The 144,179-nt window shown below is 36.0% G+C and overlaps 3 protein-coding genes across 6 annotated transcripts; all 3 read right to left on the bottom strand.

Annotated features, from left to right (window-relative positions):
* Window positions 1–9,984: 9,984 nt before the first annotated feature.
* Window positions 9,985–99,217, bottom strand: HEATR5A (HEAT repeat containing 5A). 4 transcript variants are annotated; one of them, XM_033108341.1, is made up of 37 exons: window positions 98,989–99,217; window positions 86,018–86,200; window positions 84,499–84,710; window positions 83,523–83,631; window positions 81,105–81,254; window positions 79,765–79,939; window positions 73,706–73,866; window positions 72,228–72,480; window positions 71,463–71,618; window positions 69,812–70,062; window positions 67,263–67,374; window positions 64,699–64,851; window positions 63,855–63,954; window positions 57,884–57,993; window positions 53,016–53,179; window positions 52,751–52,926; window positions 48,227–48,332; window positions 47,418–47,608; window positions 46,742–46,901; window positions 43,975–44,164; window positions 42,700–42,869; window positions 40,227–40,253; window positions 37,928–38,066; window positions 35,269–35,448; window positions 33,161–33,400; window positions 31,302–31,483; window positions 29,975–30,043; window positions 28,392–28,571; window positions 26,364–26,586; window positions 24,002–24,250; window positions 22,541–22,668; window positions 21,049–21,196; window positions 19,816–20,088; window positions 17,988–18,212; window positions 12,972–13,123; window positions 11,765–11,978; window positions 9,985–11,475 (listed from the first exon to the last, which is right to left on the bottom strand). In XM_033108341.1, exons 2-37 carry the CDS (start codon window positions 86,141–86,143, stop codon window positions 11,168–11,170), a joined length of 6,162 nt encoding a protein of 2,053 aa, XP_032964232.1. In that variant the 5' UTR covers window positions 86,144–86,200; window positions 98,989–99,217; the 3' UTR covers window positions 9,985–11,167. The 4 variants fall into 4 exon arrangements, with proteins under 4 accessions (XP_032964232.1, XP_032964229.1, XP_032964230.1 ...); XM_033108338.1 differs by having other exon boundaries at window positions 12,972–13,126; window positions 98,989–99,215; XM_033108339.1 differs by lacking the exon at window positions 98,989–99,217 and adding an exon at window positions 98,502–98,632 and having other exon boundaries at window positions 12,972–13,126.
* Window positions 99,218–114,372: 15,155 nt separating this feature from the next.
* On the bottom strand, window positions 114,373–123,872 carry DTD2 (D-aminoacyl-tRNA deacylase 2). Its single transcript, XM_033106865.1, has 3 exons — window positions 123,670–123,872; window positions 120,531–120,600; window positions 114,373–116,872 (listed from the first exon to the last, which is right to left on the bottom strand). The coding sequence occupies exons 1-3, from the start codon at window positions 123,778–123,780 to the stop codon at window positions 116,547–116,549; spliced, it is 507 nt and encodes a 168-aa protein (XP_032962756.1). The 5' UTR covers window positions 123,781–123,872; the 3' UTR covers window positions 114,373–116,546.
* A 15,061-nt stretch (window positions 123,873–138,933) lies between these two features.
* On the bottom strand, window positions 138,934–139,956 carry GPR33 (G protein-coupled receptor 33). The gene has a single exon (XM_033106856.1). The coding sequence runs from the start codon at window positions 139,954–139,956 to the stop codon at window positions 138,934–138,936; it is 1,023 nt and encodes a 340-aa protein (XP_032962747.1).
* Between the last annotated feature and the right edge of the window lie 4,223 nt (window positions 139,957–144,179).

The following is a 144,179-nucleotide window of genomic DNA, read 5'->3' on the forward strand; positions in this document are numbered from 1 at the left end:
TGTATTGATGCCCATCAATAGATGATTAGATAAAGAAATTGTGGTACATTTATACAATGGAGTATCACTGTGCCATAAAAAGAATGAAATCTTACCATTTGCAACAATATGGATGGACCTAGAGAATATTATGCTAAGTGAAATAAGTCACACAAGGTGATGTTTACGTTCTGGGTAGGAGAACTTAGTGGTCATGAATATAAGCCTTTTTTCCTCTTTACAGAATAGTGCTTAAGATTTGCATTGGATTTGGAGGAGAACAACATAGAGGGTGACTTTCATCCTTAACCTCAGGATGAATGACTTAAAGAAACAAAAACTCCTGCTTTTAGAGGACCAGGATGAGGTGGCAAACAGAACCCCTGACAACCTAGTTTCAGAGATCAGTATAATATACGAGGTCTGACAATTAAGTTTGCGAACTTGTTGCAAGGATGTAGGTAACCTTTTTTTGGTATCAGAGGGATTATTCATTATGAATTTGTACCAACTGGACAAACAGTTAACCAAGTTTGCTATATCGAAGTGCTGAAAAGGCTGCATGAAAAAGTTAGATGACCTGAACTTTTCGCCAACAACTCATGGCTCTTGCATCACAGTGCACCAGCTCACACGGCACTGTCTGTGAGGGAGTTTTTAGCCAGTAAACAAATAACTGTATTGGAACACCCTCCCTACTCACCTGATCTGGCCCCCAATGACTTCTTTCTTTACCCGAAGATAAAGGAAATATTGAAAGGAAGACATTTGGATGACATTCAGGACATCAAGGGTAATACGAAGACAGCTCTGAAGGCCATTCCAGAAAAAGAGTTCCAAAATTGCTTTGAAGGGTGGACTAGGTGCTGGCGACGGTGCATAGCTTCCCAAGGGAAGCTATGGTATGTACTTTGAAGGTGACTGTAGTGATATTCAGCAATGAGGTATTAGCACTTTTTCTAGGATGAGTTCACGAACTTAATTGTCCGACCTCGTACATAACTTTACTATTATAAACACAAGACAGTCCCTGACAAAAACAAGCCTTTTCTCACGAACTCACCACACATACAAACTCTCCATCTTATAGGAAAAAAAAAAAATGGAGAGGGGTCTGTGCACCTTCTCAGCTTGAATGTCCTCCGCACACAATAGGTGCCAGGGGATGTCTCTAGGGCAGGACAGCACTGACAGCTGGGTACAGCACCAAAAGCCTGACCATGAGTTTGATCCTTCTGATATTCAGGGCTAAATCAGGCTATGATTGGACTTATTTGGTCCAATCTGAGTTTTTGTCAGAAAATCCTTACCAGGTAGAATTTAAAGAAGTTAAAAGCTCTCTTCCACCCATCCCCCTGCTCCACAGATGAAGAGTTAAAGTCAAAAGCCAGGAGACAGGGCAGGTAGCTCAATCTTACCAAATAGAACTTCGGCCACCTGCCAGTGTACAAAGCAAACCAGTACACATCCTGTCATTTCTTCACAGTCCATTAGGTAACGTATAATATTCTTTGATGAAAGAGTTTAGTCACATTCCTAAGACCTTCTGCTTTAGCCCAGCTCTCCCACGTTGACCATGCATCACCAAAAATATCTTCTGTAGATATTCATGCTACTAGATCCCTTTACTACTATCTTGGTTATGTGTAAACAGGATTTGTCATTTGAGTCATGATCAGTCTCCAGATAATTAACTCATGAACTTGTGGCTAAAAGTTTCCTTTGTTAACATAGTCTTAGATGCTACTTGAGCTCACAGAAAGGGGAGAAGAGTACATTTGGTTGGGGAAATTACCATTTGGCACACACTTCTTAAACCAGTTTAACTTGATTTCACTACATTTTTGATTGGTTAAGTGTGAGTAGAGACGTTACATAACTGCTGTCTTCATTTGCTGAGTTAGAGGAATTCCTTCATTTGTTACTTAGTTCCTGAAATAGTTTGTGTTAATCTAGCTCTTTTTTCTCTGTGAACATTCATTCTATCACCACTCAATAATTATTTGGGGCTGTGTTTTGGATCCAGCTGTTTAAGAATGACCAAGAGGGAAAGCAATTGGGTAAAATTTATTCTACGAGGTGACATCAATATAGGAGTTGATTTTAAGCATAAAACCAAAATGAAATCAGGCACACAGATAATATACAATGTGATTATGAAGTTTACTTCTAAATTAAATATAACTCTGCGGCAAGCTGCATCTCTTTTCAAAGCCAGCTGGAAGCCTCTGTAGTCCCTTGCATTGTGCTAAATCCATTCAAGACCTTGAGTTCAGTTGTCTTCCCTCTTGAGTCAAGTCATCCAAGGATCCTTTTTCTGAAAATCATGAAACTACGACAACAGATTCAATTGTCAACACCAGCAGTGGCACTAACTATATATATATATATATATATATTTTTAATTTTTAAAGCCCTTATTAGAAAGTTGATTTCATATGATCTCATGCTGGGATAAGCCTATATCGGAGGATGCTAAAAGCCTTACTGCCAAGCCAGTTTTGAATACAGACTAAACTGGGAACGGAGGAGCCTTCATTATTGGGATGATGCCAAAAAGCTACGCAGTTGTAAAAGGAGCTTAAAAAGTCATTGGCTCACTTGCAAGAATGCAGGCAGCCTCAACATTTGCTACAAATTCTTATTAGTCAATTGTTTTTTCTTTCCCACTGGGAAACCCAAGAATGTCTCTTGCCTGAGTGTACCATTCTCAGCTGATCTCTCTTCCCCTGAGATGTCCGGAATGATGTCCAGCAGCATCCCCTGTGAGTCACAGGTCAGGAGGTACGAAGCCTTCCAAGTTCTTTGCATATTCAGCCACCACCCTGCCTCTCTGTGACTCAGTCCACACTCTCAAAAGGGCATAGACAACACGCTTTGAGAAGCACTTGAGGCTTAGACCCAGAAGTATCAGAACCAGAAAGGACCTCAGGTAACCTGTCCCAGAGAGGCAATAACCATCCTGGCTTATCTGGTACTAAGTACAGAACTTTCAGTGCTAAAACTGGGAATCCTAGGCAAAGTGGAATAATTGGTCACAGTATGCTCAACTGTTTTCAGAGAAGAAACTGAGGCTCAGGAGGTTGACTTGACCAAGCTAACAAAATGAGTCAGTGGCAGCTCCGGAATTAGAATCTGGATCCGTTGGTTCTAGAGTCCAGTGCTCTGTCTATGCTGGTACTTCCTTGTATTCCCAAAATGCACTGCATATAATAGGTTCTTAAGTTTCTATCATGGTTGTTTTTTGAGTTCAAGGCAAGTGCTTTTCACAGATAGGATCATTCCTAATTAGGAATGGCCGTAATCATGAATCAATGTGAAATCAGGTTGTGGGGACAGAGCCCCAGAGAGCAGTTTCCAGGCTCTCGGCCTCACATAGAAAGGTGCGGGCTCAGGTAGTAGATGGTCATCAGCTGTGACTAGTTGGCCATTGGCTGTTACGGGTTAGCCATTAGCCGCTGATAGAACTGCCGTGGCTAAGCTAGCAAGGTGTGGTGTGGCGTGTGGTGTAGTGGTGTGGTGTCCTGGCATGGCATGGCGTGGCAGAGTGTGGATTGCAGAGAGGTGGATTGCAGCTAGCAAGTGAGGTTGGTTGGCAGAGACAAGTGGACGGCAGGTTGCGGATCATGTGGCTCCTGCTTCCTGTGTCTCCAACCCAGCCAACAGCGAGACTATAGTGGTATGACTCCCCTATCTATGGCTCCATGGGTGTTTCCTTTTGGCCTCACCATATCCTGCATTCTTATGTGGGGAGCGGGACCGGAGACCCCGCATGACACCCAGCGTGACACAGTTCTACTTCCAGACTCAGAGTGAACGAAGTGGAGGGAAGCTTTGAGCAAAAATTGAAGTGGTTAAGAAAACAGAAAGATTGTACAAAGATGAGAGATCTGTGTGTACAGGTTGGCTGAGCAACACTGTAGCAGGGGACACATAGAAATACAATATGGTGTAAACACCGAAGACAAGGATGTATTATTTCCCTGTCCTCAGAGAAAGAGTATGGTAGAAACATACCATTATTTTTTCTACAAGGGAAGAAACGTAACCATAGAGACACACACACACACCCCCACAGTAATGACCATGTGATGAAAAATATCACTTGACATTCATGGTTATGTTTTCCAAGGACTTCAAACAAATCTAACACCCAGCAGTATTCTTTGTCTTTCTAGGTCTGAGATCTGCCCTGTTTTTCTTGCCAATATTCTCCCCTGGACACTGAGTTTTTTTCTAAACTTTTTATTTAAGTATTTTTTTTCCAGGACCCATCAGCTCCAAGTCAAGTACTTGTTTCAATCTAGTTGTGGAGGACGCAGCTCAGTGGCCCATGTGGGGATCGAACCAGCAATCTTGTTAAGAGCACCGCGCTCTAACCAACTGAGCTAACCAGCTACCCGATACTGAGTTTTTAATAAAATAGCATAAATTACTAGGGATCATTAGCCTGTTATACCTCGATCTCGGTGATGTTACCTAAACACTGCTGTATCCCACTCAATGCTAGTCTCACCTGCAAGCGGTGCTGGTGTTAACCATATGAGGGAACAGACAGCACTAGGAATGTGACTACCTGAGGATTAAGACTGGAGAAATGACTATGGAAACGAGTCCAGGAACAAAATTATTTATTGTGCCTTCTTCACCAACTTATTTGTGGGGTAGTGCTTGGCACTTAATTTCTTTGATCTGGAATGGAGCTCAAGGAAGTGGTACATGGAAAGGGAGCAGCATAAACAAAATGGAAGTGACTAAGGTGTTTTGATACTCATTAAGATGGGTGTTCCTCTCAAAATGGAAGCCAGGTACCTACTTTTCTATTCCACCACACCTTTTCCTGCTGGTGACCAGAGACAGAACTACTTGTTCTTCTGACTAATTCCCCAAAACGTAGGTGAACAGAGGCTGAGCTGACCTACTTTGTGAATACCTGTTACAGTGTTAATCAGCAAACTTACTGAATGCAGTGGTCATGTTTTCATAGTTGTTCTGCCGTAGGTCAAAGCCCAGACTGGGGGCTGACCTTAGGATAGTGCTTCTCAAAGAATGGACTGTGACCATCCTTCGGAAGTAAGGGTAGTTATCTTTCTCTGTCTGACTTATTTCACTTTGCATAATAGCCTCTAGGTCCATCCATGTTGCTTCAATTCTTGCCCATTTTAAAATTGAGTTGTCTTTTCATTGTTGAGTTGTAGGAATTCTTTATTATTCTGAATACTAGACTCTTATTAGATACATGATTTGCAAAATTTCCTCTTCCATTCTGTGGGTTGTCCTTCCATTCTTGATAATGTCCTTTGAAACACAAGGTTTTAATTATTTTGTTGTTCAATTATCTACTTTTTCTTTTGTCACTCATGTTTTAGGAGTCATATCTAAGAAACCACTGACAAATAGGCACTTTAATAGGCATAAAAAAATGATTATGAAACTCACATAATGAGATATGCTAGACAGGTTTTCATGGAAGAGTATGGAAACTCACAACCTTTTAAAACAGAATGAACGTTCTAAATGGTTTAGGCATATGTTTGTCCTGGGACAGGTTCTAGTTTGACCTCTGGAAGTTCCAGTATAATGTTAAGGATGTAACTCAAACAACTAAGAAAACATCGTCTTCAGATTACAGAAAACTCCACATTTTTATACAACACTGAGAATCAGAATGGTCACGTTAATAATGAAAAGAAAAAGCATCTGTAATGAAAAATGGAGCAAATGGCAGAGTAACACTACAGCTGACTGCAGAACAGGAAGTGGCCTGGCCTAACCACTTCTCATTTGATATTGACTCAGAATAGGTCTGTTGACTGCTGAAACAAAAGCATGTCTATAATTTAGTAAATCTATTTTTAGGAAGCTTTCGTGTTTAGAAATGGCCTAGACAATGGGTTTCTAGTACCTGACACTGCCAGGGAACAAACGGTACAGGAAGACTGGTCACACTGGCAATTCAGGTAGTGAGCACTCCTCCAGAATCTGATTATAAAATACAAGTTCCAAAGTTTTGTAAAGCAAGATCAGAAACAAGTAACCAACAGAGAGATGCTGGGTTTAAAGGCCTCATTGTTTAGCAGAGCCTCAGGCTTGGTTGCACTTGCATGGTTTTTTCTGAGACCACTTGCACTATCTCTGATAGCAGCACCAAAACTGCTCTTGCTGTGTCACTGGCATACTTTAAATTGCTTTTAAAAATGTCTCACTTGTTTTGTTCTTTCTTGGAATATTTTATTTTATAAAGTAGTTGACTACTTTTGATATATATGTAGGTGTATATATACGGGGGTGCCTAAAAAATGTATACAAGTGGACACTTGGTCAACGTTGCTCAAGCAGTAGTTCGCTGTAATCAGAAGTGTCTGGATGCTGATGGTAACCACTTTGAGCACCTCTTGTAATTGCAGAAGTCAAACGTGGCTTGTATTCATCTTTTGTTATCAGTATATATTATTACAATTTTAATAGTTTTTTCCTGTCTTAAAATGTGTATCCATTTTTTTTGGCACCCTCTGTATATGTACATATATGTTGCTTATAGTTTTATTTCTCTTGATATTTAAAACAAAAAAAAGATTAAAATGACTAAATTTTGATCCCATTAAACAAAACATTGTCAACATTTGTTTTTCATCAGCAGCAATGACCTCTTATTTTCTTTAAAACAAGTAGAACCCTTTTATAAAATAAGATTGTTGAAATACATTGTCTATTTAAAGGATGTTATGTGGACTTGGATTAAGAATGGCCTTCAAGTAAAGAGAATTTTTTCCAAGTAGCTTGTGGAATCATCATTTTAAAATGCCCCAAACAGAATAATGCAGGAATCCTAACCAAACCGAAATACAATGAAAAGGAAGCTAGCTCCTCTGAATTTATAGAACCTGGGATTGTATTTGTGGTCTGTACTGGATATATTCCAGCTCTATATCACAACAAAATTTCCCTTTTCCTCAAAGCTAAAAGCCCAGGCCTCAGTTTGTAGACTGGGAAACAGGTAAGTGAACTGGGCACAGAGTTCATAAACTGGCTGATTATTGTCTGTCGGTGGCAGTTGAATAACTATATTGCTAGCAAACATGAAAATAAATTTCTCCTAATAAATCGGACTTGCAAGAGTTAATAAGCAATTTGTAAAGAGGAAAGTGCATTCAACTGATAAAATGCAATATATGTTATTACCTTGACCCTACAGTTGTAAATATTATAAATATTAATGGACTCTGGAAAGATACACATAGACTGCTGAAGCTTTAGATCTGTTGCCTTATTGTAAGGATATATAGTCATTAAATCTCCAGAAGTGATTCAACATTTTATATTTTTTGAGTACAGAATTTTACATATTGTCAGTTCTGTATTAACATTATCATAGTTTATTAGCTTGAGGTTTGAATTTCTTCTCTTGTACTACAAATATAGTAAGACAAAGAGAATTCTTTAGGATATAGCATAAGGGGCATTCTTCTCAAAATTAATGTTACAAAAAACTCTTGGGTTATAACTTACTATGCATTTAGTTTATTAAGTACTATTCCCCAAGCCTGTATCACATATTCCTTCCATCAAGCCCATCTTGGAAGGCCCCATTTTCTTTTCTGGGCTCCCATAGCACTATGCTTATACCCCTTGATAGCACTTATTGGTATCTATTTAAGTGTTCCCTTTAAGTGGATGGTGAAGTTTTGAAGTTTTACACTTGTAGAAGTTAAAATTTGCTTCAATACTTTATGAATGGAATACTTTTATATCCAATGTTATTTTAAGTCTTTCCATAATAAGCTTTTAAACACTGGGTTAAATAGGATGAGACTGAACTAGTTGTTTTGCTCTATTTCTTTCCTTAGAAAAATATAAAGCTTAAGACAGATACTGTATTACCTTTGTTTCATCCGAATTACTAATCAACATATTAAATTTGTAAAGAGTTACCAAGCTAGTCAAAGTGCAACTGCTTTAACTGAAGACTCGTTAAAATCAAAGCGATGTAAAGAATTTTTGATGTGTTTTTCAGATGTAACTGTTCACCTTTAGACAAATCAGAACTATTGTTAATATCTAATCATACAATCTATTCCCATGTAGAAAAAAAAATTTTTCCTACTGTATCAGCCAGAAACCTTTTGGTGGCGATGCGAAATGTTAATTGGAAACATCTTCACCAAGTAGTGAGGAAGGCCCCTGAGGGAACCTGGAGCACCGAAAGAAGAGAAAAGCTATATACCTTTATGGAATCAGGGCTGCTGCAGCACTTTTTCTGTCTCCAGTATGGACTCTGGGATCTGAAAGATGGGTTCAACTATCAGCAGTCACACCTTAATTTCCTTATCAGTAAGGATATATTTACTAATTCAACGTTGTATTAAACAAGTTTTATTGATATATTTTTAAGAAGGCTACAGGATAGAGCCTAACTCAGTTCCTAATTCCATGACATTGGACACAGTATTTTTTCATAACTATTGACATTCATATAGCACCTTTAACCCAAACAATTCAGGACACCCTATCACTAAATGATGAGTAGAAATTTTAATGTTTAAAAACTGCTAATAAACAATTCAACTGAATATACTTTAAAGATCTTATTGGCTTTATTTAACGATTCATGAACCGGGCAGCATCCCATCTGGCAGACAGAAAGGAGGTTTCAGGACCTATACAAAATGAGAGACTTGTAAGTAGAAGGGAGTGGAGTTACTAGCAAAAAGCAGATTGGTTGTGGCAAAGTCACTTTCCTTTAGGGGACAGGAGTCTATTGGGCAGATTACCTCACTAGTGATGATAATTCCTGACTGACTGGTTTAAGATTCCATTTCTGGGAGAGACCACAAGTGTAATTAAATTTTTGTACGGTGACATGGAGTTTATAGCATAAGTGACTCCATTTTGGGCCTGTTGTCTTGTTTTTAATAGCACTGAAGGACACAATCAAAACATACAAAATGGGCTGGCCCGGTAGCTCAGGCGGTTGGAGCTCCGTACTCCTAACTCCGAAGACTGCTAGTTCGATTCCCACATGGGTCGGTGGTTCATTTTGAGTCCTGCATGGGTTGGTGGGCTCCGCCCCCTGCAACTAAAGATTGAACACGGCACCTTGAGCTGAGCTGCCACTGAGCTCCCGGATGGCTCAGTTGGTTGGAGCGTGTCCTTTCAACCACAAGGTTGCCGGGTCGACTCCCACAGGGGATGGTGGGCTGCGCCCCCTGCAACTAGAAAACGGCAACTGGACCTGGAGCTGAGCTGCGCCCTCCACAACTAAGACTGAAAGGACAACAACTTGACTTGGAAAAAAGTCCTGGAAGTACACACGGTTCCCCAATAGAGTCCTGTTCCCCTTCCCCAATAAAAAAATCTTTAAAAACAAAAAAACATACAAAAGAACCCAAAGATCAAATTAATAAATTATATCCGAAGAACAACCCATTCAAGCATCTGCTTTGGTGAAGGAGTAAATTTCTGAGCTCAAATCCATTCCAAATAAATTCAAGTTGCTAAGTGCCTAGTTGATGCTATAGAGGCAGTTATAGAAGACAAAGTTTTTCCCTTTGAGGAGGCACAATCTCAGGAGATAAGATAGTAAAATGCAACGTGATGTTCCATGCATAGAGGAATGTGTAACATACTACAGCAACACTGATGAGGAAGCAGTTCAATTTGCTTGGTGTAAGAAGAGGGAAAGAACTGTAAAGGAGAGTTACTATGGTAAGCCATGGTGACATTTAAACAAGGCGTAAAAGGAGTAGGAGTCTGCCAGGTAGAACAAAGGAAGGAAGGGCATTCAGCTGAAGGAAACAATAAGTATAACACTCAAATTCCTAGAGACAATTAGGAAGACAGAGAATCCAAACTATTGCAAAGAATGCTCCACAGAAAGGGATTCTCTGAGATAAAAGGCCAAGTTACAGAGAAGGGCTATTATTTGCTGCATAGAACTGATTTTCTGGAATCTGTGAGATTAACCAGCCGTCTTTTGTGGTTAAATAATTTCAAATACAAGAACAATAAAGAAAATTAGCTTTATTTATGTAAATTATAAAAATTGATTGTAGTACTTGTCAAATGTTTTCATTCTGAACAATTTACAAGAGTATTTATATACAAACGTAATAAAATAGAGTACATCACATTGCTCTTGCTTGACTCAAAAGTGTTTTCTCGATTCTGAACATGCCCCTATCACTTCGATTTTTAATGTTTAACAGGGAAATGCTTTGTTTTGACATAGTGCTTGATTCAGAGTATACCAATTAAGTGGAAGGAGAGTCAGTGATCACCAAAAGTTAAAAAATGTTTTATAACTAATATGACTATATTAGATTTTTTTCTTTATCAAAATGTTTCATGTTAAAAAAACATACTTGTCTTTGTTGATGATCTAAATTTGACATTTATATAAACCCACAACTGATCTAAATATAGATACGAATCTATATTAAACTCATCGGTATGAATGTTTGCCACAAATGAAAATGAACAAAATTGTTCGGAATCGAGGTAACAGAAAATCCATTTGAGAAATTGTAGATGCCCTATTCTATTTAAAATAAGTGAAAATTTCCATTTTCTGAACCCAATGCAAACAAAACCAAAACATGGTGAAAATCCATGATATTTATAGACACCCAATCTTAAGTCATACTGTAGGGCTGTCATTATAACAATGTGTACTATTATAGTGAAGAATTCTAAACTAAATGTCCTAAATAGCGTTCCAATCATTTATGTTGTTTGAGAAATCCAAGAAAGTTTAGTACAATTACTGAATAAGGCAGAATTTTAAATTAGCAGTGGGATATAAGATAAATGTAGATAGTTTATAATAGGGTCAAAGTTATCTGTCATAGTATTAAGTATACCATGTGTGTATGGGCTGTCAAAGAAATTCATTTCATTTTTAAAGCAGCAGATTGTTTAGTTCAGTTCTTTTAGCACTTTCTTGAAATTCCTGGCAAGAATTTTGACAGAGTTCTGTGGTTTTATTAAATGGAAAAAAACCCCACAAAGATGTTAAGTTTGCTATTATTTTGAAAAGTCACAGCTATTTAAATGAAAACCATCAACCAGACCTCCAAGTGCACTTGTATCTAAAATGTCACTTTTGTCCCCAAACTGTATTAAGGTGCTGACTAGCCAAAAAAAAACACAAAAAACAAACAAACAAACAAAAACCAAAAAAAAAAACCCATCAGAGGAAATTAGTCTTTAATTGGATGCTTGAATTCTTTCCAGGGTGCTTAGTGTGTTTAGATGTTGGTATCCTGACTTTGACACTTTCTTGATTGCCCTTTATAGCAGCCTCAAGGCGGGTTTTCAGGGCTGGAGAGGAAGCCATTACACTTTTAAACACTGATGAATACTGAGGCCCAATGTGCATGAGATTTTGTAAAGCAAAGTCATGTAAATTTCTCATTATGGAAGTTGCTGATCCCAGAGCATTCTCATCCAAAAGGAAGGAAATGAGGATGGGCAGGAGACAGGCCACCAGCTGAGCGCCTGCAAGGGAAACAAATGATGTAAGCCCTAGGTTCAGGGATGAAAATGTTTATTATACAAAGTTGTAAACACACTTGATCTGCACACATTTTTCCCCACTTAAGGGGGAAGCGATTCTTCCCATCGTTTCTTCCAACTAATACTACTCGGGACTAATATAATACTCCCTTTCAATGAAAATGAAAATATAATGTTAAGTGATTAATTGAATGTTTTACATTTTCAATAACACTAAATGTCTGATTTGGGACAGATTATGATACAGTAGGAATTTAGGGCTGACACTTACGATGCTGCTCTTCAGCAACGGTGACCAGCGCTTCCAAGACCTTTATGCCTTCTTGAAAGACCTGAAACTCAGTAGTGTCTTCAGGTTTTCTCTTGTCTATTTCCTGGAGTTTTTCCACGATAGAGGATACTAAAGAGTAAATGTAAGGGTAGGAAACAGCTGGATTCGGATACTGAAAAATGGAAAGTAGGAGCTGATAGGTCTTGATTTGTACCTAATCAGGTAAGAGACAAAAATAGTATAAACTGTAAATATATATTTAGATTTACATTAAATGTAGATTTTAATGTAAATTAAAAAAATAAATGTAAAACGCCCCTAAAGAAGATGTTTAAATTTATTTCTAATTTATCTTTAATTTTGGAAGTCCAGTGCTAATAGGTATTCAAACTTGCATGCTAACAACAGTGGTTGTGACAGTTTAGATTGGGAATGGAGGTATGTGGGTGAGATCTCACTTGCCTTCTCTATTGTACAGTTAATTTTTCTATTCTCTAGTTTCCATTTCCCCCCCATGTGCCCCTCTATAATCTATAAAACCAAAATTAAACCAAAATATACACACAAACTTGAAAAATATTTTGGAGATTTCAGAAAATGTTTTAGACAAAAATTACATATACAGTGGTACCTTGGTTTTCGAACATCTCCATTGAGGAACATTTCGGTTTACGAACGCTGTAAATTTTATGGATCTATGGTATCATTAGATAGTAAAATTCATGCTAAATTTGCAGTTCTAGGGGTAGATTTTAAAGATCTGGAACGGATTAATCCATTTTGCATTACTTTCTGTGGGGAAACTATTTGTGATGCTATTTGGATGATGATATTTTTCTGAGACAAAATCGGGTGCCTGTATTTTAGGAGTCATATATGTATTTGTGATCGTGTAGTACAAACTCATTTTGTAGCACATAAAGGAACAGGAAATCAATCCCGCAAATGAAGGGACCATAAAGCAATGGGATCAACTTGCGTGTACTGTTTTTAGAATGGGTCCCATTATTTCACAATCATATACTGAAGGCATGTGCTGGAGTCTTCCTTCTTTTTATTTATTTTTAGAAAAAATCCACTATATTAAGCTACAATGTATCTTACTAAATATCCCTTGTAAAGTTCTAGAGACATACAAATTTTAAGATGTCCCTATTTCAAATATAGTTTCGTTTTTTTTAAACATCTCTCTGCTAAAGACACTTACCATAGGATCTTTTGTCTCAAGAGTAACTTTAAATTTCTCAATACAGCGCTTCTGAAGGCATGGGATGGTAGTTACTTCTGGACTGCTAGACAAAATAAATACTGTGATAGCAGTAAGCAGACTGACTTCATCAAGTTCTTGATGTGTTCCATCTACTAAAGAGAAAAATGACCTATGAAAAACAGGTCCTCACACTGCCATATTTAGATTTATGTATCTCTGTGAAGCTGTCTCTAGTTTGGTAGAAACCATATCTTTTGTGTACACAACAATTACAGACAGTAAACACTGAGTGACTTTCAGAATCATGGCAAATGCTGTAGGTTTAAAAATGTGCATTGTAAGTAACTCTAGAGCCAAGAATTACCAAAAAAAATCATAATCTTCAGTAAATACACATACACATTTACTAGTACATATATATATACAGTACTTAACACTTATAAGGTTATGAGGATTAAATGAGATAATCCATTAGAATAGCATGCTGTACGTACTATTCAATGTGTGTTGGCCAGTATATTACTATTTTTATTGTGGAGCAATACAGAAATGCTTGGACGACTGCTCTTTTTCGTTAAGTTTAAAGTATTCATATTTTGATAATACATGTGTCAAGTAAAAATACCTTAGCACTTTGCTACATATACCATTTCTTAACAGTACAGAAAAATCAGAAAATAGCTGCATAGGCCACTGTGGGGGAGGGGGATAAATAAAAACCAAATAAACTTTTCCTCCCAGCTTCTAAATTATTATAGCTGGGTTAATAATCAAATTAACGAGACAGATTAATAGGAGAAAATCAAACTGAATACATGCACATGGAGAATTCACATTAAGCATCAAAATTCCAAAGACAGCAAGACAACATTGGGTGTGTATGTCATTTTGGACAAAAGAGAAAGGGGGCAATGGGATCTGAGATTTCAAAAGTGAGAATGGGCCATTTACAGGTAATTGAGGAAGAGGGAACATACAAGGCAGGTACATTTTTGCTAGGCAAACCAAAAACAATGATATGGGGTGGAGGGTGGTTTAGTACACAGACCCCTGCATGACGCCCGCATCTACCACACTCAATTCAGATTAGGCTGAGGTGAATATGGAATGATTTCTTTCCCGGAGTAGGTTTTTCCATTTGAATCTCTTTGGGGGAGCAGGGAGGGGAGCAGGTCAAAAGTTCTTTCTGAGTCTTAATAACCAAAAAATCAATATCTCAAAAGGCAAAACTCTGGGTCCCTTTCACCACCAATCATTTGAAGGAATTTTCTATTAGATGTAATTCATTTTCCAAAGTCATGTTCTCATTAAATAATATTAATGAATCTGCTGTGAAAGATCAACATTATTTGAAAATGAATGGCAAATTCAACTTATTAAATTGTGTAATAAATAGCTGCTTATGAGAAAATGACATATATTGTTTATATAAAATATGTTATATATGTGGGTGGGAGGGAGGAGAAGCTTTGGTTACATTCACTTAACAAATATTTAAGAAACATTTACACTCACTTTTCAAACTTCGTATTACCTTAACAAAGGCTTTAATACTAGTTATTTTTTCTAAATTACACTAAAATTAAAGAAGTATTGAACGGAAAAAAAAAAAAAAAAGAAACATTTACTATGTACCGGAACTCTTTTTGGCACTGATATATAAGTTAAAGAGAAAATGTACTACATACTAGGAAGTAAACAAAGAATTTAATTTCAGCTAATCACAATGTCTACGAATATAAAAAATATATTAAAATAACAGAAAGCGGGGCCGGCCCGGTGGCTCAGGCGGTTAGAGCTCCATGCTCCTAACTCCGAAGGCTGCCGGTTCGATTCCCACATGGGCCAGTAGGCTCTCAACCACAAGGTTGCTAGTTCAATTCCTCGAGTCCCGCAAGGGATGGTGGGCTCTGCCTCCTGCAGCTAAGATTGAACACGGCACCTTGAGCTGAGCTGCCTCCCGGATGGCTCAGTTGGTTGGAGCGCATCCTCTCAACCACAAGGTTGCCGGTTCAACTCCCGGAAGGGATGGTGGGCTGCGCCCCCTGCAGCTGGCGACGGCAACTGGACCTGGAGCTGAGCTGCGCCCGACACAACTAGGACTGAAAGGACAACAACCTGAAGCTGAACGGCGCCCTCCACAACTAAGATTGAAAGGACAACAACTTGACTTGGAAAACAGGCCTGGAAGTACAAACACACTGTTCCCCAATAAAGTCCTGTTAAAAAAAAAATAAAAAAAAAATACAATAACAGAAAGCAATCCAGGAGTTGCTATACTAGGTGGTCAGAGAAAGCTTTGAAAAGATTAGTATCTGAGCTGACACTTGAGAGGCAATAGCAATGAAATAAAAATATTATGGATGAGTGATATTTATTTTATAAAAATAATTTGAATAATCTTATGGCAAAATAGGTACATGGTCAACATGTAAAATTATGACAGAACTATTATAAGCCCTTCATATACATTCAGTATTTAATCCTCACAACAGCGCCATGGGGGATGTACTCTTATTTCCCCCATTTTACCAATGAGACTGAAGAACAGAAATTCAGTCATTTGCCCAAGTCACACAATCGTATGGCACACAGTTTTGATTCCAGAGAGCAAACTGTTAACCATGATGGCAGAGGCAAGCTCATAATCACTCACAACACAAAATTATACCAACTACTTTCTCTCCTTAATCTTCTTTTCTTCGCTCTCATTGGCAGAGATGAACTGTTCTAATATTCACTGTGAATGTTATTTCTTCCTGCCTAGAAAGGGATGTTGCTTCCCTTCCTAGTACTTCCAACTCCACCCCCATCTCTACCTTCTTTTTCCCCATAAGCACGAACTCACACTAGTCTCATCTTGGAGCCTATATGTCATCTTTCCCTTTCCTTAGCTCTTATTTGTACCTCAACACTGTTTTACACTGCTGACCACTCTCTCACCATTAAAACTCTTTCCTTTGGCTTCTGTGACAGCTTTCTTCTGAATCTCCTCCCATCTTGCTTCACAAACTCAAGTTGGGTGATCTGAACCATCCTATAGCTTGCACCAACATCTCTCAAATACACGTAATCTAAAATCAACTCCAGTCCAGACTGCTTTCTTGAACTCCAAACCTTTATTGTGTTCCACTTGATTATCCTATAGGAATTGAAGATTCAACTTCACTATATTCCCCTGAAAACGCTCACTTTAGTATTTCTGTAAATGGCACTATGAGTGCTCAGGTCAGCCTACCCTTTCAACTCCTAGACCAAATTATCAGTCAATTCTGTGAGTACATGTGTAACATTTTAATTTTCACTATTCTACTCTTCTTTATCCTTACTGCTACTATCTTATCTCCAAGAATCTTGCTTTCTTTTTTATACTGGAGTGATTCTTTAGAAAGGCAAATCCCAAAACTTAAGATCCTGAAAACTCTTTAGTGATTCCACATGCATATTAAAAGCAGTTCAGATCACAGATCATGCCAAACCCTCCATAATCTGGCCCTGTGTACCATTCAACCTCATCTCTTTCTCTACTAATCATCATTCACCACCCTCCTCTTTCCCTTCAAACTCCCATTCTCTCATTTCCCTATTGGCTGTCCCCAAATGTACCATGCTAATTAGGTCTCCAGGTACTTGATCCAAATTTTGTGCCTGGAATCCCTATGTATGATGTTCGTGTGGAGAATGCTCTCTAATCTTTGAAGAAATTAACTCTTCGGGGAAGCCTCTTAGGGCAGATATAGAGATGTATCCCTGAGATCCCCTCGGTGGGGGAAGGTGCTGCCCAGCTGTGGGAGTGCGATCAGCTGTCACCTCCTTCAGGGCTGGTCTTAGTTACAGAGTTGCCTTGACTGAGATCACATCCTCCCTGGGCAGCCCACATCTACAGATAAAGGGCAGGCCATTTCTGTCCCTGGTGAGACATTCTGATGAGCAATCTTCAGCACTCTCAGGTTCACTGAGCTCTACTGGGGCCCACACTGCAGTCTGATTACTTTTGCCCAATACTGCTTTCTGCTATTCCCTTCACAGATCTGGATCCTTAATATAATAAATCTCTTTTCCCCCAGACTCCAGAGAACCTACTTGTGACACTGCCTGATTCACTCAAACAAAGCTGATTACGCTCATTTTCTGGTAGTCTCTTTTTTATTGTACTAAAGACAAAGTGATAATTAAGATATTACTTCTGCCTTCAAGGAGTACCTTACATTATTAATCATATCCTACAGAAATTTATAGGTACTAGATTCCAAACTTTGGGTACAAAGGAGGTGGTCAATAAATGTTGAATTCAGTTGAAACCTTTTTACCATGCGAAATCAAGTATGGTGAACTGTGACATTTATAAACAGAACAAGAAAGTGGGGATAATTTGTAATTTTGTCTAAAGACTTTTTACAATCACTATTAACATGTTGAAAATGAAAAGTATGTAACAAGAGTAAACAAATTTTGATGGACACTGAACATAATACTAGTTATCATTTATTGATATATGCCAGGTAATAAGCGAGATGCTTTTCATGTATTATGTTACTGCTCTAACAATTTCCTGCAATGTAATATCCTTATTTTGTTCATGAGAAAACTAAAGCTCAGAGAAGTTGTGTAACTTGGTTAGTAAGTTAGTTAGTGAACTCTGGAGTGAGGATATGAACCAGATCGATCTTATTTTATATTTATAATGCACAGTTTATGCACTTTGCAATATACTGTGCACATTAAAAAGTTCTCAGTCATGTATCATATTATATTTTTAAATTAACAAAATATTACATTTGAAGGTGTCTCACTGTCAACATACAGGCTGCTGATCATTTATTTGTATTAAAAATACTAAATGAGAACACAGATGTTTTTATCTACTTATATATATTCTCTAAAAACACATGCAGCAAACATGGTCCTTTCTAGGTGAGACTGCCAACCATGAAAATCATTCTCAAAAACACTGTCTGTCCCTCTTGCTTTTTAAAACAAACTGCACAACTGCTTCCAAAGAGCTTTAATTACCTGGATCCCAACAGTCAAGAATTGTTGTTAAAGCACTACGGAGAAGGTCAGTCCACGCAGCATGGCTCTTTTCTGCTCTGGCCATGGGAGAAGACAAGATTCCTTTCAGAGCCTGCAGGGAAGCTGCGACTGGGGAAGATAACTGGCAGCCAGGTAACCTCACAGCAGTTTCTCTGAGGACCCCAGTGGTGAGGTACAAAATAGTAGGGAGAATGGAGATGCTTCCTGTAAGACAGTTTTGAAAACACTCTGTATTTCAGTTTATGTATACAGTTCCTAAAAAGAAATCATCAATGAGTAAGACAATGTCAAAGATTTCTAGTTTTTTAGATAATTTTTCATAAAAAAAATTGTAACTGTTAAGATAATTTGAATGACTGTTAGATTTTAAAGACTGGATTATACTTTGGTATAACTGAGTATGTTAATTTACCGCTTTAACCATTTCAAAGTATACAGTTCCGTGGCATAAGCATTCACGATAATGTACAACTACCACCACTGTCCATTTGAATTTATTTTATATCAAACTCTTTTTTTAAGGAACTCTATTTCAAGGAGTCCACTCAGTACAAAATATTAATTTTTATGGCCACTAAGGAGTTGAAAAGTCAGTTATTTATTTATTTTTTTTGAGGAGGGCACAGATCAGTGGCCCATGTGGGGATCAAAGAGGCAACCTTGGTGTTGTTAGCACCACGCTCTAACCAACTGAGCTAATCAGCCACCCCCAAAAAGTCAGTTATGTTTAAAATGAAAGGAACTCAAGCTAAAATGGTGAATTTCATTTTCCCAAATGCTACTCAACAAGACTTGTGCAGTATATTTTCACTCTAATCCTCTGCTAGTCATTCTTCCTGCCACTCTTGGTTTAAGGCAGTGCGAGAACAAGGAATACAGGTTTTAATTCAAACTGAAGTTTAAAATCATGTTAAAAATAAGATAGCGCATAAATTGGTCAAGATACATTTAAGCGGAACCATGCTTATCACCTAAATAGTATTAAGTACTGAGTACCTATCATGTGCTCGATTTCCTAGGGGATAAAAAATTTCATTGGAAATAAGACATATGTCTGTGCGTGCATGCGCACGTTTATGTTCTTCATATATGATAATCAATTACATATAATGCCTCTATATGACATATAAAAAAACTATGTCTCTACATACAGAAGCAACACACACACACACACACACACGTGTGTGTGTGTGTATGTGTATGGAAGCCTCAAAGATGAGGCAGTCCTGGAATTGAACTTCAAAGGAAGGCAAAATTTTAAATGGGAGAGAAGGCATGGGGTCACTGCAGATCACACAGCACCACGGCCAACAGCACAGAGCAGGGATGAGCACGAAGCCTCCTGGATGTAAGATTCACACAGCAGGAATGAGGAGGCAGTGCCTCAGCAGAGCCTTAAAATGCTATGGTGAAATGCTGTGAACTCCAGTCCAAACAGAACTGGATACGATGACAAACTTCTGTCATCACCGAGGCAGGGATAGTCCATTAGATACTGAATACCAAAAAATGCTCAAGAATGAATAAATACCATTGACCTGTTTAAAATACTGTCAACCATAAAAGAGTTTATCTATAGTACATGCTGTCTCTATATTTACTGTCACCCTTTTAGTAAAACACATTACTAGAATGTTATTCTACACATTACTGTAATGTTAATCTCTGAGGACTAATAAACGTTACCCAAACCTTGGGATGAGATTTGGTTTAATGAAAGAAAGATTAGCAACCATTGTCTCCTTTATCTAATAAAACCATTTCTCTCTTTCCAGGTCAATTAAAACAACCACATACCACAGCATACCTTCAGGAGAGCATACTGCAGGAAGTTCAGAGAGGATAACTAATGCAGCCGAAACCAATTTACTTCCATCTTCTGACAGCATCTGTGGCTTTGTAGCTTTTACTCCCGGGCTACCTGTCAATTTAGGATTTAGTTCTGGAAGCTGTCTAACTAGAATGCAGACACACAATTCCAATGTTGCAAAAACCAAAGATTTCCCAGGCACAAGTCCTCCTGTGTCCTTTCCCTCTCCGAACTCTGGCAGGGTTTCCTTTTCAGCAGCCCCATCATCAACTAAAAGACAGAAAGAATAGTGTTGAATAAATGCTTCATGTTTACTTTACTTCTGGTAGGTGGCAATTTAGTTCGTTTCTGTTGTAGGCAACACATTTAAATGACTAAAGACTTCGGTGTTAAAGGCTGAAAGAGAAAGCACTTTATGAAGGCAAAAGTAGTTGTCATTATCATGACTTCTTATTGTGATTAATCAAAAGAAATCCTTAGTAACCCTCTTGGCCTTAAAAGTATTATCTGGTTAATTCCTTGCTGTTAAAAATGTGAACCTGATAGCTAGAGCTCCAGCACTGACTTTGTGACCGTAAGACAGAAAGATAGGAACCGAGGTCCCTGATGGCTTCTTAAAGAAGCTGCCACACCAGCCAGGACTGCCTACCCCTGGACTTCTTTTAGATGAGAGAATAAGTCCTTTTGTCTTATTTATTTATTTATTTATTTAAGGAGGGTGCAGCTCACAGTGGCCCATGTGGGGATCAAACCGGCAACCTTGGTGTGATTAGCACCAGGCTCTAACCAACTGAGCTGACCGGCCACCCCTAAGTCCTTTTGTTTTAAATCACTGTTCTATGTAGTCAAATGCAATCTTAAATGATAAACTCACCAATACCAAATCAGACTTGTAAACAAGCAATTTAATCTCTCTACAAAACATAAGTCATTAAAAAATTGTTAGTTCTTTCCATGTACATTGGTAAACACAGCTAGTATAAGTAACAACCCAACTAGTATGAGGGATGTTCCCCCCACTTGCAGGGTTTGAAAATTCTTTTCTCAAGGAATAGTTTAGCTACTGACAACATCCAAGCTAACATGTAAAGGTGAATGGGAGGACTTAAAGCCGTACCTGGAGATGTTTCATTTGTGCTCCGTGTAATCGATTATGACACAGATACATAGCAATACTTTAGAAAATAAGGACGCTGTGTGATTAATTTGGTATTATGGGTTAACATTCACCTTCTGCACTTCGTCTTTTCTCCTTCACGTGTTCTTGAGCTGCACAGATAATCTGTCTTACCACTTCAAGCGAAGCCAATTGAATGGAAGGTGATTCTCGGGTCAAAATTACTCGGTGCAGTACATTCAATAACTCGATACCCAAGTCCTATCGTAGAAAACATTTAGGGGAGATTGTATTGGAAATCACATACTTTCTTTTTAAAAAATACCAATGCTAAATTCTATGACAAAATTCAGGAAAAGAGAATATAACAAATTGCTCACACACACAAAAAGATGTTAGTGCAATAAAGTTATGTAACACTTGCTCCACTTTAAACCACCTACAGATTGGTTTTTGTCCAATCTTGTGGGAGACAGCACTGCGACAAAAGATAATTTTTACACAGGTCCTAAACTGGGAAAACACAAAAGGAAATTTCTAACACAAGATGAGAAATTTGGCTAAAAGAATACAGGACTGCCATGCAGATTCCCAGATTTATATTAAGGTTTTTTTTAGTAATAACAAAGAATGATGGAGAAGTATGACATTCAAAGTGTAAAGTTAATAAGCATACAGTGGATATCTCACTAAAGAATAAAATACACTGGATAATTACTACTTCATTTTCCCTCTTTCTTTTCTATTGGTCACTCTAGTGGCTTTCACTTTCGAAAATAACAGAGTCAATCTACCATTATATTTGTTTTAACATACAGAATAAACAAGCTCAAAAAGTTTAAAATTTATTCAAGTACAATCCAAGTCAGATAGAAATCTGATTAACATTATAGCATTAATACGGTAAATAACAATCCACATAGAGAGGAAATCATACCATCCATGTTTCTTAACAATGATAAAAATTTAACACACTGGTAAACATATGATGGCAGGATGCCTGCCCAATGCACAGCTGCTCTTGGGAAAGCAGTTAAAGGAAGAGCTATACTCTGTACAGGGATCCTTTTACCATGGTCACATCTGGGTCAGATATTAGTGTCTGACTCCACCTACAGGCTAGCCATTAGTCTCTTAAAAAGAGCTGGAGGGAGAACTCAGCCAACAGGAATATTTTGTGATAGACAGTAACTCCACGAACCAAGTAGATTTTCCCTTGGAGAAATGGAAGATACACATGCGTATGAAGAGCAGGGTGTACTGAAGCAGAAAGAGACAAAGAAGGAACATCACATGTAACTGGCTACTACTGGACAGCACAATATGGAACCTTCCCATATTGTGAAAAGTCTGACTGAAGAGCTGCTATACAGAGTGGTTAGCTGGTGGCAGCAGCAGCAGAGCTAGAACGCGGCAGTCAGAGGCCTGATTCCTCCTGGGCCAGCATAGTTGCTGATGGCATTCCAGTTCTGAGGCCTAGCTGTGCAGCTGTTAGTTTTCTTTTGACTTCTCTGTGTTCACTCTCTGCTCGCTGTAGCAAACTGAACACGTTTCTGTTCCTGTTCCTTGAAATCTATAGAAGCCTAACAAAAAACAAGGAATCACCTGGTCACTGCCAATTTTAGATCTGGGCCAAGGAACATCTAGAAGTGCCTGTAATGCATGTAAACAAGCAGTGATGCTTTCCATGGTTGCATCTGAGCGCAAGGAACACAGAAATTCCACACTGATTCCTACAGAAAGCAGAAAAAGAGAAGGAGGCTTCTTTGAGACTCTTAGTTTGTGAAGTTAAATATAATGCAAATAAGCCACCATGAATTTAGGACTCTAAACAATTAAATGAGAAGGCAAGTCTTTAAACTGTGTTTATCTATATGTACACAAAGAATAATCTCAATGAGGCTTGTGCACTATTGTGTAGTTGCTATGAAAATTAAAAAATGCAAAAATTACAATAAAATTGTGCCAGAAAACTTAACATGAAGAGCTGCATAACTTTTTGTTGACTAAAATTTATTGAGTGATCATCATGTATCAGGCGCTGCACTTTACATATATCATTTCATTTCATTCTCACAGTACCTGAGGAGCTACTATTATTGCTATCATAATAGCTACTATCATTACCATTCTTTTTGAAAAAGGGAAATGAACACATAGAATTTAAATAATTTAATCTGCTCAAGGTCAGTTACAATAGGGTACATCAAGAATTTGAACTGAGTTGGTCGAAATGCTCAGCTTATGCTCGTAATAACTCTGCCATCCTTCATTCTATAAAAGTTTGTTTTTAAAAAGCTCTCATCTAAAGGCAAATGGAAAGGAAATTTTAATATAACCAAGGATATAGGAAATCTGGTCATGTCTGGTCTGGGAAGGAATAATAATAGAAGCTCTATGAACCATAAATCTTAATTCAATCATTTACCTTTAAAACCTGCACATTTCACTAAATTAGTAACTTCTTTATAGGCAATGAATGAACTAGGTAAAATATGAAAAACATTTATTCTAGAAACTCACTGTACCTTAGAAAGAAACCTCACTTTAAAAATGAAGTTCTAAGAAAGCCAAAAAAGGAGTTAAACTCCATAAATGTGAAAAATCTCATTTATCTTTGACTTCAAACATTTGTTTGCAAATCTGTACCTTTGAGTATACTTTTCTTGAACCTTGCAATTCATGAGAAGGGGTGGGGTGGGGTGGGGACAATCCCCTCAGTATATTGGTTCTTTTTTATATATGAGTCTATATACTACCAAGAAATTCAAAACAGCTTAGACACCACATGGATTTTTAAAAAATTCTGTGGAAAGGAATAGGCTTCTCTTGCAGTTTCTCTAATTCATTCAAACTGATGCTGAAGCCAGCTTGTAAAGGGATTCTAGACTTAACATAATGAAATTTGCAATTAAGAAAAATGTACACAAGTTCACTCGGTTATATCAAGGCTCTCACTAACACCTAACACAGGATGAGGTAACAGTCACCAAGAGCTGTTAGGAAGTAAGGCACAATTCAAGAAAAACTCTGTAGGGCTGGAAGCTTGTGAGCCCTTTTACTGACCTAAAATAAGATGGAATCTATCAGTGTAGACATCCTCAGGGGACTTGACTGCAGCTCCTGATGAGGAACCCTGACACATGGAAGTGGGTGTTACAGGCCTTGAGAGGTTAGATGCTCCTTCATCTGGGTCGGCAACAACAAAGCCTGTGCTCGTGAGCCACAATGCTGTGGCGTGGAGGATAAGTGCCCACGAGTTGTAATAATGCAATTTTGCATTTTCACTCGTCTCTGCTGTGTAGAAAGCACCACCTACAAAAAAGGGGAAGAAAACAGTTTCAGGAGGAATAAAAGATCAGATCACAGTACATTTTCTCTTTTCTCTGTTGCTAGATATAGACCATTTCCATCATCCCCAAACATCTTTTAACACCCTTTCCAGGCAGTCTCCAACACCTCAGGACAACTACTTTCTGACTTCTATCAACACAGATTAGTTCTGCCTGTACTTGGACTTCAAATAAATGGGAAAATATATAGTGTGCACTTGCTTGTGACTGAATTTTTGCTTAATAATGTTTTTGGAGATTCATCCATGCTGCTATGTTATCAATATTTTAAAGCTTTTATTTCTTATGGGTGTACAATCGTTGGGTCATAGGGTTGATGTAACTTCATAATTTTATTAGAGATTTGCACGTTAATTCTTCAATTTTTATTTTTAATCATAACAAATTTAAAACAAATGTGTGTGTTTAAACAAATACTGATACCCATTTACTTACCTCCAAGATTAACATTAACATTCTGCCTTTCTTTCCTTTTCTTTTGTTTTAAGGAGGGCCCAGCTCATAGTGGCCCATGTGGGGATCGAACCAGCTACCTTGGTGCTATCAGCACCATGCTCTAACCGGCCACCCCCAACATTCTGCCTTTCTTAAATCTTAAGGAAAAACCCAAAACCTAATACTTTGTTACACCACTAATTCTTGCAGCTCCTTTTGTAACCACTTTCCTCAAGTCAGTGTGAATCACTCCCAAATATGGTTTTACACTTTCACAACAGATGTTTGTATTCATAAATAATATATGCTAGGAGGGTTGGGGTGAGTAGAAATAGGTAAAGGGGGTCAAATATATGGTGACAGAAGGAGACTTGACTTTGGGTGGTGAACACAAAATGTGATATATAGATGATGTAGTATAGAACTGTACACTTGAAACACAATTTTATTAACCAGTCACCCCAATACATTTAATAAAATTAAAAAGAAAAAAGAAATTATTTTGTGTTTAAGTTTACTTAAAAGGCATTGTAGATATCCTTTTCAAACTTGCTTTTTTTCACCTAACATTATGTTTTTGAGATTTACTTAGGTTGGTTTATGTTTGTCATTCACTTTTGGTGACAAATTATGTCGATAAATCAGTTTATTTCCATTTTTATGCTATTGAAAAGTACAATAAACACTGTACATTGAAACTAATAAAAAAAAGAATCCTCAGGGGAAAAAAAACACTCTATATACCTCTTTGTGTATATATAATTCCAATTAAAATTCTAGTAAATTTGACCAGATGATCCTAAATTTCATATCACAGAGGAAAAAAAAAAAGCAGCCATTTTGGAATAAAATAAAGAGTGGCTACCAAAACCCAACCCATAAAATGTGGTTTTAATAATGATTATAAAATTAGATCCTTATCTCCATTCCACACACACAAAATAAATTCTAGTTAAGTAACCTCCAACATGTAAAGAGCAAAACTTGTAAAGCTTATAGGTAATTCTGATCTTAAGTATAAAAATGTATGAGGTATTATACAAACATGAACTGTAAATGACTGATTATATCGATTTTAAAAAGGTGAAAGAAAGAACAAGCCTCAGACTTGGAGAAGATATCTAAGACATGGAACCACAAAAGGATAATATTGAAAAGACAGAAAAGATTAACAAATGAGTAAGAATATGACAAATACCAAGTAGAAAATGGGCAAAGATTATGACTAGGTGATTTATGGAAGAAACTTAAACAATGCATAAACCTATGAAAAAGATTCTCAATCAAGGAAATAAAACAATGAAATACTACTTCGTGCCCATCAGATTGACAAAAAATTAAGTATGATACCCTAAAATGGTGGGAAGATATAGTGAAACAGAAACGTGTCGGTGGGTACATAAATCAGTATAACCACTTTGGAGAGCAATGCTGCAGTGTCTATGGGGGTAAGATGTGCAGCCTCCTGATCTAGTCAATCAGCTTCAGTGTGTTTGCCCTGAAGCAACTCTCACATGCTTATTCTATGAATAAAAATGATTCTGGGGAAAACATTTCAGATACACACACCTGCTAAAGGAAAAGTGTTGAAAAATTACCCGCACTATAGGAATTATGTAAATCTTTATTTACCCGCTTACCTTCAACAGGAAGTTGGGAGGCAAATTCTGAAGGCAAAGTTAAGAGAGCAAAATCCTGAAGCGCAGCTAGCCAGAGCCTGCTCAGGGTAGCCAGGTCTGTGTGGACCAAATCCCGCAGCCCATCTGATGAGTGCGACCCATTTCTAACACTCTCTTCTGAACAGGTGGTAGTCTTCAAAGGTTGTCTATGGTTTTTGTGTCTTTCTACAGCAATTATGTAGACCTGTTAAAGGTGAATTTGTCAGCAGCAAGAACTTGTACTCCTTGAAAAGGTGCTGTAATATTTTTATCTTGCTGAGGAGGCAGACTAACTGGGGTAGAAAGATCCAAAAGGGTTATCTTCAATGAGCTCCATTAGGGATAACTAATACTTGGCATATATGTTGCCACTCTGCACTTTCACAACCATGACACCTGTCACTAAATGATCTCAGCACTCTTTCTCACTAAGCCTTGGCAGGGTCTTATAATCCATCTCAACCTACAATTTCAGGTGAACTGCAATAAGCCGAAACACTGAAGATATTTTCTTTCTAATTTTCCACTAAGTCACTACAAAAAGTTTACACACGTGGACTTAACGTGGACTCTTTACAGGACTATAGGATGTTCAAGTATTCAACACAGTACATAACATGTAGTGTATTACTACCTCTTTAACTACAGCTCTAAAATCTAATAAATTCTGAAAGAATCTAAGTTTGTGGGAAACTAATCTGGTGGCAAAACTGAATTTATGGGAGACTAAATTCAGTTAGTCTCCAGACAAAGAGACAAAGAAGGAACATCACATGTAACTGGCTACTACTGGACAGCACAGTATGGAACCTTCCCATATTGTGCTGTTTATCCAACACAGTCTGAATATTCAAACATTTTACATATTAATGTGTTTGATCATAGACTCCATGGTATTGTCCCAGACTTCCTGGATAAATACATGGAATATGCACTGCATTAATTTTTGAGAATCCCCCAAATTCTGAATTCCAAGTATTATCTGGCGCCAAGGATCTCAGATAGCGGACTATGGACCTCCTTTATGCTGAACCTGCTGCTCAGTCATTACTTTTACTGAGGAGAGAGAACAGGAGGAGGTAATGGCCTTAAACAAGAGCACAGAGATTCAAATGATTATAAAAAACACTATATAAGGAGAGAATTATTTGTAAAATATGTTACAGAGATTACAGAATTTGTTTGCTCTACTGAAAGCATATGTTTAAAGGCATAGAGTTCACTGTTAAAGATAGATCCAGTTTATTTAACCGAGGCAGAACTAGTTCCTAACCAAGATCTGTCAATCCTAAATAATGGGGGAAAAACAGAGAAATTATACAATCTTCAGGTTTTAATTAGTTCTACTGGAGGAAATCCTTTTTTACATATTGTTAACTCTCTCGGTTGCAATCTGAAATTATGTATCTTCATTAAAATGATATATGAACCCAGACTGACCCAGTTTGGTAACTGCTAAAGCTGGATGATGGATGTAAGTTGTTTCATTATACTATTATATCTACTTGCATATCTGCTTGAACATTTCCATAGTCAATTAAAAAAAGATATAGCTTTATTCCTGATTAGAAAAGTAACTAATGAAGTTAAGCATTTTCCTATAAGATTTCTTTAATCTTAGAAAAGAAATGATTACTATTTCATATTCAAAAGTCTCTATAAAGGAACATTAAAAAAAATGGAAGTATGTGCTATAGAGTGGATAGAACATACAAGCACATCCACATTTATAGTAACTCAGATTTCAATAAAAATTGGTTTCCATTGGCTATTATAAAGTCTCTCTGGCTCAAGACTGCCTCTGCTTAAAGCAGCAGATAAGACAATAGAGAACACTTTAGAATGCTTGGCCAAAATATCAATTAACATATAAATGAATCACATGTTCAAAGTATTTTGTTAACCTTAAAGGTGGACTTATTTATGTTTTGAAAACTTAATTTCAGTTTATGGCCCAAGGTGTTTATTAACAACTTCCAAAATTCCAGCTATGAATTCAAAAGTACTAACCTCTGCCCAGGCTTTTAGCACAGCTAAGATCTCCATGGTAGAAGCACTTTCATTATATAAGTGACTAAGAGCTTCTTTTCCAGCCTGTATTTTTGTTAATGATGAAACAAGCAACTGATGAACTCTTCGGAGATCATTAAGGTCACTTACAACTCCACTTGCTATCCAGGCACTGCAAACCTGGTTTTTCAGGAAACAGAAGTTACACGTAAAAATTATAAACGTCTTTCTTGTGAGTTCTGCAGAGCTCACCAACATGTTAGGAAATCTCCATGCTATCAAGAAACCCAACTGGATGCTGCTGATAATAACACTCAAAAGCCAGCATTTCAAAAGGAAATAAAGGTTGAAGCAAGGAAACCAGTGCTAAGAAGTATATAAAATCAAAACGTTTCAGATGTTATTTATATGGAGAAATGAAGCCACAGAAGATACCACATTCATAAATGTTTGGATTAACATTTGAATTAAATCTCCAATATTGATTATTTCATCTTATTATTTTAGAATCTGAGGTTGTATGGTAATTAGTGTAACTTGGTTGAAAGATAAAGCACCTAACAACACTTAAAACGCCAAAGAAGACTGATTCTTTTGAAGACAAGATAATAAACATTTCTAAAACAAAACATCATTAATAATTCTCCAATGTAAAAAGCATCCACAATTATCAGGGGCTGTCTATGGTTTTCCTGGGTATCACGGTATTTCTCTTTTTCTAGATAAAAATTAATTTTTTCCTTTTCCATCTATTTATTCAGTTTCTGTCTCATTTCACAATATTTCAAATGGTTTACAGCAAGAACTATAAAGTGACTGATAAATCAGAGACTCAGTACAACATATAACACTGAGTACTGAAGGCACTCAAACATTTTCTAAATACAACTGGAAAGAAAGTTGAAAACTCTGACTAAAATTAGTTTTCCCATTATGTTTTTAGTTATTTCAAGTCAAGCCAGTTCTGCTTTAATTATTTCAGGTCATTCAGGACTGGATATTGAGTGTTTTACAACCACTCCAAGAAAAGCACCTGTTAAAAACTATATTTTATGATTCACAGATACATGAAAAAATGCTCAATCTCACTTGAAATACAAATCGAAACTAGTCTGAGATACCCTTTGTACTCCATCACATAGACAAAAATCTAAAAGTGGCAACTCACAATACTGCTGAGACTGTGGGACACACATACTAGTAGGAGTTCCAATTGGTAAACCCCTATAACATACTCTTTAATTCAGCAATTCAATTTTGAAGAATTTATCTTACAGATGTGCTTGCACCTCATGAGATGACTTACGCAGAAGGTCATTAACTCCAGCACTATCTGTAATAGCAAAAGATTTAAAAACCCATTTATGTTACTGGTGAAAAAATGACGTATCTATATACTGGATTACTATGCAGGTATACGAAAGGAAGAGGAAGTTCTCTAAACTTAAAAAGCAAAGGGAAAGGAGCAGCTGGGATTAACGGTTAGACAACAATAACATAGAACCTGGCTGTTAATACTAACTGGAGAATTGCTTCCAAAAGGAGGGTTTTACTTCTTCGACTTTATCTTTGTAGGGATTTACCTGACAAGCTTTGGCAGTGACATCAGGTGGTGTCTCTGAAGTGAAGGCTGGTCTAAGTGCCGCTCCTACCTGGCAAGAAATGATGTGATCGTTATATATGAAGATCAATAACTAAGACAGCACTAGCTCTTTCTCTTTTTAATGTTATTCTAAAATTACTTATTTATAATTGGTGTTACAGACACTTGCTGTTTTTGCCAGCCCAGCATATTGTCCCATTTCTGATAACAGCATCCCAATTTTCCTTTGGGAAACCTTCTCTTTCCCCATGTTATTGCTATAGAGCTGACAGCACTGCCAGGCTCCAGAGACCCATGCTAGGATGATGAAAGTTCTCCTTAAGACTGTCGCTGGGGGTACTGGGAAAGAAGAATGGTCTCATTATAAGCTTTTGGGTGCTAAGAGAGCCATCTTGATACCACTTGAAGAGAGCAAACTTGAGAATAAAGCCAGTACAAAACCAACCAGAGGCAACTAAGATTCCTGAAAATAATTTTCCTTTTTTGCTGAGTTGTAGTTTATTTCTATCATTTGCAATTTTAAGAGGGCTAAAAATGTAACAGAGCTCCCCTTCATTAAGTTGAATTATAATCTTTTATTCTAATATATTCATTCTATGTAACTCCACTCTGTCCCTAAGCAGACACTGGCATCACCTGCTGGGAAGACATGGTGGAGACTGCTAACTGGTAAATTGCTCTGGTTTCTTTCACTGCTAGCCATCAGAGGCTGCCTCTGAATCATGGGAGATATCCTGTGATGAATGCTGCTGGAGGATTACATGTGATTTGTGTGGTGTAACATGGGACGATTTTTATCTTCCTTGTTCTCCCTAGACTGCTCAGTGCACCGAGCAAACATCAGTTAGAAAGATTATAGAACCAATAACAGAAATCTGAACTCTTTTCTAAGTCCAAAAAAAACCCCCCAAAAACAAATGAAGGTGGTTACATTTATTCTAGGAATAATGATTTGAAAATAAAACATGCATGTAGCAGCCTAAATGGAATGTTTAGTAATGATTTAGTGTTACCTGAAGCTTATTCAGATATTTGGAAAGAATTTCATTACCAGAGTTCTTTATTTCCCCAAATTACCATTAAGGTTTTAATTATAAAAGTTAACCTTATAAAAGACATGTATTATGTACCATTTTGCTTTTACTTGAAGATTTCTTGAAAAATATGCATTTTCTATATAATGACTATAATGATTATATATTAGAGATATATACTCATTTATGTATTTAGAGGTGCTATGCCAACTAGTTTCATAGACTGTTTACCCAGGTGTTCAATAATAAAATTCTCTAGTAGAAAGTGCTTACATTGGCTTGATACTGTTCCAAAATCACATGACCTGGAAACTCTGGTTCTGGAATAGCTGCAAATCGCCGAATAACAACTAACAAAGTTTCAAGGCCAGAAAGACGGAGCTGGTCACTATGATCTGTGGCAGCCATAAAAGCCATGCGAATTAAGTCGGCAAGATGCAGCACCAAAAAGTCATCTACAAGATTAAAAAAATGTTATTAAGAAAAAGAATATGCTGGAACTAAGATTTATGTTAAGTTTTTAATTTAACTTCATAACCTAGACTTTCACTTAAGTACCTATGATTTGATTTACTGTTTGTTAAATACAGACTTTAAAGCTGGATTTACTACTCCACTGTAAATACTCACACAAAAAAAACTATCCCAAAGCGGGTAATTATATAGCTGTTCAAAAACCAAAGGCAGAATTAGCATCCTTTGAAAGAGTGCTAATAGTACCTTCAATAAAACTTTTGTTCAGACTTTCTGATAAAAGTACATTGGAAGGTCCTCAGGAGACTTTGGGTTCTGATGAATTAGGCAATAATTTAATTATTCCCTTTATGTCAAATTGAAGCTAAAGACTTAATGTTCCTTTAAAAAAATAGTTTATGTAGCGTTTTATGTAGACTGGACTATCTTATTTTCGCATGTCTGGCACACATACAAATAATGGGACTATAAAAAATTCCTTGATATAAAATTATAAATGAGAATTCCTTTCATTCCTACAACTCATTTTTTTGGTATAATAATTCTACCATGGAAAGACATAAGACAATCATTTAACAATGTTCCAACAATAAAATGTTTAGGGGTACTACTAACTTTTTACCTAAAATAAATTTGAGACTAATTCAAAGAAGAATACCTATAGGTCACACTGAAGAAACCAACTCATCTTTAGTAAGTGCCATTTACAATTTTAATTGGGAACACAGGAAATAAGTAAGCATGTATGATATATTAATATTATACCTATCACTGTCGATCTAGCACAGTGCTCTCATCACAAATCAGAGACTCAAATGTTGCTTGAAAAATTATTAAAACAGAGATACCTAACTAATATTCTCAGGTTGGCAATAGCAACATTTTGCCTTATTATTCTTTCGTCTGGTAAAGAATTATTATTATTTTTAAAAACTTTAAGTGTGTTTTTCCAGGACCCATGAGTTCCAAGTCAAGTAGCTGTTTCAATCTAGTTGTGGAGGGAGCAGCTCCTTAGTGGCTCATGTGGGGATCGAACCAGCAACATTGTTAAGAGTACCGCGCTCTTACCAACTGAGCTAACCAGCCGCCTCAAGATTTTTAATGCATTTAGATATGTACATTGCATCTTTGAACATACGTGCTGATGTGAATTTAAAAAGTTAGACATCAAACCATAACACACACACACATTTTCAGGTAACAATAAAAAAACTGAAGACTATAATAATAAGGTTAAAATGGTCTTATAACCATGTTTACTTTACATTGAGATAGGCTCAAATGCTTTGTTGAGTAATACCTGTGAAAAAAATAACCCATCAGCAAAACTGCTGTTAAGTTATATCTCAGAAAATAAATTTCGGGAAGTAGTTAAGACAGATACTACTTTCCAAGAATATAATTATTCCCTATAAACTTCACTCATTGCATATGTCCATTAAATAAAAGTGAATGCCAATTTAAGAAGCTTAATCATTAAAAATGTATTTAAACATTAAAAATATACCACACTTACAGTTTATATAAATGTTCAAGTTTCGTGACTGATTTGGAATAATAAAAACTATCTTTTAGTTTTACTTTTTAAGTTAATATTAACATAAGCAGACAGCATTTCTAAGTATATCACTTGGTCTTTTCATTATTATGCCACTTACTTCTTGAATCCTTTTTTTTCATTTCTTGTGCTAAAGCAATGTCAAAATGTGCACTGTGCGCATTCCCACACTGGTTAATTATCCTACAGACACATTCAGCAGCAAAGACTCTAGTAGGCCATCGGGGGTTGGTAAAAGGATGGGATCTATCATCATTTCTGGTGGTCAGAACTGAGGCATCATCCCCTTTATCTCCTTCCTCTTCTTGCATTGTATCCACACAAGTTATGGTTGTAAAATCTTTTATCAAGGGAGAATACATGTAATTACAATCAATTGGAAGATATATATTTATTAAAAAACACACAAATTACTTCAAATTCAGACCAGAATTACTGTTGATCAAGCATGCATCCTTTAACAATGTAAAATAATCATGCCTATTAAATACAGATAATAGTGGTATTTAAAGAAATGCTGTAAGAACTGTTCTGGGTCAAAATACATAGTTGTTCAATTATATTCAAAATGAAAAACTGAACCTGATACTAGACACTGGGATAATTATCAATCCCCTGTATGTAGAAAGATATATTAAGGAAGATCCAAATTCTTGGACAGTGGATTGTACTGGGGATGCCGAACCCACTGAAAATGTCTGAAAATATTTTTTTAGGATAGAACCATTGCTATCATTAAGGTCTCACTGTCCTGATGACCAGAGTCACTGAGTGGTGAATTATTTGCTCTTTATAACAAATAAGTTTATTAACTTATTAACTCCATTAAAATGGAACTAATGCTATAAAACAAAACTAACTTGTTTTTCTTAAATTATCTTGTATGTCAACATTCTTTGAATGTGTTATGATATCAAAGACATGACAAATGAAGCTATGGTAAAGTCGTGTCTTAAGACTGAGAAGTCAACAGAAACTGAAATGTATGTTTTCCTAGCAAGAAGTACAGGGCCAAACTACGAAGGATAAAGAATAAATGGTGAAATAAAATTGAGCTAATATGCTCAGGGAGTATGAATTTAAATTAAAAAAGGACAGGTATACCAGAAAAGTGTAATCAACCTGTCTGTCTATACACATACACATTTTCTTTTAAAGGAGAAGTCCTTGTAAGTTCTTACTTTTTCTTACTTACAAGGAAGTAAGAAAGACAGAACAGAGCATTAAAGAAGGAAAATGTGGAGCATAGTGGTTGAAGAGCAGGTATAAAGACCTGCTTCTCTTCTCCCTGGAAGAGAAGACCATCAAAAATCAAGGTAGACCAAAAAAAAAAAAAAAAAAAAAAAAGGTAGACAGTAGAGAATGTAAAAAAATAACAAACTCAGAATTTTATGGTACCTTTCTCCCTTTCACATATTCAGAGATCAGAACTACATTAACTTGTAAGACTCGAGTAACTGAATTGAGAGTTACTGAAAAATAGTAGGAAGTTGTGTTGTAAAGTCTGCAAGCTCAGGCCTGAATCCATCTGTGTTTCTTTGGGGAATTACTTAAGCTTTCCAAGTCTTGTTTTCTCTTGTGTAAAATGGAGTAATACTGCCTACTCATAGGCTGGTTAAAGGATTAATCAGATAAAATATGTGCAAGGCCTAGAATCTAGAATTGGTTTCTGTCTTCTTTCTTCCTCTCGTTTATTTTCTTTCTTACTCCAAGGATATAAATTTTAAGGACTTTAATACACTTTCTCATTAACAATGATCTTATACTAGCAAAGACGTTAGGGAAATAACACTAATTTCAAACATTATTTAAAGTTAACATTATTAAACGTGGAGAAACTGGCTTGCTCAAAATGTCATAACCTTTGGTGAGTTTTCTATTGGGCAACTTGAGGCAATTCCTCAAATATTTATTACATGTAAAACAAATGATAGGGCTACTATAAGTTAGTTCGTCCTTTTTATCATATAAATAATGACTCTACTTTTTAGTTTGTTGTACATTGGAAAGTCAACATAAGACAACCAGAAGAAAAAAAAAGGTAGGCTTAAGTGTTAGACTTAAACACTAGCACTCTTCATTTGAAGTAACAAGCAATTTATAATCCAAATATTCACACAAGATTGATGAACTGTCCCTGGCAAACAATTTTATCTAACATTTTTACTTTCAATTTTATTATTTCAACTGGCAATCACCAGTACTTACCCGCTGATGCAGCAAGTACATCTTTACAAAGCTTTAACCAAAAAGAAAGTTTATCTACTGCCATCGATGTCAGCATATGATTTAAAGTCTCTTTGATATCATGGCACAATCTCTGATCTGTCTCTTTGTCCAGTAAGATCAGTAATGCCCCTTCAAGGCCCACTTCTCTGATGTTAGCATCTGACAAGAAGAAAATCGATGATCTAAGTAATACAGAAAAAAAAACTGCCATATGAGAAGCACACATATTCAGTAGTTATGAAAATATTATGTTCCAGTATATTTTAAAGAACTAATCCAAATACTATATCTTAACCTACTGAGGTCTATTTTAGTTCACCGTTTGCTACTATTCATGATACTGTACAGTGATATTTTATGCAATGTCATTGAAAGATGTCTTTATTGAGAGTTATTAATATATTTTCCTTAAAGTAGGTAAATATTTTAACCCAATTAACATTCAATACTTAAAATTTTACACAATGTTTCTTGGAATGATTATTTTATTTTATCTCTAAAATTTAATTTCCAATAATCATAATTAAGCTTTCCTTAATTCAGTAAGGAAAAAGCTTTAAATTTACTAACATGAGAGTAAAACTCAGACAAAAAATAACTATTGCATGGATAAGTGTTCAAGGACTACAACTAAGCTATTGTGGAACCACACAACTCTACTGAATTAATATCAATTATTACACAATATTCTCATTGCAAAGTCATAAAGCATCTCAAGGAAAACTGTAAGCCTTGATCGAGAATCTATTTCTTCTAATTCTGGAAATGCTAAAAGAACAAAATTTTCTTTTTCATCTAGCATGCATGAAAGCATTTATTTTCTAAAGATTATGCTACTATTAGACTATTTTAAAAGAGGAATTATCTTTAAAAGATCAGAAAGAAGGAGGTGACAGGAACGTTTCCAATTAGAGGTCTAAAAAGACAGAACAACCAATGCAATATGTGAGTCCTGACTGGATCCTACATTTGGGTGGGGATGAGGGGGTGGGAAGGAGTCATAAAGGACATTTTTTATTTATTTAAGTGTTTTTCCAGGATCCATCAGCTCCAAGTCAAGTAGTTGTCTCAATCTAGCTGTGGAGGGTGCAGCTCACAGTGGCCCATGTGGGAAGCAAACCAGCAACCTTGTTGTCAAGAGCACCACGCTCTAAACCAACTGAGCTAACCGGCCACCCCAACGACATTTTTTTGATAACTGGAGAAATTTGTGTGAGGACTGCACATTCTATGTTGTTACTAAATCACTGTTAATTTTATTATGTGTAGAAATTATGTGTGGACATGCAGGAGAATGTCCTTGGAAAACGCTAACTGAAGTATTTTAGGGGTGAACTGTCATGATGCCTGGAGCCTGCTTTGAGATGGTTTCGCAAAAGGTTTGTGTGTGTGTATATATAGTATATGGGAAGAGAGAGAGATAAAATGAGTGTCAAACATACTAAGAAGGCAAATCTGTGTGTTCAATGCACATTTCTTTCAACTATTCCATGGGTTTGAAAAATTACGAAATTTATAAAAGGAATTATATATGAGTTCTTTATTATAACTTTACTCACACAGCTAATTCAATAAATCTAGGAACACGTACCAGCATATTTACACAATCAAAGCCTAGAGCAACAGATACAGATAATTTCAGTGGTGAATATAAACTGAAGGTCACTTTGGGCAGAGTATTTCACATGGTTAGAAGGTTAAAATTTCTCTGGTTAAGGTAAGTGATCATAGAATAGTTTTCAAATGAGTTCTGCAACCTGTCTGATGACTATTAGTGTATCCGTTCAGCAGTGCCCATTAACTCAGGCCAGAGCAAAAGTTTTAACATAATAACAGAACTGTAATTTAAAAGGCACAGCATGACAGTCAAACACATTGCGGATCTGAAAGCGTTAGATATAGGAAAGCTTTGTGAAGTCAGAGACCTAAAAGAGTGACGGCACTTTGGAAACTATATACATAAAAATGTAAGATATTATCATTATTATTTTTGTAGGCTGTTTGAATTTACACGCATGCTTGGGTTACTCACATAATTTTAAAATGCAGGGATATATATTTAAAACAAATATTACTGGCTAACAAATGCTTTATTTAGTTCAGTTCTAAAATATAGAAGAAGGTACGTAAAAACCTTTAATGTGAAGTAGACTCATCTATGGTGAATTCTATTAAATGAGGTTTTGGGGGAAGAAAGGCACATATGATAAATTACTTAAGGGCTAAATCCAATTTCAATTGACTGTTGGGAAAAAACTTGCTCTAAACACAATGGCTCTCAAACTTCAGTATACATTAACAGGGATTGTGAAAACACAGATAACAAGATTGCTCGGCTTTATTCCTGGATTTTTGGTTTAGCAGATTTGGAATGGGACCCAACAGCTGGCATTTCTGACCAGTCCCTAGGTGAGGTGCATGCTACTGGTGTAGGGGCCCACATTTGAGAACCACTGCTCTAAACCAGTACCATCACTGGCTGGAATGAGGATAATTGTGAGCAATCGTCTCTTAGAGCAGGTTTAAGACATATTATATAATAACTTTTAAGTTTTGTTTTAAAAATTCCTATTTATACAGAAGATTGAAGAGTAATACAATCATTTGAGCTTGAGATAATGTTGATAAAAAGAATTACCTGGAGTCAACTCTTCTCTGCTGTCCTTAGCAAGCATAACAGCATGTTCTGAAACTTCAGTTGCCTCCCTCTGCACAAGCTGACGTAAACAAGCCAGTACTGCTCTTCTCAGTAACAAATAGGGACTACAAAGATTCACCTGAAAGATACCATTTGGGGACTTGAAAGAGCTGATATTCTTGGTGGGACTCAGTAAGTCTAATAACCACTGAACCCCATCATTGGGCTGTATGCAACTTATTAAATACAAAAAATTCAAATTATTCTAGTACACAGTTTTTATTATATAACCTAGAAATAGCTTAAGGAGTAATACATGTACTTAATTATGCAATATTCATGAACAAATCCAAGCAAAAGCCTCTGGACAGTGTTAGAAGACACAGAATTTATATGAGCTAAAATATTTTGAGACATAAAGGAAATATAATTGAGAAAGAATTTATTTGCAGTTTATACATTTGTGCTCATGCAACTATATTATAATGTTTTATTATTCTCTAAGCAGAAATTTTTACAAATCAATATAAGCAAACCTAGCATACTGGTTAAAATGGAAGCTCTGGTGTCAAACCATCTCAATTTGAGTTCTAGACTCACCACTTACCAGCTGTGTGACCTTGGGCAAGTTATTTAACTTTTCTGTGTCTTAGACTCCTCATTTGTAAAATGGAGGTAACACCTACCCCCGTCTCAGAAGGCTGTTGTGAAGTTAACACCAAGAAACATGCAAAAGTACTCATACTTATTAGCACAATACCGGATAAACAGTAAATGCTCAATAAAGATTAGTTATTAATAATGAAAGTCTCTGTCAATAGTATTTTATTCAGATGCCATACAAGTAAGTAAATGCATTTTCAAATAAAAGCAGAAAGAATTTTACTCAGAAAACATATTCACCAAAAATATTCTTTAGAGACAAACATTATAGATAGCAAAATGTACCTATATCTAATTATATATGGACGTACATATATGCACGTATCTTAGAGATACAGAATATTTCTGCTCAGAATGACACTCCAAATATTCTTTTTACTTAGATGCATTTAAACAATGTAAATTTCAATAGCTTGTGTAAATGATATGACTAGTGATGTACCTTAAATGAACAATTAAAACAAGTCAAAGGTTTCTGGATACAAATTCTTACTCAGTGATTTCATTAAGTAGAATAAAATCTAGAGTTTTTGAAATTTATTTGGTTCTAACTATGAAAGTAAAGACCAGTTTGGTGTGGTCTTATGATAGTGATTTTTCCAAGCAAAACTTGAGAATTAATGGCATAATTCTTATAGTGATCTTTAGATTGTGTATGTAGGAAAAACAGGACTGAAGTAGGTGAGATTGTTGAAAAGAGCAGAGGCTAAATTCTGAGAAAAAGAGTAGGTGGTGGCAGCTGGCTTTTCATATATAAGACAAAACACATGCAAAGAGAGCTAACTCCTAAATTTTGTCAAAAGCCCAGACAGAAATAATTTGTAAATATATCATCTGTGAAACATATAATAGGTTCTATTATATCCTCAAGCCATATCATGAACTCAAAAGTCGAAAGAGAGGAATGCCATTAGCAAAGTCTCAAAGTAATGTCATTCCAATAATTTTTAAGAACTCTGTTCTTAGAAACTAATACAGAGGATTAACAGAGAAGTTAAAATGTAAAAACACTGAGTTTTCTCATGCCCAAGATTATGGCTGTATTTAACGATGACAAAAAAGCACTCTACAAGATGACTGAAAGAAAAGTTAATGAATCTACTAGTTATTTTAACTAGAGTGTTACAAGCATATAATACAAGGCAGGTGCAGCATTATTCAGGCTGGCCAAACAATCTTTTAGAAAAGGCATGCTTAAAAAGTATTCTTTGTTTGGTGGAAAAAGACTGAGGGCTGCCACACAAAGCAAAATGGGATGCTTAATATCACCATGTCATTTTCTAGCACTTATAATGGAAAGAGGAATAGAATGGGTTAAGGCCAACAAACCAAGCAGGCAAAATACAGAAATTAAATCAAACTATAATTACAATTCCTTTCTAAAATGAGTACAGTAAATCAAAATGATGCAAAATTAAGTGCAAGGAGTGAATGCACCAGCTGGAGAATTTAGGGAGGATCTGCTTACACTGGTATTAAATAAACACCATGTAACATGCTGGACTTTGCAGTAATGGTTAGCTTAAACAGAGATGCAGAGGAAAACAAGAACATCTACAACAACAACAACAAAAAGACACAAAGAAACAGCACTGCAAACCTCAAAAAAGTTAGGAATTGAGGGTTAGGGACCTACCAACACAGAATTATCCAACAAGATCTCCTGCACAAAAACAAATGACAGACTGGTCACGACAAAACCAAAAATATAAATACTAGTATGTCTTTGATAACAGTCAGCTAAGCAGTAAAATATAAATATTGATAGAGCTATCATTAACATTGGCTTAGCTTTAGTTTTACCATAAATACTTCATTTTCCAACTTAAAATATGAGTTGAGCTATAAGTTCTTGAAAAGAGTCAACTCAAGATGTAAAGATATAAAATATACAATCATTTTAAAATGTGCATTTGTGTAATTAAGTTTTCCTTAGGACTCTCTGTTCCTTTGGAAGCTTCAGTAACAAAACCAGATCAAGCAGACACGAGTGAGCAAAGAGTGATCTGGATTGCATTCACATGAACAGGTGTCCTAGTAAGGGACAAAGTTAAAGGTTTAGCTCATCACAAGTTAATTATAGATTTTTTTGCTCTTGGAAGCCAAGTTTTAAAACTGAGAGTACTCAGAATTGCTAGTGTAGCTCAGGCCAAGTTCAGAATAGAAGTTAAATAGCATGCAGTTAGAAGAAAGCCCTTTCCAGTAATATTTTTTCCTAATGAAGGAATGTATTCTGAACAGAGAGTTTCAATTAATATGAAGACATTTCGTGGTAAATAATTAAGTTCTTTGTAGAAAAGAAAACCTGATTGTAAAGTTGTTAAATAGGAAAGCAAAAGCTTTCTTTACTACAGGGAATACTTTAAAATATAATAAATCCAATCTAATAACTTTAGAAAAGCTCTAATAACCAAAATACTAAGACACAAAATTAACACTACAGCAACGGCAATTTTTGAATATGATTTCTGTGTAAGAAAAAAAACCATTTTACAGCTTAAATATTATGAGTAACATGAATAAGATGTGTTAATTGTCGCTTCCAATGTTCCCAATTGCTCTGAATGTACTCAAAAGAAAAATCTGGTAATAGTCTCCGTTCTTTATACACATGTAACCTTTGTCTAGGAAAAGAAAAGACTAAGGAGTTTGATCAGAGCTAAATCACCACGAGTTAGGAGTTAATCTTGTTCTTTATTTCTCAATAAACTTTACCTAATAAATTAATTCATGTAAAGTTAAAAAATAAATTTTAGAAGGCTATTAATGGAAATTTCCTACTGCAATTCAAGAAGAAAAAAATGGCAGCATCATTATATTTAAGTGGAGAGTGAAAGTTAGCCAACTTGTAAAGGAGTAAATATTTTTCAATAATGCGTTTTGGTGATGGTTCCTCTAATATCAAGAGTATTATTCCCGGGGAAAAGGCGAGTAGTAAAGGTAAAATCCTTTTCTAGTAAGCGCTATTTCTCTAATACACGTTTAACCCAGACAGGAATCAGTTTCTATCAGAAAAGTCAGTCACATCCTCTTTTGAAGAGTCTTACATAATTATGACGATTAAAATCAATAAGAAGGTAACATAATCTATGTTTAAGTTATGCGCTAATAAAAACAACTACTACTTATTAAGTGGTTTTTAAGTGCCTTTACAGGAGGCATCTTGAGTAATCCTTGTGTTTCATAGACAGATAGCTGAGGCTGGAAGAGGTTATGGGACTTCCCTAAGACCACCTAACTAGGATGTGGCAGAACTGAGATAAGAGCCATCCATAACTACAAGGTCAGAACAAACGAACGAAATGAGGACTGAACAAGGAGTTCGGAAGCCTGGATTCTAGACTTAGAGCTAACACTACCTAGTCAAATTATTTGACGTTTTGGTCCTCAGTTTATCTTTTTATTGAGAAGACTGGTTTTTAATGATGTTTGAGGTTTTTGCAAGGTCTGAAATGCTATATATTTGGCCTCAAGCTTGAAAATGAAACATCTGTCTAAATAAAGTAATAAAATTAAGTAATAGTGGGAGTTTGCTATGAACATTGCAGGGGCACAAAATGTTAAAAAGCAATGGTGTCAAGCTTTTGTTCCAAATGTTAACAATTTTTGAGGCAAGTACAGATAGAAACTGGTGATGCTAGGGTAAATCTTTAAACCACTGATAATTATGAACCACCTCTTGTACTCATTAGACACATGAGAACCAAGATATTGATGCATATGCTGCTAGAATATTAAGGAAAAATGTTAGGTGCCAATCTGGGATGGAAAGAATTTTATATGTAAAGAAAAAAGAGGGAAAAGAAAAAAAGATTACCACATAAAATTTTCCACACCCTATATAGCATTTATACAGTATCTGGGACATTTAAGCACCCAATACATATTTACTGATTAATAAATAAATATTTCAAATATTAAGTTCAACATTAATGGGAGAAAAATGAATCAATATGTGAGAGGTTTAAGATGTGATTATATAAAAATTGCCCAATTCCCAAAAAAGACTAGAACTTAGGGAAAATAAATATTGTACAGTCTAGAGAATAATTAAAATAATCTGTTTCCAATAAAAGAAACCAAGGACTAATTTATAATTCTATACTCACACAGAGGCAGCTGACAAGGCTAGACAAGTTGACATGTCGTGGAGCAAACATATGAAGCTGCTGAAGGCAAGAGATGGCCTGAGCTTGAACAAGGCAGTCTGGGTTATCTTGCATCACTGCACAACCCAACAGACAGGAAGTCCTGAAGGTAGAAACTGAAGTACTGTTACCTAAAATGAAAGCAGAAAGCTTTTAATAATTGGCCTATAAAATCATTACTCTTTAATATATATTACTGGGCTTAAAATTCCCACCCCCCCAATTTTATTTTATTTATTTTAACTTTTTCATATTTATTTATTTTAAACTTTTATTTATTTAAGTGTGTTTTTTACAGGACCCATCAGCTCCAAGTCAAGTAGTTGTTTCAATCTAGTTGTAGAGGGTGCAGCTCACAGTGGCCCATGTGGGGATTGAACCGGCAACCTTGTTGACGAGAGTACCACACTCTAACCAACTGAGCCAACTGGTTGCCCCTTTACCCCAATTTTAAATTTAAGGATCTGTGAAGTAAATTTCCTATACGAAAGCAGGGATAATTCAGCTGAAAGATTTTTAGATGATAATTGGTTATTCTTAGTCTAAAAGGTTTATGGCAACAAATATCATTAGGCAAAGGAAAACCCAAAACTCTCTGTAGGTTCTACCAAATTTTCATGAAAAGTAGAATTAGAAATTGCTAATAAACTTAGTCCTGCTTATATTAGCTGCGAGTTGCGTTCATATGTTAACATCACAATTTGCATTGAGTTTTTGGACTTAGCCATTTATTTCTTAAAAGAGATTACGAGTTCTTTAAACTATTCCACTTCATGTCTGTCATTTTAATTAAGGGAAGCAATTTTAGGACATATCTAATCTTTCTAAATACGGTATTCCTTGTCTTCTCAAGGGGAGAGAAATCAGATTGAATGGTATTTATTTAAGAAAATCTGCTGAGCACCTACTAGGATATGCCAATTACAAAGGCTTTTCAACTTTTCCCTTATTTGACAGAGGAGAAAACCAAAGCCCAGAGATATAAGAATTTTCCCAAGGTCACCCAATTAAGTAGTGGCAGAACTTAAGACTCATAGTTTCTGTTTCTTTCTATTACTTCATCGTCTAGGATTCAAAGTTTTCCCAAGAGTACTCTCAACCTTCTGCCCATATATTTGAATAGAACATTCTGCTAAACTTCATTTCAGTGACAAGTATTGGGTCAGTAATAGAAACTGAATTCCTTTTTATGTGTACGTATTTAATGTAAGACATCACAAAAACAGCTATGCATACCTTGTAGCTCTGGACCCAAAGTAGTAATAAGGGCATTCAAACAACGACCAAGACTTTGGTGAACTTCAGCGTGAGTAGGAGGCACATTTAACAACAACATCATAATAAGAGAAAGGGTAGGTTCCACATGCATATAATAGAGTGGGCCAGCGGAATCAATTATCAGTGATAGAGCATGTAATGCCCAGGTCTGTGAAGACAGGAAAAAAAATTTTTTAAATGGTATAAGCATCAGGAAATGTAAAACACAATGATTACTCTTTTCTTGAAGCAGGTGATAAAGTAATGGCAAAGTAAAGTATTTGTATGCTATTACTAATTTTGAAAAAGGAACTTTAAGAGTTTAAGAAAATTTCTCTCTTTAAATATCTAGTAAAAAACATCTGAGAGACAGTCATTTAATTTAGAATGGTATATTTAAATACATCTCAACACTAAGAATTTCAAGATAATGTTTGGTTCTTTAGCGAACATCTTGAACCAAATCTAGTTTTTTGAAAATTGCTTATTTAATTTATATAGAGAATGAAAATTCAAGTTTTTAAATGATCAACAAAATCTTTACATGCAATAATATGGACAAATTTCTCAAATACAATCTTGGAGAAAGCCAGACATAAAAGAGTATGATTCCACTGATATATAAAAGCAGACAAAACTACCATATGCTATTGCAAATTAGGATAGTGGTTACTTTGGCAGGACAAGTAGTAACTAGAAGAAAATGTAACAGTGTATGGGGTACTGAAAATGTTCTGTTTATTGATCTAGGTGCTTGTTATATGGTATATTTAGTTTGTAGACTTTATTCAGAGATGAACACTTATGACAGGTGCACTTTTATAAATATGTTTACAAATATATAAAAATAAATACATTTATAAAATAAGTATTTTATATATAAATATATATTTATATATTAAACAAACAAAATGCTTTTGAGCCAAATCTGGTCTACCACCTGTTTTTATTATATTTTTGTTTTTATTTTTTAAGGAGGGCGCAGCTCACAGTAGCCCATGCGGGGATCGAACCGGCAACCCTGGTGTTATTAGCACCATGCTTTAACCAACTGAGCTAACCGTTCACCCCCCACCTGTTTTTATAAATAAACTTTTACTGAAACACAGTCATGCTCATTCATTTACATATTATTTATGGCTGCTTTCCTGCTATGATAGCAGAACTGAGCAGTGACAGAGACTGTATGACATGTGGAGCCTAAATAATTTACTACATGACGCTTTACAGAGTAAGTTTGCTAACTCTGGTTTAAATGAAACAAGACTGGCCATACACTGATAACCACTGAAGTTGGATGATGGGTCTATAAGGATATAGTATACTCTCTACCTTTATTTATATTTGAACTTTCCATAACAAGAAGTATACAAAAAGTTCTCGCTTTAGGAAATCAACTAAGAACGTTTTACCCTTGTTATCAATGGATGTATAAGAAACCTTATGGTACTTTAAATGCTATAAAAATGAACTGCTAAGTGAAAAACAGCAGCAATCAAGAAGAGTTCAGATCTGATCACATTAGAAGCCATGGAAAGAAGCATTTAAATTAATCAACAAAAAAGTATTCAATGTAAAAGTATGTGCCTTCAGAAGAGACTCCTTGAAGGAGAAGTATATAATAAATAGAAGCAAAAAGTAGTGTACTAAAAGAAGAATGAAAGAATGGAATACCGTGTAAGTGAACTCAATTGAGTATTAGGTGATATAGAGGAGACTATTAGTTAATATGGTAATTCAAAGAATGAAAGCTAATTGTTGGTTAGGGAAGTTGAAGGTTGACAAACGTGTGATTAAATTGGATCTTAGAGTACTATAAAATTTGGATTATCAGGTACCAATAGGAAGGGAGAAGAGCAATAGTAAAAATATAAGTGCAGATGCAGGTATGAGAATGACACGGTATGGGAGGAAAGTAGGTAGATCACCTACAGGAGAATACCAGTACTTTGGGGTAATAACAGAGAAAGCTCCTCAGTGGGATCTGAATGGGAAGTTGATTTAAGGAGCAATAAGCAGTTGCCTCAGCTTTTCAGTAGGGATGTGGAAAGATGAAAGTCTTTTAGGAAAACAAATTTGGCTTCACATCTAAGGAGAGTTGAAAAGTACCTAAAAATAAAGTGACTAGGTAATTACCATAATAATTAAGGATATACAAGGGAAACATTTAAGGGGAATAAAAGAGCAGGAAGAGTAACAATCATTCAAGATTTGATTAAAACATCAGGAGAATGATGATTTGACAGAAATGGATAAGACATACATAACAATATGATAAAGTGGTTAAGAACATGGGTTTATCCTATGACTTGTGTTAAACTCATTCCATGATTTATTAGCTTTTTAGCTATGAGCAAGTTACTTAGCTTCTATAAGCCTCAGTTTTCTTTCTGTAAAATGGGAATATACACGTTAGATTACTGGCAGGATTAAATGTGTTAGTTTGTTTAGAAGAACGTAATACAATGTCTGGTACCTATTAAGTGCTACAAAATAGTAGATATTATTAAAATGGAAGGGAAATTCATTCTCAGAAAGAGATAGTGAACTTAACTTTAGACACTCTGAATATGAAATAAAGATAGTAAGGTTTGAATTTTAAAAATCCATCATGGTTAAAAATGGCTTTGACATTTATTCATTATGAGGAGGGAATAATTTACAAATTGCTAATGGTCAAGAAAAACGTAATTTGCACGATCTGCAAATTATGAACTTCAAGGAGAGTATCACATAGGGCACTTACCTGCACATCAGGAGAAGTGCTGTCCTGAGACAAAGCATAAAGGATTCCAACACAAGAATTCAAATGTTGAGAAGAACTGATTCCTCCTAAATACCTATGTAGGGATCCCAAAGCCAATGAGTGTCCTGTTCTGGTAACCACGTCCCTTGCTGATTTCAGTCTGTAATTAAGGAAATAAAAATAAATAGTAATCACCAAAACAAAACTATTGCACGATACTGTCACTTAAACAAAATTTTTGTTTGAGTATTTCCAAAATTTAGAAACATACTTATAGTTAACTGATAAAATAATTCTGAAATAACATGAAAGGTATTTTGAAAAGAAAAACATTTAAAAAAATCTTTACATTATTATTGATTATTTAGGTAAAAACAACTTCCATGTCTTTCAGAGATACTCAAATACACACTAAATTTACAGGGCAGGCATTTATAGCCAATTATGTCACTCATATAAATAGTGATGTTTCTCTTATTAAAGCCAAAGTAGTAATAGTTTTATGTTCCAAGACAGCAGGCTAGAAAGAGCTCTCCTTTATTTTAATGTATCCACATTTGTACATTTTTCTCCTTAGTTAACTCTCAGAATGAAGTTTCACTAGTTCCAACAAATCAACAAGCTATACCCAGTTTTGACACATAGCCCAGGAGCACTAAATGAGAAATTCACTTACTTGTCAAAGCTAACTTGAGCTAATGCAGCAGTAAAAGTTCCATCATCAACCGCTTGAGTTAACCTAGCCCATGCCTCTGCAGCTGCACATCTCAAGAGGGGGCTGGGACTTTCTAAGGCACCCATCACTAATGCTAGGACAGGTCTTCTGATTTCTTCTGGACCCAAATTTCTCTTGGAGCCAGCCACATACTAAAATATATAAAGAACAATCCAAACTTACAATTGTAGTTAATTTTCTTATTCAATTTGGAATATATATTCTGGTTAACCAAATATGTTCATACTTGGGTTACTACTTAAAAAAAAAAATCAGAACATGAAAAAATCCACGCTGTGCAAACATAATTTGATTTTTCTCACAAAGTACTTCAGAATTATAAATCTCCAGTCACAATATGGTGATTAATTATCACTGTAGTATATAAGTGTCCAGAAGAATATTAACGGGGATTTCCATAAACTATATGACCAATGAAGCTTATTATATTTGACTTAGAAACAAGTCACAAATGTAACAATGAGCCAGATTTGGTCCATTGGCAATGGTCTGCCAATTTCTGGTCTAAAATATTAGACTCATAGGTTAAAGCATGGCTCCAAGCCAAGATTATCTAACAAGTTTTATATGGAGAAAAAGTTAAAGGGGAATTATAAATTCTAAAACATTTTCATCAAGAGATTAAGAAAAACAGGGAAATAAAAAAGCAACACCCCTTTAAAAACATCTTCCTTCAACCTATCTAACTGACCACACATTTAAAAAAAGAAAATCAAGCAAACATTTGAATGTTTTAAAAATAGAATTACCTTCAAGAAACTAGAAACGGAAGAAACGACATGCAACTGAACTACTTGTTGACGAGCTCCTTTTGTGTGCTTTATACTATCCAAAAGCTGTTCCAATATAAGAAGCCTAAAATCGAAACCAAAAAAAATTAAAAGCAAATTCAGCCACTTTAGTAACTATTTTCTAAACAAAGGATATCTCAGAAGTTGCATAAACTTTGCGTTCTTAACAAGGGGACTTAATAGATTCAAACACATTGCTGTTGCCTATAGTTAATGAGAAGCAGCACAGCCCTTTGAACCCCCAACTATACTTTAAAAATGTTCTTGAGATCATACTATATGTAACACAATTTTAACTATTGCTTTTTTCATTTAACATGATCTCTTTAGCACTTTTCAAGTCATTTTTATTCTTTGGTAACTTTCATGAAGCCAAATTATATTATACACATGTACAATTTATTCAACCATTCTCCTACTGGTGGAGAGCAATTTTCCAATTTTTAACAACGTCAGCTATGATGAATATACATATTATTTTTGGTCTGGGGTTGAACATGTTCCTTAGCGATTTATCTCCTGTGAATTGTTTTTCTCATCCTTATAGCATAGAGCCCTTAAATCCTTATGTTGAGATTAAAGATATACAACCATGAAATAAATCACCCCTTTTATCCCACCAATTTCTCCAATGTTTAAAAACATTGTCTCCAAACTTTGTACTTCCTTTCTCCCCTTTCTCTCGCTTTAAATCAGGAAAACTGAAATAAGTTTAAGATTATCTTTTTGCTTGTGAACTATCTTGATGTCAGGCATAGAACCTTGCAACTTCACCTCTCTAGTATTTGTGGTAAATCACTAAAATTTTGGGAAAACCACAGTAACTCTAAGTACTCTGTTTATTAGAGTATTTCCTTATTTCAAGGTTAATTCTGCTCATCAAAATAAATTTGAAAAACTCAGAAAAGCACGTGAAAGAAAAAGAAAATTTACCTGTTATTCCACCATCTAGAGAGAGCCACCATTAACATTTTGGCATCTTTGTTTCAGTTCTCTGCCCCATGCCCAGGCATTTGAATATCATTTTCAGAAATCTGGGGTTACACTGTATATACTTTATTAGTAACTTTTTAATCCCTAAACATTATCCCTATTTTAATAATCATTATATGAAATAATTTTAAATAGTTATTAACATTATATAGTCTGGCAATATAATACTTTATTCAACCAATTTCCTAGCTTGGGATATTTAGGACATTTCTAATTTTTCTTAATATAAACAACATGATAAACATATTACATATAAAATTCTTTTCTGGTTGTTTTTCAAGACCATCTGTAAAGCATCCTGTTTCAAGAACATATTTATGCCCAAACTGCCCTTCAGGAAGACTGTGGAGGGTAAATGTGACAACAGAGAAACTAAGGGTAAATATATGGTCAGGCCCATGAGTTTAAAAAGCCAAAAGATCATTATTAGATCATATCCTACTCATCTGTCATAATGAAACTGTATCATGTTGAAAGTACTAAAAACATAGAAGGTTAGAGCTTGAGAACTTTGTTATACTATAATTAAATTTGACCTGAACTATTTCTTGCCTACATTCATGGGCCAAAAACTTATAGTCAGGACTGGCAGAGCCCAAAATGTTTTTCTCTATCCTTTCCCCCCAAATCCTGACAGAGATCCCCCCAAACCTGACAGAGATCCCCCCAAAATTCTGAATCTTCAGGAAGATGGAGGTGACCTGTTTTCAGTGATACTGAATCGGTATTCCTAAGTACTATTAATTATAACATACAATTATCAGTTTGGGATGAAATTAGATACTGAAACAAAGTTTTAAGCCTAGATGAAATAAAAATGCATTGTTATGTGAGTAAACAGAAAAGATACATTTGAAAATACTGATTTACTTTATACTTTCAGGGACGGTGTATAATGATGAAAATTTTAGTACTGAGAACCATATGCTTTTCCTTTCTCCATTAACTCACTATCGACATCATTTTATAGCATTTATAGCAGTGGTTCTTAACCTTGGCTGCACATCCAAAAGGAGTTTTTAAAATTTTCAATACCCAACATAGTGCGCATACCATAATGTTAAATCAGACCCTATGTTTTAAAAAGTTGCCCAAGTGATTGCAATGTGCAGTCAAGAGTGGAACAATCTTCAGGAGAAATTAAACAATTCATTCTTTGCGATTAGTAGCAAAAAATATATATTAAAAATAACCACAAACAACACATGCACAAAATCAGTAATCTTGACATTGTAGGACTTTAAACATTTTTGTGCTTTAAAATTACCAATGCCAGGTCTTCCTATTTTTAGAATCCAATAGGCAAAGTAGAGAGAATCAACTGATTTAAAGACAATTTAATTTCTCAGTGTATAAAAAAGATATGAAAAAATCTATTTCCAATTTTCGGGTAAGAGTTTATTTTAAACTATTTAAACAAAGCTAACCACAATAACAATAAAACATTTTGAAATATACAGCTGTCGTTAAATATACTTTGAAAAAGACTTTTCTTCTCTAGAAATGCAAAAACTTGGCCAAAAGAAAGGTCTGCCATTTTAAAGAAGTATCCTATCTGGGATAACAGGAAATTAGAAACAACTTTCCTATCTATGGAGTTGCTCTTCTCTGGTCCTCTAACTACACCCCATTGGAGATGGCTGATTGTTGCTTTTGACTCACTTTCTTATTTGGGATCCTGTCAGACCACTTCCTTTAAAAATCTCCAGCCTACTACTGCCTACTATTTTTATTCAGTTAGAATCCAAACATTATGTTTTGCTTTTACCAGGTCTCAACCTTTTTTTATTAAAACAAACAAAACCTCCCCTCTTGTAAATATTCATTCTATATATTATTTTAATCCAGGTGAGGGAAGAAAAACAAAACAGCACATTTTAAACAACAGAAACAAGGAACCACTTCCTTGAAACTACAATTGGAAAATAAATCTGAAAGAAAAATTTCTCCAGGAGAGTAATAAAATCAATTTTTTTAAACGAAAGCTTATAAGTATAGTGTTTTCTTTTTTACTTTTTATCTTAGACTTATCAAAAAAAGTTAGTGGAACTACATAAGAACATACTTAATTTAAATCATTGCCCACAAGACCACCCATTTCATTTACTGTAGTTACTGCTATATTAATTCAAATTATTTTAAATTAATTGGATGCTCTATAAAATAGTTCAGTTATGGACTAGTTCAAATCTCATTCTCTCCACCAATTCTTCTTTGAATATTCCAGACCACTGTGATTTTCCTCTCATCTTTTAGTGCTATAGTTTTCATTTATAATTTAATCGTATGTTGTCTTACATATCTTAAAACCATAACTTTATAGTTACAGTATATACAGGGAGCTATAGGCTACAAAAGTAAATTTGGGAAAAACATCATCTTTTGAAATTAAAGCTCTGAAAAGACATTTCATGTACGTGCATATCTTAATACTATCATCACTGAAAATAAAACGTCATGAAGCTATTAAAAATCAACGTAAGTTTTAGTCACTTTTCTATCCACTGGAAGTAAATTATCCAATGACTTGCTTCAGAAATGTATTGCTGACAAGACTCAAATATTTCTGTGCATCTTCATCAAAGAGACCAAGGTAAAGTCCCTACCTAATTGGTATTCTCCTGAAGACATAACTGGATAAAATGATATAAAAGCTATGATCAAGTCAAATGTATTGTTGTTGTTCTAGTGTGAGAATAAGCATGCATGCATGAGAGAGACAGACAAAAACAGAGAGAGACAGAGAGAGAATTATGAATGAATGATGATAACTAATAGTTTATAAATTGTTAACCAGCACAGCCTATGAGAGAGAGTCACTTTCCATTTAGTATCTCAGATAAATACTGAACTTCCTGGATAGTAGATATGAGTATTGCTTTTTAATCTCCAAGGAAGGTATTATCTGCAGTTATCAGCTAAGAAACTGTTATTCTTAATGAGAAATCATTATCAACCTCTGAGTTTTCAAAACCAAAGTTCAGTTTTAGTGAACTGAAATCCATCAAACTGAAGACTAACCCCTGGACCAGACCAGCTCCAGAAAGCCTCCAAAGTAAGAAACCTATGAGACCTAACAAAGCAGAAAACCAGTGTTTTTCATTGTGACAATAGCTCATAAATCAATGTTCTTGTGTCACTGAGTTTTTCATTTGTATTTTCAGCTAGGTGACAAGCTAATTGTGGGTATAGTATTGTATCCACAATAGAGTCTATCAGCTTTCAGTTTAATTCAATCATTTAACTGTTAACTCAACTACTTCTTATTATGTATTAGCCAGGTGAATAAGTAAACAAGAGCCTGTATCTCCCCTTCATCTGTCATCCATAAGAAATCTTATATATTAATGAGAACTTCTGACAACATTCTTCTTATCCACCAGTTCTCTATTATGCATTCATTGAACCAATTACCAATCTGGAAATATTACAGTTCAGGATAAGTCAACTATTCATTTTAGGATAAATGAACTACTGAAGATGGTTTACCTTTGAGCTTCTCCCACATGAGCACATAAGACTCCAAAGAGCTTGACTGCAGAGCTAATAACTGATAGTGATGGAGGTAGGGGCTTAGGCACTGAATTTCCCTCTACATCTTTCTCATAAATAGAGTAAGGGTCATATTCGAGACTTCCACAAGCAATACCATTACATAGAAGGAGCTAAAAGAAAAAAGAAATTACATAGTAACATTTTAAAATCACTGTTCACAGATTGAATCAACATAAGAGTTATTGAAAAATTACCACACCTGTTCCTCAATAAATCTATGATCAGTCTCTTGTAGCAAAGGACTTAATAACAAAAGATCATCCCGATGACAGAGGGGTGGAAGTAAAAATGTGGATGCTGCCACCTGTATATCAGGGGCAGTCAAGTCAGCAGCCAGCTCTTTGAGAATAGCAGAGAGGTTTCCTGTGGAGTCAGAGAAAAAAGAACAATTAGCAACTTAGTAATAGCAGTTAACTGATTAGCGTATGGGGTTAAAAAAGCCTAGATTCACTTTAATCTACATATTGGTTAACTGTAATCTACCACAGCCAAAGATTATATATAGCTCCTCCTTGAAAAATGCCCTACAAACGAATGGTTCAACCATGTGCTGGTCGCAATTCTAAGACTGTATACTGAAAAGACATCTCAGAATACGTGTGTGTAAACCTTATGATACTGAATAAATATTACCATCATTTAAAATAAAATGACAAAGTACCAGAACAGAATAAAAAAGATGGATACAAAAACATAAACCATAGCCTGAAAAAAATTCATAAGCATTAGACATATTTTTATTATGGGAAATTTCAAACATATACAAAAGCAGACATAATAGTATTATGACACCCCAACTCCCTGTGGCCCAGTGTATGATCGTCACTCAGCTTTTGTTTCAGCTATGCCCCCATCCACTATCTCACCATTCCCCACATTATTCTGAAGCAAACCCGAGAAAGCTTATCATTTCATCCATGAATACTCCATTGTATATCACTGAAGTTAAGGACATTTTAAATAATCTCATTATCATATTATGTTTTAAAAACCACTAAACAAATACCCATTCCATTCAGTGTTCAAATTTTCATTGTCTCAAATGCCTATTTGTTTGCTTTTATGTTTGAATCGAGATCTAAGTAAAGTCTACACGTTGTAGCTAGTTGATATATCTTAAGTCTTTCAATCTAAAGTTCTTCTCTAACCTCCCCCACTCCCTATAACATACTTGAAGAAATGAAGTTATTTGTTCGGCATAAGTTTCTACAGTCTTAATTTTTATGATCATACCAACCCCCCCCCCCCACAGTGCAGTTTAATTTGTTCCTCTATCATCTCTATGTTTGTAAATTGGGAATTGGATCTAGAGAGGATTATTTTTTTGGACTGTTTCTGTTTTGGAGGCCAAGCCAGTTCATACCGTGTTTCCCTGAAAATAAGACGGGGAATCAGCTCTAATGCGTCTTTTGGAGCAAAAATTAATATAAGACATGATATTATATTGTATTAATTATATTATATTATTATTGTATTATATTATAAAGACCTGGTCTTATATTATAGTAAAATAAGACTGGGTCTTATATTAATTTTTGCTCCAAAAGACACATTAGAGCTGATGGTCCGGCTAGGTCTTATTTTCAGGGAAACACGGTACTGATGGTAAAGTTCTGACTGCTATGCTCCATATACATTATATAAATCCATAAAATAGAGTATCATTTTTAAAAAAATCAAAAGACCTTAAGGAAAAAGTCCTTAATTTTTATTTTCATAGTTGTAAAGATGGAAAAAAGACAGATATGAAATGACAAATTATTATTTTTGGTTGAAACAAAAGTATTAATATATACATATTTTCACTTTTCTATAAATTATTTCTTTAAGTCATATTAGAAAATAAACTTGAAAAAGACAAAGTAGGTGAATGCAGATTTTCCTTTATCAAGAAATTCATATTAATTCCTGACTTTGTCTCCCAATGAACATTGGAACCGATTTAAAATCTATACAGTTGTATGTTCATTATTCCTTTAGGACACCTGATTGCATTCTAAAACTCAAATTCTGAGAAAACATTAAAATACTTTGTTTTTCTCCTTAATTTAAGTCCTTCAAAGGTAGACTTAATATTACCATTTATCAGAAGAAATCGTATAGATTTTAAGTTGATATTCTGGTATTCCTAAATGTTTAATGAAGACTTGAAAAATAAATCAGTATATTCATCTGTAGTTGAATATAGATTTCAAAATACTATGGTAAAAATTGACTTAAAAGTCTGAGGGTAATTGTTTTTGCCAGAACTTCACAGCTATCTAAGCTATAAAACAGAAATTATCTCTAAACTTTAAAAAAAAATTTTTGTTAAGTTTATTTGGGCTAAACGGACGACGTACGTGTATGCCAGGGAACAAGATCTCAAATGCTCCAGAGAATAACAGTTTTGCAATTTCTTTCATGTACTTCATTTCAAATTGAGGACGATGACATGAAGGTGGGAGGAAACAATGCTGGGACTGGGTTACAGGATAGTTAACAAGATGATGTGTTCTCCTGAAGGTTAATACCCACTTCTAGGGGTATTACTTTTGGTGTTTCAAAGGTGTGCTAACCTAGATGCACAAGAAGAATGGACAGGAGGACTGGTTTAAAATTTTTCACTAAAGAAGTTATAGGCCTAGGGCATGACTACCCATCATGACCTGCCCAGTTAGGAATTTATGATCAGATCACCCTGTGAGGTTACTTTCCATAGAACCCCTTTTTTCATCCACAGTTCCCAGTGTTGGTTATAAATACATCCAAAGGACACAGTGATGACAGCCGTTTGGTCAGATAGTGTGCTCACAGAACTAGGAAGGCTCATTCCTAGGAAATCTCAGTATCAACACCGTCTTGTTGACCACTGGGGATGGGGCAATACCGCAACCATGGGATCTGAGTTGAGGCCAAATTTTTCCAAAATGGTAAGGGCAGGTAAATAGAAGGCAGTCGGGTCTTATGGCCCTCATTGTGAAAAAACACTCTGGATCATTTTTATCCTGTGAATTATCAGACCAAGTTTTGTCTTCTGTCTCATTTTCCTGTTTTTGGCATCTAGTATAACATTTATACAAGTCATGAAGCGTATTAACAGTTATCTTATACATGTTCAGTAATCATAAACACTTAGACTATATAGCAAATTCCAAAGAACAAGTATAACTATTATTATGAATAATCTCTAAGTCTCTTATTAGGTATCTAGCAGGTAACTTTTATAATTTTTATATTGAGAGACAACATAGAATGAGTCAGACCTGTCAGTAAGCTTTGACTATTTACTAAGTCTCTAGTAGATTACAGTGGTACCTCGGTTTTCGAACGTCTCTGTTGATGAACATTGCGGTTTACGAACGCTGTAAATTTTATGGATCTATGGTATCATTAGATAGTAAAATTCATGCTAAATTTGCAGTTTTAGGGGTTGATTTTAAAGGTCTGGAACGGATTAATCCATTTTGCATTACTTTCTATGGGGAAACAGTGCCTCGGTTTTCAAACGTTTCAGAACTCGAATGGTCTTCGGAACCGATTATGTTCGAAAACCGAGGCACCACTGTACTTATAAATAGATAGGCAAGCATGAAGCAGATCTCTGTTTTAATCTTCATTCCACTATTTACTGGCTATACGTTCTTAAGTTGGATTTTATAACTTCTCTATGCCTTTATTTGTCACATGAGGAAAATGTTACTAGCTCAGTGTATTATCTCAAGATAAATGAGATAATACAGTTGACCACTGAACAACATGGGGGTTCATGGTGCCAACACCTGTGTTGTCAAAAATCCTTGTATAAAACTTTTGATTCCCCCAAAATGTAACTACTAATAGTCTACTGTTGATCAAGAGCCTTACCAATAACAGTCAACTGACACATATTTTGTATGAGTATGTACTGTATTCTAGAGAAAATAGGTGTTATTAAGAAAATCCTAAGAGAAAATACAGTTACAGTATTTGTTGAAAAAAATCCCCATATAAGTGGATCCATGCAGTTTAAACTCATGTCATCTAAGAGTTAACATAATATATGCAATCGCTAACACACTGCCTGGCATGCAGAAAAGGTTCTTTGGATATAGTTTCTAAGAAATGGCAATGGAGCCATTTTTTTCAGTTCTCTAGAAGTATAGGCTAAATGCTTCTTTTATATCAAACATTTTGCTAGGTACATTTGTGAACCCAGAAGAGAGGCAGTGGGAACAATACCACTCACGTAAATGATAAAATCCAAGACAGAAGTTATAAGTTAATATTTTGAACTAATGTGATATATATTATATTGCATTTATTTGCAGAATAAGGATATAAGCCAATAAATGTAGTATTTCTTTTTTTTTACAAGAAGTAGATCTGAAGAAGCAATTTAATATGGTGGGCTAAAACTTATCAAGATTAAAAAAATACGGAAGTTCCCACTGGAGACCATTTTCAACTTTCATCTCTTAAAAACAAATATCTTGAGTTATTCAGCAGTAGTAGCAATGTATTTTCTTAAAACTGTATTTTAAATTTACAAGAAAGGTTTTAGGACTAATTTTAAAATGCGGCGCAAGTTATTTTACCAACTGCAGCATTTTGGTAATCCAAAGTCATGTTTGAGCCTAATAACAGCAAAATCTACATTATGAACTTTATAAAATCAATTATACCTCAGTAGTTCAATATTAAACTTCTATCTGGGCAAAGTTAAGAATGGAATAGAACAGAATGCATATAATAATCACTCTAGAGGAAACTAGAAATGGCCAAATTTCTAACAGATTTGCATTATATATTCTGTACAAAGCCTTGGAGTAGAATCAAGACAAATTTCTGTGGCCCATTCTTTCCCACACAGTGGAACTATACACTTTTTTTCCAGAAGAGAAAAGAAAGTAACACATGAATAAGTAGTTTTTTCTTTAATGTATTTTATTTACTATAAAACGGTGAACACTTAGGTTAAGACTGAACTCCCTAAACTTCTTAGAAACAGGGCACTACACAACTGTCATATAATTCATTCATTCAGGTATTACTTCCAGGCACTGTAAAAGCTACAAACAGTAAATTACTTTGGACTAAAGCACATACCTTTATAGGTCTCAGGAGGTAATAAAATCAATAATTCATAAAGCCTTTGCCTATAAACTAATGTTGGTGTTTTCAAAGGACTTCCGTATGTTTTCAGTATTGAAGAAAGCCTTAAAATAAAAGACAAAGTATATCTTGTGTAAGTTATATAACAATGTACAAATAATGAACAGGTTGACATAAAACATAAAATAGTGATACATATAGTGATCATTAGAGCTGTTCTATTTTTTAAAGGTGTGATTATAAGTTATAAGAGGGATTACAAATGTCACACATGGAAATCATTCTATATTTTCTACCATACTTCATAAAACAAAACTATAAAATCAACTAAGATTTCCAAGGCAATAAGTATTTTGTCTAAAAAATAAAACTATTACTAAATTCCAAATTTTACAACTTGGCATTTGTAAAAACTAAAGTCTATTATGACCGAAAAGAAATCAGCTAGAGAAACAAACAGGGGACACAGATAACTAGAGAAAAACCCAGGTGTTTGTTAGAAACTTGATCTGGAATACCATCACCAAGTAAAAATGAATCATCAAAATACACAAAGTTATAAAACAAATTCTCTTTTAATAAAACACAAACTGAGTCCACGTTTCCCCAAAAGTTCTATTCACAAAATCTCTTATCACGCCCTTTCTTCCCTCTGTTCTTTTACTTTCATGTACTCATGTACTTTTTTTTATCTTCTGGTTATTCTCACTACTGGTATTAATACATTTTACCAATGTTCCCTTATCTAACAAATATTTATTAAAGGATTATTGTTCTTTGCAAGGTACCATGTTATCAATTGAAGTATGGTTCATCTCTTTTAGCAACAGAGAAATTCAATGGAATTACTTTTATTGTGACACTAAATCCACTAAACTGTCAGGCCATGAGGTTTCTACGTACTCTTAAGAAATTCTGGCAATGTTTATTCCTTTGTATTTTCTAAATAGAAAACTACTGCTTGCTAGTTCTAATTTCCAGAAGAAAAGAGAGTTATATTCTGATTTGTCATTTTATTTAAAAAAAAGTTGGTCCCATTTTATACTGTTCAGCTTAGTAAACAATGTACAGAAAACATTAGAAACCTGGGTAGAATTTGTTTGTTATGAATTTAAGAATAAATCCACTGCATTTTTATATTTCTCTAAAACCAGATGAGAAAATTACAGCTGATATATGAAAACTACTTTAATCATATTAACAAGATGTTAAAAAATCCTGCAACTTTCATTTGGCTTAATAAATATAACAGAATTTTGTTCAAAGGGTTGTGTGTTAATTTTTTTTTTTTTTGGAAGAAAAAAAGATGAATAGAACAAAGTAAGAATTTAGGAAAGCATTCCTAAATTAGTGGTTTCCGCTTCTATTAGTAGGGCAGATTAGAGTCTCTGAAGGGCATTCCTGCTATGAATACACTTAGATTCTGGATAAAAGATAATTTGCATTGTTAGGCTTGCAGAAAGGGACCTTTCCACGGCCAACCCCCGTCTGCCAACTAAACAAACATAAAAAAGCATGAAACAAAACATAAACTGAAATGAGAGTGGGAACACAAATGCTGACACCAACAAATGAATCTGATAATTGAGCTCGTTTCCATGGTAACGAAGAGGTGATACAGTGGGGTCTCTTTAAGTGGGTTAAAATGGTCCCAAGTGCTGGCATAGGCAAAAGCATATCAAATTAAACCCAGCTGAAGAGAGAATTAGTGAAATGGAAGAGAGAGCTGAAGAAATTATCCAGAATGCAGCAGAGAGAAAAGGAAAAAAGAATATCAGAAAAAATTTAAGAGGCATGAAAGACGTAACAAAAAGACTTACAATTTGTCTAATCAGAACCCCAGAAGGGAGGTTTAAAGAGAATGGAAAACAGGCAATATTTGAAGAGATAAGAGCCACTTTTTAAGACCTACTGAAAAGCGTGAATCCAACAAACTATACACCAAGTTGGATAAAGAAATCCACAAATTACTAGTTTGAAGCAGTTACTGTTAAGATTCAATTAAAAAACAAATCAAAACAAAACTCCAACTACATGCAGTTTGAGACACACCAAAAAATTGTGATATGGAAAAAGATATACCACACATATAATAATCATAAAGATTAGACTTTAATAAAAAAGTATTATTAAGGATAAAAAGTTACTGTAAAATGATAAAAGATTCATCAGGAAGCTATAATTCTAAATGTCTGTGTACCTAACTAAATAGTCTCAAAATATAAAAGATTAAATTAATGAAACTATAGAGAAAAAAAATTAATGGAACTATAGAGAAATACTGTCTGTATAGCTCTAAGAGTACGTAGAAACCTCATGGCATGACAGAGAAACACTGGTAAACCCAGTATAACAGTGGGAGTTTAACAGATCACTCTCAATTATTGGTAGGTTAAACACAAAAAAATTAGTGAAGATAGACGGAACAATGGAACTTATTTAAAAAAAAAACACATTTGTCATAGAGCAAGTCTCAACAAATTTAAAAGAACAGGTAACATACAGATCATATTCACTAACTATAACGCAATTTAAGTGTCAGTAACAAAACCATAAGCCAAAAACTATTCCATACATCTAGAAATTTAAAAACATACTTCTAAACAATTCAAAAAAATTAAGAAATTTTAAAATACTTAAAGCTGAAAAAAATATGTATTAATACTTTTAGGATTCAGCAACTGGGACCTTAGAGGGAAATTTATGGCCTTGGTTTATATTAGGAGAAGAAAAATTCAATGAGCTAATAAGCATTCAATTAAGAGGTTAGAAGTAGGACAGGAATTTAAGAAAGCAGAAAGAATAACAAACAACAATTAATGAAGTAGAAAAGAAATTCTACATAAGCAAAGTTACTCTTTGTATAGATTAAGAAAACAGATACACCTTTCAGGAGATGGATCAAAAAAATCAAAAGAGTTGGCATAATGACAACTTATCAGGAATGAAGGAGGCAACATTATAAATGTAGCAGAGACTAAGAAGGTAAGTGAATAAATACGAAAAACAATTTCCTGTTAAAAATTTGAAGTAAACATGCATTGGGATAATTCCTGGAAAAATCTAACAAGTAAGCAAAGCAAACCCCTAAACCAGACCTCAAATAGTCAAAACAATTAAGGAAATGAAATATGTAAACAAAAATATTCCCCCAAAGGAAATACCAGGTCTAGACTGTTTTACAGATAGGTAGTTGCTAACAAAATTTATTTATTGTGACACATCATTCCAATCTTATATAAACTCCTCCACAGAATGTGATGAAACATTCACCTACCTCATTGTACGAGGCTAGTATAACATTGACGAAAACTTAAGGCAGTACAAGAAAGAAAACCCAAACATAAGCAATCCAAATCCAGAAGTTTATAATTAAGATAATTTCTCAAGCTCCATTTATCCCAAGAATGCAACAAAGTAAAAAAATTGGTTAATAAAATTTGTGAAATTTATCATACAAAACCATTTTATAAAAATCAAAACCCATTCATGATTAAAAAACAAACAAAAAAAACATGGCCAACTAGGAAGAGGTAACTTTCTAAACCTGATAAAGAATATCTAACCAAAAAGCCTGTAGCAACATCATTCTTATTTGTGAAACATGAGAAGCATTCCCTTTAACTACTTCCACTCAGTTTTAAATGACAGTTATTTAGTTAGCACACTAGGGGAGAGAGAGACTATGAATGAATAAATGAACAAGAATTGTAAGGGGAGAGATCCAAGAGAATCTACAAACAAATATTTAATATAGGAGAGTTTAGAGGTGGGTGGATAGATCAATTACATTTTTATATAACAGCAATAAAGAGATTATACACATCCACCCACCAACTTCCAAATACTAATTTAATAACTGTGATGAAAAATAAAAATACCTGTGAATAAATTTTTAAAAAGGCAGTTAAGACTTTTATATAGAAAAAATTTTAAAAAATTTTTATAAAATACCTTAATAATAGGAGAGGTATGTTTATAGGTATTATAAAAATATCAGTTATCTTCAAATTTATAAAATCAGGGCAATTCCAATTAAAATTTCAATAGGAGACGATCAAAAGTGCAAGAAGGGCCAAATTATGCCTAAAGAGGAATAAGGCCAAACAGCTTGCTCTAACAGATACTAAAACTTATAAAGACAAACACACCAATGAAACACAACAGAGAGCAAAGAAACAGGACATATATATATACATGATACAATAAATCATGACAGAGGTGAATGGCAAGCACTGGAAGTATGGATTTTATTTTTTTGCTTACTAAAGTATGGGACAATTTGTTATCCGTTATTAAAAAAGAAAATGAAATTGGTCTCTACCTCACTCCGAACACAAAATCAATTCCAGACAAATTAAAGACTAAATGCAAAAGACAAAACCTTAAATATTTTAGAGAGGAATATAAGAAAGTATCTTTATAACTATGAAGTAAGGAAGATTTTTAAAATCAAAAGACAAAAAGTACCAACTAAAAAGTAAAAGATCGATAAATTTGACATTTAAATTAAGAATGTCTGTTAATTAAAAAACTATTTAACCTAAAAACAGGTGAATATATGCATGAATAGGGATTTCACAGAAGAGGAAATACTGAGGAACAATAAATATATAAAAACACACAAACCATTAGGAATCACATATATAAATGAGCGTTTTATACTTACTGGGTGGGTGAGAATTGATGTCTGAATAAGCGTTAGTGAAGAAATGGATCAAAGGGTACTTACATATACTATTGGTAGAAATAGGCAAGAATTTTGGAAAATAATTTGGCTATATTTTATTGACAGGAAGATAAATAAGGTGCTATATATTCACACACTATTATACAGCAACCAAGATGCATGAACAAATTACACATGGATGAAATTTAGAAACATAATGTTGAGTTAAAAAAAAAAGTAAGTCTTATAAACAGTATATCATTTGTCTGATCAAAACCAAGCAAGACTAACCAATGTACTGTTTAGGGAGACACATATGTATGTATGTATATGTATGTATGTATGTATGTATGTGTGTATATATATATATATATATATATATATATATATATAATAAACCACTTTTTAAAAATGCGAGGGAATGACAACTAGAAAATTCATTTGCATAGTGATTACCTCTAAAGGAAGACAGAAGGAATGGTGCTAGAGAGGAGCCCAGATAACTTCAATAGTATTATTAATGTTCTATTTCAGGGGTAGCTAAATCCAACCTTGTTTTTGTCAAGTTTTACTGGAACAAGCCGTATTCATTCATTAGTAGATTATCTATGACTGCTTTTGAGCTACAATAACAGAGTTGAGTAGGTGCAACAGAGACTATATGGCCCGCAAGTCTAAAATTTTACTATCTGACTCTTTATAGCAAACATTTGCTAATCCCTGCTCTAGCTGTGTTGAATTCACAGATGGTCATTCTACTATAACGCTTTTATAAAATGTTACATCATTAAATACTTTTTGGAAAGACTTTCTCTAAACTATACATTTTATTAATTTGGAAATTACTAGTGCTCATGACATATGTTGGATTTTCTCTATGTTTTCTTATCATATATGTATAAGTCAAACGTATGAAAAATATAAGCAACAAAAAACTGAAACTTTTAACAAGCATCTGGTTCTTACGAACACAGAATAGCACTAACAAACTAATAAAATGCATACCTGAAAAGGTTAACAGGCTTAACATTTAATTTCTTGGTTAAATCTGACTGTATGGAAGATACGTTATCCACCAAGTAACTTTCCTTCCCTTTTAATATGTGATTTTCTTTCAAGATCCTAGCCTAAAAAAAAAAATCATGTAACTAAATATTTGCCTTTCTCTGCAAAAGGAAAAACATTCACCAACCATAGCAACTTGGCCTTATTATTGTACTTAAAAGATACTCCATAATCAAAGGGTAACTGATGGCTATTAAAAATGTTTATCAAATCTAAATAGCAGATCCTTACTGAGTTAGCAAATCCACAGCACAAGGAAGTGGTGGAAGAAGACGCTGAATTACTTCCTCAGTAAGGAGATCACCACAGTGGGAAACAAAGCTCTTGATAGCTGAAAAATAGAACAGACTTTTACTTGGCAGAGTGTAATGAACCATGAAGAAAGCATTCAATTATGTTACAACATCTGCATTTTTATTAGCGGAATAAAGAAATGTGCTAAAAACAAACAAACAAAAAGCCTTGAAACTCTAGTATAAAAAGGAAGTTAGTTTCTTCTACCTCTAACAAAACTAAGAAAAAAACTTCCTAGAATTACTAAAAGAGACCAACAACCAAGTTAATAGAATGTTTCTTTCCTGGAGTTTTACTCAGCCCTTGAGCTCAGAAGAAGAATAAATTAGCTTAGACCCTCAAGTTTGCCAGTTCTACACTAGTTCTGCGGAACCACACTGACTTTAGTCAGTTAGGCTTTTACAGATATTACCTGAAACATGTAAGTTTTTATAAGGAGTTATTTCACATATAGAATAAAATGAATATTTTAAAGTTAGACTGAGTTTCAAGAATAATTTCAAATTCTTTTTCCTTTTTAAGAGTAAAAAATACCATAAATAAGACAAAGCAGTCTTGGCATTACTCGACTATACTGCATCTAATAAAACACACATCAACCTAAGGATTAGAACTCTTCAATTTGGTTTATTACATTATACTTTTGCTATAATTACCAACGAATCAATTACATTCAATTACAAAAAAAAATCACCACAAGCAGATTTCTCACCTCTTAAATATACAAGTGTGAGTCAAGTTCAAGAGTGGAAAAGCCAAAGGAGAGGGAGAGAAAACCTACCACAGAGCGCACCAGCCCGTCCTTCTAAGGTGACCTGCCATGTAAATGAGTCTCCTCGGCTCTTTTCTGTTTCTAGATCTTTAGGAGACACTGGAAAGACACACTTCCACAACAGCAGAACACGAGCAAGGTGATGACTGACAACTGCAGAACCTGTAATTTATTCAACTTATCACTTATAAAAGAACCCAAAGTGCTTGCTCTTTAAAACTCTATTAATAAGCAGGAACTTCCTTCTGAAAATAAACATTTTAACTCACCACTGCAATACTTTCTCCCTTCTCCTATCTTCTAGTTCCAACGAATATACTACGAGTTACTATCTGAAGGCACTGGAGTATACAGAGGAAAAATTAGGAACTAAAGTTAAGTCTGGGCTTTGGCATCAGCTCTTCCATTACGGCTGTGACCTCTTTGAGACTCAATTTCTTTTATTTATAAAATGAAGCCAGTACCACCTGAATTGCTTGTTGCCAAGGGTATGTCTGATACAAAAGGTAGCGCACTTTACAGTAGTCTGAAAAACTGTAATGTAACATGTAAATGCAAGATGCTACTGTTTTGGTAACAAATAACATTGTATCCTGAGAGTAATGCTAAGTTTTGATAGCTACTTGTTCCAGGCCAAATATCAGATGTGATACATCTGAACGGAATTTTTAAAAAAGATTTCTGAGCAACGTCATTTATGAACTAAGGAATCATGAATATACAAAGCAGTAATGAAAGGCAATGTACAATGATAGTATTTTATTTGCCAGCATTATCAGTTAAGAGGGAAAAAAACAACAACAAAAAGTATAAAAACCAAAACCTATACAGTTTTTCTCTCCAAAGTTTATGTAAAATTCTGGTGTTATCTTAAAAATCTCCTATAAGTCCTCCCCAATTCTTATTCCCATGTTCTGCTGACTGCATGTTTTTCTTCTATAGTATGGCAGCATAGCAGGTCTGGAAAGAGACCACCCAGATCAACATCCTGGCTCCATTCACTTGCTGTGTAACCGCAGATAAGTTATTAACCTTTTTGTGCCTCAATTTCCTCATCTATAAATGGAGATGACAACAACAGTTACCTCATTGTACAGTTTCTGAGACTTTATGAGCTTATATGTAGAACAGTATTTGACTCTTGATAAGCATTTATATAATGATTGTCATTATGGAATTATCATTCAAAAATTGCCTTATTTGCATATAAAGAGATGAGCCTAATGGCAAAAGGAACCGGTAACTGCAAACCAATCTTTTTTTTATGCATGCAATTTGTAGGTTAAAATATAAATGATTTCTCCATTTATTTTCTGGCTTGCTTTTAGGAAGAAGCCATTGCTAACTCCTAAAGCAAACAAGACTAATTCAACACTCTTTGCTCACTAATATTAGTTTATTTTCCTCTTGAGAAAATACTATACTAGAGTTTATTTCTCAAGAATATCAATATGGCAGGCATAAAACATCCAGCCAAAAGCAAATAAAAGCTTGATCACATTATTTCCATCAAATTGTGAAATGATGACTGATGCCCGGAGCCAACACACATTTTCTGTAAAGTGCCAGAATGTAAAAACTTTTGGCTTTGAAAGCCGTACAGTCTCTGTTGCAATTACTCAATTCTGTCACTGTAGAGCCAAAGGGCCACAGATCATAGGTAAACTGAGTGATTGTGGTGGTGCGCTAGTAAAACTTTATTTATGGACACTGAAAACTGACTGTCATATAATTCTCATGTCACAAAATAGTCTTTATTTTTTAATCATTAAAAATGTATAAACCATTCTTAGCTCACAAGCTGTAGAAAATAGATAGCAAGCAAATTTGGCCCATAGACTGAAATCTAATCTAGTCCAATAAATCTCTTTAATCATCTCAAGAACATTACTTAAAGTGGTTCTTCATTTATAATTGCTTATTTTAATTTAAGCACCTTTTATATCAAATAACTTCATAGGCGTCCAAATGATTTATTGGTCAAATCCAGCTAGTTTTACATCCTCGCAATAAATCATATAACTATAGAGACTTAAAATATTGCTTTAATAAAGTAATAAAATTGAGTTTCAAAGTTATAGAATATAATAGTCCTGACCATAATATAAATACTGATTTTTTAATAAATATAATTTAAATGAGCCCTAACCCTTTAATGTAACTACCTTATTGGTGTTACCAATTATCACAATTACAGAAATGGATTCACGGGCTCTGGTATGTTCTCTCACCTATCCTTATGCTATGGAAATTTTTTTTTTTCCTGCAGATAGATATGAATGATTTTTGGAAAAGCTACACTCATTCAAAGTTAAGCCTGAAAGACGATCAAATTGGCTTTTCTTATTTAAGGTTCATAAACTGGTCTTGAAGAGAATTTCAAATAAAGAGATCTGAAAACGTTTTGAGGAATGGACTAAGTATATGGCTTCCTAGGTGACTAACGTTTGTGTGGCTATTTCAATTCTGGTACATATTAAAAGTTAGTCTTGTCAAAGCACCCATTACAACATTTTACATTCAGAAAACACAAGATAGTTCATAGTTATGTAAACCTTCCACAAGATTGTTACCTAATGTCATCAGAGCAGCGATCAACAACCATCCAGCTTGTGTGCGCTGAGCTGAAAGGCGACTGTTTTGAGCAGCAGAACACAGCAAATCCTCTGCTAATGTCATAATTATCTATTTATGAAGAACAAGGCAAAAATAAAAGCATATCAGTTTTACAGGTTACTGGACAAATGACAGCAACTAATAATTTATTGAAAAATTATCTCTTACATATAATAAATGTAAATGATAAAGGACTGTCATTCCTGTAGTCTATACCATAGGACAATGTCGTATAGATTATTAAAAAAGTAAATTTTCAAGGTTAAATATTGGCATATTAGGTTGTACACAGCAATCCTATTATTCTTTGCAGAGCATATAGGACAACACTGTACAACTGCTTTAAGTTTAGCTGTAAAGAATTTGTAGTTTTAGGCAACTACCACAGAAAGTCTCATTATAGGAATCTCCCTTTTTAAAATTTTACATACCACTTTGATACCCAAGTGGCTGACACCAGTCTTTCCAGAGGCAGTATACTATAGAAGTTATGAGTGCTTTCACTGTGAAATAGTATTCTCTGACAATTTGTAATTCCTAGCAATTAAAAATAATCTCATATTGAAGTAAGTTTCACAGTAGAGTGGGATTCATTAAAGTGTTATATTTTAAGTCTATGAAATAGGCAGTGTTATAAAACAAGTGAGAAGAAAAACCAGATATTTCATATTTATGAATAATGCATGCTTACACAGTAAAAAGGCAAACAGGTATCCAACATGTCTGAAAAAACATCTCTGTTACCAATCACCTCCCGAAAAGCAGCAAATATTATGAGCTGGCATGTAAATTTTCTAAAGAGGAAGGCGAGTGGATTTTAAAACAACTAACCAACTTATTACTAACTTAGGACTACCTGCAGCTTACATAGTCAATGGATAACACTCAAAAAGAATGAGGATAAAACCAACCAATCCTGTTTGCCTAAACTAGTAAGATCTGAGGATATTAATTAAATACATGCAATGGCAATTCTTTGCTTAGCAAGATGTGATGTGTTAGTTTAGAATATAACTAAAATAATAAATTTAAATGAATAATATCACCTCCCAAAGTTGTCAATCACCTTATTCAAATGGTGCTGGCAATATTCAAAATAGTTTAAGAACTTTTAAAGAAATGGCATGATTTTTTGCAAAGCCTCCACTGTGGAGGATATACTATAATACTCATTAATGAAGACACAGCAGTGATAATGAGAAAGAAATGAATAGTGGTATATTTTTAAAAAAAATACTTATATGTGTGTGAAGCCCAGGTTATGAGTGCTTTCACTGTAAAACAGTATTCTCTGACAACTTGCAATTCCTAGCTATTCACAAAGAAACAAAATTCCGACACTGCTTTGCCAATTTTAAGTTTTACATTTCATTAAAAATTTTTCTTTAGTTCTCCTCAAAATTCTTTGTACATTAAAACTGGGTTATTTATTTACTAGGTTCTGTATCATTTATCTGTTTGAAAGTGCCATATTCAAAAGCACTAAATTTACTCAGAAAACCGTATTTTTGGGTAGCAATGTAATTTGGGGAGGACTTTTTTTTTTTTTTTTTTAGTATCACTATGAACTCACGGGGGTTTTACATATTTACTGTGTTTCAATCCACTGTTGCCATTATTTATTTTTTTTTTTTGATGCCTATATTAACTCATCTTTGGCCAGTAGCCCTCTTCCTTAAGTTACCTTCTGTATCCTTTTACAATAACTACACTGTAAAAGTGATTACTTCCTTGCTTTCTGGCATGACAAGATAGTCCAGGTTTATATTATATTGTGCATTTCCTGCTCCAGACCTGGAACTAGTCATTCCTCCATGAAGCCCTATTTCCTTTTCAGTTGGAAATGGTATTTAGAGCCGTAATCTGGTCACCAGGGGTTACCATTTGGTGTCATTGCTTTTAAGTCTTTTCACTGGACAGAGGATATACATGTTTTAAAAAACAGGAATTATAACAAGAATTATAAGTTCATAGTAATATTTTTCAACTCAAATTTAACATATGGGGCTTTTATTTTCTTGATTCTATAGCTGTGGCTCTTTTTTTAATATGGAAAATCCTGGTTCCTAAGAATATGAAGTAACTACTTTATCCTACTATATGTAATTTCAGAGTAATATCACTAATAGTACCACTAACTAAACTATAAAATAATTAAATGAAGTTTAAGATTTCTTTTGCAACTCTATTTGTCCTTTACAATGCAATTTTAAATGTACTTCTATGGCAAAGCTAAATATATAGCAAAATAAAGCCTTGAGGAACAAATTCTGTTACTAAATGGAGCTGTTTCTAACAGAAAGCACACTGTTTAAGTGCGGATAAGACATTATCTAACCATCCCTTCCTTTTTCACAGTAATTATGTTGGTAATATTTAATATTTTAGTACAGCTGATCAGTCAGAAATGTGTCCTGCTGGTTCTGACTGGATGATACACAGGACGACTGTGATGTTTGCAGGAAAAACTTACATTGTTATTGTATGTGTAGAATGGTATCATTACCTTGCCCTTTCCATGAGGAATTCCTAAAGGACAATGTTTCACTGCTCCCAACAAAGCTGCCACAGCAAAACTAAAGCCAGTCACTGCTTCGGGCGAAGACTTAAGTACAGTAAGCCGCTCGAGGCAACGGTCTAGAAGAGGTGTTAGGTAAGAAGGCAATGCCACAGCAATACAGTGTAAACACCAGGCTGCTGCTAGTCGAACAGAAAGGCTAGGGTGAACAATAACTGCAATGACACTGTCAAGAACGCCTGGAAAGACAAAAAAAAAAAGACTTAGCTACACGATAAAGCTCACTCAGCCATAAAATAGTCAAATGAATAAGTAGCCACATGGATATAATATACATTTTTATCAAAAGCTAACTCAGAATTAAAAAATAGGTGACAAATAATTACAAATAACATTCTGTATCCAAGATTTCTTCTAATATATACCATGAAAACTGGCTTAAATTAAGTCAGTACACAAAAGAAAAATTTTATTTCCTAAATAAGACAATGTTTTGCTTACTTTTTCTTGAGATCACTGCTAATGGTACTAGCACTTACAAATTATCAATAAATAACAAAAGCACCACTGTGAGAAGAAATGTTCTACTTTGCTCCATTCTGTTTTTAAATCCCTTCTGGCACATTTATTTACATAATTAGTATACTTCCTATCTACCATATTGCTCTTATCTGAGAGCAAAATGTTAAACAAACTCAAGGATTTGCCAGGTCCTCAATGGACTATCTAACTATGAAGACTGGGCTACCACTACCAGTAAGAAAAAAGTCTACATTTGCGGCAATTCAGCATACACCTGCATCAAAACATGTAACAGTTCATGTCGACTGCTACTTAAATAATATGTATGCTACTTAAATAGTATGTAATACAAACAAAATATAATGTAAAGCTTCAGTCCACAGGAAATGTGTACCTCAAAGGACAAAAGCCATTAAAAATAATTTTTAAGTGATTATAGTCAGTCACAACAGACCTGATACTGTGATTCTATTTACGTGAAATGTCCAGTATAAGCAAATCCATAGAGAGAGAAAGTAAATTGGTGGTTATCAGGGGCTACGGGAAAGGGAAATGGGGTGTGTCTGCTAATGGGTGCAGGATTTTTGGGGATGATGAAAACATTCTGAAATTAGATACTGCTGGTAGTTGTACAACTCTGTTAATATAGCAGAACCACCAAATTGTATACTTGAAAAGGGTGAACTTTATATGATGTGAATTATCTCTCAAAGTGATTAAATAATATTCAAAAAGAGAAAGCAAATAGAGATTGCTTGAAAAGAACTTTGAGGAAGAGAATTACTTGTACCATATAGAAATGAATGTTTTCACTGCAGATGAGAAATATGGGTTCAGGTTTACTTCTGTTTTTTCATTATCTTATTTCCAGAAAGGGGGTTTGGGGGATAGGGGAGAGATGGAGAGAACTACCTTAAGTTGCAAAAGCAAAACAACCTTCACATACATACTTATTTTTAATAATCTTGATCATATATATTTCACAAAACATCTCTAACAAATCTATAGTGGAATCTATAATAACTAAGCTATGTGAGGGAGATTTCCTTCCTTGGAAAACAGTTGTGTAGAGTAAAAGTAAAAACGAGGTATTCAAACAAGTCACAACAACAGATACCTATACTTGAATCCTGCAGCAAAGGCGCAGCCGTGGTGCCGAGACTGTGAATGAGATTCCCAAGTTCTTGTAAAGCACATACCAGCGTATGCTGGCTGGCTGCTACATCTGTGGAGCCAAGCCGGGTTTCCAAATTACCATCACTCATCATGGCATCTGATAGAAGTAGAATTAACTGCATCACTGCTTTGTTAAAATGTTATAGGGGGTGAGTGTTAGGAGATGAAAAGGATAAAGGCAAAAATTAATACCTCCACTTGATCTGTATGAAACCCTATGGCACTAACTGAAATATTAAAAAGGGGACTTGCATCAACAAAGAACTGAACTAACATAAACGATTTGGTTCAAGCAACCTGACCATAGATCCCTTATTACTCTTTTAGCAAGTGGCACTGAAAGAGAGAACTCATGGAAAACTAAAAGATACTATAATTTTATTGATACATAAGCACAGCAGACTTAAAACGGTATAGGAGCTGAGATAAACTAATTCTTTCAAAAACAATGTATCAACTTCTATAGGAAGATTATGAATACTGATGAACTGTTATCACCAGCCTTTAAGATATGTACATATATAATAGTTATTACCAAGTTATAATAGATAACTTATGTCTCATCTATATATTGACTACCCTAAAACAACTGATGTCTGTTACTGAAGTGTTTTTTTATTTTAACATAGTAATGTAACAGTCTAGCTTTCCCAAAGGGACAATTCCTTTAGCACTGTTAAAACAGATGGTCTGAGCAAATCCATACCCACAACTTTCTTTAACTTCCAGACAGCCTGGCAAATATCCTTGGCAGCAGCAACTTGAGCCTTTTCTCCAAGGCTTCCTATAGTAGCTCGAAGGATAAATGAAACACAACGGCGACCGCAGACAGCATCAATCTGAGTTTGGGTGACTTTAGGGTGCGACTGTGACACAAGGCTTAGGACATGAGAAAGAAAGGTGGCAAAATTTTTCTCTAGCCATGCTCCTCCTAGTGTTGAAACAAATACCACATAAGCCTAAAAAAGAAAGGAGTTTTATCTTCACGATGAAATAATTTCAATTCTATATAAATATTTTCTCTTCCACAAAATATGCAGAATTTATTAGTATTTCTTTTATTCCTTCCTCATTTACAGCCACTTTAGCTATATAAGTGCAGTACTATTTTTTTTGTTTGTTTATTAAGCCAGAACTGAAGTTTGTAGTCTTTCAACTGAGATTTCATTTATGCTGCCTGTTTTATTTTGGTCAGACTGAAAAGTTTCAGGATCGTCAGCATAACCAGCTAATATGTGAAATGTGTCTGTGGCTTCTCTGAACAAAGAAATCAAGCTCTTTCATAACAAGCTCTTTCTGAACAAGAAAACCTAAATCAAACATATGAACACATTGTAAGAATTAACTGGGTTCCAAAATCATAATTCTAATAAGAGACTTTAGTTCTAGAAACCCGGAAGTTTATAGTGATGAATTACTGCTCTTTATTTTCAAGAAAGTTAATGGTTTATCTTACTCCAGAGATACAAAGATAGTTGTCTATGTAATCTGTTTTTGAAAACACATAGTTTACAATTATATTGGGACATCTTACATTTTCATGAAGTCTAATATTATACAGTATAAAACAATGAGGACATAGGTGAATTTAAAAAATACGCATTTGCTTTGAACTGTAACAGCATTTAGAAAACAAGATCATTCAAAGAAAGAATGCCGAGACCTGTTTTGTTTTATTCTAATATGCTTTTTCCAGGGTTCAGATTTTTAAATTTTGTTTAGGACTGAGAATTTAAGCACTTAAGTTTACTTAGGAGCTGAAACCATGTAAAATGGAAATACAATTCTGTCCGTGGTGAATGATACGCACCTAATGGCTTAACCCTGAACTGTACAAGCACACAACGGAAACCATGTAAAACCACAGACACATGAAAGCACAAGGCCTAAAAACAAATAAACAAAAATATTTGTGTTTCAAAGAAAATAAACAAAAATATCCCATTATTAGGAACAGAAAAACACTGTGGGTTTTTAAGCCTATTTAGTTGGCTTTGTTTATGGTAAGCAAGGTTCTCTTACTTGTAATCTAGTTTTTAAAAAGTGTTTTGGCCTCACCACACATATTTACAAATATGAGTATAAGTGATGACCTTGCATAGTATCACTTCTGCCTGGAGTCAGATCCTAAAACCTTCATGACAGGCCAGTGAGAATATTTAAATACTGATTTGTGATTCTAACCTGAGTAACTCCAACTCGAACATCCCGACTGACTGAACTGGTTCCTTTCAGCATATCACCACTGGCTCGAAGAAATCCTGAACTCCCACGTAGAAACCCTGTTCCTAGTAATTCCAGAACTTCCTCCAAAGATACTCTGCGAATGTTTTGACGTGAGGTTGCTATAACAAAGAACAAAACGAAACATGTGATTCGTATTTTGCAGACTAAATTTTAATGCATGATCTTGACCAGAAAGTTAACTGAAATAAAAATAAACTAAAAATCCAAACAAAATGGAAAATTTATAGAACATTACACACAAAGTCACACAAGGGTTCAGAGATCAAATAATGGACTCTGAAGTATCATGTCAATGACTTTTTAAAATGTATGCCACTGAGAGATTATGGCCAATTGCTCTTTTCCTCAAAGAAGTTAAAAGGCTAACAGTATTCTAAAACAAGGGAAAACATAAATTGCCCTAGCTCTCCATGAATGCAAATACAATGCTTTGAATTCTTTGAAATGCCAAAATCATAATTTTATTTTTCCAAATGCTCTACAACTCTTAATGAACTTATATAAAGTAACCACCATGTCCTAGTTTTAAAAATTCTGAACTGTTCACCTGAAACTAACATAAAATAATATTGAATGTCAACTGTAACTGAAAAAAATTAAAAAAAAAATTCTCAATTGCAAGTACAACTTTTGTTATGCCTCCAGTCTCTGAAGAAATCAAAACTAAATATTACTAAAACTACTCAGTTGACCATTTGGCTATAATAATTAGGAGATTAGGGCAGAATGATGAAGACTATCTTCAGTCTGACATAGCTGAGTTTCTCCCTGTGAATATCTAGGGAATATTTCCTTAAAATAACAAAAAACAACCCATTTTCTCCATTTCATTCTTCTGAAAAAATGCAGTTAATGAACTCTGACCCGTTATTGATTTAAGTCATACATACTGGAGAAATAACCTTCCATTAATCAAAGTTATAAACAAAAAAATCTAATCCTAAACCTCAAAAGGAGATAACTATTTGAAACAAACAAAAATCTATGCTGGCCTTTGGGAGAGAATATTAGTGAACAGTACAAAATCCGCTCCCTCGTGGATCATAAATTTTAGGAAGGGAGACAACAACAAATATAATACATGACTAAGCATATAGTATATTAGGCAGTGATTGAAAACAATGCAAAAAATAGGGCAGATTAGGAATGCGAGGGGTGGGGGGAAGTGTTGTGATTTTAAATAGGATAGTCAGTGTAGCGTTAACTGAAAGGGTGACATTTGAACATAATTCTGTCGTAAGTGAGGGAATCAGGCATGCAGATATCTGCACAAAACGTGTTCTAGACAGGAAATAGCTCATGCAAAAAAGCCTTAAGGAGGGATACGATGCCTAGTGATTTCAAGCAGAGCTCTGTGGACAGAACAGTGGATGGGGTCCAGTAGGCCAGGGTGTGAGGATGGAGAGAGCAGAAGACATAGGACCTTGTAGATCACTGTAAGGATGTGAGTGAAGTGAGGTGCCAGTGGAGAACCCTGAGCAGAGGAGTGATACAATCGGTCACTCTGCTTCTGTGCTGAGAGACTGCAGAGGGGGGCACAGGAACAAGTAGGGAGACCCATTAGGAGCAATTAGGTAATTCAAGAAAGAGGTGACGGTGGCTTAAATCAAGGTGGCTACAGTAGAGTGGAGTCTGAATATACATACATAAGTATTTTTGTTATTAGAAAAAATTCAAAATTACGAAAAAGCTGCAAGAATAGTAAAACAAATTCCCATCACCTAGACTCACTATATTTCCCTTATCACTTTCTCATTTTTTTTTTTTTTTTTTTTTTTTTTTTTTATTGGGGAAGGGGAACAGGACTTTATTGGGGAACTGTGTACTTCCAGGACTTTTTTCCAAGTCAAGTTGTTGTCCTGTCAATCTTAGTTGTGGAGGGTGCCGTTCAGCTTCAAGTTGTTCTTTCCGTCTTAGTTGTGGAGGGCGCAGCTCAGCTCCAGGTCCAGTTGCTGTTTTCTAATTGCAGGGGGCACAGCCCACCGGCAACCTTGTGGTTGAGAGGACGCGCTCCAACCAACTGAGCCATCCAGGAGCTCAGAGGCAGCTCAGCTCAAGGTGCTGTGTTCAATTTTAGTTGCAGGGGACAGAGCCCACCATCCCTTGCAGGACTCGAGGAATTGAACTGGCAACCTTGTGGTTGAGAGCCCACTGGCCCATGTGGGAATCGAACCGGCAGCCTTCGGAGTTAGGAGCATGGAGCTCTAACCACCTGAGCCACCGGGCCGGCCCCACTTTCTCATTTTTGAAGAACACATGGATGGTTGTTTTACAGAAGAGCCCTCAATTTGAGTTTGGCCAGTACTTCCTCAGAATTTTTATCAGGAAAACTCCACTGAGTAATGCTAGAAGCGTTCTCAATGCACAACATCAAAAGGCACTGTCAGGCTTGGTGTCAGTCTGCCCCTGCATTGGTGACAGTATCTTCGAATAAGATGTCTGCCAAGTTTTTCCATTGTAAAATATCATTTTTCCCTTTGTAATTACTATGTAACCTGTGTGGTGATACTTTAAGATGGCATAAATATCCTACAACCCATCACACTTCCATCTAAGAATCACTGAGGATTCCTACCCGCATATATTATTACTATAATAATTCTAAAAAGGTCATTACCTAACAATCACTCTTTTTATTAGTTGGAATTCCACTGTAAAAAAAAAGAGCTCTCCCTTCTCCTTTATCTACTTATTTTCAGTAAGTATGTACTTATTATCAGTTATCTATATACCCACAGATTCCTTTTTTATTTAATAGGCTATCGATTTGCTGTCATTACTAATTTTGCTTCTAATACTGTCCTGAATTTGACCAGTGGAAGTGTCTTTAGAAAGCTGGCCAGCTCCTTACTTTTTGGCACAAGATGTTCCATGGTCATCTCTGGACTTTCCCTGCCCCAACCCCATAATTAGCCACTTCTCCAAGGAGTCCTGATTCTGGATATGTTTTAAGATTGTCAAGTAGAATAGCCATTTGGTGTGAGAGAGAAGAGTAAAGGGTGACTTTACAAATTTGGTTTGAATACCCGGAAGGACTTAGATTAGCAAGAGTATGTGTGGGGGAGGGGAGGTCAACCATTCACTTTAGAACAAGTGAATCGGAAACATCAAATAGACATCTAAATAGAGATGTCAAAGGGGCAGGTGATATTTGTGTCTGGTGTCCCGGAGAGAAGTTTGAGCTAAAGATATAAATTCAGGAATTCCTGATATATACATGGTATTTAAGCGATGAGACTGGATAAGATCACCAAGACAGTATGCATACATAAAGAGCAGGAGACCAAGTACTAGGCGATGGGCCTCTTCTATGGGAAGACAAGTAATCATCAAAGAAGACTGAACAGAAATTTCTAGTGAGGAGGAAGGAAAACGAAGGGAATTTTTTTGGACCATGAGGTCCTAGATGGTAAAAGAAAAGGATAAGAAGGATCAACTGAGTTAAATGTTGCTGAAAAGTCAAATAAGAGCCGAGAGCTGCCTGCTGGCTAAATATTAAAACATAAGCTCCCAAAAGGCAGGGGATTTTATCTGTTTTGTTCAATAACATATCCCACATGCTCAGAACAGATCCTGGCCCATTATAAACACTCAATAAATATTATTTGCTGAATGAATAAATGAACGTGGAGGTTGTTGGTGACCTTAACAAAAATAATTTCGGTGGAGTGATTCGGAGAAAATCCAAATTGAAGTGGGTTTGAAAGATATGGCAGGAGAGGAACTAAAGACAGTTTGAGTACGAGGAACTCTTCTGAGGAACTTTGCTGCAAACGGAGGAAGAGAAATGGGGTTCCAGCTGGCTAGGGAAGATACAAGAAAAAAGTTCTTTTAAACAGAAGAAACAAAAGTATGTTTTTGGTAAACGATAATCTGATAGAGAGGGAAAAGTTGATGTAGGAGAGACTTCCTAGAGTAACGTTCTTGAGTAAGTGACAGGATGAGCTCTAATATATGTTGAAAGTGTGGCTTTAATACAAGACAGGATGCTTCATCTTGAGTAACAGTGGGAAAGTCAGAGTATATGGGTATAGATGCTAGAAGGTGTGCAGATGTGGTAGGGGAGCCTATGGAAGATAGGCCATCAAATCAAAGTAAGATGGGGGAAGAAGGTATAAAATAGTCAATCAGGAAAGTGGGAGAGTGAATGGACTAGGGAAATATACATAGCACGTCTGCCAGTCACCATTAAGGACCTTCTTGAGGCTCACGGTCAAGAAGTAATTTTGAAAGATTACATATTTCCTGGCAACTTATCTCAATGTAGGGAGAATGTCATACTCAATTCCTGCTTTTTAAGTGTATTGGCATAATATACCATCCATTTGAAACCTGTTAGTTTTACTAAGAAAATCATTTCAGTTCATAATCTGCATGTTGTGGCTGAATGTACAAACAAACCCCCACTGCATGTTTTCCAAATTCTTAAGCACTTATGTTGCTAACTATTAATCCCCTACATAAAAAAAAAAAATCTATCATGACGTCTACATCATTTTTTAGTTGTACAAAAGTAAAAACTGAATTATAATGGAAGCTAGAACTTAGAGAAGCAAGATGAGAGAATTCCTAACAAAAGATTAGGCCAAAGATTTTTAGTGTGGGTGAAGCTGACTCTTCACTCTGTTTAGTCTGATTACAAAAATGCTGGCATCAGTTTAGTGCTGTTATAGGAGGGTATACATTTAAATATTATTCACGTGTTATGCAATTGTACATTTTTGCTTGTTTTTACTGCAACTGTGCGTGCTAGTGCTAATGATACATTTAGAGAAATGTACAATTCCCATTTGCAAGAGGGTTTGATTAAACATGTCTTCTAATTTCAATTTCTTAGGTGGCTCAAGATTTAACTTCTTAAATGACCTGAACAACTTTTTTTTTCTGGTTTGGGTTTTTTGTGGCTCTTCTTCACATCCATCCTTCCACCCTACCCGCCACTCTACCAAAAATTAGAAAGTATACTGAATTACAAAATTAGAAGAACCACAATAAAAATAAAAAATTCTTATAAATTTTGAACTTCTCATTAGAATATAAATTCTCATTAGAGAATCAGGACTGCACAGTTTGCTAGTGTTTCCCCGATGATTCTGATATGCTATACTCGCTGTCCAATCTCATCTCTGGTTGAGAAACGCTAGCATTAGAAAAAAACCAGAATCCTCCTTTTAATAACAATAAACAATTTCTAGAGAAATTCTACTCAAACTGTAATGTGCATTCAAACTATCTAGAAATCTTGTTAAAATGAGAATTTTGATTTATTAGGTTGGGTGGGGTCTGGGTTTCTGCATTTCTCATAAGATCCCAGGTGATGCCAGAATTCCTGGTTTGCAGATGTTTGAGAAGGTTGTACAGAACAATCACATTTTCATTTGTGTGAGACTGTTTATTCTTTGGAGATAGAATAACAAAGCAAGCTTTCAATTATTCAGCAATATTTTATATACACTGTAGATTAAACACAGGCAAACTCACCTGTTTGCAAAAATACCCTATCCTTTCTCACTGACTGGAAGTGTATAAATGGGGAACAAAAACTAACACAAAGCAAATTGTCCAAATATAGTAAATTTCAAATATCTGTTATTTGCTCCCTTATATCAAGCTAAAAAACGGCAAGCCAAATATATGTAGTCAGATACATGCTGCTTAAAAAAAATTCTCAAGATTTAGATCATCTGTCTTATTGGATAACAATTCTCATTTATTTACAAAAAAACAAAACAAAGAACCCACAATGTATGAGAAGACAGTGACTGAATAAAGCAAATTTCTTCAAGAGTTCTTTCTTTCCCCCCTCAAATTTTTAGTGAATTGTTTGAAAATGAAATCTTAGGACCTAGAGCAATCCTTACAAACTAAAATTGATTTATAAGATATTCTGCCTCTTTTTAAAAATAATAATGGGTGGCAGTAATGTTCCATGTTTGTTTAAATCAACTGGGAAAAAAATTACAGAAGACATTCTGAAAATAATTAAACGAATTTACCTGCTCCTGGATGTTTAGAAATTATAGCTTTAGCCAACACTGTCCCCAGGAGCTTTGAAACTGAAATCCGCACGTCATAATTGGAACCTGCAAAGGCCTTAAAACATAGTGTAGCCACACTGTCCAGGTCTGTAGTCCACATAAAGCTGGCCTCATTCTGAAGTTCAAGAAGGCACTATTCAAGGGGAAAAACAGAAAATAATGAAAAACAAACATACCATATTTTGCCATGTATAATGTGCACTTTTTTGCCCAAATTTGTGACGTGAAAATTAGGATGCACATTATATAAGGACTAACTCCGTATCTGTATAAATGTTTTAAATTCTTTTATTTATGCTTATGAGTTAAAAGCATAATTCTAGAAATCAATGACGATATCCATATGCAAAACAGTACCCTGGAATACAATAATTGGTTTTGTTGAACTTAAAATGAACTTGCAACGACAAAGAGTTCTTGGTCTTCTATGATGCGTCAATATCGTAAATTTGTTACCGGTACATAAAATTTCTTGTACCTTGTACCTGTTCTTGTGTTTTGTAATTATTTGTTACATGAAATTTCATGTACCATAATAAAAAATAAACACTAAAATTCCTTTATAATACAAAAAACAAGAAACTAAATGTAAACAAATAAAAATTTGAATTAAAAAATTAAAACAAAAGATTTATTCCTTGAAAGTTTGGGCCAAAAACACGGGTGTGCGTTATACATGGGTGAGCATTATACACGGCAAAAGACAGTAAATGTCAGGTTCAGATCTATGTTGTAGAAACTAACAAAATCTAACAAAAATAATACACAAGTTCAAAGTTTCTAAATAATTACAGGGACAACAAATGAATACTTATTACAAGTCATAAAAATTATATAAAGCAATGTGTCCACAAAGGGTGGGAGAAGGAGGCTGTGAAAAATGTCTTTAGAACCAATCTGTTGGCTATAAGCAATTCTGAGAATAATTCAAACATAAACAACTTTACTGCACTGTCTAACTATGTTAACAAGGCATGATAAAAACAAAACCTTACATGTAAATTGTAGTTTATACAATTATAGACAGGAAGCACAGTAGAGCAGAAGGAATACTTAGTCTGATAATTTGAACTCACTACCCTCTGACAATTTGCAGCTAACTACTTGAAGAATGTTGGGAAATTCATATAACTCTCTGGGCCTCAGTTTCCTTATATGTTAAAATGAGATAGTCCTAGTTGATTACCAAAGCTGCAGCTCTAAGATCATGTAGCTATTACTAGGTTTTTCACAGGGATAAACTGATTTAATTTTCTTTATATTAATTTTTAGAAATTCTTCACATTAGCCCATTTTACCTTTGCAGCAGCACAACGAACGGCCATGGACCTATCTGTTAAGCAGGATCTAGCAGCTTTATAAATATCCCTGTGGCAAGGTGTAGCAGCAGCTCCGAGTCCTTTCAATATATTTTGCAGACTCAACATAATCTCGTATCGACCTTGAGACTACCAAAGAGAAAAGAAAAAAAAAAATCTACTGTGAAGAACAGCATTAAGCACTGAAATTTATCTCACAGAGAAATACTCAGATTTTTGTACACTCTAAACAATCCATTCTGACATCATGAAACACTGATAGTTTTACAAAGTGTTTACTATCTGAAAACTGTTATTTGTATATACTACATTTCAACACAATACAAATTTCACAGGGTTGGTGTGAAGATTAAATTAAATCATATCAAAAGTGCATAGCACAAAGCTTGCATGTTGTTAAACAGTCAATAAATAGTTGCTATAAATGAGGTAACATAGTGAAATGCAGGGTCTGACACCTACTAGCTACACTGACTGGTCAAATCTATTTCTTTATCTGTTAAATGGTGGTAATAGTACCCACATCTCAGGTTGTTCCTAGAATCAAAAGAGTTACCTCGTGTAAAGCGCTTAGAACAGTGCCTGAAATACAGTAAATGCTCAATAGATTTTATAGCTATTAGTATTTTATCATTTATTGGTCCACACAGTTTAACTTACAGGTTAAAAATCTAGACTTTAGATTTTAAAAGACCTGGGTTTGATCTTGGCTCTGACTCTTAGTATCTATGTGCCTTTAAGTTGTTCTTCCTTATTTCTTCAACTATAAAACGAGGATAAGATGACCCACAAAGAGCCAGTGTGAAAAATAAATAAGCGCCTGTGGGGAAAACATTCACCACAGCCTGGCACATAATAAATACTCCAGAAATATAGCTGTTTGTATTACTGATGTTTTACTCAATGCCCCAAATGATTTCTAGATCCCAGGAAGCTAAGGCCATTGAAGGTTGGAGGAAGACAAAAATCAACATCAAGTATTACATTCATAGTAATGTTATTAATTTATCTTTGCTCAAAGGAGCACAATAGTGGCTAATTACAGGTGGACATAACAAAATGGGTTCTAACAGGAAACTTCTGAACTTTCTTTTATCCCAATTTCAAATGTTGTGTATCACTGGTGGGTATGTATCAAAGATGGGAATCCTTTTTGATATCTCCGAAACGTGCTACCTGATCAAATAATTCATAATGGCAAAAAATAGTTAACAATAGCTTAACATTTCTGAGACCTACAGAGTAATCCTCTGTTAACCATGGGACCTAAAAAAAGTATTATAGCTTAACTAATGGAGTCAGGCGGAATAAAAGTTTAAAGTGGCCATACCTCAGTGAGCAAAAGTTCTTACAGATATCTCTTTTCAAATGAAAGCAGGTTTATGGATGTTAACAATCTTTCTTTTGAATCACATTCTTCAATCTTTTAGGAAACTACTGATGAGAAGTGATCTGCTGAGTAGATTCTCTCACCACTTTCTGTTACAGATTTCACTTCTTAAAGTTTTTAAATTAGCTACATTCTTGAAATTTAACATATTTTACATTTGAATTTTCCCATGTTTTATCTTGGTACATTTAAAAAAAATGTACGTGTAACTAGCCAGCATTTTTATAATTAGTTCAGAGCTGTCTTCTAGACTGTTTTTCTAAGTAAGGAACTGGTGTGATGTTTTTATAGTTAAAAGTGCTGAGGTATTCTTGAATATTACGGATCATAGATTTAAATTTTTGATATATAAACATACAAATGCTTTAATTTCAAGCTAATTTCAAACTATAGTAAAGCTATAGTTTGCAAGAGGTTACAGTATCTTGGAAATAAAAGAAGAGACAGCTATAAAAACAAAGGGTGTTCCACGCGGTAAATGATGCCAACAAGTCAATGAGGCCACTAACGCTGAGAGTATACTCTTCTGGCAATTCAAAGGTCATCCAGATCCTGCTCATACGTAGGTTCTCCATGCTTTTTCCCATCCGGATTATGTCCTTATTCCCTTTTGAGGCTGGTACAATACTAATCCATCCATTAGGTATACAGTAGTTACCAATTACGTATCTGGGTCCTTGGTGACAAATACTTGCTCTGGCACTAGTTAGCAGAACCAAATGGAAAAGCTGAGATGAGCAGAGGGAACACAGATGGGCCTACCAAATACCTAAGTTTTGCCGATTTGGATTTGTCTGAATACAAGAAATTATATTATCACATTATTATTTTTCTAATAAAAATTCAATATACATGTGCCATAACACAGAAATATTTCACTTATGAATACATTTATACCTATATATACTTATGTATTCCTGTCACAGGTAAAGTTCTTTTATTGGTTCAAGAAACCAAAAAACCTATAAAAATACTATTTTTATTCCTTGGTAGTACTTGTTACTTACCTCTGCACTCTTCATAGCTTTAAGAATATTCCCCACTGTATCAGTAAAGGTGTTAGCCAGTATTCTACCCAACTTCTTGTACAAGGAACCCAAACATACCACAGCAGCACTGAAACATTTAAATTAGAAATTAGCCATGAATGAAAAAACAAGAATAAAAAATACTTAGAATATGTAAAGGTGACTATTTAATTTTACTTTTAAAATTTCCCAGAATCTACTCCATTGTTAAATTCTAAGGCTTGACACCTAAGTGAGTATCAAATAATTACATGTACAATAACCAGCATTTTAAAAAGATGTACTCGTATCTTTAATTAATCTAACTCTCAGTCCAAAGATTCGATTCCCTCGAAATTTTTACATATTAATCAAAGACGGTCTTAAAGATAAAAGAAAAACACGAAATAATGTTTTCATCAAGCTTGAAGTCTGAAAAGTACTGGAAAATACATTGTTATAAGCTAAAAATTAGATCGACAATAATTTCTATAAAATCACTATTGTGGAATCATACACGGCAAATGGACTTCTCTAAAATAACAGGTGATAAAATGAACCGAATACTATAAAGAAACTAAGCTGTTAATTTTAGGATCTTACAAGGGTATTTACTTTTTTTTGGTATTAGTTACCATTAATTTTCACTACTAATAACTAATAAACCAAAAGAATATCCAAAACATGAAGAATTTAAAAGATCTTTTTCTTAAACACTCAACTGCTACACTTTTAGTGAGACAGTTTTCATTCCCAAATCTAGACTTCAAATATGTCTAAAATATTTTTTTAAAGAACTGTTTCTCAGTCAATGGGAAAATGTTACAATTTTTAAAAAGTCAGATTTTTAAAAAAATGAATAAAACAATTTGTACTCAGTTTCAAAATAATTTTCAAGTAGTTAGGGTTATTTGTAAAAATGATACAACAAGGAAGCACTATTTTGTTTTATGTTCAGTTTTAATATTTAACTTACAGTTTAGTGGGAAGATAACTTGGAGAATCATCTTTACTACGAATAAGATCATTACATTTATCGATTGTCTCGTAAACAGAGAATGTATCTCCGATACTATAAAGAATGCCTAGATTCTTAGCAAGGAGCTTGCGGGTAGGAGGCCCCGGGGAGCTGTTCAACAAAGATAGGAGCTGTTCAACAAGAGTCTTCTGTTTCTCCTTTACATCACTCTGGAAAGGAGGGTAACAAAACAATTCAAAGTCAACGTAATTACAACATAATCCTCTAACATAACTTTTTTCATACATTTAAGAACTAACTAAAAGGCTCTAGAAAAATGCAAAATTATTCTGACTAAAAATTATAAATAAGTTAGTGGCATGGTCATCACATCACCTGAACAGGTAGTTTATTGTCCTGCTAGTATCTCCACAAAACATTCTGGGCAACAATATACTGGCATGTCTGTGAACAACGACAGGGGCTCTATCTCATCCATATCTTTCTTCTTATGTGTGAAAGGTAGAGCAAATTTGTATTTCAATAGAGCTTCTTAGTTATTAAGCCTCCACCCCATATATATCTGCATATGCAGCGCCCTACAACCTATCACCAGAGATGGCCTTGTAATGGTTACCTGTTTTACTCAGATCTTTTTCTTAATTTAGTGCAATTTTCTTTTTGCAAGCTTATGCAACTAAATGCCAATAATATTACTGCATTTTATTTGTCTGCTCTCTGAAAAAGGAATACAGACTATCATTACAGTGGTAATGGTATTCAGATGTTCACTAAGACCTAACCTTCCACAAAGAAATATTTAATTTAGTGTACCGATTCTTGTCTTTTGTTAAATTCGAAATGTCTCCACGAGCAGTACCTTTGCACCATTTTGGATTCCATATGGCACTGTTATTATGTAGGAGCATATCCTTACTTTTAGGAGATGTATGCAGACGTCTTTAGAAGTAAAGTACCGCCTCACATGGCTCAGTAAATTAATTGGTCAATCAACTATGGCAAAGTATTAACAACTGCTGAATGTAGATGAAGGGTATGTGATTAGTTTTCTTTTTTTAAACCCATTTTACAAGCTTTTAAGAGGGAATATGTTTATTCAAAGACTCTTCAATTCATGTTCCCCTTTAAGAGTCCACAACTTTTTTTTAAAGTGAAACTCCCATGACATTCAGCACTATCCTGCATCAGGGCTTCACGTATATGGAGGTATACAAGGTGCAGAACATAATAAAAATAAAATCTAATACACTATAGTGTATTGTACAATATAGTTGTTTAGCTTTTAATACATTTTTAAGTAATATCAAAAATACTGGCAAATTTCTTCCTGCTTTTTTGAACAGAACAAACTTCTTGTAACATTTCATTACAAAGTCTTAATAATTATAAAGGTCTAACATTTGAAAGCTAACTTAGGTTATTCTGGACAGAATCAGAAAAGCGAACCAAGGAACTAAACATTACCAGGCACTTAAAAAAAACAGAAATAAAAAACAGTTGTTGCAATTTTACCCACCCTGCTGGTTGCTAGCAAGAGCTTCTCCAAATATCTCAACCAATCAAAAATAAACTCTGCCTTCTGAACTTCACCTAGTTGACTGTACGCTTCTTCATTCAGCAATAAGCTATGAGCTAATTCCATTCCTTGCAGAAAATTCTAACTGGTCACGATCTTCTCATTAAACTTCAGTCAATACACCTATGGAAAAAAATATATATATAATAGAGGAAAATAACATTTTAAAAGGAGTGAAAAAGAAGGCACTCATAATACTGGAACTCTTACATGTAAGAGCACAAAGCATAATTAAATGGAGACATTTTTTATAACAACTCTAGGGGTGAAGCTGGGAAAATCTCAATACTAAACACTTGTTTACACTGACACAAAATCCACCATTGTATCTATACTCTTTTTTAGAGAGCAGACAGGCAAAAAAACAGAGTAGCATTATTGACATTCATATGCAAAAACTTGCTAAACAGAAGAGACATTCCATTCAAATTATGAAAATTTTAAGTTAGACTACTCAAATGTTAGATTTTCAGTTTTCCTTGTAGTAGAAAAATGGGTGATGGGTACATATTAACAAATGACCAAATATCCGGACCTCCTACTAAAATTCGATAGTAAAACCGGACATCTCTGTGGGCCTTTGCTTAGGTACACATGGTCATTGACCTGGAGATCCAAACCAAGAGCAGAGGGACTCATTCCATTAGCATCTGTTCCCCCAGCCTGAGGCTAGCAGATTTAAGAAAGAGTCCCATCTCAACCAGTATAGTCTCCTTATCTTTGTGAGCCCTGTGGTGAAAGCAAACTCCTGTTTTTGAAGGCAGCTGGATGGACATTGTCCAGGGACTGTAGCAATAAAGATCCTATCTCTCTGACCCATATCCAATGTAGCCTTCACTCCTGTTGTAGCAAAAACTCAACAAAAGACAGAAGAGGTCTTGCTTTGTTTCTTTAAATTCATGAGCATCTCCTGGGCACACCTGAGTTCCTTTCCAGAACATGTACCTGTATAACATATAAGCGTGTGCATACATACACAGTCGCATATAAATTTATAAGATGGCACTGTAATTATGGAATTTCTTTTATTTTTAGGAGGTGCATGCTCAAGTATACAGCAGTAAAACAGCATGACGTCTGCAAATAATTTTCACATGGTTAACAGTTGAATGTAGGTGGTAGGTGAGTGATCATTTTACTATTCTTCAATTTTTCCGTATTTTTAAAAGATCATGATAATAAGTTGGAAAAAATTAAGAAATTAAAAAAACACACAAGCTGGCTTTAAAAAAAAAATTAGTACTATTTATAGGAGTGACAGCTATCACCAAGAACATTAAACAACAGAGAAGGCACTATATATAATACATAAAAATAAGTACTCTTATTCACTACTGTATCTACATTACACTTGATACATTATAAATAAAACTCCAAACTAAACAGAAACAGATCATTGGAACTGCACAGAAATAAAGACAGACTGCTAGAGGTAATTAAACTAAAACATTTAAAACACAAAGTTCATATTCCCCTAAACAAATCTTAATCTTTTACAGAGGAGCCAGTAAGTGAAGATATATTAGAAAATCAGACGGGAGACACGGGGAAGGCTTTTCTTTCTTTCATTTTTTTTCTCCCAGAGAGTTTACTGGTATAAAATTACCTAGAATATCAAATCATCACAATTATTATATAACTGAAAAGAGCCTCTTTAAAAGACACTATTCACAAACTTGTACCCTGTTAGCCAAATTTGGCCTTCAATGAATGTATGAGGAAAAATTAGTTACTAACATTTAAACACACGATTTTGCATGAAAATCTGGAGCCATACCCCCATACAGCAACAAATGGCTGAATCTAAGAGGAGCAGGGATTATACAGGCCCCACTGCCACCTGCTGCCTTATTCATTTACATTCTTTGCCGACTTCTGGGGGTATTTAAGTTTTCAACTTCTACTCCTTATCTTACTTGCATCCTCTGGCTTGGGCCAACATTCCAGATTCTGACTATGAATCTAGAATATTTTGCCTCAGAGGCCAAAAGACAGCCTTTATCAATCCACCACTATCTACTCAAGCCTGTGTGCAGCTTTAGCCATTAGGTTAATTTCAGAAAATGTCAATTTTAAGGAACAAATATATAAACAGTGGTGTTAACAAATTTACTTTTAGAGACAACATGAATTTTAGCTTGTTTAAAAAAAACTCTCGGGCAGCGGGATGATGGCTCAGTTGATTAGAGCACGAGCTGTTAACAACAGGGTTGCCGATTCGAGTCCCACATAGGCCAGTCAACTGTGCCCTCCACAACTAGATGGAAGACAACAGCTTGAGCTTGGAGCTGAGCCACCGGTGGGCAGCCGGTTGGCTCAGTGGTTAGAGCACAGTGCTCATAACACCAAGGTCGTGGTTCGAGTCCCACATGGGCCGTAAGCTGCGCCCTCCACAACTAGACTGAAAAACGACTTGACATGGAGCTGATGGGTGCTGGAAAAACACACTGTTCTCTAATATTCCCCAATAAAACAAACAAACAAACAAACAAAAAGAAGTCTCTCTTCCTTAGCTATCAAAGTGAACTGACCAGAATATACACAAGTAAGGACAAAGTTAATAAATGCTAGAGATACAGTTTCTGTAAGAAACCTACTAAGTATACAGAAGGTGAAAAGCAAGTTTGCACTCCATATCTATGATTGTGAGGGGGAAAAAAAATAACCTCAGTATCAGAGAGAATTTCTTGTAACAACCAGGGCAAGTCAATATCCTATCTTAAGAATCAAATTACCTTTTTTAGAGGTCATTAATACAGCTGAAGAGGCATTTTTTTCCTTAGGCAGCAGCAATATTGTGGTGTAAAATGATCTATCAAGAAGCAAAATAGCTAATACAATGCAGTAATAAATAATTCAGTAAAAAGCTTGAGATCATAAGCAGGGCATAAAGTTATCTCCAATGCCCTCAATACATTCCTCATATAAATTACTCCTAAAAGAAGAGACAATTCACATTGGTAATCCCACATCTAAAACCCCCAAGTCTAAAATGCACTTGTGATCTCTACACACGCACTGTCAATAAGAAGCAAATGCCTTTTGCAAACAGATGCTCCTGCTCTTACCTGAGGGTTCACGTTATGACAACTACAAATGCGGTCAACCTATTGTACATTTTAATATAATCACAACCTATGTCTACATATACTTGAAGAATGCTTCTTTTACTAACTTTCCATTTTTATATTTTTGTTGAGATTACAAAGTGATTAGTTTATTAAAAATAAACATATGGCAATGTATTTTTCAAAGTACAGTTATGCTATTTGAAAAAATTTTTCATAAAACTGCTGTTCCCACTGTAATGTCAGCTTTACTTCTGACAGAAGCTAATATTTATTCACCATTTACTACAGTCTAGGCACTACTCTAAATGCTTTATATTTTCTTAAATAATTCGCAAAGCTGTCCATGAGGCAGCTATTTTTATTAGCCTTATTTTAAGATGAGGAAACTGAGGCATAGTGAAGCTAAGACTTTGCCAGTCCTGATAGAATGTGTTAACATAATTTTCTCTATCTAGGGTTTATAGACCTATTTTGGAACAGATGGGAACATATGTTAAAATTTATGGGGGTAAAAACGTCTTCCTAATCTTTTTGATCATTTTAGTTTCTTAAAATGATTCGTTATATCATTTTGTGGAGGTTAAAAAGAGGAAAATCACAAATAATCAAAGAGAACACCAAACACGAAATAAGATATGTTTGTTGGATTGGTTTGTTAGTTTTCCTTTCCAGGACACAAAAAGACCAACTTACAAAATGAATAAGCCACTAAGCAGTAAATGCAACTAATTCCAGAATGTATCAAGTGCCTAAGTTTTTGAAATATGTCTCATACTTAAATTTCAATTACTTTTCTTAGGCTCTCACAACTCTGTAAGAGAGATCACAACAGCTTCAACTGAGCCTCCAGTCTTTAATTTCTCATTTTGTTCAAAAAGCATAAAATAAACCAAAAAAACCCTCTCAAGAATCTCCAACACTTCAGGAAGCATACATAAACCTCAAAATCCAAACTTTTAAAAACAAACAAAAAAACCCCAACAACACTCCAACAAAAACAAAACAGTAATTAGTTTTAATCTAGAAAGAAGATGGATCATTTTATCCTGACCTAAGATTTCCTTTGACCTGTGATTCAGGCGTTCCAAAATTGTAGGTTACAAAATAGGAACTCACAAGTTACACAGAGGATTAGGTCATACTTAAGATATTACCTAAGGAGAGCTGACCCTGGCAGAGAGAAAATGAAGTCTTTTTGTTACTATACTTTAAATATCCCTAGTCCTAAAGTTGGTTTGCTGACACACTTAACCACTATACTTTACTGGTTTTAGGGTATTAGCTATAGAAGCAAATGATTTGTAATTGTAGAGTTCTTAATACAGTTTTATCTTGTGATTTAAAAACACTTGTCTGTTTTTATTCCATCTTTGAATCTGAAATATCTTGCTTCTTTCTACAATAAACTCACTTTTAAAATTCAGCTAAAAATAAAAAAATCACTCCCTTCCAGAATCCTTTCATGATTAAGTCCCCTATTCTTGTACTGTCTCCTCTTGGTATAGCACTGTTTCCATTATTATATGTATGCTTTTTAAAACAATGGTTGGCTTTTCTAGCCATCACTTAGACTGTGAGATACTCCTGGTATTTTTCCAAAGCGTGATTCAGAAATCTTAACAATGATTATTAGAGTAGTAGCATTATGGGTAATGTTCTTTCTCTAGTGTCCAAATTTTTAGGGATTTAAAAACTTTTCAAATGAAACCCTTAAAAACCAATAAACATCCTGTCACTGTATATATATTAAATTATAGCTAACATTTATTATTATTCAGCTTCAACTTCAGGTGTACACTGCAGTGATCAGGCATCTACACCATCCATGAAGTGGTCTCCCTAATGAGACAAGTGCCCATCTGACACCCTACAAAATCTTTGCAACATTATTGATTATATTCCCCAAACTGTCTTTCGCATGCCCGTGGCAATCTGGTGGTTACCGATTGTGCTTTCTAATCCCCTCACTTTTCCCTCACCCCCACCCCGCTCCCATCATATACAGTCTAAGTGATATATGGAATACAGCATAAGGAAATAAGGAATATTTCCTGGAACTGTAACAGCTATATATGATGTCAGAGGGGTAGTTGATTGGGGGGGCGGGGTTATCACTTTGTGAGGGATATGAATGTGTAACTATTACATTGTTTTGTACACCTGAAACTAATAATTAAAAAAAAGGAAAAAGAAAAAAACCATAAAATCTGCTTGCAGGAAAACGAAGTCATTTTTTTCCCTTTAAAAAAATAAATAAACTAAATTTCTGTTAAATTCCTAACTTTTAAATTCACAATACCATTTGTCAGCATCATCTTGGTAACATCACAAATAAGGAGCACACGCGTATAGCCGGCTGTAGTTCATGGCTATGCCTTTCACCTTCCCAACTGCCTCCCAAATCACAAAATGACAATGGTAGTTGTTATTCACAGAGCCAGGAACTTTCTAAGTGCTTAACTTGTATGGCTAATCACCACAAGGAAGGCATTAGTGGTCCCCATTTTATGGGTGAAGGAACTATTAAGATCCCAGTAAACAACAGAGCTAAGGAAAAAAACCCAGGTCTCCTTGACGACAAAGTTCATTCTCTTTCCTCAAGGCTAGGAAGTCTTTGGGGGGGCGGAGATGACACCCAAAAGCCAATAGCCAGCATTTTTGACATTAAAGTGCAAGGGACATTTCAATTAAAAAAGGAGTGTTGGGAAAACAGCAAAGAGAACAACACAGATGAGGGTAAACTGTTAAAATTAAAGGAAGCTAAGCATATGAAAATAACAGACCTATAACAATATATACAAGCAGGATGTCAACTCTGGTTGCTTTAAAAAAAATACCAAATTTGAGCCTAAACCAACTGAATCAGAATCTCTGGAGGCTGGGGTGCTGTGATAAATGAATTTTTCACTTAATCCTCACATTACCACCATAAAATACCGACTAGTACTTAAATTGATAAATACTGAGACTAGATAACATAGATGATTTTAATAGCTGATTAGTGCCCACTACTCTCCCATAATTCATTTATGAAATACGTATTTTGATACTATTTTTAGAAAAGCACAAAGCTACTGAAACTGCTTGAGAAAACAGGAAAACAACAAAATTCAAACCTATGATATTATTTGGTATTAACTTAATCTTAGTGTAATTCTCTATAACAAACCTAAACATAAATTGGTATTTAGTTAATATTTTAAACCTTAAATGTACAATATGATGTCAGCGCAATAATAATTTGTTTGAATGGTTCAAAATTACATGTACTTTAAGTCTATAAGTATAAAAGCATAAAAACTTGTATAGCCAATATTGAGATTCTAGAAAAGTTGAGTTTTATAGTAACAGTACAAACAGGTTCAACTCTTTTGCAAAATACAGTGTATCAGAAGTCATAAAAATATCAAAACCGTTTGACAAAAGTATCCAGCTTTTGAAAATTCATGCTAAAGAAAAAGGAAAGTATCAGAAGCATAAGTGTTGATTATAGCACTATAAAAGTGAAAACTGGAAACTTGTTTAAGTCTAACATTAGAGAAATGGTTCAAGTGTGACATATTCAAAGAATATTAGGCTCATTAAAAATTGTAATTATGAAAACTGTAAGTGCAGAAGTTTTACATGTTAAAAGAGCACCCCATAGGTAAAGCAGTGTTTCCTAAAGAGTGTTTTGCAGAACAAGAGCTCCAAAGAATGAGAATATATGCTGTGTGTGTGTGTGTGAATCTAAATCCAATTTCTTTTGGGAAATGCCAATCAACAGTTTTTCTTAGAGGGTCTCCAAATATGTAATGTGTACTGTTTTAACTACAGACCTCTCCCCTATCTCTACCTTCCTTTGTTTTCTCCTGCTAGGAATCTTGTGAAATTAATGTTCTAGATTGATGTTGACAATCTTTCAAATACTAATCATTAAAGACTACTGTAAGTCAAAAAATTTTTTTAATTTCTTTTTTGTTCATACTGTTAGGATTTTTATTAGAAGAACATGTAACAAGTCAGTATCACACTTCTACTTAAAAGTGGCCATTTCTTTTATCTATTTATTAAATTTATTGGGGTGATGTTGGTTAGCGTACATTTCTATAATACACCATATATTTGACCCCCAAAAATGGCCATTTCTGATCAATATTTTGGATCAAATTACCTAATTCAGAATTCTAAATATAAGCAGACAGAATCTTCTCATAGCTACTCCTCTAGAGTATGAATAAAAATAGTTTTAATTAACCTCATACAGTTAAGATTTATCAATTCATAATAAGAATTTGTTATTCATACTTTTAATTAAGTTTCACATCACACTTTCTGAGCTAAAAAACATCTTGTTGCACAATACATTTTAAAATGTGATTTTTTTTGGAATTCTAAATGCAAATTCCCATAAAATCAACTTAATCCATGTTTCCTAAGTCAGACACAAAACTAACTTGTAACATGCCCCAGGCACAGCACTAACACTTTATTTTAATATATAATGAAAATACATTCAGTGTCCCAAGATTCCAAGAATATTTCCTCCAAACATGCTGTGAATGGGAAGAATGATTCTTCTCACCACTGCAAAATACAAACCTGCAGGAACTGCAGATACAGCTCCAAGAATAGATGGATAGCACATTCTATAGGACAGAGAAGTTAGGATGGAATAAGAAACAAGAGTTACATGGAAATTTATAATTTGGGGTAAAAAAGGGCCAGAAGCGAGGATGTAATTTATTTTGCCTTCCTTTCTTGTTTTCCCAGAGTACTGCAGATTACTTCAGGGATGGGAAGAATGGCAGAAACTAGATTCACTGAAGGAGACTGCCAATGGGGGCCCCAACTGAAGTCTAGCCGTTTCTGGCAATTCTTCCAGATTAAGAAAATGAATCCCCCGGAGGGTAAAAGGAAGTGTTGGGAGGTGGGGGGAGGACTGAGCAGTAGGAACTAACTCTAATAACGCAGTGACAGCAAAAGGAACTAACATTTTTTTCAGGATTTACTTACTAGAGCATTTTAATTCACTATCTCATTTAATCTTCTTAACACTGAAACTTAGATATTATCCTTATTTTACAGTTGATGTAATGAGTTAAGAAATCTTTCCAAGGTTAAGATGATATTTCAGTGGAAGAAAGAAGGTAACACCTACATCTGTCTAGTTTCAATGTCCATGTTCCTTCAACTATTATATACTTCATACAGCCTCTTCATATAGTCTCCAATGGCTGCTATTACTGACAATTATTGCCATGCCCGCTGAAGCATTTAATCTTTCTAACTTTGCTCTTTTTTATCACTTCATCCTCTTCTTACCTTTCTAGTACTTTGAGGCTTTTTGTTCAAGTGTGAGGTCTTGTAGAGACATCAACTTCCAGAAGACCCTTTCCAACTAGACAGTAAATCAATAAGTACCAACAGTGTTAGTTCAGTATTTGGCTATTTTTGACAATTTTTCTCTCTCTTCATTCCACAAACCAACTCTTTCACTTTCCTCTGGGAAGAGAGATTTCATTCTGGGCATTTAAGAATTGCAGAAGGCAGATTTTAACAGAACTTTTATTCTTCTTATATCTCTAACCTCAATCATCTGCAAGTCATCACCTAAGCAACCTCCTTTACTTGAGAATCTAGTTACAAGAAGTAAAAACAAAACAAAACAATTGTTTAAAAAAAAAACCCAAACAATACACAGCATTAGTTGTTTCAAAGATCATGAACTTTATGGACAGTGTCTTGATCCCTCAAAGCCTGTTCATTCTTAGCTTAGACATAACTAATAATCTAGTCATCGGGTTTCTAGCTAGGGTGGACTAGAGCACCGTGTTAAAATAGAAGGAGGAAACTCATTGAGAAAGAAGCAGAGCAGATCAGTGACGGAAGTGACCGAAATACTATTTAATACAGCTATTTTAAAAAGCAGGGCAATATGGGTCTACTTAGTATAAGAGCAAAGTACAAGATACTATTATTCCCCCAGCACAGCCGAGGCCAGAAGTTTTTGCTCAATTTTTCAAAATAATTCTATCCTTGTATTTGCTGTTTGTATAGTTTGCCACCTACAACTTCCTAGTTTAGCCATTAGACCCTGCTTGCTTTAGAATCCCCTCCTTTTCCCCCTTCTACCTAACTGTTCATGGCTCGTAGGATCCTGGTTACCATTCACAGATTCACCTTTAATCTGCACTATAGTCTGACATCTTGGCTTTCCTCATGGTCCCCACTTCTAATTCACAACACATCCTATGGAATAACTAGCCTAGAATTGAACTATAATACATTCCTGGCCTTGGAGCCCTACCTGAGGGTTTGATTTTTTTTTTTTTTTTTGGGCAGACGCTGTTTCTCACTCCCTGCTAGACGCCCAGCTAGCCTCTTAACTTTGCAAGGACAGCTCCCTGGAACAACTCCTTTACTAGTCTGCCTTCTGGCTACCCGTCACGGCCGGCCCCAGCAATATTGTGAACATATCATGTATTACCTCTAACCCCCACGTGGTCTGGGGCAGCACTTCATAATTAAACTCAATGATATCTATATAGCAAAAGATAATCATATTCATATAAGGTGAAACAATGACCACAAATAGCTTCATATCATTCCAGGTCATGTTTTGCTGTTAAATGAGTTAAGAAAAAAATTTTTCAGAGCTTTTGAACTCTGAAATTAAGATTAAGGGATTTTTACCCCTATGTGTTTTTCTTTTTTTCTTTTCAGAGTTCTTCCCAAAACATTTTTTAAAAATTTTTTCGGTGTTTCAATGGGTAATTTCAGTTTTCTGATAATTTTGCTTACATAAAAAATGTATTGAAAAAACAAAACAAAACAAAAAAAACAACATACTGACTAATGTTCAAAAACCAAAAAAAAAAAATGTATTGAAGAAATGAGGTATTAGTTTGCATATATACATAAAAACATGCATATATTCGACATATAGAAGCCTAAAAATTCAACAGAAAAGGATATAGATGGATGCTATTGAATAGTTACCAACAGAGAACTATTATCTGGGCAATAAGTATAACTGAGTTATGTGAAACAATTTAGTAAAATTAGAACCATACCATGGTTTTAAGATCAGAAATAGTATATGCTCATCTTTAAATATTTAGAATTACTTCCCACAAATTTACCTTCTTTCTTGTCACATAATTAGCTCCAATTTCTTATGCTGGTAATAATTAATACATACCTTTAATATGGCTATATTATGCTTTTTTTCTAGAAATAATAATCTTTTAAGTTGTTACTATTTAAAACAAATCCTAAGCATGATTGTGGACACATAATCCATTTTCAATCTGTGCTTAGAGAGTTCTCATTTCCCATTTGGGTCTTACTGTAGATAAATGTTTGATTTCATGTTCACAGTTACACTTCTAATAATTTTCTGTCTGATCTTTTGATCAAGCACTATGTCACTGGATTCATGTAAACTCCCCCCCCCAAAAAAAAACGTTTTAAACGTTTTGAGTAAAAGTAACTTACTGTTACTTCTGGTACACACCACTCAATGATATGTTAAAAAGTGTTTACTAAATAACCAAAACTTTTCACACCAGATCTAAATTAAAACTAAAAATTACAAAGTTGTTAGAGAAACATATGAAAATCTTTTCCTTTTTCTAGCCTTCCAAAAGGTTAGGATTGCTGAAATAAAAAACTTTATACCAGGTAAATGTAACAAAAAAACCCTATGTCATTCTTCCATCATTACAAATCTAGAATCCAGAAGCAATTACGGGATCCTACAATTTACCTGACATAATAATGAACAAGCAAGATTAACAATTAAAACTGACCTATTTAGTGATTAAGAGTTTAGAGTTTTAGTCCAGGGTTGGCAAATTTTTTTCTGTAAAGGAGCAGAGAGGCTTTAGGCTTTGTGAGCCATACAGTTTCTATCATAATAACTACTCATAAACAATACATAAACAGCCATAAACAATAAATGAGTGTGGTTGTGTTCCAGTAAAACTACCTACAAAAACTGGGAGCAGGCTGGATTTGACCTACAAGATGACAATTGCTGACTTCTTGTCTAATCCAAATAATTTAACGCTGGAACTAGACAAGGGATTCAATTAAATAAACAAATCTTTACTAATTCCTTAGGTCTCAGTTAATTCATTTCTTAAAGTTTAATAATAGTTTCTGTAATCTCCTTAAAAAGTAGAAGTGCTTTTTATATGAGAGGACTATGGTCCCATTCAAGGACTGTTCAAACCTGTCAACTATACTATTATGGATAATTAATGAAACGCCAAGACTCAAAAATGTGTGTTTTTTTTTAAAAAATGCAGATGTCATTAAATTGTTTAACCAGGATTTAGAATAAAAGAATTTTAGAATATGAAGGGGCCTAAACAAATCCAGAGTTTAATCATTTTATTAATAAGATAATTAAGAAAGAATCATAAAAGTTATAAATTGCCTCAATCCCCTTGTTGAAATAAAGCTGGATGGAAGAAATGTGCATTGCTTAAAGACCAAAGTACTTCAGTTTTTTCCTCAGAGAATATATTCATTATCTGTGTAATTAAACAAAAATTTAAGGTACTTTGGATTATGTATTTTCTGTTACTAAAGTCAGATACAATAGTAAATAAAGCAAAAGGAAGAGAAAAGTGAGCTAAGATCCATAAATAATAAATAGTGGAGAAGCTTAAGCTAAAATCCAGGTCTCCTGTCAGGACAGGAGACTTTTCCTATACTATTGCTGTCTATAAAAAACAACTGAATTCCAAGACAAATCCAACCTCCAGTGCTTTTTCCAACTGTCACTATTCTGTTATAAACCCTGCCTGCTTACCCATTTTGTCAAAAAAAATAAAAAATAAAATCGATGCTATTAAAATGTAAGAAATCTCGCCTCCAATGCTGATCTAAAATCACATCAAGATTTCCCTTCTAAATGTTTGGGAAACGAAACAGAGCAATTCTCTCCCCATCCACCTAATGCCCAGATCTAAGGATCCTTCTGCTTCTGAACAGTACTTGTGGGCCCCCCTTTCCCCCTCCTTTTGACGTCTCCTCTAGGCTGTAAGTTCCTTAAGGGCGCCGAGCCTGCATAAAAAATACGCTGAATATCTGAATAAATGAACGCACCCTGAGAACAAAGTATTATGATGACTTTTAATGAAAGAGCTCAAATCTTCTGACAACTATTATCTGAGTTGACAATTACGAAAATCTTAACTTGACACAGGTGTACATTACTGTGATTAGTTAAGTACCATAAAGCGCTTTATAAAGTTTGCAAAAACTTTATAATCACTTGAAATGACGTTGTGCAGACCGAGAGGAGGATAAGAAGAAATGCTTCCTCACACTACGCAAATGCTACTCCAGCAAAGACTTACTTTCCTCGCGAGGAGGACTGGAAACAGACCTCCACGTAGAAGGCAATATCCACTCTCTCTCCACGGCTGTCCTCTCGAAACCCACCTCGAGAGTTGCGCGCGGGCGCTAGGAGAACCTCGCCCGAATCCTGGGTTGGGGCCCAGCGGGCGTCGCCAGGGCGGGTCCGGGGAGCGGCGCGCCTGCACCGCGGGCTCCGACCTTCCGACCTTCCCGCAAACGCGGAGTCCCGGGCTCCCGCCCGCGGGCAGAGTCCACGCCTACCTGTTGTGCTCGGGTGAAACAGACTTTCCCGGAGCCCAGGAGGAAGAACGGACCACACTGGCCATTGGGCAGTGCCCGCGCTCAGCTCAGCTCCTCCTCGGTGGGCTCCGGCCCCTGCGCCCATAACACCTAATCCCCCGACCTGTGCCCGCACCCGGGGGACCAGCTTCCTCCAATACTCCGCTTTCGCGACCACTCTGGGGTCCCCCAAGCCGTTTAACTCACGGTGCAGGCCCCGGTGCGTTGTCCCTCCCAGCCGGCAGGCAGCCTGGACCCTGCCCACTCGCGCCCGGAGCCGCCTCCACTATCGGGATCCCCAACTGCTCGCACTCGGGGTCCTCCTCCGCTCAACGCCCGGCTTAGTCTCGCCACGACACCGGCTCCTCAGCAGCGCAGGGACTTGCCAGCCGCCGCGATTGCGAATCAGCGGAGCGGGAGGGGCGCGCTCGGGGCGGAGCCGTAAAGCTCGGAGCCCCCAGCGCGGCGGGAGCCAAAGATTGGGAGCGCGCCTTGCGCCGCGCCGCGATCCGAGGCCCCGCCAGCCGGCCGCCGAGCCATCGAGCGCCCACTCTGGCAGGCGTGACTGTTCCACCGCCGAGAGAGCGATGGGGGAGACTGTGGCCCAAGCTGAGGCCAGGGCAGCAGCTTTGCAGTACAAAGATATTGACCACAACTATTTTTGTCTGTTTTTAATCGCTGGCCAGAATGCTTGGGGGCGGTACTGGAGCATCTGAAGGTTAAGATACAACTGGAGCCTGGAGAAATTCATGCAGGGAATGCTGTGGGTATTGTTGACCTAAGAGGTAAACTGAGGCAAGCTTAAAAGGAGTTTATTCGGGAATAGCAGAGGAATTGCAGTTTGGGACAAACAAACTGAAGCAAGCTACAGGTGAGTCCGTTGAGAGTTTGGGGTAGGTTGTTTATGAGCAGGGAATGTAAAGAGGGGAGAGTTCAGTTAGAGTCAAGTAAGGCCAAAAAACAAATAAACTAGCCTTGAAAATTTCTGAGCAGAAAAAAACAGTCCGGTCACAAAAATAAAGCTCAATTTAGCCCACTTTGCAAGACCAACCCGACCTGGGTCATCTGTTCATGCCTTTGGAAAAAACTTCCCAATGTTGATATGAGACAACTTCTAACCAACTTTCCCTCATCCAAGAAAATTCCAACACTACCAGTTCTCTGTAAGTCAGGCATTTACAGAAATCAGTCTCTTAGTCCTTAAATTTTCACTTCCTGAGGCCTGAGATTCTCCATTTTGTATCCTCTGGCTCTATTTTAGATTGAAATTCTTTCACAGTGTAGATGGTGGAAATGACCCTAGAGAGCCTTGGAGGGTCTACCTCCCTTTTACAGCGTTACTCTGTGGCCTGAGGTAGAGCAACTTGCCCAGGATCACACACCGTGTCCCTGTCGGAATTGGGACAAACAGCCTCTTGGCTCCAAGTTAAGTGCATTTTTCCAAGTTCAGCATTTTGAATGTAATTTTTAAATTTTTATTTTGAAACAATCTCAAGCTTACAAAAATGTTGCAAGTATAGTACAAAGAACATTTTTTTCCCAGAACTATATGAGATTTAAGTTATTGACACAATGCTACATTGTCTCTAAATACTTTAGTGTGTATGTCTTAATAAGTACCCTCTACTACATAGTCATAGTATAACTAGCAAAATCAAAATATTTACATGATATGTCTTGCCAATTGTCCCAGTAATATTCTTTATAGTAAAGGGATTCAGTTCAGAATCAAGCATTGTATTTACTTTTCACGTATTTTTAGTTGCCAGCAATCTGGAACGCTTCCTCAAGTCTTTCCTTTATTCTCATATCCTTGACACTTTTGAGGTTACCCAGCCAATTATTTCAGAGAATGGCCTTCACTTTGCATCTGTCTGGTGTTTACTCATGATTAGATTTAGGGTAGGTGTCTTTGACAGGACTCTCACATTAGTGATGCTGTGTTCTCATTGCATTCTATCAAATGGCACATGATTTTAATTTGTCTCATTGATGTTTATTTTAATAAGGTGTGTCAGCCAGGCTTCTCCACTGTAAAAACGTTACTTTTTCCCCTTTGTAATTAGTTAGTATTTTGTGAGGGAGATTCTATGAAACTAAGTATTTTGTTTCTCATCAAACTTTCAATTGATTTACATCAGTATGAATTCAAAGTTTCCTGTTTTATTTAGTGGGTTATAATCTGTTTCTATCATTATTTGTTTTGATGTTCAAATTGTCCCAAGTTTGATCAGTGGGAACCACATTTATACTGACTTCTATGTCTTTGTGTGTTTGATAAAGACCTTTGTAATATTTTATTATAAAACATTTTTAAAATACAGAAAATTTGAAAGAGTTTTATGTATTATATACCCACCATCCATATTCTACATTGGTGGGATTGTCCCTCAGGGTGACTGGCTGTGGGGTTTGGCCACGTCCACAGCTTACAGGGTGCTGTGTGGGTGGTTTACCACACTGAGTGAATTTGCCACAGTAGGCTCTGATGCCTTTTGAGATCACCCTATGTGTGTAATGCCTGTGGGGGCTAATTTGGTGGTGTCTGCTGTGGTCTGAAGCCACCCTCCAAGTATGTTGGTTCCGGGGCCTCTTGGGAGGGGCTCCAATGCAGACCCAGGTACCCACTGCCTGTGACTGGCTGAGGACTATCTGGTAGGAGCTACAAAGTGATCCACGGTTGTTTGCTGCTTATGCTAAACTTGGAGGCGCATGGGAGAGGCCTCGCTGGGAACTGAAGATGGCTACCACCAGACCGGGCCTAGGGTAGCTCTGCGAAAAGCTATAACACCCTAAGGCCTGCTGCCAGCTGCTGGCTCCCTTAAGGTTCAGCCGCTGATAGAGCCTCTTGTGGTACACAAGTTGGGTGAGGCTGGGTCTCAGGGTGTCACTATAGTGGGAAGAGTTGTGTTCACCAGGTTAACGTAGATTCTGGTTTGGTGCCAGTGCTGAGCCTGAAGCTATTCAGCAAAAGTCTCAGAGCACACTGAGGAAAGTCGCCACCCACCTGGGGCCTGCAGACCCTCATAGTTTTCCAAGAAAGAGTGCAATGCAGGTGGGGCTGTCTGCTCACCAAGAAAGTGCCTCTGGTGTTGGGCGAGTTGCGTAGGGCAGGAGTCCCAGTGGAGCTCATCAGACTAATTCAGATTCAGATTTGGCTGTGTGGTGGTTGGGCTCAACACAGGAAAGATTGTGCTCACCTGCTGGCTGCACAGGAGCAGTACTCCACACAGGGAAAATGGCGAATGTCCCTCCAGTCCTTAATCAGAAGCCACACAATTCAGTCTGTCCCTGTATGTCTCTGATGCCCCACGAGTCACTTTCCCTCTACTGGAGCCCAGGGTGAGTGTCTGTGAATGACAGAGGCTGTGCGTGGGCCCTTTAAAAGGGTGTCTGGGTTTCCCACAGCCTTCCGTCCCACTAGCATGGTCAGAATCTCCGCAGTTTTTCACAGCCAGGTGCTGTGGGGGCTCCATTTCCTGGCACCAGTACTCCAGGCTGCGGAGCCTGGTGTGAGGCTGGGGTCCCTTGCTCCTCTGGGGGGAACCTCTATGGTGGAGATATCCCTCCCCATTCTCAACCACCACATACAGGTTTGGGGCCTGCTCGTTCTGCATCTTTGCCCCTCCTAATAGTCTCAATGTGGCTTCTTCTTTATATCCTTAGTTATAGAACTTCTGTTCATCTAGACTTCAGATGGTTCTCCAGGTTGACTGTTCTATAATTTAGTTGTAATTTTAATGTGCTCATGGAAGGAGGCAGACACAGCATTTATCTTCTCTGCCATATTGGGTCTTCCTGTAATATCTTTTTTTTAAAGGAATGCATACTAATATCTTTTTAGAACTAGTATTCCTGGGAGCAGACTTTGGGAAATGCAGCTCTGGATATTTGTCATAAGTGATCCACTCCAGTCATGTCAGGTTGCTCAATGTTGATGAAACCATTGAGTAGACTAGAATATATATATAGCAAGTTCATGTCGATTTCAATGTGATCTGAAGCCAAGAAACACTGATACGCCATTCTAACAGATCTGCTGGCCCATTGTGATACAGTTTTCTACACTTTGGTCTATCAAGCATCATTTTTCAATGTACTGCTGAGCTCACTGTAATCTGTGACAGGTTTTAGCACTAAATTTCCCAAAAGATCTTTTGGCCATGGGTAGGATTTTCTTCAGCTGGCTAATTACCATTATAAACAGTCAGCCAAGAAGTACGTACAACACGGCATGGATCTTGATCCATGATGGCAAGTTAATAATAGTAGACCATCTAACCTTGAAAGAAGCAGTTAAACTCAGGGCTGGTCCTTCTAAGCAGGAATACTGAGCAAACGTAGAGCCACAGCTATGGATTTGATAATACTTTATATAAGAAATGACTGCAAATATGTTCATATTTGACTAGGACACCTAAGGTCCTTTCCAATTCCTCATTCTCTGATTAGATTAAGAAATACAGTGTTTTACATGTACATAAACTTCATGGTTTCATTCCACAATTGCTGTCATATATTTTATAAGCAAGTCATTTAACCTCTTTGGTCCTCAATTTTCCTCTGGAAAATGAACATATCATATTAGAGGGTCTCTAAGATGTCCTCCAATTTTAAAATTCAAACATTCTATTGTTCTTACAAAAATCCCTTTAAAATAAATAAAGTAGCTATTATTTGAAAGAAATAGAAACCAAAGCCCAGAATAGCTAAGTGACTTGTCCATGTTTGGTACAAGAGTCCAGAAGTGAGATGTCAAAACCAGGCCTTCTGAGTCCTTGTCTGATATATTTTCCATATCATGATAGTACCACATGTACTCACAACTGTATAAAATATGTTAAACTAGCAACACTTTAAACGTCTTTGATAGGCATGTAGTCATATATTTATTTTAAAATGTTATTATTAACAGCAACTTGAAAATACAATTTTTTAAACTCAAGGAAATAAAAACATAATCCTTCCACCTGATAGGACAATTATTTTCATTTATTTGGTTTTCTTTCAGCTGTTACTCACATGTCTAAGCAAAGTCATACCCACATGACTCATCAAATTTGTACTCATAGTAATTTTGTTACCACTGGCCATACTAACATCAGTTCCTGGCTATAACATTGCTGGCACTCAATCACATGAATTGAGGGGAGGGTAAAAACCCCACTATTCCCAACTGTAGTTACGTGTAATTGGCAAAGACTGAGAAGGACCTGAAATGATTCTGTAGTTTGCTCTGATACCCCTTTCTCCTCATATCTGGCTTGTGGTTAGAATTATTCCTCTGATCTTCATAAAAAAGACAAGGAAGGAGACTTTAGGAAGTCAATATTAAGATGCTGTTGAGACCTGGGGTTGGAGAGAAAATCCTGGAGATCTTTTCTGGATTATTCTTTTAATAAAGTTTTCACTTTGGAAGATAGGGAGGATGTGATCCTGAAGAAGCGAGCAGCATAACAGAAAGGGGGAGGACCGGGCAGCAACCAACCCACAGTGGCCTTAGAAGGAAGACTCTGGATGGTGGAATCCAGAGCACACTCCAGGAAGGGGGAACAAGGTGGGGGAATCAATAAAAGTGGGGCTGAGAGGAATTAGAAGAGTGTCCTTGGTCAGCTTGTCCATTTTTTCCCTGCCAGAAAGTTCCATGATGGGAACCACAGGAAATACTATCACAAGCCAAATTAATCACAAACAATCTATCAAAGTGAAGGAGCAAAATTTAATATTAGCAGCTCAGTTCTAAACATGAGCCAAAACCCAAGGATAGGTCAAGCCAGAGAGAGGACGGAGGAGGAGGTCTATGTTACTAAATATTACACAAACCCTCAACTTGGTCTGCGAACTCTTTAGGCAAGTAAACTGTTCACCTGTAGATAGGTAATTTAAGAAAATAATTTAGTGCTTTGATTTAGGGATGTTTTATCCTTTATGAGTTGTAGATAAGACATCCCATCAAAACCTAATTTACCAATCGGAGCCATTTGAATGTAAAAACTGATGATGGATGATCATCCACTTAAAAATTAAATATATTGGAATAACAATCATGCAAGATAATACAATAATATTAAGATCCAAATATTTCATTGTGAAATTCATAATTAAAGATTATTTGTCTAGCTCAAGAAATTGAACTTACCCAGTAAAAGGGCAAAACTACCTGGTTGATAAATAGTATTCTTGCTGAATTATCATACATGAGGAAAAACTATGTACAGTATTATAAAAAATACTTATGGAAAAAACATCAGTTACTGTGTTTATGAGTATAGATCTATTATTAATGTCTTTGGGACACATTATTCTTGAAGTAAATTCTAATAAAAATTAGTTCATATGTCAAAATTCTTGTTTAGCTACAAACTTAGAAGAATCTTGTCTAAATGCAACTATTTAACTAACCAGTATGAACAATAGCTAGAAATTAAATTAACCATGTAATATGGTTAAGGTAATCAGTGGAGCTGGAGTCATAGATCAGGAAGAAAAAGAAAAATGTTAATAATACGGAATAGAATTATATACTCTTGAATTCAATTTGCCAGCCTACAGGCATTTACAGACCAGAGCACAAATCCATTTACAGGCCATACTTGCTCATCTTAATAATATTTTATTGACTTACACATTTTCTCCTTTGGTCTGCTTCCTCTTCCTTACACTCACTGACATCAAAATTAAAAAAAAAAATTTTCTTTATGATAAAATATTAAGTTTTTAAGAAGCAAAATATAAAATCTCTTTATAACTAAACTGTGTTAAAATATATGTGTGGTTATTAACGAAGATTATAAGGGAATAAATAAAAATGAAATAATTGTCTTTGAACAATGAGATGACAGGCTTATTTCTATCTTTTCAATATTCCTAATTGTTTATATTGCTTTTACCAAAAAAAAGTCAGACACAACAATATTGTACAACCTTGTGAATATACTAAAAAATCATTAAATTACACACTTTAAAGTGGTGAATTTTATGGCATGTGAATTATATATCAATAATAAATAAATAAGCAATTTATTAATTATTGGGGTGAACTTATTATATAATGGTGTGAACTGGAACTGAATTTTGTTTATTATAGATCAGGCTTTCGATGTATTTCCAATCCTGAAAGATAAATACATGGAGAAAGCTGGCTTTGGAGAAGATGCCTAGATGTTCTCCCCCAGGACAAAATGTTTAACCCTGAAGGCTAAAACTTTAAAGGAGAGGTTATACTAATATTATTGTTTCCAGATCATCTCCATTTTTTCATCTCTCCTGAACAATCTGAAGAATTTAGTGTTTTCATTTTATGTCGCCATTTTTTAACTTTATCTCTTCCAAACAGTATTCAGGCATTATTAGTGTTCCGATTATATTAAAATCCCTTCTCTCTTTCTTTTACTTCATCGCTGATGATGAACAGTATTCAGCTAAAAATTAGCATTGTAATTCCATTCACATTTCCTCTTTCACCTACCTGCAACTCTGTGTACTTCTCAATGCCTTTTCCCTCATTATGTCTCTCTAGTCACTTTTTCTTTTTTCTGCTCCTTCTTTCCCATACAACTCAGCTTGCTGATTCTCCTACTAATCCCACTTTATCTTCTAAAATACCATCATTTTTTTTTCTTTTTGGTAAAACTTTTCTATACTGTTCACCTTTCCCTAACAATTTTTTGATCTCTTTGTCATAATAAAAACCCGACTTCCTCCTGACGTCACAGGTCCTGTTCAGTGAGGGTGATTCCTATTTCACAACCAGGAAATGGAGCCGACATTTCCCTGGCTCTCCAGGGTTTTCAGACCACGGTTCTCTTTTGCTCCTCTGACGTTCACATCCTCTTGAAACGTCATCCTCTTCCCCATCCTCATCTCTGCCTTTCGCTGACCTTCAGATCACACTCTCACAGTGATTAAAGATTTGGACACAGGATTATGGGTATTTCTCTCTGTTCTGAGTCTTATTCTGGGTTACCTTTATTGTCTAAATAGGGTGGTCATCTCAACATATGAGCCTTTATATTCCTTGACACCCTCCACCACAGCTACACGTTTCCAGGTTCTCATCCTAGATCTTATCACTCATAATGGCTCTATGCCCAGATCTCATACCGTGAGCAGTCTCTAATCTTTCTACCTCTACTCTAATTCTCTTTGAACTTGCCCTTCCAACTTCTAAAAAACACTGGTCTTCTTGACCTCGTCCCTTATCTAGTCTGTTATCTCCTTGCAGATTTTATTGTTTCATCTTTTCCTTGTCAAGTTTGGTTTATGAAGTCAGTTGTTTTAACTACTTTCTTACTAGCTTTCCTTCCATTCCATTGACCTTAACACATGGCATCTCTTCTGCCAATCTCTGAAGGTGGATCAACCCAAACCATCTGCTTTTTCCGATCTGCTGTTGGGCTGCCAAGAAAATTGTGTAACAGTGTCTTCTAATTTGCTGCATTATTTATGATTTCTAGCCTCAGCTAGTTGGCTCACTTACCCTTTTCCTAAAGTGGCTATGTCAAACATTCACTACTGTCCTCCAGCCACTACTCCACGCCATCTTCCTTTCTCCCAGATGATCAAGTCTTTAAGTTTTACACCAAAAAAGAGGACGTGATGTCTAAACTCCATTACAGCTCTCCTTTTCATCCTATACTCAGCAATCTTTTCTTCTCATCTCAGTGGATACCCAAAGTTTTCCAAAAGCATCCCTCTACCTATGCTTTTGATATGGGATTTTGCTCCTTAAGTTTGCCCCATAAGCCTCCTTCTTTCTTCAATTTCTCTACTTCTTTTTCTTCTAAAAACATGCTCAGATTTTCTGCATCTTAAAAAAAATTCCCTTCCTACAAAAAACTACAGCTCTTCAATTTCCTTCATCATCAATTTCCTGAAAGACTCTTCCACCTCTACTATATTTTCTTAAGTTCCATTCAATCCCCAAGATATTTGGTTTACATAATTCCAAAGAACCCATACTCAACAATGTTCATAGTGGCCTCGTAATTGTCAATCTCAATGGCTTTTTAAAATTTCTTCCATATTTGAACTCTCTAGTGAATTGCATGTTGTTCACAATCTACTTGAATAGAAATTCTCCCTTCTCTTGGATTACATGGCATCATTCTCTTCTAATTTTTCTGCTTCTCTTCCCACCCTTTGTCAGTCTCTTGAGGGCATCTCTTAATGTGCCTGTTTCTTAAATATTCAGCTTTCTGCTGTTTATTGCTTGACATCTTTTCTACACACTCTCTTACACAACGTTGTCCACTTTGGTGACTTTTTTAAGTGTGTAGGTCAGTAGTTTAACTACTCACATTGTTGTGGAATAGATCTCCAGAACTCTTTTTTATCTTGCATGACTAAAACTATATACACTTTAGACAACAACCCATTTCCCCTTCCCTGCAGCCCGTGCAACCACCATCCTACTTTCTGTTTCTATGAATTTGATTCCTCTAGGTAACTCATGTAAGTGGAATGATACAGTAGTTTTCTTTTTGTGACTAGCTTATTTCAGTTAGCATAATGTCCTCAAGATTTATCCCTGTTGTAGCATGTAACAGGATTTTCCTTTCTTTTTTAGGCTGAATAATACTCCACTGTATGTATATACCACATTTTGTTTCCATTCATCCTTTGATGGACATTTGGGCTGCTTCTACTTCTTTGCTATTGTGAATAATGCTCCTATAAACATGAGTGTGCAAATTGAGATCCTGCTTTCAATTCTTTTGGATAAATACCCAGAAGTGGAATTGCTAGATCATATGGTAGTTCTATGAATTTTTGAGGCACCACCATACTATTAACCTTGGTGACTTTAATTATCACGTAATGCAGCTAATGTCCAAATGTCCATATTCCCTTCCCCAATCTCTCTGTCTCCTGAAATACATAAAGATATGGACCTACAAAGAAAGGGAACATATGTTATCATTTTATTCCCTATGTTTCCCAGTACTGGAAATATAGTATATTTTAAATAAATTCTTTAAAAATTTTTTTTCAAGTCATTGTTTTCAATTTAGTTGTGAGGGCGCAGCTCACTGGCCCATGTGGGAATCGAACCAGCAACCTGGGTGTTATGAGCACTGCACTCTAACCAACTGAGCCAACTGGCCACCCAAAAAATTCTTATTTCAAAGACTATGCCTTTTGAATTCTGACTGTCTAACAAAGAACTCCTAGGAAAGCTAAAGTCCAATATGTTTTTCTACTAATTATTGTGTAATTCAGGATGAATCACTGTTGTAAGCTTAATGGTAGGTACCGTGCAATATGCTTATCTGTTTGCTTATAATGCCTAGGTAGTAAGTATCTGGTTTATTAAATAAGCTCAAATATTAATTAAACTGAGAGTATCAGTGGCCCAGTATTAAAATGCTTGCATAATTTTTCTTTCTAGTTTCTAAACGAAAATATCAAGGAAAACAAGAAAATAAGGAATTAATATATCATTACTATACTCCTGCACATATTTTAGGATCAATGCAAATATATGGGCTATATACTGGATGAACTTTATTCTGATCATATGACCTCAGTAAATAAAAAACTGCCAAAAAAAATCTTTGGAAAAGTTTAGCAAATTTATAATATCACTGAAAAGAAAAAGATTAAAAAAAAACACCTTGTTGGAGGATATGGATGCTTATTATTATTTATGAGATGACACCAAGAACACTGAGTAACACTTAAAGTAATATTCTGAAATCATCTTGAAACTAAAATTAGGCCTAGATTTATAATGGCAAAAAACGCTACCCTACACCAATGCGATTGAAGTTACAAAATTTAATCATTGTTTAAGACAATGAGACACCTCTCTTGCTAGTAAGTACAACTTTAAAACTTGCAGTAACTTCTGTCAGCTCAGAACCCTGAGAAAATGAGTCACTTTCTTTATAGAAGGAAAAGAAGAAGAAAAGGTCATTATCAACAATGCAAAAGGAATGCCGAGTGGCAATAGCTCAAAGTGGACCTGGCAGACGATGAACGCTGGAATCACCAAGGAAACATGGAGCTATGAGATGGCAAAGGGCTGACTGAATGTCTGACGCTCATTCTGTGCTTCAGCTTTTTAAAAAACCAAATGCAAACTCATGAGATGCAAGAAGAATTTAGTTATTTTGAAGAGTAACTCACATACTAGTTGAATTCAAAGAGACAATGGTAGCTTAAATGGATAAAAACATGAACAGTTTTTCCAGTTCCTCTGTTAAGTTTAACTAACTCCTTCTAATGGACGGGATTCAGTTTTCAGATGACAGAGCTGAAGGGGATCTTAGAATTTGTCTAATACAAATCCCTCCCTTTTGTGGTGAATCCTGGAGGGACTGAGTTACCCTAGGGTAGTGTAACACTCACAGTTCATGGGAAAGTTGAGACTCTAACAAGGGCCTCTTGACTCTTGGTTCAGAAGTATTACACAATCAGTTCTCAGTTGCGAGTCTGTATAAGAGTCATAGATGGGGAAAAGTGACTGTTAAAATGCCGATTTCCAGGCCCCTTCTGAAGCAGAAATTCTGATTCAGTAGGTCCAGGGTGAGATGCAGGAAAACAACCTTTAACTGGAGAGCAACTATCTATGATTCAGTAATAAGCAAATGTCAGAACACTTTCAACATCTGGTTTAAAAAAGGCAAGTATCCATACAATGAAGTCAAAGCCATGAGGACTATCTGGATGTAATCAGGAGAAAGGATAATCCAGGCACTGAGCAAACTAAACTTTGAAGGTGATTACATCTACTCATGAGGAGATTTACCTTGGGGTTGCAAAGTAGATAAAAGACTGCTTGGAGTAGAAAGTGTGCCTTAGTTGATCGATGTTAGCACAAGGTTAAGTAAACACTATCTCAAAGTTGGACCCAAGGACAGCATTTTTACTAGTAGGGACAGATATTCTCTAAAAAGCTCCATAACTCCTCTTCAAAAAAAAGGTCACAATTACTTCCCCAACCCCAACTGTTTGTGACTATTAGCTAATGGTTCTCAGATACTGTTACATAGGGTATGGTGCATTCTCTACATAAATTGATCTTTTCACATTCAGAAAAATAGCTGATGTAATAGGTCAAATTTTATTAAGCTTCTTAAGAGAAAAATGCTGACTAACACAGTGCAAATAATTCATTCAATGGAAAAGCCCAGTAAAAAGTAGGGTCATATTTATCACGAAGTTCGCTATCTGTGACGCATCCCACAGAATTGCTTCATTTTGTATTAAATATAGAAGGGATTAATAAAGCATCTTACATCAAAATTCATATTTATAAATAAAATAAAGACATTTTTATTTGGCTCACAAAAAGTCTATTTTGCGAAGGACTCAAATACAGCTTTTCTTGAATGAAATAGTTTTTCCTTTCTGTATTTTAAGAATGACTTGTGTTCTATACACCTTTTTAAGGTACAGAGCTATTACATAGTCATGCTATATTAGAAAGATACTATAGAGTGAACCTTAAGAAAATGTAAAAGTGACCACCTGATATAATAAAACAGAACCAGCAATGCTCACATTTGTGTTGAATCTCAAAAATCTGTTTTAGTTTGTCTCTAACTTTTCTGATGTCACTTAAAGCAGGGGTTATTTAGCTGTATTAACTTGTTTCCTGCACATTCCAACCTCTCTTTATTCCTAACAGCAAAGAAATCTATATGTGAAGACTGGTATAACTAAATCAAAATCAAGAGTATTCTGGCTACTGACATATGTCCATATTAATTCAGGTAATATTTACTGAGAATTATTGAGCTTGGATAACATACACAGTGCCATGGCAGTAACTGTGGGAGATAAAAAAAATTATACTATGTATGCTTACTATTGCCTCTGCTCAGTATTATTTATAGTCTTGCAGTCAAGATACAGAAACATAAAAAAAATTAAAGCTGAAATACTCAGTGTCATTAAGACCCATCACAACTGTCAAGAGTGGGACAACCAGAATGCCGAGGAAAGTAGAAGCAGGAGAAATTACTGTGGGGGCAGAAGATATTGACATGAGCTATTGAAAGATGATGGATTTAGAGGAGAGCAGAGGGCAACTTAGGTAGCTGCATGATCTAAGGAAAATATAAATAGAGCTATGCTGGAGAATTTTTATAGAGGAGCAGTAGGAGAAAGGGCTAGAAAGTTGAGCTGGAGCCAGATTATAAAACTGTAATACCAGCCTTAGAAGTCTGACCTTCATTCTGACAGTGATTCTGGGAGTCTAGTATACACAAGAATCACCTGGGGGAGACTGGTGAGTAGATAGGTTTTTAACTCCTGAGATTCTAATTCAGTAAGTTTGGAATGGTCCCAGAAAACTGCATTTCATTAAAATGTTAGGCTCCTCAGGTGATTCTTGTAGAGATGGTTCACCAGCACACATTGAGACACACTGCCCTAGGACAAAAGATTAAGAATCCTTTTCTATTTCTACTAACTATTGAAATATTAGCCCAATTTCTCATAAGCTCAACAACACCTAACTGCTAGGCCCAGAGACCTCTCCTTAGTCTTTGTGTTATGCAATCTTTTTCATTATTTGGCACCGACTTTGTCACTTTTTACATCTTGAAAACTATCTTCTGTTAACAATGCATTTTTCTGGTTCTCTCTGCCTCTCTGGTCACTATTACAGCAATTCCCCCCTTTCCCATGGGGGATATGTTCCAAGACCCCAAGTAGATGCTTGAAACCATGGATAGTACTGAAAGTTAAAAAAAAAAAAAAGTTTTTTTCCCTATACATAAATACCTATGATAAAGTTTAATTTATAAATTAGGCACAGTAAGAGATTAACAGTAATTAATAAAACAATTATAAAAATATACTATAATAAGTTATGTGAACATGGTCTGATAACCAAGATGGCTACTAAGTGACTAACAGGCGAGTAATGTAGATACGCTGGACAAAGGGATGATTCATGTCCTGGGTGGGGTGGACTGGGAGGGCCTCAGATTTCATCACACTACTCAGAATGGCACGCAATTTAAAACTTCTGAATTGCTTGTTTGTGAAATTTTCCATTTAATATTTTTGGACTGCAGTTGAACCACAGGTAACTGAACCACAGAAAGTGAAACTGGGGGGACTACTGTAGTGTCCTCTGGCCTCTCGTATGTTGCCCTTTCGTTATGTTTTCTCAAGATTCTGACTTTGGTCCTCCACAGTTCTCCTTGCATGATGTTATTCACTCCTAAGGAGTATGGAGAACTTTCATGCCAACCTCAGAAGTTTAGACTTTGCCCTGTAGATAAAAAAAGTTGTAAGTTTCTCAACAGTGGAATATCGTGGGGAAAGTTAATGTTCTAGGAACATTATCTTGAAGATGGTCTGCAAAAAAGAATTAGAGATAGGAGAAGTAGGAGGAAGGAGAATAATTAAGGGATTATGAAAATAGTTAATCACCAAGGTGCGGCTTCAGAATAAAAATATTACTTTTTTTTAAATATTACTTTTCTAGTAGTTCTTCCTTCAGAAACTAGTCTATTTCAATAAATTAATAGGTAAGGCACTTCTAGATCTGTTAGTTTCATTGTCATGTGGGTTTGTCAATATAAATTTAAGTATAACACAACACATCAGGTCCTCCACAATATTAATCATAAATAGTAAAACTTTGGCATGTCTCTTATAATACCAATGTGACTTCTTAATCTCCAAAACAAGTGGCATAGGATTCTATAGTATTTGATCCTTATAGTTGATAAGTTTCTTTCATTATGGAGTCAATAAATCATCAACACAGATATTATTTATAAATGGCATGCTTTCTTTTGACTTGAATTAGTGAAGGAATCATACAAGTCTGTTTGATTTTACTTTGTATGAGTATCTTCAAGATATTAAAAGCAGTCATTGGTAGTCTGTGTCTTACACAAGTATTTTTCTATAACTGAATCCATGAAGTCTCTAAATGACAAATAAAATAGTATTAGGTTGGTGCAAAAGTAACTGTGGTTTTTGCAATTATTTTTAACCTTTTCAACCGCAATTACTTTTGCACCAACCAAATGATATTCTGATTGAAAAAATTCTAGGATCTTAGAAAAACATAAGCAGCTCCATTAGGTGAGACCCTACCACCACCTAATTTACTTAAAAATGTTTTTCTTTATTTTTAAATTATAGTTGGCACACAATATTAGTTTCAGGTGTACAATATAATTAGACATTTATCTACGTTACGAAGTAATCACCACGGTAAGTCTAGTACCCATTTGTCACATTAACTATAGTTTCTATGCTGCACATTAAATCCCTGTGACTTATTTTTATAACTGCCACCTAATTTAGTAAATAACTCAATTTCTTGGCTGCTTTTTCTTAAATGATCAACACTGGGGAGATGCTATGCCTTCATCAAGATTGACTGCAATTTTAACAACTCTCATTACAAGAAAAGTCAGGAAGATTGAAATTATTCCTCCCTATTGTGTGATCTTGGGAAAATTACCTAAGCATTGTTTGACTTCCCATAGCACTATCCTCAAAATATACTGTGAAGATAAAATGAGATATTTATTGAAGGTTCTTTGAGTACCTTGGACCAGAAGAGCTATAGAAAGGCAACATCTTTTTAATTCTTTATTTTATTTTAATGTGGCAACATATACATAATAAAATTTACCATTTTAACCAGTTTTAACAAGGTGTAGTTATTTCCATATCCACCATTTCTCCTGCCTTTTCCCTCTTGTGCTAGATAACTTCCCTGGAAATGAAACAAAGTTGGTGTCACCTTCTGCTTAATAACCCTTCATGTAGTTGAAACTGCTATTCTCCACAAATACCTCAAGCAAATTTTTTTTAAAGAATTGCCTGAACTATAAAATAGCAATCTAGGGCTATGAGTCAGCATTTCACCTACACACAAAATCAAAATGATTTAAAACAGGAAACACATAATCTTTTTGAAAGACATATATACGTCCTTGGAGAAGTTTTGAGAAAATTGGAGTTTGCAAGTATATGAACATTACATTTCAATAAGTGTATTGTGAATCAATAAAGCAAAAGTTGAGGACTGAAGAGCTCATTACCAAGCCAGTTATTGATTCTCTATTCCAAAATAGAACAGTACAGGAAGAATATAGAGAAAACAGGATTATTTTTGTGATAAAAATTTAAAGTATCTAAGGAACACAGAACTGAAGAAGTTATTAGACATAAAGAATTTTCAGCAGCTACTTAAGATATTTGTTTAATTTCTTCATCTTTTTGGTAATTAGAAATATCATTTGGTCTTTTTTCTTTAAAATATCTTTTAAAATCATATCAGAAGAGTTTGAAAAACTGAATATTACCTTTTATTGATTCCTTTATTCTTTCAATTTTCTTTATTCTATTTATGTATTAACTTATTGGGGTGATAATGGTTAGTAAAATTATACAGGTTTCAAGTGTACATTTCTATAATACATCATCTATATATTGCATTGTTCCAATTTCTTACATATTCTCCTCTTGCCTTTGAAAAGTCTACCTGATTAGCTGTCTACCTTATGTCGCTCTCTTAGTCAGCTCGGGCTGTCATAACAAAAAAATCATATACTGGGTGGCTTAAACAGAAATTTATTTTCTCACAGTCTGGAGGCTAGAAGTTTAAGATCAAGGTGCCAGCATGGTCAGTTTCTGGTGAGGGTTCTCTTCCTGGCTTGCAGATGCATCTCTTTTCACTGCATCCTATTCTCACTGCATCCTCACATGATGGGAGGAGAGCAAGCAAGCTCTCCAGTGTCTCTTCTTCAGAGAACACTAATCCCATCATGAGGGCTTCACTCTCAGAGCCTCATTACCCCCAATTACCTCCCACACGCCTCATCTCCAAATACCACCACACTGGGGAACTGCAACATATGAATGGGGGAGGGGACACAAACATTCACTAATAGAAAAAAATGGCACTAGCTCAAAATCATTAAGTAGAGAGCATGGAAATGAGCTTCTTTTCAAATAATTCCAATAGAAAGTTTCCCTTTTTCTTCCTTTTATAGCAATATCTAATTCAACAAGAAAGGAGCTTGCTAAAAATTTATGAACTAACACTAATATCATGAAGCAGTAACTTTTAAAAACCAAAGATAAAAAATGAAACGTACATTGTTTGGTACAAAAATGAGAAACAATATTAACCCATTGGTATGTTAAATAAAAACATCTTTTAATCCCCCATACCTTGTTCCTATCTCAACTAAAGACTCTTAACATATTCTAAAGCATATGGATATCCCTGGAAAGTAATATTATAATGCCCAATAACATTTATATGTTACATTTTCATAGACATTAAATAGAATAGTACATTGCATATTCTTTCATTCAAAATATAGAAGACAAATAGTAAAACAAAACTGACAAAATTATAATTGGTTTGTGCTGGATTTTACCTAATTTTAATACGAACAGTTATTTTTATTACATACTACATACATTTGAAGGTGTAAGAAATATATTTTTTTTGATTGTACAAAACTTATTGTAAAATATTTAAATACAGCTCCCTAAGAACATTTCCACAATGACCATAAAGTGAATAGAAAGCAATTTTCAAAATTTCGAGCCAAAGTGTAGGGGAAAGCAGAATGAGAGATGACTGAGATCTAGAGTTTACCTGCTTGGCAAAATCATCCAATTAGTAGGCTGCAGAGTTATGGATGGGACTCAGGATTTCCTTGTCTGAAAATGCTGCAGATTAGTGTGTTCAAGAAGGGGAAGAAAATCTAATTACAGATCAGATCATTTAATACCACAAAACAACTGCAGAAACTAACTTTTAATTTTCAAAACTCAATGAGGTGTGTGTACGGTCCATTGGTATCCAGCTTTAACACCTGCCGGTTCCCGTAAGTGCCATGTTCAACCACGACCCCAGCTTCGGCACACTTGTCATTAGCAGCTAATTGTTTTTCACACAGAGTCACAAATTGGGAATAAAGTTCTAACCCTTCTTCTTTGCCAGAGTTAGAGTGATACTGCATATTTCTTCCTTTTACTTTCCCCCCAAGAGTGGCTTGAGGGATGATAAGAATGTTGCCAGGTAGATCCAATATAGAGACGTGCTTGCCATTTTCTGTTTCACTTAATTTCACATTTAACAACGTATTAACTGGGTGGGGAAGAAAGAGAAAATATTTTGAAGTGAAAAACAAAGGAAAAAAATGAAGAAAACCAACAATTTTCTAGTCAGCAAATCTTATATTCAAAACCCAGTTTGTCAGCTCAGGCTTTTCACCCAAAGTCTCTGTTTAGATTTTAAACCGTTTACTAAGCTAAATTATCTAAACATGAAAAACAAGGCAAACTTCATGCAGAAAACAGCCATGATTTAAATGTGACTTGGCAGGTAAGATCTAACAATTAAGTTCATCCAGAAAGGCCTAAATTAACTTATATTGAAACCTCAAAATATTGTTGTCCCAGGGGCTACATGAGAAGACTTTGCCTTCTTGTTCCTTTTTATATTTCATGAGAAAATCTCATTAGAAAAAGACCATGATAAATCTTCCTCACACCAAATTCTGCTTTATAAGAAAGAGTATTAAATAAAAATCTTAGTGCATGTATTGTATTTTAAACTTAGTTGCCCAGAGTTCTAAGCTAAGACAAAGGTTCTGGGGTCATTCCCCTTATAAACCGGCTGATTTTACAATTTCACAACTTCAAAGGCACTATAAATACGGACTAATAACGTTACAAATCTAACCTAGGGGAGAAGAGTAAAGGTGAAAGCAAGAATTATCAGAAACTTATTGTTACAACTTAAAAAGTAAATTAAAAAGTTTAGAGTTACTAGCCTTATCTTCATATACATACAAGAAGATGTGGTATTATTTCTATGGCACTTATGAAATTATATTCTTATAGCTAATAAATATCAAAATAATCATAAATAGCTATGTTAACTAAAAATGTAAACTTAGAAAACCTTTACATCTCAACTTTAGCCATTTTCAAAACAATAAACAGAAGTAATGCCTAATATAAATAGCCTTAGGGTCTCTCTACCTCCATAAAGGGTATAAATAACTTCTGCTTGTAAACATAGTCCTGAGAGGGCAAATGGTAAAAGAAACTATATAAACCTCACACTACTGCCCAAAAATTTGGCTTGAAAAGGTATGCTTTCTGGTGGGGTAGTCAGGGGTAGTCAATGGTTTCAATTATTACAGGATCTGTAGTAAACATTAGTAAGGATTCAGAATGGTTGTTCCACTCTACAAATCACAGAATTAACCTGGTAAAAAACCTCCACTGTGAACACCCAAATGAATTCCTAAGCTATACATTAAACACTACCAATTTTCACTTAACTAATACCTCTAATATTCTCTATTACAAATAGGACTTTGCTCTAGCCAGCAGTCCTTATTGGTTGCTTCTAAGGAAACTAACTGTCTAGAGCACTTCACTCCAATGGAAGTCACTATGTAGCTATCCAGGCCTCACGCAAGTAACAGACCAAGGAGGCAATTTTGGAATAATAGGCCAGAGGTTAAGTACAATTTATACTTCCAAGCACACCTCCCTCTACTGGCTATAACTGAGAATTCACTTAATGCTGTTGGTATACAAATCTCAGTATGTAGAATTAAACATAATATAAATACAAATGTAAGTAGAGTTAAAATGAGATAATGAATTAATGGCATGCTAGAAACTCAAAGATCCTAAGACAGGTTATCAATCAAGTACCTCTAGTGATGTATACCGGAAGTTAAGCTTTGACAGGTCCCTGGATCTCAGTCCAATTATACTGAAGATGAATTGAGGAAGATTCTGCACATCTCTATGTTACCCATACTATTTCAGATTTTATGGATATAATTGGCTGTTATGTTCACAAGGGGACATGATTTGATTGGGAAGATCTGAATCCATGTAATAAATACAGGTAGGGTTTAAGAGAATCCCATCACACTGGCTTACTTTGCCTCCTGGAATAGAAGGAAGTCCAAACTAATGTTATCAGTAATAGATGGATTTATTTTGCTTGTAACTCACAACAGCAGAATGTGATTCTTAGAGTCACAATTAAAAAAAATTTTTTTTAAAAACCTTTTATTTATTTTAAGTGTGTTTTTCCAGGACCCATCAGCTCCAAATCGTTTCAATCTAGTTGTGGAGGGCACAGCTCATGGGGATTGAACCAGCAACCTTGGTGTTACGAGCATCAAGCTCTAAGCAACTGAGCTAACCGGACACCCCTAGAGTCATAGTTCTTTACTGAGAATCATGACACATCAAGCTTCGTGTTAGATTATCCACTAACAGAGTTAAGGCGGACCTCCTCAGTGTTTTCAATTTACCACCATCTTACGCATGTCTTCAATGTGAAGTCAGGAAGACATATGGAAGCACACAGGACTTAATTACTATAACGAAATGCAGCTTGGATGTGGGTGGTTCGTTTCATCTTATTATGATTAAGATCCATTTAAAAATATATGAAACAACTTTAGGAAGATAGTCTTAAGTCACAATGACAAAAATTCTCTTCCTGTTATTGAAGACTTCTATTTTTTTATGGTTAATAAAGAATTAACTCAGGAAAATGGACAGAATGTCCAGTACCCACGCATTAGGTCCTGGGAAATCATCCTCTATAATAGCAGCCCTCATTTCATGTTCTCTTTAAACCCTTCAAAGTTCCCTATTATCCTCCAAATTCAAATTTTAAACCATTAGTTACTGGCTTTCCATCCTCAGCTATTGTAGGCCCTTTCTTAAGTCTAGTTTTCACCCTCTGACAAGTTGTCAAACATGTTTGATGTCTCAGCATAAAATTCCCTCTAGGAGTCTTCTGTCCAAGCTGTTCCTCACTGGGCTATTCACTCGTGAGTTCCACTACTTGAAGCTCTTCTAGGTTAACTTCTGCATGCTTCAATTACCCATCTGTGTAATTTATATTTCACATTAATCGAACTAATAGATGCTGTCCTTTACTAATAAAGAGAATATAACCTGTCTCCAATCTTCGGGATGGCTCCATTATTTCAGGCATTTTTTTTTTTTTTTGGACATAACCATTATATCATATACTGTCTTGAGATAGTATATGATTTGATTTGGTATATCTGAACCTATGTAATTATCAGAAAGAATGTGCAGTCCTCTGGACTATCCTGGATACTGGAAAGCTGCAGGCAGGTAAAGTATTGTTCAGAGATGCCTGAACATTGACTCTGCTTTCTCTGCCCCTGGAAGAGGTGTAGATGTGATGACACTGAGCTTGGTTCAAGAATCAGTTGAACCTTATATTTATACACATTTCCTACAAAGAAATGCATAAATGGTTAATGTAAATTCTTCCATAATAATAATGCAAACCTGAGCTGCCCAGATTTGAAGGGACCCACATTTTGTACACACATAGCGTCACCTACATGTCCATTAGGGTCTCTGGGAGGTAAGAAAACTATATTAAGAAATACAGCATCTGTTTCTCCCTATGTGGCCACCCTGCTTCCAACAAGTTTCTGTATCCCTGGCTGAATATCAGTGTGTTGTATGTGTGTATATCCTCTTCTAAACCATTCTATAAGCCATCTAAAGTGCTGCAGATGTTTTAAAAGAATTCCACCATACTTTCCTACTTTAAACTTTGGAATAGGCAAATCGCTAAAACCCACAATAGTACACAGAGTTAAGTCATTTACAACATGCACACCAGTACAATTTAAGATTGTGCCTTTTGCACCTCCTGGAAATTCATCTATGTGTTGCTATACATTCTCACTCTTAAAAAAGAAACATCAAACACATACCCATTCTGGGAAGAAGGTCTTGATCAGCTCCCTTGAAAAAGCACACGTAGATCACTAATCCTCTCTGAACCTATGATAAATCACCACAGCAAGCTCAGATTAGACAGGAACTTCTATATAGAGTAAGTGAATAACATTTCACAGCTGTTATAGAGGTTGAATGCAAAAGAGGAGAATTAAATTTTTACAATATTGATTTACAGTACTGATTTACGTCATACGCAAAATCATTTTCAATTTCAATCACCTCACTTATCATTTCTTTCAAAAATTAAGTTTCAAATACAGCCAAAAGCAGTGAAGACCGTAAGTTTTACCTTCAAATATTTACTTCTAATACAAAAATATTGGGACTATCAACTAGCCTCCTTTCCCCTAGGTAAGGCTGACAGACTTAGAAACATTTAGTTTGCAGGACTCCATTTATTCCACACCAAATGAATTCATATTATATCTTATATGGCTGATGGATAAGCAACAGTGTGACTGGTGTATCCTTTGACATCATCACTCTTTATTCCTCCTTATCCATTTACTTGCAGATCATGAAAATAAGGGCCTGATTCTACTTCAATAAACTCCAAGAAACTGTCCAATTATTTCTTGTTATTGTTAATGCTTTAAATAAACATAGTGATTAGGCTTTGGAAATTACATTTATGATGCTAAGTTCTACATCATGGGATTGTCACCAGGACTATAAGCTTATTTATTGTATATAATGACTTGGATATTTCTTTATTAGTTCTTATAAGATAGAGACTATATGGAAAAGAGACAATTGATAAATGAGTATGATTTACTGCTGAGTGAGTCATTAAATTTTTTATTTTGCAGATTCACTCTGTTGAGTCCAAGAGCTATTATGAAGATTAAATGAGTTAATATTTGTAAGGTGCTTAAAACAGTGCCTGGTTCAAAGTAAGAATTATATAATAGTTTATTAAATGGGTAAGTAAAAATAAACTTAAGGGCTAGAGCAAATTCATTTTACACTTTCACTCCCAAAGCACTTTACAGACTGTTTTGTACATAATAGGAACTCAATTTATCTGTTGGGTGCATTTAACTTCAATTGTATCTTACAGAATCGATGTGTTACCTAAATTGTCTTCTACGTAAATGTAACTGCAGCTCTGCACTCACACCTGATTTACCTAGAAAATAAGTAGTTTTTAAAAAGTGCAATTGTGCTTTTGGAACAAGCAAAGGCCTCCAATGCATACTCATAATAAGGGGCTGGCAGGTTGAAAGACAGCTATCTTTACCATTCTCACAGGTCTCTCCTGGGATTATTTCAGCACAAGCCAAGATCCCAAGCATATTCAGATTTGGACACTTGCAATGTCATAATTAAGTAGCTATTTGCAGAAATAGACACCTGTTCTTTACACTCATCACACTATCTCATCAAGGTATTTTCTTCTAGTTTATTCCAATAATAGATCTTAAGTTGTGACCTACACATTCCCCTCTTCAAGTCAGAATCACTTCTGTTGTAGCTTCTTTTGCTACAAAACACTTCAAACATGTAGGAAAGTACAGATAATTCTCACAATAACTTTAAAAAGTTCAAGAAGAAAAACATTAGCCTGTGACAGCAAAGCTCTAAATGAATGAAACTAAGAAAATACAAAGTAACCTTCAAATCTTTTGACAATTAAAACAATGTTTTCAAAAAATTAGAAATTTTAATAATAGGGAAGAGAATGCTTGAGAAACAGAAAGAATTTACTTTTTAATTATCTCTTTATACTAATTTAACCTTCTGTGGGAGTGGGAGGGAAAGCTTTGAAATACCTTTTAAAGTTTATAAAAACAGAATGATAGTTTGGAAGTCTGCAATACAATATCTGTGATTTTGCATAAGGAGATGTGACATGAAGAATATAAGAAGATAAAGAAGCGTGGGAAGAAACCTAAATGATTAATAGTTTGAGATTTATAGTCCCACGAGGCAACTATAAAAATAGGAAATTTTCTGGATAAGATTGCAAATATAAAAAGAATAAAATTTCAAAATATGTAGAGAAATCAAGACCTCAAAAAAAGGCTTTAACAAAAATAAAGAAATATGGATTTTTGAGAAAGAAATAGGAAGGGGGAAATATAGGAACGTTTATGGTTATAAATATTTCTAAGTTAGCAGAGGATACCACATTCTGATTTAAGGAGAATCATCCACATATCCTAGTTTATGGGTAGCACGTAAAATACTATGATTGTGTTAAGGAATGCTAGACTTGGGACCAAACAGAGTAGGTAAGATGAGTGAATGAGGTGCTTCTACATTAAAAGTTCCTGAGTACCTCCAAAAGTCTTATGAACTAGCTTTTTTCTTCATCTTAGTCCAAAAATAAGTCAGGAGCCTCACAGAGCATTTTGTTTTTGCATTGATTGGGGGCAGGCTGTCTTAAAAAGGCAAATATGCAAGAAGGAAATCATATTGGTGTAAATGTTTTAAATTCTTTGGAGGAAATGTGTTTGATAACAAGACGTTATTATAAAAGCATTGGCCTGTATTTCCATTTGGAGATAAGTCAAATTTTTAAAGTTCCTTGAGAAAATGAATTGTTTCGTGGAAAATCTCATTTCTATATTAAGACCTAGCTGCAGTCAATGTAACTGGGAAATCGAGGGAGCTGGAGCTCAAGTCAAACCAAATCTTGAATGTTTACAACAATCAAAACAGATCTTAAATGTTTGCAACAAATCTAATCTACAGGCTCGAACTATTCCAGCACGGCAATGCGAAGGGCGTGGCAATGCCTTTGCTCTGGAAGCAAGAGGTCTTGGCGCAATCAGGTCTAAAGTACACCGAGCGCAGACAGGCAGCTGGTGAGAGGATGTTCAAATTCCCGCGGTCCTAAACATGGGGCATGCTCTTCCTCTGGAGGAGTAAGTTCGAGGAAGGAGCTGGGCACCGCGCTGCAGGAGGAGCGCAGGAGAAGCCCGGCAGGCTACTGCGGACAGCGTTGGGCGGGTTGGCCGGAAGTCCCGCGCCGCCCACAGCACGTGCTAGGTGCCACGTGGCCGGCTCGCAGGAGGACTCGGGGGCGGGGGGACAAGTCAGCGAGATAAGGCAGAACGAACGCCCCTGCACGCCGGAGGATAACGGGAGCTGCGGGGCCGACGTTACCTCCACCCACTGGGCCGTGGCGTCGCCCTCGGCGGGGCGTACTTGCAGCCGGGCGCGCAGGCATTGCTGCAGGATCGCCCGGGCCTGAGGTGTCCGGCCGCTCTCAGCCATGGCTCCAGTCTGCGCGTCGATCCGACGGGTTCAGGCTGTGCGCAGGAAAGATGGAGCGTGGCTCGGCGGAGGGACGTCCGGATAGCCCGTGGCCCCGCCCCCGTGTGGGCGGAGCTTCTGCCTGGCTTTCGGGTGACCCGGCTGTAGTCTTCAACGTGCTAACCACTACACAGGACCTACCCAACTGTGTAGAAGGTGATCAGTGTTTGTTTTTAAACGAATTAAAAGACTTGTTGGATCTCTTGCCTACACACCTTTTAAAGAAACATTTTTCAGCTCAGAATCTTAAGTTTCCAGGCGTTGCCAATTTTTAAATTTGCTTAAGTCCATATTACGCCCATTATGAAGATAGGTAAATAGAATGAATCAATTGAATAACAAAATATAAGAAGGAACTAAAAGCTATAAATCTTTCAAACATTTCCTTACCCCAGACAATAAAACAACGCTGCCTCTTCTATCAGGAATGCAATAAATCATTCTGATCCTGCAGTTGTGGAAAGGTTATTGGTATGCTATGTGAATACACATTTAGAGATCAATCGTTTAGCAAACATCCTCGCTAAAAATATTCTTATCCAAGAAAGTGTGTGATTGTTAATAAACTTTTTAACTTGCAACTAATACAAAAATAAAATGACATATTCTGATGCACATAATGATATTAAATTCTGTGATGTGTTTCCTGTAAATACGTATTAGAATGTAAATAAAATTCAACAAGGGTTTGATTTTCTTTCCCACATAAAGTATTCCTCAAACATGCATCAGATTAGCATTATTCTTCTGTGGGTTTGGAGGATTTCGATGAGGAATAATAGTGTTACCCTGATTGCATTACCCAGGTCATTGATTTGGGCTCAGTTGGCACAATATGCCTATACATTCGGGTCTGTCACTTTAGAAGATGACATCACTGACTGTGTTGCTATCCATACAAAGTAGTGTAACGGAAGAAAATAATCCATGTGTAATCAATGGTCCTTTCTACACAAAATTAAGCCGCCTGTTTGCTGGTTATCTTGCAGCTGCCTTACACTTTTTGCAAAAACAAAAAGCGAAATCTCACATTATCTCTGATTGCTGCATTGCAGGGGTTCCTACATTTGTTGACATTTGTCTGTAAAGCGCAGACAAGTTGCACTGTCTGCACCTTTATGTCATTGTAACTATTGAGTCTCTTTTCTCTTTCACTCCCAGGCTCAACTTTTACGGGGCTGGAAGGAACTTGGACATAGAGGTCCTGAGCCTTGACCCAGAATAAGAGGACTTTGATGTCCATTTGTATACGGGAGAAGGAGATAGGAAGGGCTCTTGAAAATAGGGTAGATGGTTCCCAGAGATCTTTCCACAGTGAAGGGATTTTAGCAAATTGGGAAATCCTTCCTGTGAATAGATGGATTCTGGCTGGTAGTGGTCAACGTCTCAAAGATCACCAATTACTTTAAATTTCCTGTTGGGTAAGGATCACCTGGACATTACTGTAAGTAGTACAGTAATAGGTTGTGGCTCACTATTCTTTCCTTCTACCTGCAGAGGGCAGTAGAAAGTAGGCACCAAAGAGAAAGTAGTATTATCTTCCTGTATTTTATTAATGCTTATTTTTTGAACATTTAGTCTCATTCCACAAAGAATTTAAGAAGTTAAGACATATACGCAATAAAATACCAAAATGTATAAGAATACAGCATTAGGAATAAAGAAAATAGAACTATGTTAGTAAGTTGCAATGGGGAAAATCAAAAACAAATAAGACTGGTTCTTTGTTTTTTTCTTTTCATTTTTTAAAAGTAGTTTCAGGTGCACAAAACAATGTAATGGTTAGACTTTTATCATTTATATCCTTCATACAGTGACAACCCCCCTCCCCCAGCCGCTACCCCTCTGACACAGCCATTACATTTCCACTGTCTCTATTCCTAATGCTGTACTCCGCTTCTTGTAACTATATATAAATATATATATATATATATATATACACACACACACATATATACACATGTATATATAAAATTATAGTTGACATTCATTATTGTTCAACTTCAGCTTCAGGTGTACAGTGCAGTGATCAGGCATCTACATCATCCCTGCGGTGGTCTCCCTAATGAGAAAAGTGTCCATTAGACACTACAAAATCTTTACATTATTGATTACATTCCCCAAATTGACTTTCGTTTCCCTGTGGCAATCTTGTGGTTACTGACTGTGCTTTCTAATCCTCTCACCTTCCCCTTTATCCGCCGCCCACCCCCACCACATCTAGCAACCCTCAGTTTTTCCTCTGTCTCTGAGACTGTTTCTGATTAGTTCATTCTTTTATTCTTTTCTTTAGATTCCACATATAAGTGAGATCATATGGTATTTGTCTTTCTCTGTCTGACTTATTTCACTTAACATAATGTTCTCTAGGTCCATCCATGTTGTTGCAAATGGTAGGATTGCCTTCTTTATGGCTGCGTAATACTCCATTGTATAAATGTACCACAGTTTCTTAATCCAGTCGTCTACTGATGGGCATTTCGGTCGTTTCCATGTCTTGGCTGTTGTGTATAGTACTGCAATAAACATAGGAGTGCATAAATTTTTTTGAATTAGAGTTTTGAATTTCTCCAGATAGATACCTAGGAGTGGAATTGCTGGATCATAAGGTAGTTCCATTTTCAGATTTTTGAGATACCGCCATACTGTTTTCCATAGTGGCTGCACCAATCACAGTCCCACCAACTGTGCACAAGGGTTCCCTTTTCTCCACATCCTCGCTAGCACTTGTTTGTTGATTTATTGATGATAGTCATTTTGACTGGGGTGAGGTGGTATCTCATTGTGGTTTTTATTTGCATTTCTCTAATGATTAGCAAGGTTGAGCATTTTTTCATATGTCTGTTTGCCATCTATATGTCCTTTTTAGAAAAATGTCTCTTCATGTCCTCTGCCCATTTTTTAATTGGGTTGTTTGTTTTTTTGGAGTTGAGTTGAGTGAGTTTTTTTTAATTTATAAATTTGAGATATTAATCCCTTATCAGATATATCATTGGCAAGTATCTTCTCCCATTCAGTAGGATCCCTTTTTGTTTTATTGATGGTTTTCTTTGCTGTGAAAAACTTTTTAGTTTGATGTAATCTCACATGTTTATTTTTTCTCTTACTTCCCTTGCCCAAGGAGATATATTAATAAAAATCTCACTCCGGGTAATGTCTGTAAAGTTTCTTCCTATATTTTCTTCCAGGAATGTTATGGTTTCAGATCTTACATTTAAGTCTTTAATCCATTTTGAATTTATTCTTGTATTTGGTGTAAGGAGGTAGTCCGCTTCATTTTTTGCATTGCCTGTCCAGGTTTCCAGCACCATTTATTGAATAGACTGTCTTTACCCCACCGTAAATTCTTGCTTCCATTGTCATAGATTAAATGACCATATAGGCATGGATTTATTTCTGGGCTCTCTGTTCTGTTCCATTGATCTATGTAAGACTGGTTCTTAACTGGAATGCTGAGGTGATACAGTATGTAGCAAAGTTTTCACAGATATACGACTTCAATTTTTGTTATAAGACATTATGTCCATCACACATAATGTTGAGATGAAACATGTACAGTTTCCTTCAAAGTAGAAGTCAAAGGCAAAGCAAAGCATTAACGAAGGAAGAAGTGGTTCACCGGAAGGTAAGAGGAAGATGGTGGTTCACCGGAACATCAGAGAGCTTTGCCTCTTCCAGTTGCACTTTTATTATTAACATATCCCTATGTAAAGTCTCGTGTAAGAGGCTTGTTTTAGAGCTAAAGCACTCACAAGAAATCACTGTGTGGTCAGGAATAGTTCTCAAACAGGTCTACAGTGCTGAAAGGGATTTATATGGATAGTGGGTTAATTATGAATGCTTTCTAGTCCCTCTGAGATGATACAATAATTTATTTAAAGTTGTTTTAACTTGTTTAATTAATTCAAGTTGGCTGTCCCAAATTTTAACATTCAAAAGAATTTCACAAACAGAACATTTGAGAACTACTTCTAAAAGATCCTTTATAGTTGATGCTCAGCTTCCTGATTATAAAGAGGAAAGGAAAGAGAAAGGAATTATAATGTTTCATAGTTCTTGGAATAAGCAGAGCTTTTCCTAAGATTTAGCTCTAAAACAAGTCTCTTATATGAGACTTTACATAGGGGTATGTTAATTAATAGAAATGCAACTGGAAGAGGTAGATGTTATTTTCATCTTGGGGGAAGACTAGAAGAAATCTAGCCCCCTCCACTTCAAAGCTCAGAGATTTGTTTTTTTCAGTGCTCAGGGAGGTGATCAGGTTCTGAGAACTTGGTTCACACTAACTAAAATGCACATGAATTGAGATAGAACCAGAATAGTGATTTATTCATTTATAATAAGAAATATTGCTGTGACATGGAGTGGAAATTCTCACAAGAGATGTGATCAGCAAATGTTCCCCTGTGGTCAAGCATGGGATACTAGATCATATTCAGAAATCTCTTTACTAATTTATTATGAGAGAATCACTCTTCTACCAGGGCATCTAACTGAGGTGTGAAAGACCCACGTGAATGAATTCTTGCTTCAAGACAATTTCCACATGCATTAAGACTGAAGAAACAAACAGATTTAAATAAGAGCCTGAAATAAAAAGTCTAAGGGCAAATGCTCCAAACCACAACCATATATTTTGTCATGGAGCCTCTTCTTACAGAGATAGAAACTGAGGACATGAGTGTTAATCCAGTTGAAGCCCTTCCATATGGAAGTATGAGGCCTGGGAAAATGACATTTCTCTCCTCCTAAGAGCTGAGTCTACTTTTAACATGAATAGTTTGTACAACCAGGTAGAGGATGGAATTTAGTTTGGAACTCGATATTGATTGTTCTTTTGTTCAATTTGCTTCCCCCTCCCCCCAATTCTTACTTTATTACTGTACTATTTGCTGGTATGTTGCCTAGGCAACATAATATAACAAGTGCTTTTAGCTTTAAGGCAATGATGTAAATCTTTGGCAGTCTGTAGGGTTTCTTCAGCGTAGGCTGTTAAGTTATCTTGAGCTTTGAGTTATTTTTCAGTTCATAGAGTTGTGATAGCTTAACAAAACATTGTGTTACCTTGTGAATATTTGTCTACTTCTTTTGGCTGTTTTGTCAGGTCAGGCCATCCTGTTGTAAGGGCTTTTTTTAAAAAAATTTTTATTGGGGAATATTGGGGAACAGTATGTTTCTCCAGGGCCCATCAGCTCCAAGTAGTTGTCCTCCAATTTAGTTGTGGAGGGCGCAGCTCAGCTCCAAGTCCAGTTGCTGTTTTCCATCTTTAGTTGCAGGGGGCACAGCCCACCATGCCATGCAGGAATTGAACGGGCAACCTTGTTGTTGCGACCTCGGGCTCTAAACAACTGAGCCATCTGGCTGCTCCTCCAGAAGCTCAGCAGCAGCTCGTTGTCTTCAATCTAGTTGTGGAGGGTGCAGCTCACTGGCCCATGTGGGAATCGAACTGGCAACCCTGTTGTTCAGAGCTCACACTCTAACCAACTAAACTATCTGGCCGCCCCTGTACGGGCTTTTTATAATTTTGACACCTACATTCTTTGTAAGAAAAGTTGTGAAATATTTTGAAATGGGCAAAAGATATTTTTAGATATCCCTTTAATGGAATACTGGAGTCTCTGGAGATTACCCAGCCCTATAGGTCTATATAGGCTGTCTTTGACTAGGCTGTCTCACAACTCTGTAGAGATAGAAGTTAACTTTTTGAATACTGATAGTAAGCAAATTTTTCCTGTTCATAAAAATGTAAAATTTGATTATTACTCTGGGGATATTGACCAGGTTTGCCAGTTTTACATTCATTTGTAAATTCATTTCAGCATTCTTACTTGACTTGAGTTCTCTTTTTCCCTCTTTTTAAATAAACTTTAAATTTTAGAGTAGGTTTAGATTGACAGAAAATTTGCAAAGGTAGTACAGAGAGTTCCCATAGTCCCCGTACCCAATGTCCCCTACTATTAACATCTCAAATTACTGTGGTATGTCCATCGCAACTAAGGAACCAACATTGGTACATTCATCAAACTCCAAACTTTATTCAGATTCCATTAGTTTTTTTCTCTAAATTCTTTTTCTGGATCCCATCCAGGATACTACATTACATTTAGTTCATCATGTTCCCTTAGACTGTGACAGTTTCTCAGAATTTCTTTGTTTTTAATAACCTTGGCAGTTTTGAGGAGTACTGGTCAGGTACTCTTTTATTGGAATTTGATGTTTTTCTCATGATTACTCTGAAGGGAGAAAGAGACTATGGAATCCAGAGGTAGACCCTTAAGAGAAGGCATTGACCTTCTGCCAGGAGCACCGCCAGCTCCAGGTGATCCTTTACGTAGGCCGCTAGGGAAATAAATACCTGACCCCATTCTCTGTCTTCCTTCCATTTACTGCCAATGCTCCCCATTGGCAAAATCCAACCAAATGCCAGGAAACATTGGGCCTTGATGTTCCGGCCTCCACCAGGGCAGAAAGCAGGGTGAAGAATGCTTGATTGTGGATCTGGAAGGCAAGCAGGAGATATCTGGCACACTGACTGAAGAGGTCTTAAAGATCACAGTGGGAACATTTTTGTGTTCTTTTTGTTGGAAAATTACAGCTGGGGAGACAAAGAAAGAAATAGCTGCAGTTAACATTTCTAATGGAAATTCCTAATTTCTCCAAGCATTTAGATAGATGAAGTTTGCCTTAGTGAGTTATCAGTGTAAGATGAATCAAGATCCTTGAGCTCTACCCCCTTTTTTTCCGAATAACTGGTGATATGGCAAGACATCAGAGAAGAATGGTTGCTGGGATCCTAGCTGTGGTGAAAATGCCCCCTACACAGTTCAACTTGCATGGCCAGAAGGGATGGAGCCATTGACTTCCAGAGATCTTACAGACTTGAATAAGAAGCCTGTTAGAGGAGGCCACTAAGGACCTAAGTCTTTAGAGCTCCCCAGGAATCTCTTGGACTGTGGGGGAAAGGACTTGGAATCAGATTTGATTAGATACAGAAAAAATAATGATCCATTTTTATCGTCTTTGAGTGTTTTACCTAAGTTCATACTGACTCCAGCAGGAAGTAAATAAACAATAGAGATTTCAATAATGAATTGTTCATATCCACCTAACTCTTCAATTCATTTTGCTTGAGATGGAAAAGGAAAAGCAGTATTATCAGATGGCAGCCCCCTGACTGTTTGCTCCTTTTGGCAAGTGAAGCCAAAGAAATACAGATCTTCAGCATGCTTGAGGGAGGACATTGTAAAGATCTTGCAAAAAGAGACATTCCAACTCCAGAATTAATTAATAATGGCATCCATGTATTTAGCTAATTGTTTATAAATGTTTATTTACCATGCCAGACACTAAGCTAGGTGATGGAAATATATGAGGAATAAGATGCTGTTCTTATCCTCCAGGAGCTCAGAGTTTAGTGAAGAGACAAGGGAAATAATGGGAAGAATTAGAAAAACTATTTCTGTTCCCACCATTGTGATATTTCCCTTCCCATAGGGGAAGGACAGGACTTGGAAGGGGAGCCATCTCCTGGAAAGCCTGAACTAAACTAAAGAGGTGACTGGCCTTAACTGGAGGGGAGATAAGATCTGTGGCCCAAACAATTTGGCATAAACTGGATTTTCAGGGCCATAGCACATCAAGGCAAATGTTTTCTTAGTCATCAACTGACTCTCCAGAATACCTTTCTGTTTTTCTCTTTTATAGCATTTCCTTATACATTAAGTCCTCACTTAACATTGTTGATAGGTTCTGCCACTTTAAACAAAACGATGGATAACGAAACCAACTTTATCGTAGGCTAATTGATATAGGAGTTAAGTTCCATGGCTTCCATCAATGTTTTAATGAAATGATGTTGAATGAAATGATATTGTTTGAGGACCTGCTACACATATTATGCTGCCTTCAGAGTCTCCAAAGTTCAACTGAGCATTGACCTCCAATTTATAAGGTTTCCTTCCTCTGGGCCACAATCAAAAGTCTAATATTCTAAGTACTGTGTTTAGCTGCACTCTGCTGGGTGTGAAGCTGATTAAAGTAATTTCATTAACTTGTGAATGAAACTTAACTGTCTTAAAAGGCATATTTGCATTTTAATAACGTCCCTTAACACAAATTAATCTCTAATTGGTAGAATGTGTGAGTTACTTTTTGTGGGAAGAAGGAGGGGGAATTACTCCCTAATGCTCTAAGTTTAAAATAGTTGCTACTCTCAGAACCTCTGGATTCTCACCTCCCAGTCACTTCTCGCACAATGCAATTTTCTCTTGAAATGCATTTCTCTCACAATGCTTCTCTTCCTGAAGCTAATCACTCCAAACAGCTTTTTAGGTTAAATTCAATGGACATCGTCATTTTTTGAACAGTTTTTATATTTGGGGAGATTCCCACAGTGTGGGAATCCTTTTTCTCTCCCACGTGGAAATCAGAACTCAGCTCCCCAGCCTCCTTTGCAGCTAGGGTGCAGGTACGCCTACTCGGTACCCTTAAGCAAGATTAAATTGGGAAGTGAGCAATGTGAAAAAACAGGCTTCCATGTTCCTGATGTCAGTGTTGGCAGAGCTTTCAGGCACAGGATGATTCAAGACCTGATCCAGAAGTGGCGTTGGTGGCAGTAGCAGTTGCATAAAACCAAGTTATGAGTGATTTGGATTCAGTGGCAGCAGCAGCAGCAGCAGTAGCAGTTGGTACCATTATTAAAATAGAGAACACCAGCAATAGAGTCCTGATCTAGACAGTTTTGTGGCATATTTTGGGTACTGTTCCTGGGAACTTAGCTTTGAATGTTTCTACAGCCATCCTAACAATTCTGTGAGCTGCTTAATATCCTTTAGTAGTTTTTGTTTAAGCCAGGAAGAATGAAATCTGCTGTTTGTAACCAAGAACACTAATTGATACAGGAGTCATCCTCATCTTTTCCCTTTCTCCTCTTTCTAGATCTCTGAACAAACAGAATTTACAAGACAAGACAGTACTTTTCTTTGTCCCCACTTCCGCTTTCTTAGTTCAGGCCACGTCACCTGTTACCTGCATGACTGCATCACTGTCCAATTTGACCACTCACCTCCAGTTTTGACCTCTCCATGATAGCAGCCAGAGTGAGCCTCCTAAAATGCAAAATGAATTCTATGACTCTTTGGCTTAAGTCCCTTCAGTGGCTCCCTAATGCCCCCAGGATAAAGTCTAGGCCGAAGTCCAAACTCCTGAGCAGGGGTTTTCAGGATCTCAGCCTGGTTGACCTTTCCAGCTGGTCTCGGCCACGCCTGCTTCTCACACCTGTGCTCTAATCATTCTCTTTTCTTGCTTTGGACCAGCAGCAATGGACCTCCTGGGATCCTGTTAGAAATGCAGAATCTCAGCCTTACTCCAGACTTACTGAGTCAGAATCAGCATTTTAACAAATCATTACGTGAGTCATATGCATATTCAAGTTTGGGTCGTGCTGCTGTATAGCATTGTGCTCTCTTCCCCTGGGACTTTCACGAATTCTGCTCTCTCTGTTGCCCTGTCCTTCCCGGTCTTTATACACGTAACCCTGTTCTGCAGGACTCATCCAGGAAAATTTCTATAACTGGTGACAGCTGGGTTGGGGACTTTTGTTTCTTAACTGCAAACATGGCACCTATTCCTTTGTACTGCAATGACGTTTTTATTCCTTTTTCTTTCTCACTGAATGGGGTGTTCTTCTCTGGTTGTGCTTTAGAGTCAACCGAACAACTTAAAAAAAAATACAAATTCTTGGGTCCTGCCCCTAGAGATTTGGGGTTTAATTGGTTTGGGTAAGGCCTAGACATTGGTATTTTTAAAAAGTATCCCAGATGATTATAAAGTGGAGCCAAATTCAGAACCACCACACTAGACTTTAAGCTCCTTGAGGACAGGTATTGTGTCTTAGTCACTGTTGTAGTTTTAGAGCCCACCACAGTGCCAGATACTTAAACTATACTAGTAAATAATTGTTGCCTCTAGTTTCTCAGGGAGATGGAATCAGATTTGTGTTGTGTACAGCATCGTACCTTATACCCCAAACCTTCTCACATGTGTTAGCAGCTGGGCCACCCATTCATCTCATTAAAACCTGGAGTCATTTCTGGAGGAAAGAACTTGACTGGCATTTGAAACATATGAGTATCTCTAACCATTCTGTCCTTGAACCAGTTTGATGCTGATGTAATGAAGCAGGTTTATATAATTGGATGCTAATAAGTACTCTGCTTAGAAACACTGTCTCCACACACCAGTTCCACAAAGCAGAGCCACTAATCCTTGATTTACAAACCTCCTGGGTCCCAAGAAGTCACAATAGTGAGGAGGTTGATGAGATAGACACAACTATAACAAGTAGATTTTCTAGACGTTAACCACAGTTTTGTGGGAAGTTAAGAAAATACATTTTGGGAGAGTTCTTTTAAGTTTACACCCTATTTTCTTGAAAATGTAAAGTGACTTCTTAAAAAAAACTTTTAATAATATCTTATTTTTGTATAGTGTTTTATATTTTAGAAGTGATCTCACATCCATAATCTCATTTGGAGACTCCCCAATTTATAGATGAGGAAGCTGAGGCCTAGGAAGTATGAATAGCCTGCCCCAAATAAATCACCAAGCTAAAGGCAAAGGCAGGCCATCACCCAAATCTCCTGATTACAAGTTCCATGCTATTTTTTCCCACACTTTGTATGTGGATCCTGACATTTTTCTAGGCACTTATGTCTGGTTTTTGCAGCCAAGAAGGTGATCTGATGAAATGAACAGAGTCTATGGATCTGGGCTGAAAGCCCAGCCTCACTGCTTCCTAGCAATGACTTCATGCAGTGAGTGTAGAGGTTGAGAGCATGGATTCTAGCGCCAGAGTGCCTGTACTTACACCTCTGTCACTTCTGATTGCTTACTTTATGGCCTTAAGTAAGGGCTTCAGTTTCATAGTCTGCAGAATAGGGATAACAATATGACCCCTACTTCATAGAATTGCTGTAGGGTTAAATGAGTTACTATTTGTGTGCGTGTGTGTGTGTGTGTGTGTGTGTGTGTGTGTGTGTGTTTTAGAGTGAAGTGAGTTATTATTTGTAAAACACTTGGAATCATGTCCAAGCACAAGGTAGGTATGATGTTTGTTAAATATTTGTTAAATAAAAATCTCCTTCCATCCTATTATTTTACTCCTAAAGTTGTTTTTCAAGTCACATATTGTGATCACTCATATTCAATTTTTATTAAATATCTTTTACTGGATATCAATTGTTGTGGGGACAGAACCCCAGAGAGCAGTTTCCAGGCTCTCGGCCTCATGTGGTGGGGTGCTGGCTCGGGTAGTAGATGGCCGTCAGCTGTGGCTAGTTGGCCGTCAGCTGTAATCCTTGAGCCATTGGCCACTAATATAACTGCCGCGGCTACGCTGGGGAGTGGAGTTGAGGGGAGTTGTCGGTCAGTTGGCAGAAAAGTGGACAGCAGGTCGCACGTGAGACTGGTGGTATGACTCCCCTACCTATGGCTCCGTGGGTGTACATTTTTGGCCTAGCCACATCCTGCGTTCTTATGTGGGGAGTGGGAGCAGAGACCCCACAGACCGTCCTGCGTGACAATTGTGTATCGTATTATAGAAAAGAGACAGTGTGATTGATAGGTTTCTTTCTGTTCTTGAGGAGTTCACTATCTATAGAGAGCTGGGAAAGACCACATCCTTGTTTGTTACTGTAGCAGGTTCTGAGGGAGACAAAAGGCTCTTTCTGTAGCAGCTAGGTTTCCAAAGCACAATTCTGGTTTCAAAGAAATTCTAAATTCCATTCAATAACTTTCTTTCTTAAGTCCTACATTGTAAACTCCAGCGGGCTTGTCAGGACCTGAGATAGTGTGGGGAAGAGAAGAAGCACCAGCTCATCTTGCGGCAGTGACACTCAGAGCCACGGCCTGACCATTAGTCCCTCTCTGGGAAACTGTTCAGGCTCCAAAAGCTTGAAATATGGGCCACCAATGAAAGTTTTCGTCTACTCAAAGCTTTTTGTCCCTCATATTCCAAGTGAGAGAGACCAAGCCCCCCGTTGTCCAGGAAGCAGTGATACCAAGTCAATTAGGAGGATTTCTAGGACATCAAATTACTATTACTTTCCTCCCATAAAAAGCTAGCAATGAAGGGTGACTTCCCTTTCTTTCTGTAAGTCCTTGTAATTAATATCATCTATTTTTTGGGATTTCTGAATAGGATACATGCCTGTGGTTTGAAACGGTTTGTGCAAAGCGACCTGGAATATTTAGGGACTGAGTGTGCATTATGGTCTAAATATCTCCATTTTGTATCAGTCGAACTACCTATCTATGGCTCTCTATTGACTGATAGGTACCACTACAGGTAATAGGTCAGTGATAGTACATGGCCTTATATAACAGGTGCTGTCACGTGTTGCAAAACGTTGAAGCAAAACTTGAAAACCAGGGAAGACAAATTGATATTATTATTGCTATTCTAAAATTAAATATACTGTGACGTTACCCAGGTAGATTTTTAAAAACATTTATAATTGTCTTAGTCTCATATTTCTGAGATAGCTTAATCTCTAGGTATTGAAAAGAGACATTTAAGATTTTCTTTATACTACAACATTAAAGTATAAATATCTTTTTACTTTCACATGGATATGACAAGATGAGTGCCTTGTCATTTCCATGTTAAATATTGTTCATATCAATGAAATAACTTAGGTGCTGTCTAAACAAAGAGGGATCAGTGTCCAAATGTATATTTGCAGAAGATTCTGTGACAGAGGATTCAGATCAATGGATACTAGTGGTATTTAGAAATTTATATTTTTACAGAAGTAAAAGTCAGAGGTTAAGAATTACCTTTGCTAAAGAGGCAACCAACTGAATGGGAGAAGATTTTTGCAAACAGTGCCTCCGATAAAGGGCTAATATCCAAAATATACAAGGAGCTCATGCAACTCAACAACAAAAAAACAAACAACCCAACTGAAAAATGGGCAGAGGACCTGAAGAGACATTTCTCTAAAGAGGACATACAAATGGCAAATAGACATATGAAAAAATGCTCAACATCACTAATCATCAGATGAATGCAAATAAAAACCACAATGAGATATCACCTCACCCCAGTCAGAACGGCTATCATCAACAAGACAAATAGTAACAAGTGTTGGAGAGGCTGTGCAGAAAAAGGAACCCTCATACACTGTTGGTGGGAATGCAGACTGGTACAGCCGTTATGGAAGGCAGTGTGGAGGTTCCTCAAAAAATTACGAATAGAATTACGGTATGACCCAGCAATCCCTCTCCTGGGTATCTACCCAAAAAATCTGAAAACATTTATACATAAAGACACGTGTGCTCCAATGTTCATTGCAGCTTTATTTATGGTGGCCAAGACATGGAAACAATGAAAATGTCCTTCGATAGATAAATGGTTAAAGAAGTTGTGGTATATATATACACAATGGAATACTATTCGGCTGTAAGAAAAGATGAAATAGGACCATTTGTGACAACATGGATGGATCCTGAGATTATAATGCTAAGCGAAATAAGTCAGACAGAAAAAGCAGAGAACCACATGATTTCACTGATATGTGGTATATAAACCAAAAACAACAAAAGGACAAGACAAACAAATGAGAAACAAAAACTCATAGACACAGACAATAATTTAGTGGTTACCAGAGGGTAAGGGGGAAGAAGGGTGGTAGATGATGGTAAAGGGGATCAAATATATGGTGATGGAAGGAGAACTGATTCTGGGTGGTAAACACACAATGGGATTTATAGATGATGTAATACAGAATTGTACACCTGAAATCTATGTAACTTTACTAACAATTGTCACCCCAATAAACTTTAATTAAAAAAAGAAAAGAAATACATTTGCACCATTTCACACTGAGTAGGATGGCTGTACGTTAAAAAGGAAAATAATAAGTGGAGAATAATAATAATAAAGTAACAAAATGTAATATAAAAAAATAAGTGGAGAAATTGGAACTTTTATACATTGCTGGTAGGAATGTAACATGATACAACTGCTGTGTAAAAGTTAAACAGAATTAGCATACGACCCAGTAATTAAAAATGATTCAGAATAATTGAAAACCAGGACTCAAACGGTTACTTGTACAACATTGTTCACAGTAGAGAACAGGTAGAAAAAAACTCAGATATCCCTCAAGAGAAGAATGGATAAACAAAACATGGTATATACATACAATGAAATATTACTTAAGCAAAAGAAGAACGAAGTTCTGATACATATTAATGACATGGATGAAACTTGAAAACATTATGCTAAGGAAAATAAGCCACACACAAAATGAGAAATAGTATAGGATTCTACTCATGTGGAATATTTAGAATAGGCGAATTCATAGAGACAGAAAGTAGAATGGAGCTTATGTGTGGGGGCAATGAAGAGTTATGGCTTAATGGGTACAGATTTTCTCTTTGGGGTGATAAAAAAATTCTGGAAGTCGATCGTGATAATGGTTGCAAACGTTGTGAGTGTAGTTAATGCCACTGAAAGTTAGACTTAAAAATGGTGAAAATGGCAAGTTTTGTTATACAGTTGATGCTTGGACAACACGGGGGTTAGGGTTGCTGACTCCTTGTGCAGTAAAAAATCCATGTATAACTTTTGACTTTCCAAAAAACTTAACTACTAATAGCCTACTGTTGTCCCAAAGCTTGACCATAACATAGTCGATTAACACTAACTATATTTGAATGTTATATGTATTATATACTCTATTCTTACAATATGGTAAGCTAGAGAAAAGAAAATGCTACTGAGAAAATCATAAGAGTGCTGTAAAATACATTAACAGTGCTGTATGTATTTATTGAAAAAAATCTGCCTATCAGTGGACCTGCACAGTCTAAAACGTGTTGTTTGAGGGTTAACTGTATATATTTTAACACAATAAAAAAAGAGGGAAAATTACATTTGTAACATCATCTGTTGCTTACTTTCTTTCAGCCCTTTTAATAATATTCATAGATCTAACTATAGTATACAGCCTTGATATCTCTCTAATATAGGGACTATATTATACAAAAGCAGAGGTTATATAACTGGTGATGTAACTAAGAGTTCATGTTTGCTCTGGGACCCTAAATTTAAATGTAGAAATCTGAATTTCGGTTTTGTGTCCTTTCTGCAGAATAATCTTCACTGAATGTTGACTCAAACAGAGCAAGAATGGACTTCTTGAAAACCTTTTTGAAGTTCTCCCCAATAAATAGATAGAGTGTGGGAGAAAAGACAGTATTGAAAGAAGTAGTTATCACTGCAAGTAGCAGCGTCAACTGTGAAAGCAGTGATTGGTTCTCAGTGAGAATTAAACCCTGGTATACATAGTAGGGCATCCAACACACAAAAAAAGAGATAATGGCAGTCATCATGACTTTGAAGGGCTTGTGGGATTTAACTAACCTCCTCTCTTTCATCTTGTTGGCTACTCTTTGATAACAAAAGGTGATGATGGAGAAAGGCAGAAGGAAGCCCAGCAAAAAGCGGCTGATGAAACAGGCTACTTGAATCCATTTCTTTAATGTTTGCATCTTTTTGCTTTCCCAGTTAGTAGACACAGCGTAGTTATTTTGGCAGGTCACCGTTCCTTTATGGTCATCATGTGTCTCCCTGAAAACCAGATAGGGTATGCCGAGGGCAATGGCAGAGACCCAGACTCCCAGGATGACGCTGGAAGCCCAGCGTGGGGTTCGGTGCAGCTGTGACCACACTGGGTGAAGAGTGACAAGGTAACGATCAACACTGATGGCCGAGAGGAAGAAAACAGAGGCAAACATTCCTGCATACAAAATGCTAGTGAAGACCTTGCACATGATAGTTCCAAAACTCCAGTGATTGTTCTGAAGGGAGGAGATGGCTAAAAATGGAAGAATCAATGTTGAAATAAAATATGAAAGAATGAGATGAAAAAATAACAGAGTATTGACAGTCTTTTTCATCTTGAATTTTAGCACCCATAGGTAGAAACCATTGGTAATAGTACCAATTATAAATGATGTGAACAAAAAAAGGACAATGATCATTTTTGTGGCAGAAGCTGGAATGTGAGGACTGTTTCTTACTAAGGTAGAACCATTGAGCAGGTAACCAGTTGAGTTAATCAGATCCATAATTACTCGTTGTGGGGACAGAGCCAGGAGAGCAGTTTCCAGGCTCTCGGCCTTGCGTGGAAAGGTGCTGGCTCGGGTAGTAGATGGCCGTCAGCTGTGGCTAGTTGGCCGTCAGCTGTAACCATTGAGCCATCGACTACTAATATAGCTGCCGCAGCTACGTTGGGGAGTGGAGTCAAGGGGAGTCGAGGAGAGTCGGTCAGTTGGCAGAAAAGCAGACAGCAGGTTGCACGTCGTGTGAATCCAGCCTCCAGTGACACTATAGTGGTATGACTCCCCTACCGCTCTGTGGGTGTTCCTTTTTGGCCTCATCATGTCCTGCGTTCTTATGTGGGGAGAGGGACCAGAGACTCTGCATGCCGCCCTGCCTGACAAATGGCACAGCGAGCAGAATCTCCCGCACGACACTCGTGGAGTGAGAAACTAAAAATAACAACAAAAAAGAAGCAAAAGAAAGGTTAAACATAGAAATTAAAATAGTAATGTTTGCATAGTAACAGTCAACCTGACAATATGGCAAGCATAATATTTCTACAATAACAGAAATCAGGTGTTTTCCCTAAGGTCTGTATTTTCATTTTGTACAAGGAATTAAGATCAGATTCATCGGAGCATCAAAAAAGGAAATACTACAAACGAAATGAATGTGAAATGGATATTTTGACTTTGTTAAGTAATCAATTTAGATGGTTAAAAATCTTCTATTTAGATGTTAACAAGAAGTCGAACCCTTCTTGATGGGCACAACTTCTTAAATAAGGCAATGTAGAATCAGTTTTACTTGACTAAGACTTGGTCAGGGCAAACATTGCTAAGGAAATTGAATAATCAAAGTAACAACTGCTGTAAATTAGTAATCATGGGGAGCTATAATCAGATTTCTCCCATGAGTTAATTATATATAGCAAATGCTATTACCTAGTATTTCTAACACTCAGCACCTAACAGCAAGAACTGATATTCGTATGTGTCGTGTGGGGCGGCCTGCGGGTTCTCAGCTCCCGCTCCCCACATAAGAACGCAGGATATGGGTAGGCCAAAAAGGAACACCCATGGAGCCATGGATAGTGGAGTCATACCACTATATTCTCGCTGGTGGCATCCGCCTCTCACAATCCGAGGTTGCTAGCTCAGCCACCATCTTCTTGCTAGCCCCCATTTGCTGCTAGCCTAGCCACAGCAGTTGTATTAGTGGCCAATGGCTCACTGGTTACAGCCGACGGCCAACTAGCCACAGCTGATGGCCATCCAATCAAAATTGATGGCCATTTACTACCTGAGCCAGCACCTTTCCACGTGAGGGCGAGAGCCTGGAAACTGCACTCCTGGCTCTGTCCCCACAGTATGGGAACCCTAGAGCACCATAAGATTATGAAGTGCCTTCAGAATCATCAATGAAAGAGGAAAGAGCATTGTAGAGTGCAGTAGTAGTTCTTTCTCACTTGGGGAGGGGAAAAAAGGAGAGAGGTTAAGGAACTGATAGTTATCTAATATTTCGTATGCCATGAGCTTTATATGAAAATCATTTCTTTTCTCAAAAAGGCAAATATTTAAACAGAAGAAAGTGAGGCTTTCGAAGGTTAAGATTCTCTTTCATCATCACCTCCTACCACACCTGCTTTGTGGCAGGTGGGGAGCCTGACCAGTGTTTTATGTTACTTCTTTGAAAATTGGTAATTCATGTGTATCATTTTGATAATGCTCCATGAATCGAGTATTTCATCATCCAAAATGTCCCATTTTTTGGATAATGGTTCCTATAGTATGGAAAATATAAACCTGAGAATGTTTTGGAAAATAGCTATTATAACAGAGTCATTGTTGTGCAGGGGACTCTGCTCGCTGGACCAGTTGTCATGCGGGGAGGCCTGCGGGGTCTCTGCTCCCACTCCCCACACAAGAACGCAGGATATGGTGAGGCCAAAAAGGAACACCCACGGAGCCATAGATAGGGGAGTCATATTACTATATTCTCGCTGGCGGCTGGATTGGAGACACAGGAACCAGGAGCCACACTGTTCGCAACCCTCACTGCTCCACTTGCAGGCCCAGCCACCATCTTCTTGCTAGCCCCCATTTTTTGCTAGCCTAGCCACGGCAGTTATATTAGTGCCCAATGGCTCACTGGTTACAGCTGACGGCCAACTAGCCACAGCTGATGGCCATTTGATCACAGTTGACGGCCATTTACTACCTGAGCTAGCACCTTTCTATGGGAGGCCGAGAGCCTGGAAACTGCTTTTTGGGGCTCTGTCCCCACAGTCATATCAACAAATTGGTTTTTGGTAAGTTTGGTAAAGCAATGGAAATTATTAATGTTGTGTTTTTCTTTTCACTAAGCAAAAGCAATCTAACAATATGTAGAGAGAAGAAATAAAGTGATTGCTATTAAAACCACAACTGCTTTAAGTTAGTTTTTCCTTCTAAGGGAGTTGTAAAGTTTTTCTCCAAAGTGAAAACTGGTTCTCTTCCCTTAGTAGTCTGCTTTAGGAATAAAAAGGGAAGTCTAAGGACATGGGATGGGTAGGCAATGGTGAGTGAAAGAGTGGGAACCTGAGGAAGAGGCTTTTGGAAGGTCCTGGGACCATGAGTAGAAGGAGGAAGAGTGAAGATGGTCTTTAGAGAGGTGGGCGCAGGAAAAAACGGCAGAAGGTTAGGATGCTTGAAGAGAAGAGAGCGTCAAGAAGATATTTTGATAAGCAGAAATGACACAGAGGATTTAAAAGGAGGAATGTCTAAGATTCAATTTAAATCCACTTGCTATGCTTTGACGTGGTGTAATGTCCCTTCTCATTAATGGCAACTGTCTTGTGTTGGTAGTTGCTCTGGGGAATTGAAGGAAAATAGCTTGTGTTCCATATTTGGGATAGAGTGGGATGGAGAGAAGAAACCAGCAGCAGGAGGTGAGATGTGAATGAGATGATGAACATGGTGGAAACTGGATAGGTGTTAGGATATAGCAGACAAGGAGAAACAAAATCCCATGGAGAATTTCTGATAACTCTGTGTGTGTGTGTGTGTGTGTGTGGTCTCTTTATATATGTGCATAGGAGAAACTAGGTACCTGAATTATAGGGAAGATTTTTAAAAAATATGTGGCTAAACTCAGAGAGGGCATCAGAAAGTAGTGTATGACTTGAGCAAAATCAACATTGGTAGTAGTTCTGAATATTGTATAAAATTTCCTAGGAACTTTGATTTATTGCACATAACCAGGAGATTTCTTCATCCTTAAACATCTTTCAAACCGGTTTTAAAGCACTTGAGTATTAAGTAGTAGGGCAGAGCTTAAGCTCCGGTATCCCACAGAGCGGGGTTTCCATCCTCCTTTTACCACTTACCAGCTCTGTCACCTCTGAGCCGCTTTCACCTTCTAAATCACAATGAGCTTTTATGAGGGCTAAATGAGATAATGTATGTAAATCACATACATTTAGCTCCCTCTATGGCACATATTAAGTACTCAATAACTTTTTAGCTATTATTTTACTCAACTTGTTATATTCAGGCTATCAAGAGCCCCATTTTGCCCTTATAATGCTGCAGGCCACATTTCTTTTCTCCCCCAAAGCTTCTCTATTGAATTCTAGAGTACCATTAGGGATTTCTGAAAACAATCGAAATGTCCATTTGTTGGGGCAGAAGCTCTCCGATTGACAGTTATTTTTGAGGCCTTGCTATTATTGTGATACCTTTGGCACAAATGGCTTTCCGAAAGACCCCCTCTCATTGGGGACACTGTATTCCTGTGGGGAAGCATGAGAACCTTGGGAAGCTCATCTGAAGTAAGCCTGGAGAGTCTATTCAGGATAATAGCACTAGGATCAACCTGCTGGCCCAGGGAATCTTACCTTGGATTTGTATCTTCATATCCGATGGCCTTGGGCAGGCCAGAGTCACGCTAAGTCAGCAATCTTATCTCCAGGGACAGAGGCAAAAATCAGTGATACTGCTTTTACTTCATCGTCTTTCTTCTTGCTGATGTGACTCCTGAGTCCCCAGGCTTGAACCTCCTGTTTAAATACTCAGTGAAGTCTTCTTATCCTTTCTGGGTTCCCTTTTCTGTGGAATATATGCTATAGAGGTGGAGTTAGAGAGATGAATACTTCTTCAAATCATTTCTCTATTTTAAGGGGACATTTTTTAAATCCCATAAAGTTATTCTATTTAAGGCTAATAAGCTCATCTTATGTGTTAAAATATTGATTAAAAATTTCCATTTC

Source organism: Rhinolophus ferrumequinum, chromosome 6 (assembly GCF_004115265.2).
Source record: "Rhinolophus ferrumequinum isolate MPI-CBG mRhiFer1 chromosome 6, mRhiFer1_v1.p, whole genome shotgun sequence".
NCBI lineage: Eukaryota > Metazoa > Chordata > Mammalia > Chiroptera > Rhinolophidae > Rhinolophus > Rhinolophus ferrumequinum.

What these genes read in the sequence shown, in the direction of transcription:
- HEATR5A (XM_033108338.1), bottom strand. Translation starts at nt 86,143, where the DNA reads ATGGAATTAGCTCATAGCTTATTGCTGAATGAAGAAGCGTACAGTCAA. An exon ending in TTCTAAACATCCAGGAGCAG is followed by an intron (nt 73,867 to 79,764) that starts GTAAATTCGTTT and finishes TCTTTGTTATAG; the next exon opens with CAACCTCACGTCAAAACATT. An exon ending in TCACTGCCAAAGCTTGTCAG is followed by an intron (nt 28,572 to 29,974) that starts GTAAATCCCTAC and finishes CTGAAAAACCAG; the next exon opens with GTTTGCAGTGCCTGGATAGC.
- DTD2 (XM_033106865.1), bottom strand. Translation starts at nt 123,780, where the DNA reads ATGGCTGAGAGCGGCCGGACACCTCAGGCCCGGGCGATCCTGCAGCAA. An exon ending in CCACGGCCCAGTGGGTGGAG is followed by an intron (nt 120,601 to 123,669) that starts GTAACGTCGGCC and finishes GATTTATCATAG; the next exon opens with GTTCAGAGAGGATTAGTGAT. An exon ending in AGACCTTCTTCCCAGAATGG is followed by an intron (nt 116,873 to 120,530) that starts GTATGTGTTTGA and finishes TTCCCCACCCAG; the next exon opens with TTAATACGTTGTTAAATGTG.
- GPR33 (XM_033106856.1), bottom strand. Translation starts at nt 139,956, where the DNA reads ATGGATCTGATTAACTCAACTGGTTACCTGCTCAATGGTTCTACCTTA.